Source organism: Manduca sexta, chromosome 28 (genome assembly GCF_014839805.1).
Source record: "Manduca sexta isolate Smith_Timp_Sample1 chromosome 28, JHU_Msex_v1.0, whole genome shotgun sequence".
Lineage (NCBI taxonomy): Eukaryota > Metazoa > Arthropoda > Insecta > Lepidoptera > Sphingidae > Manduca > Manduca sexta.
The window spans coordinates 12,643,106-12,780,545 of NC_051142.1; the positions used below are offsets into that span (position 1 = coordinate 12,643,106).

Here is a 137,440-nt window from a genome sequence, read left to right on the forward strand (position 1 = left end):
TTACAAACACGACTTGTTCGTTCATGAGATCATTATTACAAAATGATAAAATTTTCACGTCTATACACGTAGGTATGTTTTATATATAGTACATACAAGATCGTATTGACACTGCGCTATTAAATGAAATCACGCATTTGTCTTCTTAAAAATTGATAGTTTAACAAAATAAATATAAATTAAACGTAATTATAAGAGAATTCATCGCAGCAGCAAAATAACAGTTTCAGTCGGAAATACGCATACACCCTATTTGCACTAAATTAGAAAACGATAAAAATATCAGCAAAAGTAAAACTATGGGTTTTGGTGATAACATTTGTTATTCATGGATGATTTTAAGCACAATATTAACAGAGGCATACAGGATGTGTTTTCATTATTAACGCAGTGTCAAAATGACTGCATATTGACTCAAATTAAGATCACATTGAGTTATTTAGTAGCAATTTTGAGACGCGATGTAATATACAACTTGTTAGATAGTAGTTAACAGGTTAATTAGTATTGCAACTAGCTCTTGCTTCGTTTAATTAATTAAACTGTTTCAAATGATTCGACATTGACTATTTGTAATTTGTGTATCTCAAATATGTTGTACAATACCATATAATATAAAACATTGTTAATATAATAATAATAATATCAGCCCTGTATTATATACTTGCCCACTGCTGGGCACGGGCCTCCTCTACTACTGAGAGAGATTAGGCCTTAGTCCACCACGCTGGCCTAGTGCGGATTGGTAGACTTCACACACCTTCGAAATTCCTATAGAGAACTTCTCAGATGTGCAAGTTTGAAAATGTCATGATTTTAGAAAAGTCAGAGGTGTGTGCCCTTGGTATTTGAACCTGCGGACATTCGTCTTGGCAGTCCGTTCCAGACCCAACTAGGCTACCGCCGCTAAAACATTATTGGCTTACTTTAAATTTTAAACGAAATGTTCCACCAGTTCACGTATAAGACAGTATTATAAGTATGATAGCACTTTTGTATACGAACTTATTTGGAAGTTTGCCTTTTGAATGTGATCAACAAATATTCGACAAGTAGCAAATTTACTAAGATATTGTGAAACAGGTCCTACGTAATATTGGTATTTACTGGTAAATATTAAACCCTATTGGTACTATAAAGAAATAAATATTTACGTGGCATCTTTACTGAGAATTGTTTGTAAGATAAGTCTGGAAAGATGACGAAACCTAAATATTCGAAAATTCTTTATAAAAAATTACAATGTTTACCGATCCACATGAGATCTGCGTAATCGAATTAAAATACATTCTTCTCATAGAAGAACTATTCAAGTATTTCATAGACAAATTAGACACATCATAGACAGTGTCTGATAGACATAGTCCAAGAATGATATTTTTATCAGTCAGTTTCATTACCAATAGTTGGACTTGACGGTAATTTCCATAATATTTGGACTATTTTAACCAATATTCGCACCTGGGCCGAAGGAAAATTGGAACCAATGTTGGCTCTGTTGGCAGCTTATGCCTGACAATGTGTAGCCAACGTTTGAGATACGGTACGTTCGCGTCACTCGTGATGTAGTGGCGTGTCACTGTGATTCATAACCCTCGGCCTAGTATTATTCATTCGTTTTTGTTTACACGCCATGTTTGGAGGAACCTGTTTTGAATTCATTTAAATATAGAGTCACTATCCACTAGAAGGTTCCAGTTGAAAACCAGCGCCAGGCACACCTTGCCCGGCATTTAGTGCACGTTGCCCGAACACACTATGTATTTTTTTTGTACTTTGTTATAAATGTTTGTGTGCGTCCCAGTATAATGTGCGAATAAAACCTTTCTTTCTTTCTTTCTATATTTCGCCTGTAGAGATATCCTCGAGTAAGAAGAGTTATATTGCATTGTATGAACTGCTCTAAACAACAATAAAAACAAACATTTTTTTTTCATCATCGTGCACTGTAGTTTATGCCTTAAACTGATTTGAAAAGATCAACATCAGAGTTTCTTGCCTCTTCTTATCTCGTGAGAACTGCTTTCCGAACTGGTGGTAGAGTTAATATGAACGAAATCATGTATAACATTTTACCGGTTTAAATAAATTGTTTCATTTCATTCGCTATTATATTATCTTGGCTGTTGAGTTGGTATTTGTAACCTTTAGCTATAAGATGTCCGTTGCTAAAGATAGATCTCCATGATTACAAAACGGATACCATTATATTATTTAAGTACTAATGAATTTTCAACGGATTTTGTAGTAGATACGTTAATTCCTTGAACAATTTCTTCTCTTCAACAACAAACTGTTAGATTCATCCCATTTTATTGCGGACCTTATAAAACTGTTTCCGTCCTTCTCGTAATATGGTACGCGACCTTTTCTAATTATATTAAATTGTATTAAAGCCAGTTTAAAGCAAAAATATACATTTCAAAATTATATACAAACTTTAATTAGCTTAGTGGTTTCATTTTCATAATATATTACAAGACTAAAAATTAAATATTAAAATAAATGTTTACTACAGCATAGAAATTGATGGTTTTACAATTATTATTGATTATTTGTAGCTTAAAATTTGTTGTTATTCCTCCATAAAAGAAAACATATATATTTTAATCAAGGTTAGTAACAAATGCTCGCTAAATTTACAACAGAATCGATTGAATCTAAATTATTTATTTTATAAATCAACTTAAATCTTCAAGTCACGTACAATGCTTCACAATACAACAAAACTGTATCAATAAGTAACAAAGTTGACAAATGGTTTTCTCTTCTTTTACCCTTTACCCTTCTTTGCATAAGGTTTGTAAGGTCTTGTTTACTGTCGTTTTTTAAACATGAGCTCGTCATTGCTCAGTTATTTATCTCTTCCAGATAAATGTTGGATTTAAAGCTTGCAACGGGGTGATCGTTTTCGTATTTTTTAGCGAGCCTTTTTTTTTAAATCTTGAAACCAGGAGACTTTAATTAAAATATCAAAGAAATCGGTCGCTTCGAGCATTAACCGAGTGAATGAATACAGAATATTATAAGAATAACATTTAAAGCCCTATAAATATTAAATGAATATTTAACACAATAGTATGAAAAATAACCAGGGTATACCATTTCGGCGGTTGAAAGGCTAATTGGCTTAAGCGTATTTTTTTTCAATATTTTTTTATACTTTAAAAAAACATAGAAAATATTCTGATTATAAATTTAAAAAAAAAAAACAGAAAAAAATCTGATTTTAAATATGTATGAAACTTGTGTTGCAAAAAAATGACGTTATTCTAGTTATTTTTGATAATATTGTGTGACATATTCATTGACCAAAGGGATTTAAATGATTGAAAAGTCAGGGATATTAAACCTTGAGTCAAACTCTAGACAATCCAATACTATGCTATTAGTATTTTTTTTTCTTTGTCCTATTAAATTAGACTGCCTTGGCGGCGTATCTGAATTGCGTTAACGGTATGAACGCTGCTCAGAGGTACCGGGTTCGAATCTCGAGCGGGAAAAGTGATATTTGGTTATTCTGATCACTATTAGCCCGGAGTGTGGAATTTGTGCACAATATAGAGGATGCTCGCCCCCTATCACATCATAGGACGGAATTCCCTGGCGAAAAGTGAATGCCCCAGTTGAACCATAGCTTCCCCTTCAACTATTAAGGCGTGATGTGTATGTTTTATTTTTCTTATTAAATGAAAATGGATTTAGTTAAAACGGCGTAGACCAAATCGATCGCTATCAATGGTTCGTTACTTATATACATCTCCATAATATTCTGCAAGAGTAAAATCAAACACACTGTATATTCTGAACGCGTCGCCAACCTGGATATAGAATATCTGGATGTGGTACTACGTTCACACGTGTATTATTTGAAAAAAAAATGATTTACTTTTTAATTTTACTTGTCTGGGATCGCATACCCTAGAGACGAGTCAGACGTTAGACAAATAACCAACCGTTAAAAGAAACTCAAATGCAAAATACTCTGCTGGCTTTACATTGTACCCAAATAAAGGTAGGGAATGATAATAAATTTATAAATATAATTTAAATCGATGTAGGTAAAAAAATACTAGAGATAAAAACACGTTATACTTTATGGCTGAGAATATCTGATACATGTTGTACCTAATTGGAAAGTGACCATTAACAGAAAAGCTGGCTCACTGGCTCAATCTGACATGCAGAATTACGGGGCAGTCGGTTTACGATCCATTATGGTAATACTGCATCCGCTGAGATATCATGCCAGACGCGTCGATAAATCCAAAATGCCGCATCCATTCAACTTCCTACGTGACGGTGCAAATATCTTTTCGACATTTGCTGGAATATGCAGGGACCATTCTCGCTTACCAGTCCATTAATAATAGCTGAGGTCTCCATGCTCGCTATTATTTCGTATTGTTACAATATTAGTTCATTGTGAGCAAATTACCAGTGGGTTGTTAACCCTTAATTTGCATAGACATTTACTTTGAGGTTCATTGGCTTGGTGCATTGCTTTTTGTGGCTTGCTTTTTTAGAAAGGGCGGTGGATATGTTTTTATATTGCAGATTAATGAACAATAGAATTACCTGCTGCTACTATTGTTTATGACATTGATTCCCAAAGTAGTCCAGGTGGACCCCCAGTTGCCACGAAAGTCTCGACGGGGGTCTACGTTGGCGTGACAAAAAAAATGGGGTTGACAATTGATAAGCGGGGGGTCAACGAAAATGTATACAGTTTTTATAGTAAGGAACTGAAATGTTCGCTTGACATCACCTAAATGCAGGCAGATAATAGTTTAGGATGCTCAGCGACAGTCACATATAAAAGCTTACATATTCTGGTATACGGTAGAAATTTTGCTGCAAAAGACTACCGGAATCAGCAAAATTTTGAAAGTGGTCTATGCGATAAGAAAGTTTGGGAACCTATTTGTCTATGACTAGAAATACATACGGCATATAGATGCGAAAGAAAACTTTGCTTGGCCAACACTAAAATGATTTGATATATTCGATGATCGTTATTACGATAGCTTTATAGGAAACGAGTAAACCGAATCGCTAACTTTAATCTCAATGTACGAAAGTGATGAATGATTTCCGAATCGATATCGACTTATTGAAATCCTCTTAATACTGACCCAAATTCTATCGGAATATAAAGTAGGGCGAAGCTTAGCGCCTGCCAACTTACATTAGTATTACATTAGTTTGATTTTCAGAGGAGAGCCTAGGGATTTGAACAAAACATATTCTTTGTTCGTATGTTAAACACATTCTTAAGGATTTCACTCTTGTTTTATAATAAGCTTATACTTTGAATGTGTTATTTATTTTTATTTATATGCAGCTTAATTAGGGATTACGGACTTATATAGGATCATGGTATCTTCATGTGGTTGGGCATTGACACAACGATTAAATTCCAAGTTCCAATATATAAATGGATTTACAATATGAAAACTGATATGCCATTTTTATTGTTACCTTTCTTACGATTGAAGACATTTTTTTTTTTATACTGACACACCAAGGTGACCCAACTTCACCTGATGGTAAGTAGAGTGAAGTCCAATAGAATGTCGACTAGCGAGAGAAGATTTCCCCTCGACAGTCGACACAATTATGCCGGCATGTTGGAACCGGATATGCACAGGCTGATCCCGGAACTCGACACACTTACGTGGGCCACTATGGCGCGTTTTAACACCTTGCGTGCGGTGGTCGCTATGCGGGCAGATATAAATTACATCCTACCACCAGCAAAATTTAATTAAAATACAATACGACGACATAAAACGTACAACGTGCAAACAATTTAAAAGAAACTATAGTTTTTCTTTGTTGGCGATTTCTTATTTAAAAAAGTTTAAAAAAAACATAACTACAATTTTACCAAAAAGTATTTTCGTCGCTAACAAGTAGGTTACATAAGCTAGATAGGTAAAATAAACACCACTTAGGGACTAAGAACTTAGTAACTACAAAGATAATGTCTACATTCACAAACCGAAAAGAATGAAGAAATATAAGGCAACGCGATTACTGCGTCAATGCGAACAACTATTGCTGTAATACGATTGACTAATTCGATATAAGCGGATATAGATGTCTCGTGAGATTTGTGATCCTCGGGGCATATCGTAAATACGGCAAAAATTCCCATTTGCTCACTCGTTCTCATAAAAATGAGACATGTTACTCACTCTTCTTCATTATTTTTATCAGTATCTGGCAGTATAAAATATAAAATTCGTTAGTCTGCAACAAAATAACCCCAAACCTCTCCGATGACAAAACAATTACTTAATAAAAAAATAAATAACATTGTGTTCACAATGATATTTCATAAGCAAGCTCTTAGTATTCCCAAAAGGTTGCAAAAACACCAGCTTTCCCCAAGTCACTGTACGGTCCCTGCTTACCATGCAAATGTGAGGGACGATCGAAAACCTTCGTGATTTACCGATTCTGTATACATCTTAGTCGGGTGCGTTCGAAATATTAATTCTTTATGTATTATAAAAAGTTATATTCGGAAAAGAAAAAACTAATAACAAAAATGTAGTAGCTTTTTCGACGTATTTAAATAACACCGAATGGCGTAGACAGATGGAGTTGTAGGCACATGTATTCATTAAGATATATATATAAAAAAGTCTCTTTTAATATTTTTTTGAATTATGAACAACCTACGCGATATTTTCATTTTGAAGAATAAAATATATACACCGTATTTATACAACTATGGACATCAACACTGAAAATTCTCTGGTGGGAATACCTTAATTATTTTTATCTCAATATCCCTAAGGATGTTTATCGCGTAAACTGCCAAAAACTAAAACATCAGAATAAACAGGCAGTTAACAATCTAAACTAAAACATTGATGCCATTTAAAAGCACTCCTCGTTCGAAAGACTCACGTTTTTTCGAACCCCGCGAGATTTCTTTGAATCGTTCACTTTCTTGAATATTTTTATTTTAGTGTTATATAATTGAGTAAGTTATGTTTACTAAAATTCATATCCTTACATATTATAAAATACATAATGTTATAAAAATAAAGTTCTTTCCCGCGTTTTTCTGTCTGGACGCGATAAACTCAAACCCCCTTATTCATAAACGTTTTTTATCTAAGGACGGAGTAAAGCTGTGATAACAAGCCTGTTTCTCAGTGCCCAACGGCACTGAGAAATAGACATAGGGCCGTTGTGATTGGTTATTATTGTTGTATTTCAATATTAGACAATCACAACGGCCCTACGTCTACGCACTGCGAAGACTGCCATGCCGTCAGCACTGAGAAACAGACTTGTTATCACAGCCTTACTCGGTCGTTAGATAAAAAACGTCTATGAATAAAGAGGAAAAACTTTCAAACGGATTCTCACCAATGGACGGAGTGATTCCAAAGTATTTAATAAAAATGTGGCTATGTATTCTTTGCTACCCTTGGGAAGTAGGAGTAGGTATCTATCTAGCACAATATATATCTAGCATTTTATAATGAATAAAAAAACGAAAGCAAAAGTAATTTAATAGAATTGCCTTATTTTCAATTTGGATTTCTGGCTTTTTTTGTTAAGTAATTATGCTGACACATGGGATACATCTCTTTCCCTACCAGTGTTTATGGACGAATGATATCACTTGCAAAGACGTAATTTAGAACTCTAGACCGCATGTTACCTGTTACCACATAGTAGAAACTGACGTCAGTAACCACGAAGAGGTGGGAAATCAGAGTGAACATCTTGCAATATTCAAAAACCTTAATATTTGGTAACCCATGTATTACCGAAGATACTTCATTTCAGTAAGGATTCCGAATTACATTTTCTTAAACAAAGTCACATCGCGTCTTAATGCCTGAAGGGGTAAGCAGAGGTGTTACTTATCGCTTTGTGTGTTTCCATGGTGTGATAAAGGGCGAGGCTGATACTAAGTAGAAAAACTCAACATCACTTTTCACGACCCGGGACTGGAACCCGGGATCTCAGCGTTAGTCATAAGGTGCACGCATTATAACTACTCCACCGAGACAGTCATTCATAGTTTTGCACAAAAGAGGTAAACGAGAAAATGGGTCACAAAACAACCGCCGCCGCGCCACCATAAAAAACTACAATACCAGATAATTCATACATTAAGTAACAAAATAGACAATTACACCAAAACCTACAAAGCAGGAGCGAACGGTGAAATTTTCCGAAACGGAACCTGACACAAAATAATATAAAACAAATCGTTCTAATGACAATTAGATTTTACATCAATTACAAAAGGGAAACCGGCAGGAATCGGGTTTATGGACCCTTCACCACTGCTTCCAAATTACCTAACTAATGACAACGACATCTGTATTGCACTCCACATTCCCAATGGCATCGATATCACATACCACATTGCTAATGTCACCCTGCAGCTAACTAATTTGATAGCCGCCCTCGCATGCCTGTGGCCGACACTATTATTGCATTGTTGCGGTTCACGCTAATGTGAATATATCTACCATTATATACGTCTTGTATTCCTGTATGTAACTGCAACTAGCCAGTTTAACTAGCCTCCAAGCAGCAGTGTGTCACTGTTGTGTTGCGATTTAAAAGACATTGTAGCCAGTGTAACTGGCCATAATAAGACGTAACATCTCATGTCTCTTCCCCCCGAGGCAATTCTTGTGCGCTCAGTCTTCACACCGAATGGACGCCCATGCACGGGGAACATTAGGCCGCGACTCTAGGCACATTGTGTAATATGTATACCTCTTGGTTGCCAAATACACATTGAAGCCTATTAGGGTTCCCGTACATCCTCCCTCTCCCTTCCAACCATCCTAACAAAGATCTTCCTCCTTCCTCATCTCTTATTCTAGGAAGAAGGGAGGGGATAAACGGAAGGACCCGGACCCCGTGACCGTATAGCTGCGGGTTGCCAGCCTACCGTCCGCTGGCACAGTGATAGCGGTAGGGCCCACCAAATCTTCATTAAGACTGCCGTGGTTGCTAAGCCGGGGGATCGCTTGTACACCGTTAACAGGGTACCCAAGTTAATAACCGCGGCAGTTCCCAAAAAAAAAAAACATCTCATGTCTCAGAATCAAACAATACTTTGTAATTCAAGGTGTTAGATGGTTCTTTTACTGTTTATGGGCGGTTGTATCGCTTACCACCAGGCGAACGGCAAGCTCGTCTCGTCATTCAAAGCCATAAAAAAACGAATGATCGCATAGTGAGCGAAATTTGCTTGTCGAATTTAAGGTATTTCTGTTACATAGAATAAAATATTAGCTTTCTGCACTCCTCAGTAGACACCAAGCTATCCGCAAAAATAAAATCCCGATTTTCTAAACCGTGTCATGCTAGTTTTAACTCTATTCAAACTATATAAAGCAGTTTCTTTATTTTCTAGGCAGCCTTTCGCATAGTCCGCGCGGTTAACGTCAAGTAGCGTCTGCCGTTCATCGTATTAGCATTCTACCCACGCCGTCCGTCCGTCACGTCGCCGATGTCCGCCTACTATACTTTGAGACACAATAAGATTTCCCCAATTGTAGCTTAAAAAGTTTAGCTCTTTTTTCTTACTAAGTTAAGTCTGGAGGTTAGATCTAGGACTTCTAACATTGTTTTCCGATATTCATCGAATCGAAATATATCACTATTTTTAGATATTGGTACGTTCTTCAAACTTATTATCCCTGTTAAAGTACACTGCACTGAGGAGTGTGAGATTTAGCATAATTAAAGTTAATAATATAGAGTAATGCAGAAGTTTATGTAAGTATGTGTTAAAATTGGTTTTCAGGTTCTTTTACGATTATTTCCTTCAACGTTAAGTTATATAGATTAGTTACATTTATTGAATAAGAAATTAAAACAATTTCTCACTTATAAAAGTTTTTACTTTGTCGTTAGATTCTTAGAGTTATAAAATAAAAAAATAATATGATGTTCGGCATTCGGCGCGAATTTCGGCTGCTAGACGAGTAGTAAATACGGTTTCTTTCCCCACATTTGAGCGCATGCCCGAAATGTGATGAGCACATAAGGTACGTTTTTATTATTATCTGGGCCAACGACTCCATATTTCCTGGACCTACTATTTTATCATCGAAAAAACATTTTATCGCTCTGCTACTGGAGTATGAGTAGAATGGTTATGTAGGTTTTACCGATCATACGATGCTCGAGAGTACAGGTTCGTCTAAGCAAGTATTGAGCCGAGTTCCTAACACTATATAGTATATACACTCCGCCATTCCGACCAAAACTCGCGGTAGCCTTTTTCAGCGCATACGAGACGGCCACGGGATATCCATCAATCCAAACGTTACACGATCAACCTGACATCAATCAAGTCAGAACGAATTGGACTGACGTCAGATTTAACAGGTAATAATGAGCTTTCTGTAGAAGATTATACACTGCTAATTGTCTTGACTCCACGTGATTGAATAAAGTCAGGAACATAAGAACTATTTAAACCTAAAACAATGGTTTAACTAGTTCCAAAACATTTTCAATTGAGTGAGATGTTACCCAAGACATAGGAACTAAGCCGCCGCAAACCGACATTGAGGAAACTTCGTACAGAAACAGATTGCATTGGTTGATTAAATATGTTTGTAGCAAATGTAGTATTATGCAAATGAAAAAAAAAAAACATTAAACCATCTAAATCAATATCATTTTTTGATGGCAAGAAGTTAGATCTCCTGGTACCTGCAGATTTTCGAGGGTATAAAGCGTTGGTCTAACATCCTATAGGTGGATCGAAGAGTCAATTGTGAAGTTAAGGATGCGCAAGTGGAAGACATAAAGGCGTAAGTGTAAGAAGGCGGACCCTGGCTCGACCTGAATACGGACAAGGATGAGAAGATTGATTGAGGAGTAAATGTCATGAGCCTGCTTTTGTACTAAAAGTAATATACTATTATCCTGGTATTGGAAAACGAACTGCAATAAAATAATAACAATTTGATTCATTATAATCTAACATGGCTTTAGTAATATTTAAGATCCAGTATTCTGAAATAAAATGACCAATTATAATAATTACTGGAAAACAATAGGCTTCGCTTATTACTGAAACGAGCGCTGAATAAAAGTTAACTACTCTTTACAAACTGGGAGGAAAAGCACTTACAAACTACAACGAAGTGGTAAAACTACTTCATTACAACAGAATTGAGTTATTCGTAACAATGGACGGTAGTTTCAGCAAATAACGGGAATTAAACCTAAATGATACGTGTAATTAAATTAAAAAGAACTCCAGTAACATAAAAAGGTAGCCGGGGACTTACCATATACACGTTAAATTAACATATTACCTAATGTGTAATACCAATCGTCTATAATATATACCCACAATATAAAATTTCGGATATGCGTTACCGGCAAGAAAGAAATGCTTTCTTAGATCAAAATATATAACATGATTATTGATATAGTTTGCAATTGTTTTTTAAACTATGCTAAAATAAAAATATTTATCTCTTCATGGTCGAAAAAACCAAGCTAAAATAAACATTAAAAATAACATCAAAATTATAACTGTGATTTTCTTTGATAATGCGAACTTGAGGTAAGTAAGTTCTAAACTCATTTTGCGATTACAGTATAATTTTTTGCAAAAGTTGATCTGACATTTCGCTTTTCTTAGAAATATGAACTGAAATTTGACACTCTCCGAGACTGAAGAATCAATTTGAAAATTGCGAAGCTTTTGGGAATTTGCTACTTACGTTCAAAAATCTCATAAATTTGAGCAACTGTTTTATAAGATGAAAGTTAGAGAGGCATACTAATAAGTAGCATTTCTCTGATAATGTGCATGTTTAAACACAATGACGACGATTGCAACCATTAAGTGACCCACCAATCGACGTTCATTGTTTCGACTATTCTGCAATGCATTATAAAATATAACCTTAGTAATTTTTTTTTTCTAAAAACTTCTTCAAACTTTTTAATAAACTATTGATTAAGGCACCCTCTATAAGGGCTAAGAAGTACCAAATAAAAATGAAAGTTCACGCTACCTACTTATAAATTTGCTAATAACCTTACCCCGTGCCCTTACTAGTGGTTCTCGATCGAAACTCGTCAAACTTCTATTAATTTAGTAGTATATCTCCTCATCAGCCCAATTCAAGTAGAATATATAAAATTGATCCCTAAGGAAAATGGGCTACGTATTAAATAGGAGACCTCCGCCCCCCATCCCCCGACATCGCATATGTGAAGCACGAGGACAATTACATTTGTAAAATAGTGAAAAATTAAATTTGCTTGGTGAACTCATATGAAAAAAAATCCACACATGCTCCCACTATAACCACATTGTTAACATGCCATTGTCAGTTCTGAGTGTTTTTTTATTGTTCCTGTTTTGTCACCGCTAATTAACATACTGCACTTTACACTTTGTATGGCGATAATGTTTGGCCATTAAAAAAAATTTGTACATCGGTAAACTTGATATTAAAATATGTTTAATGATTTCTTATGTTTACGCGAATGTTAGACATTAAAAATTAAACTACTTTTCGGATTCTATCGCGGTTTTTTATATGGGGCATTCCACGTGAAGCGGGCACGAAAAAAAACTCGATGTCTCAGATTTTCGTAATATTTGATTATGTTATACCTGTATATGTCCTCGATCCAGATACAAAATATTATTAAAGTATAAAGCCTGGTAAGCGAGTTAAAGGACTTTGAAGTTTTAACTGGCCGGCTGGTATACGCCACTTCGAATCCAATTATCAAGTTTTTAAATGTTACAATAAAATAAATAAAGCAATGAAATAAATACTTCATTTAATGAGCTTTTTATTGTATTTTTGGAAATTGAAAAATGTTTTTTCTTTGAAAAAATGTGTTTGAAAGTTTCAAACTTGAATTTCACAAAGTTGGCATATTTATATTCTTTTTATTTTTTTTCTAAAAATAGCTACTATTGTATAGATAATCCCTGCGAAGTTTCATAATGGGCTGAGAAGTAGTTTAGGAGCTAGACCGATTACAGTGCCGAAGCGCGGCGGTCGCCAAAAGAGCGAAGTAGTAAAAACTTTCAATTAAACTAAATACTTTCGATTAGAGTATTTTATCATGTTTTGCATCACTCTAACGATTCAATTACATCTGATTATAATATAAAAAAATATATTTATATTACTGACGGTGCACAACAACATTTTAAAAAGATTTAATTGTATTAACTTGTTATATTTCAAACAGGATTGTGGTAAAGATGCAGAATTTCATTTTCGTGCCACTTCACATGGCAGAAGGGCAATTTGACGGTCTCGGTGGTAACCTAAAACGCCTGGAGACACAGGCTAGTTTACATAACGCATTAAACAAAGCCATCACGATACCCGACCGCTTATACATGTAGGCTAGAACATCAATGCCACAAACTCATATTATTATTACTACTACTATTTATTATTATTATTCATATATATTTTAATGTTTCAAACTTGTATTTCACAAAGTTGGCATATTTATATAATAACTTTTTCTACTAAAATAGCCAATATTGTATATATATATTATCCTTGCCAAGTTTCAAATGTTGTTGTGCACCGTCAGTAATATAAATATATTTTTTTATATTATAATCAGATGTAATTGAATCGTTAGAGCGATGCAAAATGATAAAATACTCTAATCGAAAGTATTTCGTTTAATTGAAAGTTTTTACTACTTCGCTCTTTCTGGCGACCGCCGCGCTTCGGCACTGTAATCGGTCTAGCTCCTAAACTACTTTTCAGCCCATTATGAAACTTCGCAGGGATTATCTATACAATAGTAGCTATTTTTAGAAAAAAAATAAAAAAAATATAAATATGCCAACTTTGTGAAATTCAAGTTTGAAACTTTCAAACACATTTTTTTCAAAGAAAAAAAAACATTTTTCAATTTCAAAAATACAATAAAAAGCTCATTAAATGAAGTATTTATTTCATTGCTTTATTTATTTTATTGTAATATTTAAAAACTTGATAATTGGATTCGAAGTGGCGTATACCAGCCGGCCAGTCAAAACTTCAAAGTCCTTTAACTCGCTTACCAGGCTTTATACTTTAATAATATTTTGTATCTGGATCGAGGACATATACAGGTATAACATAATGAAATATTACGAAAATCTGAGACATCGAGTTTTTTTTCGTGCCCGCTTCACGTGGAATGCCCCATATTTTAGTTTACTCCCGACGTTTCGAAGACTTTGCAGCCTTCATGGTCACGGGGGGGACTGACCATGTCCCCATAAGTTGTAATAAGTTAAAATATGTTTATACCCTATGTCTAACATGAATTATATTTATCGTAATTTTCTATAATACTTGCAAGACGACTTTAACTATTACCGCATAGATGACTTTGATACAACGTTCTAGAAAATTCCTTAAAATTATCATGAAATCCGCATAAAGTCGCATCCAATTGGTACCGAAGAGGGTATTTGCGTACTTTATGTAATAAGTATGCTAGTGTTGGGTCGTTTGGACCGTTTTCCAAGCCCGCCCAAAACTCCAGTCCCCACCTTTTACGTGTCCCAAAACTTACTTTTGACGTCCATAATGAATTTTGTTTTGCTATTCTTTTTACGTGCCCGAGGTGCTGGTGGATGTGTGATATTTGGTTGTTAAAACGCCTTGTTAAAATAAATGTTATAAAAGCCCTTATGCACAGAAGTGGGCCAGTGTTGGTGGTAATATTGAAATCAATTGTCAAAATTAATACTTACTTTGTCTGTATAACATCGCTTCAATGAGATAAATATTATGATGTTATATAGGTATAAATAATAAATATTTTATATTTTTCTTTAATTAATAAAAAATCAATAGATTACGAAATGATTAGTAACTTTTTTGTTAAAGTACAAAGACTTTTGTCAGGTATTTAAAATTCGCTTCGAGATGTGTCAGCCACAAATTCAGACACTTTTAAAAATCAAGAATCCCTATTACATAAAACTATTCATAAATTTGTTTATAATGGGGTACATATTTAAACAATAAAATATTTCTCTTAAATAAAAACCTTAGTAAGAACATCAGAACACTTTCGATTCACAAGATTCCATAAATAAATAATGAAATTAAAAAGCTGATTACTTATCGAGAAATCGACTTATAGTAATGATCCCGAAGGAAGATATTTTCTGAACAAAATTCTGGGAGCAAAGCGAAATTTAAAGGGAAAATGAGAAAATTTTGATGGATACACCCGCTCTGGGAATGGCGCCTTTTCGTTTTTTAGTTCTTGATTTTTGATATCGGCTTTCGCTTTGCTGTATTTAATGTAATATTTAAGTTGAGATATTATTTTTGTGCAAATTGACGCGGGTTTGGCGTTTAAACCACACGGGAAATTACTTTTAAACGCGGTTGTAATTAAAAATAAATTGGATGTCATCCCGATATGGGACAATTTCCGTGTATTTATAAGTATATCCATGAGTTAAATCTCACAGAGACAGGCTTGTGTCGTGAGATTCAGAAACGAGGCGCAATTTGTCCCGCAACACCTAGACTGCAAACAAAGCTCAAATTAAAACGGATTCATCGCATATAAGTAACCGCCCATAAACAGTAGAAACTCCAGCCAACACCTTGAATTACAAAGTATTGTTTGATATTCCACTGCGCTCACTATCCTGAGACATGAGATGTTAAGTCTTATTATATCCAATAATTACACTGGCCACAATATTCTTGAAACGGGAACACAAAAATGACTACACAGTACATACTGCTGCTTAGCGACAGAAATAGACATTGCGATAGTACCCACGCGGACTCTCAAATATGAGAAACCTACCACCAGTAAGACCTACGTTAAGCTAGCTCAAGATATTGTAATAACTATCTGTATAGTGATTACAGGCTAGCTTTGACGGTAGCAAATATTTCTATTCACTCATAGAGAGCACACAATATTAGACATCTTAACTGGTGAAAAATTTGCCATAAATCCTTCCTGTACTTTTGGCCGAATTAAAAAGTTTGCAAACTTTTAATTTTATCACCAAAAAAGTTAAGGGAATTAACTCGGAAAGTATAAGGTCGACCCGGCATTCATTAGCGTTGTTATAATTTATTAAAGGTTCAGAAAATGTTCGCGTTTCCTTTGAGTAACTTATATTTTTTTTCTACAATTCGGTTAAACTAAGATTATAAATATTTTATTTGGCCTATTTGAAACACGCATGTGCGCAAGTATTTTTGCGTTTAAGCATCAGTATATAAACATTTTTAATACCAAGGATATTGTAACCAAAGGAAAATATGACAATACAGGACCCTAATACTGAAATACTTCCAGACCTAACGTCTGAGGAAAATAAAACGCCAAAGACACCACTAATATTAATATTTCTCTTTAAAATACTGTTCTTCCAATCTTATGCCCTAATGTTACAATAACAATATCAATTATTATGAAACACTGTCGAACAACAGTGCTACGTCTGAAATTAATTAATGCACTCACAAGTCTTCTATTTAATTTGTGAAATGCTTTCAAATTCAAATTGTCGTCAAAATATACAAGCGCAAATACTAATCAGTGAACCTGGGCTGGTGTTATGTCAGACGGAACTATTCATTTTCTCTTTATATTTCCAATAATAAAAAAGCCAAATTGATTCGTCTAATTGAGGGATTAAGCAGTATTTGGAAGGAATAGAGCCTAGCTATAGAAAGTTTTATGTGCAGCATTCAGGATACACGATAACACGAACATTGTAAAGATTAAAAAGAGTTAAACCTTTCGAACTAGTGTAGTGAATTGTAGTGCGTAATTACAGCGAAGAAATATTAGTATCAGTGCTAAGTATATATAACACACGAATAAAGAGTTTTTATGTTACCAGCATTGACGTATATACTACCGATAGACACGAACGTCCATGTTTTTTTTTAACATATAAGTAAATGTCCAAAATCTGGAATTAGAACTAATGTTCGCTGCAGCGCTAAATCATCAATCATACGTCTAATCAAACTCTTTAAAGATGCAGTAATGGAGCGCTGTAAATAGAATGTTACTAAAATGGCAAGCAGATCTGGATTGCAGTACACTTCACTTGAACACAGTGAGTGTTCGGAACACCAAATCTAGTACGTAGTACATATATATCGATGGTTACCAGACTCTAAAAAAGTGTCTAGAACATTATGCTTAGTTACACTAAACTTAAAACAAAAATATATTGTTAAAATTGTATTGTTTCTAAGTCTTATCTATTATGTAAAGAACCTAGTTTTTACAACACAGAAAAAATATGGTTCGAATCAAAATTATAGTACTATATCTATTTGATTTCATAATTTGTTCTGTAATAGAGATGATAGCTCTTTGCTATGGGACCGAATTCCAACCCACGATCTTGTTATTTCTGCAATTGGAAAACTTACGCAAAAGAATAACTTTTCTGATCAATATTCGATAACGATGTGATTTTTGTCTCTGACAATTTAACAATTTTAATCGATAAAGATGCTTTCGAACGTATAAGAATTTCTTATGAATAGCACAGTTAAAAATGGATTCGATACGTGAACTCGAAGCGTCTGCTGAGGCGGCATAGCTAGGAATTATGTTTTAGATATTTCAGCGAGAATATAATCATATAATACAAAGAATTATTGTATTCAATTAAATTTTATTTACATACAGATGGTGAAATTAATTATTTCGTTAATTCTAACGCCTAACACTCTTGCGTAACACTATCCAAATAGTTGCTTAATTAACAAACAATTGGGTTTTGGCGCAAACAATGGCGAGCTAATTATAATTATTGTATCAGTGATGTTGATACTTCCTATATATCTTGTATTATGTACATGTATATTATAAGGTAAAATATTTTATACATGCATAAATATTCTGGTCCCTCTCTGGGTAGGACAATCACAGCATCAACTCCTTCCATTTATTTCTTTGCATTTTCTGACGAATTTTTAAGTAACTATCGATATGTAGGATTTTGTTTTAACGAGAACATTCTTTTAGGCGCCGCGCAAACGCAAATTTATGTTCCAGACATAAGACACATAATTACAAACGCGGACCTGTCAATATATATTATATCTCACTATACTAGGCCAACATCAGTTTTGCTATTGAGTCAGTTTCAGTCAGATTGTCATTTAAGGCGCTATCCATATTCGATTTCATAATTTGCTCTCATATAGAGATGATAGATCTATGAAATAGTATTTTTCAACTGAATTCAAAGAAGGAGGAGGTTCTCAATTCGACCGTATGTTTATTTGTTTTTTTTTATGTGTTACGCGATTACTCCGCCATTTGTGGACCGATTTTCAAAATTCTCTTTTTATTTTTTTTATTGCATTGAATGACGAGACAAGCTTGCCGTTAACCTGATAGTAAGCCATATGACCGCCCATAAACAGTATAAACACCGTCCAACAACTTGAATTGCAAAGGATAATAGCAGTGTGGAAGCACAATTATATTCCGGTTTGAACTATGAAATACTTTGTATCCTGTAATTCCTAGATATTATTTTTTTTTATTTAAGGTGACAATGTCCATTGCAGTGGTTTGCTATCCGAAGTGCAGTATATTGATCGCACCTTCAAACTCGTGTCCTTATTCTATAGGATACAGAATAAACTCATCTAAATTATAAATAAGAAATCCTTAAAGGATGGAAGAAATTCTTATCATTTAAACAAACCACAAATCCTTGCGAAAGATCACCGATTCCAACCTTGGATGAGTCGCGAGGTTGTTAAAATTAAAAAACATCCAAATTTTCATAGAAAAGACAGTTGAGAGTTAACACAAGCCTAGGATCCTGTTATACATTTAATTAAATAAAAACCCAAAAAATTTGCTGCCAGACTTCAAACTCATTCTGCGTACATTGCGCTGTTATTAGCAATTTATTTTAATGTAAAATGTAATGTATATTTTATAATTTTGTTTTTACGGACGACCTACACCTCAGTTCGCTCTATGACCATGAAGGCTGCAAAGTCTTCGAACCGTAACAAAAACAATTAAAATACAAAAAAACATGGTAAAATCCGAAGACTACTTTTATTTCAATGTCTAACATTCAAATAGACATAAGATTTCATTATACAAATTCCTTGCTCTAAATCCTAAGAAATAAACAGTCATAAATCCACCCATATCGACATAATTCCAGCCTAACTGAAGCCTAGCAGATTATAGAGAATACAATGTATGTGTTGGTTCTGCGGATCGCGTGGCAAGCATTGCGGTGGCGTATATTTGCGGGCTACATTAATCGACCTCTGAATTATCAAACTACAACCAATAAATATTAGGAATTAGACATTTCCAAATGGAAGACTTAAGTTTTAATTTGTGTCTTTTTTATCCTGATACTAGTAGTGCTAATGCAAAGTGATACATATTTTTTTGTTTTAGCCATTAAAAATGTCTTCGTACCGACTATAACTGACTGTAGATCTTCTCCTTCCATAGACGAACGTAACCATCTGTTACAGTGGCCACTACCTACAGGTCACTACATCTTAATGGTACAATTTAATGCGTAGGTATACATCGTCTGCGTCTACTTCATCGTGAAATCGGAACCATACCCTTTTTTTCGCATATTGCAGAATCGATTCAGCTTAGTTTGCTCGATCAACTACCTACTTGACTTCAACATCTATGTGTATTCTAATGCCAAACAATACAAGTAGAAAAGATCCACACAATATGTTGCCCAAACTGAAAATCGAACCCAAGATCCCTATTCCCCAGATTATATGCACTACCAACAGAACATGAACACAGGTGCCCCACCACCTAAGATATATAACGACGCTACCCAATTTGTCAATCCCCACCAATAGACTACTTACAGAGAAGTAAATTTCATTACCTAAGACAAACGAACAAACAAATTCTGAAGATGTTCATCAGACTCAATCTCAGTAAATAACAAGAACAGCAATATTTACACTAAAGAGAATGTAAATTGAGTCTCATTAAGGCCCGAGTAACCTGATGAAGAGAATGGGGGCACTCTTGTTTTCTCAGATAAGGCGCTTACAAGACCAAGCGACGCAGCAATGGATGCGACTGGCGCGGAGTCGCCATTATTTTAGTTGAAATTTTTATTTCTACCTTCCACTATAATAAGGTCTGTTATGTGCACTCTTGTCAAGCTGAGATCTTTAAGTCTAAAATGCATTTTTAAGTTCATCCAAAATTCTACAAGGCTTAACCTCAATTACCTAGAAATTCTTATGAGAACTCTAAATGCAAACCTATCGATGTTGTCTTTATCTTCTAAATAAATATGTTTTTTTTAATGCAATTCATCTCCATGCACGTCTATGACACTGCAATAAGGCTGGCACGGTCGGCGTAATGAGTTCTCAGTAGCCGATACAAACGCAATCCTTCGACTCGGACTAGTACAAAACAATCATGTTCTTTAAAACGAGAATTAAAAGATCTTTTTTCTTTTAAATAAAAATGTTTAGATAAAGTAGATTGCTTTCTGTCCAGTTTAACTTAAATAGTATTTCGTCAGGTTTTCTTAAGTATACAAACGTTACATATTGAACTATATAACACCGAATGCATGGCACTAACCAATTTGATATCTCAAGATAATAAAATGCTTATATAACTATAAAGCAGAGTTATATAATATTCCTATTAACATGACAATGTCTGCATAGGGCATTTACGGTAAAATTACCCGTATACTGTCCTATACAAATATTTCAACAAAAGAAACCCTTTGTTGAACAGAAATGTGTACCTAATCAACGTAGGCAATAGTTCTTGATATTGAACTGTTTATCATGGTTTGAATTTAGAAGTTTGAAGTGACAAGTTGTTCTATGTTGCTAAAATTATAAGACAAGAAAGAAAGGGCCATAATTTAGATGCGTTTATATAATAGTTAACGCTAGCGATAAGTAGAGTGCGTTCGGCTAATTTCGAATTCGGTGTGTTGCGAGGAGTCTCGAAAATAATTTTTTTTCTCATAAAATATTTAAGCGATACCAACATTTTATACATGAAACTGGTTATTATTAATGCTACTTTATGTGATAATTTAATCACCTTCCAATTCTCTTTGTGTAAGCTTAAAAATAGATGATAATATCTGTATAGAAATTTAAAACCCTTAGAAAAGATCGGACCTTCGCGGGGTAAGTTCGGACTCCGTTCTAATAACGCTTCTAATGTTAGTATGATAAGGTCCACAAAATCAAACAGAAATCTCAAAAATGTTAAAAAGAGCGAAATCCACCTTTTTGTTTCAATGCACATAGCGCACCCATTCTTGGTCGTAGCATCAACTGTGGTATATAGGGTGGGGCAAAAAGAGACAGCGTAGCCGCCTACATAGCTTTAACTTAAATATAACCATAAATTCATGGTATTTTTTCGTTATACGATCTTACCCCGTATCCGATCTTACCCGAACGCACCTATCACTACGATATATCATTCCCATATTTCTTTTTGTTTTCTGTAAGCGTTATCGATTTGAAAATGGCATGTTGGCTACGGTATTTGGATTTAACTGGTTAAAAAAAATTAGATTTATTATGGATTTTGCTTCTTTGCTCTCGAAATTTACCTTCCCAAAAAATATCCTAGTATGCAGTTTTAGAGCGAATTAAGCAATCTTATTGTTGACGATGAGCCAGTACTCAAACAGTTAAAAAGGCATTATAACAAAAATATTTATTCACATACAATATTAAAAACCTTTCAAGTGACAAGTTAGTACAAATAATATTACATAATCAGATTTCAAATAATTAAAACCAAAACTACTATTTCACAAAATAATATTTGCGTCGCTAACATTTATATACTCCACTATGTAATACATAATACATTCTACAGTATACACTAACCCCCTTATTCATAGAAGTTTTTTATCTAACGACCGACTAAGACTGTGATAACAAGTCTGTTTCTCAGTGCTGACGGCATGGCAGTCTTCACAGTGCGTAGACGTAGAGCCTTTGTGATTGGCTAATATTGAAATACGACAATAATAACCAATCACAACGGCCCTATGTCTATTTCTCAGTGCCGTTGGGCACTGAGAAACAGGCTTGTTATCACAGCTTTACTCCGTCCTTAAATAAAAAACGTTTATGAATAAGGGGGTAAGAATTTACTGCCAGATAATAAAAACAATTTTAATCAAAGTTATACCTGTGCCAGATAATGAGTTGGGATAAAATGCGTAGACAATTTCACGTAAGCCTAACTTATTTAAGGAATGGTTAGCAATGCCTGTCGTGTGAATGTTTCGTTAGTAACACTGTCTCCTTCAGAGATACTCAACATTTGGCTCTGAATATTTTTAAATGTTTATTCCCACTGTACAAAAGATTAATGTTTTTTGTGAGAACTTGAAGTGGCCATCATTGTTCATATGTTCTGGGCAGTACTGTTACTTTGAGTAACTTACATTCTCTAAATTCGTCCGATATTAATTAATAAAAAGCACTTCATGTAAAAAATGGAAGTTATTAATAAAATTATATTCGCTATTAATCTCAGTGAACTCGCAGTTAATGCCAAAGAAATACAAAACGTTAATGACAGCGTTAATTGTTATTAAGATTAGGTAATAATTAAATTATTCCTGCTTTAGTCCAATGATGAGCCTTCGCGGTAATTGGATGAAACGAAAATAGATTTTATGAGAACTGCCGTTTCGCTATCTCTGTTTTAAAATGATGAAAAATAAAGCTGTTTTTCTTTCCATAATGATATGAGCAATTTCATTTTGTATTTTTTGTAAATTAAAATAAAAATGACATAATATGACGAATATTATACATATCTACCCTACTTTATACATACTGCTTGTAGGTTGTAATAATGTAGTACTATTATCTACTCTGTGGTCTATGTCTGGCCTAGGTATTAGTCAAGCTATGATCAGTGCAGGTATGTAGATTTTTAAAACATGATACAGATATGAAATGGATACATATTTTTATAATTCGAGTATAATTTATATAGAATTTAGATATTTTTGCCAATACAGATGTATTTTTGTCAGTTCCAAACTTGGGACATTTTACAAATGAAAATAGTGGTGCTGGTACCTAAAAAGTCACAAATACAGATAATACGACATTGTAACTTGGCAACATTGATGGGTAAGTGCCCTTTAAGGAAGCAATGGGTGATTTCGAGTAATTTCCAGTATTGGGTAATTATAGCTCAAATTCACTAATCAACACATGAACCCACATTACCCAATATCGCATTGCAGATTAATGAGTTTCGATTTCAGCAATTTCCAATAAAGGCAAATGAGTCCGAAACAATTGAACATTTAGAACATTCTACTCGAATATTCAAGTAGTTTATACATCATTCAAATTGTTTGCAATCATTTTAATTAAACTATATAACTTAGCCTATAGCCTATTTTCCTCTTTTCCTCAGATGTGCAATAAAATAATTAAAATAAATTAAAATTTATTTGAAGCCAATGACAAGTAATTGACTATCGATAACTATATAAATATGTTGAAACTTAAAGCAACTGTTAGTGGTATAGTACATTTTTGGACATTAACAGCTCATTGCCGCCATTTTGTACCATGTGTCTGGCGAAACAAGTCGAAAACTGACCAGTGATCAATGCATACTGATCAGTGGTCAGTGCATGGAGAGCACAGAGGGCGGAGACAACATGCCTTTTTACAAACGTTAAAACCGGATTTAAATACGGATTCGCTGGTGGGGCATGGTCTCTTTTCCTAGTACTTTTTTTGCTATTACTTTCTTGTGCCGTGTTTATGGTCATTATTGTGTAAGGGATATTCTCTTACCTTCAGTATCTAAATAATAATAATATCAGTCCTGTATTATATACTTGCCCATTGCTGAGCACGGGCCTCCTCTTCTACTGAGAGGGATTAGTCCTTAGACTGATAGTACCTAGACGGATTGATAGACTTCATACACCTTCGAAATTCCTATAGAGAACTTCTCAGTTGTGCAGGTTTCCTCACGATGTTTTCCTTCATCGTTAGAGCGAACGATAAATTCCCAAAGAATACACACATGATTTTAGAAAAGTCAGAGGTGTGTGCCCTTGGGATTTGAACCTGCGGACATTCGTCTTGGCAGTCCGTTCCATACCCAACTAGGCTATCGCCGCTTTAAGTATCTAAATACTTACCCTTGAATTTCTTTTTGAAAACACTACAAATATGCAGCCCATTCTTTGACCGGCAAACATTGTAATGTGAAAAAATGTTCAACACCTACACGTCTGAATGTTTTGTGTCTACATTCACACGATGTAAGCATTTACCTTTGTAGCTTGTTTCTTTTGTTTTACCTATGTAAGACGGAAAGATTTATCCGGAAAGAAACATCGCAAACAGTAATAATGTATTGAAAAATATACTTACGTTTTGAAAGTAGATAACTTGTATTAATTTATTGTATTATTTTATTATTTTAGCTAATAAATATCAGTTTTGTGTCAGGAGTGGACCTCATACTTTGGATTTCAATGTGGACATTATAAATAGTTTATTGTCGGTTCCCGCGTAAGTGGCTAGAGGTTTATTAAAAAAATATTTTCTAATCGTGAGAAGTGAATGAACACCATTGAAAGCGGACGTATGGAGCAACATGATCGTGAAATTATTACCAAGCTCTTTAAATAAAGACATTAATAATAATAACATAATATTAACGCGACAAAATTGCATAGTCTCAAAATACATAGTACATAAATAGTGGTCGGCTTCGAGAAACTCAATTTTAGCTAACTTCAGTTGTTAATATAATATATAACTCAAAGGTGACTGACAGTGATATATCAAGGAACAGCCCAAACCATTGGACGGATCGGGCTAAGACTTTACATGCATAAAGCTACTATGACGTAGGCATCCCCTAAGAAAGGATTTTGATAAATTCTACCCTTAAGGGGATAAAATAGGGGATGAAAGTTTGTATAAATGTTCTTAGATTTTCGACTGATTGAACTGAAATTATAGATTGGGGATAAAATTAGTTTGAACCTATAAGTACCGGGAAAATATGTAGCAAGACTTTTATCAAACAGTGGAATTTTATCCTGGAAAACACCTTCACGCGGGCGAAGCCGCGAGCAAAAGCTAGTAAAGACATAAAAATATATCAATTATAATACAACTATAAAATACACGAAATTTCAAAATACACACATTGCTACTATAATAATAAGTTTACTCTGGTTTCATTCGAATAAGTACAATCGGAGCTACGAATCAAATATTACTATCAAAATTTCGTCTACAAATTCATATAGTTTTATAGTATACTGACCTGATTATAAGGATAATTTTTTTACAAAGCAGCATTTAAAACAATCTGCCAGTAAACGCATTAACTTCGTTACGCTGAACAGAAGGGAAAGAGGTTGTTTTGTCCCTTTTTCCTCTCAACTTCAGGTCGCAGTTAATAATTGCATTCCCGCCGTTTTATCACTCGTTGAATTTAAATATTTCTTTGTGATTTAATATTTGTAAGCATTTTATTGTTATAAAGCATAATACGAGGGAATAAGTGTAATTTACGAAGCTGATTTATATTTGTTGGTATGGAAATTTCAAAACTTATATTTTTATATGAAGAAATTAATTGTATGCACATAGTGATATAATTGATGAAAACCAATTAATCTCAATTATACATTTTATAGCCTTTTTTGTAAGGCATAATCACCACTCACAATAAAAAATAATAATATTACGCTTTTATCTCTGAAGGGGTAGGCAAAGGACATAATTTTCATATAGAGTGTTCCGCCCGATGACGTGATAGGGAGCGAGCCTATCGCCATATCAGAACCCTATTTATCACTTTGCCTAACTTATTATTATAATATCAGCCCTGTATTATATAGTGTCCCTCTGCTGGGCACGGGCCTCCTCTACTACCAAGAGCGAATAGACCTTAGTCCACCACGCTGGCCTAGAGCGGATTGGTAGACTTCACACACCTTCAAAATTCCTGTAGAAAACTTCTCAGGTATGCAGGTTTCCTCACGATGTTTTCCTTCATTATACAAGCAAGCGATGGTCTGCGGGCATTCGTCTCGGCAATCCGTTCTGTACCCAACTATGCTATCGCCACTTCAACATATTATCACTATTATTTTAGGCCTTGTCAATCATACTCATCTTTATAGATGGTTATATACACTGTTACGGAATTTCATGACAAACAATAGATAATACGATTGATAAGATGGTAGACACTTTGTTTACATACTGGAACCCTGCCGAAAACACATTAAGCTAATGGGAAAATATTGACAATATCTTTATTTACATAGCTTCGTCAAAATACTTTTTAAATATGATGGACTGCGATAAAAAACTCTATTACTTTCTTTTAGAGTCTAATATAAACTTTCCTAACAAAAGATAAGTATTAAAGTTTGCATCCCTCTATGTAGCTTATACCAATGGCTTTTATGAACTTGTGCATTTGAACTAAAAAGTTTTTGTGTAAACAGTTTTCGTGCAGGCAGATGCGACAAGTTTTTTGTTTGAACAAAGCATTTGTATTGTTTGTAGCTTTGTTGGGACGTAAAATTCATAGTAAGATCTTTCTATTATATATTTGACTGTCTCGATGGCATAGTTGTAGGTGTACACGATACGAGTGCATTTACCGAGCAGAGGCCCTGGGTTTGAATCCCAGGTCGGGCCAAAATCTTAAAAAGTACTCATTTGCAGCTCGGAGTCAGGAAGTTGGCGGTGTGATACCCCCGTGCCTCGGAAATCACGTTAATCCGTTGGTTATGCGCCTGATCTTTCTGCGTTCATATCGGATTGTCATCGTTTCGGACTATGAGAGTGAAGGAACAGAGAGTGCACCTGTGTATTGCGCACACACTTGTGCACTATAATATTTCCTGCGTACTTGGCTGCTCTCCATGAGATTGGCCGGCGTGACCGATACTTGGGTAGGAACCTATCATTAATTCCAAGAGAAAATGCGAGGAGTCAAAATGCCTGCGAATACCACGAGTTAGTGGTTATTTTTACTTCCGTGTAATTTCTGACGGTTTCGACATAATATTATTATCTTAGGACATAATTGCAACTCAAGCTTCTTAATATTCATTTTTGCTTGATAATATTCATTCGAAAAGCATATTTGCAACGAATCAGAATCTAAAGAAACTTCATGAGCAGTCGCTCCATCGGGAACACAAGCCTTACACATAGCAGTCTCAGCAACTTATATCTCCCTCGGGACACCTCTTTGCAGTTTCATCTGACGTTGGGTAATATATGCTTCCATTGAGGAAACTTTCTAGCAGTTTAAATCGAAGAAACGGCAAGAGAGTCATAATATTAGACAAACTCTTAATGTTAAGGTTTAGTTATAATCAGCCTTTGTCGTGACTCCATTCGCGTGGACATCTGTTCGTAGAATCAAAGTGACACTACCTTTGTTCGTGATTTAAGTAACCCTATTTATTAAGCCAATTGTTTTGAACTCCATTTTCATTTAAATCCAATTGTAAAATATTAATTCTTTAAGTGTGATAGATACTCACTTAATAATAAAGTAATTAAAGAAAGACAGGAAACATATTTTTCAAAACAAACACTTGAAACTAACTTTTGACTGAGACATTATTTACTCCTAAACAAACTCATGTTACGTAAATGAAGACATCTGAGATACGGTGAAATGCTATTTGGCCACATTCCGAGTCAAGTTTACAAGCATTAAGCGACCCAAGAGTCCGCAAACGTGAGCCCGAAGATTTAATTAAACCAAATCTTGCGATCCCTTGCGATGTAGACGAGCGATTTTTAACACGTTCCAATATGCGTTTTTACCACGCCTCAGTGGCGAAGAGTCCGCATAACCCGATTCCTATCTTCCCTTTCGTAATTTATGTAAAATCTAATTGTCATTCAGACGATCTGCAGACCGCATATATATATATATATATATATATATTATAAGCACTTATACATACATTGTGTCGGGTTCCCTTTAAAAAATTTCACCCTTCGCCACTGCCACGCTTGTTTATAACTTATTTTTGTTTCAAATGTAGAATAGTGTTCGAATATCGAATCGTGTTTTCATTTTACAATACACTTTATGAATAGTGTCACTTGACGTGCATTCAGCTCCTCCTTTAAAAACGACCTCTTTCGTTAATTATGCTACAAAGAATATCCATTTACTTGCAAGTACAATCTAGGAAGCATCATTGCAAGAACTATTTCTCGCTTTCAACGATTTTCTAAAGGATTATACGGTAGCGAGCTCAGGCTAATCTGGTTTTGTGTCTCAGAGATCAATAATTTAAAATATTTCTGCTCCTATAAAATCGCCCGTCTACGTCTACCCAAAATAACCACGTAATGAGATGTGACTAAATGTAATTTAATCAAGATTATATCATAAATTATCCTTTTAGGAACCGCAGTTCATATTTGTTTGAGCTTTTATTTATTCATCCCTATAATACTTGCAAAATGAGATTAAAAGAATTTTTAAATATTTTATGGAATACTATTAAATGACCCATATGCATTACTATAAATTCTATTATTACCGGAGATATATTTTATTTTTTGTTTTATATAACTTGACCTCAATAGAACAATTATTAGCATTTCTTAGTGTACATTTTTAATATTAGTCTTAATGATAATAATAAGTGTTTCTCTGTTCAGCCTAAAGTTAAAACCAAATAATACTTTTGTACTCTTCTTGAGTCGGTAGGTACCTAAAATACGATGTAATAACTATTTTCATTTAGTTTCATCATTTCTAAAATAAAGTCTAATAATAAAAGGTTTACCAGTTTAATATAAGCACGATTGCCTAATTATTTTGTTCTTTATCATGGTCTTGCTTAAATAAATTATGAAGAATTATTATAAGTGGGTATTGTGGGTGGAAACAGATTCGTAAAATTGTATATTATCTTTAGCGACATCTATGTACAAGTCGGAACAAACCTTCGAGGCTTGCTAATACCTACGTCTTGTAAAAGAACATAGTAATGCAAGTAATGGATAGATGGCAGGGTTTACAAATAAAATTAAAATACCATTGCAGAAAGTATTTTATACAATAAAATATAAATATCAATTTTATCCCAAGATGCTAATAAGATTTAAATCTTTTAAAATTTCATTTGCAGCTTCGTGTATCGTCGTACTCAAGAATTTATTAATATCGTCCTGAAAAAAAAAAACATTTTTAATTAAAGTGGCCATATTATATAGAAATTAAATTTGCTATATGATAAAACGAACGTTTTAAGACAAATATGTAGAGGTATTTTTAATGTAATTTTATGTATTGTTCCTAATTGAGAACCAAATACTAGTATAATTGCATACAGTAACACATATGGAACAGAATTTAAAAAAAAAATTTTTTTTAAACCTACCTATATAGAAACACATATTATTTTTTGAAACGAAAATACAAAATCATGTATTATAGGGTTAAAATCTATTCCACTACTCAACTTGACAACTTATGCCGCATACATAACTAGTCCCATTTGAGCGGTTAAAAAGAAGATATCCTTAGAAAATATCCGTGGTGTTCTTTGTAGAACGGTGGAAGATTCAAGAGGTACTGACGTTCGTTTAACACTATCAGAACCCAGAGGAACTATGCTTAATCACTGAAGCATCAAAGTCTTGTGTCTCTACGCCACATGTTATTTTGACAGTTCGTACCAAGCACGTAACGCACCCCGTCGCGTTAAGACAATAGAAATTGAAATACAGAATACCATTCCACGCTATTTTCATAAAGATAACGAAAGACGCCCGTAGTAAAAATTTACACTGTCATACCGCCATTTTTAATATTCGCTTTTTTCGATCTATCTCAAAAATAGACCAATCAGAACAAAGCTTTTTTCATGTCTACAAATGAGTTATTTTAAATCGTTCAATATGGAAATCAGATTAAAGATTGAGATTGAGATCATTTATTGAATATGGCTGATAGACAATAAGGCCCTGGGATTAGATGTTACGGGTATGGATAGAGATCCATCTCTACAGAATTCGTGTGACGTGGACGTTATGGGTAGAGATGAACACGAACCGTCAAGCAGCCACTTGCATTTTTACAAATATTCTACTACAAAGGAAAGCCTACTAAAATTCTACAGGAAAACAAATTGCTTCTATCGGCTGACTAAGGTCTATACTCAACAGTGGATTTCATATGGGTTGTAATGAAGATGATTGACAATACTAACCTCGTAAAGCTCAAGCAAGTCCCCGACCAAATTCTGCAGGAACAGACTAACAAACGCACTGACTGCGTTATCGTGGAACATTCCGGTTATGTTGGGCTGAAAAGAAATAATTATGCCTTATACGCCATTTAGGGCCCATTTCACAATTTTCAAGTAAAGTTTATTTGAGTCTACACTACATTTAATACAATAAACATTTCCAAATTCTGTTAATATTATTTTGAAACTAGTCAATTAATTGAAAGACTAAATATTTCGACATACCTGGAAGTCTCTAAGACTAAATTTGATGTCGCACTCGAGAAGGTTGAGAAAAATACCGCTAATGCTGATTCTGGGTGCTACCAGCAAGTCCACTTTTATTCTTGGCTGAATAACTTTTATCCTAGAAGAGAAACATAAATCATCTTTTGAATTATAATTTGTCATTTAGTTGGTAACTACGTCATTGAGTCTTAAACTAATTAGTATAAGAAAGAAAATGAGATAATTGGAATGACTTGGAACCTGAGGTAACGCCAGGTTTTCCAGTAACTGTGTGCAGGTCATTAAATGGCGTAAAACTTGCTCGCATTTTATTAATACATGGGTACTGTTTTCTAAGATGCCAAGCAAAACTCCAAACATCCAAACATCTTCACAAATCGCATAACATATTAACAGAACCTAAATTATTGTCGATATGATAAATTGAAACTTACTGTTAATGCTGTGTGTTTTTATAATACTTACTTAGCGTCGCCATTTCCGAAGATATTAAAACCCATTGCATTTACCAACACGTCGTAGTTACCTGTAATAGGTTAAATGAGGTTAGAAAAATTACAATCGTATTAAGATTCTATCTTTTTGTTAAATCGATTAAATTTATAGCCAACAAAGGCGACAAGTTGCTACTTTACGTAATTTTGTTGTTGAGAAAGGAAACACTATTGTCATTTCAGACAACTTTGGCAACTTCCAAAACTTCGGAAGTACGTAAACAATAAGCATTTTACGGCTGTGAAAGTCTACTAACAACTATAAACGATGTAGTCTTTCCACATCCCATATTCTATCAAACATTGTATTGGACCGCACTCCACTTACCGTCAGGTGCAGTAGGGCCAAATTGACGTGGACTTTTAAAAAAAATATGAAGAGTTAGAAGATTATTATTAGACTTTGCAATTGAGCCCCTCCCAAAGAAGGTGAAACACCTCCATACTTATCATTGTTACATAAGTCTCTAAGGAACAAATAAATATTTACCCACTTGAGTTGCTGTTCTAAGATATCATTGTTAAAATCTGCTAAGTGCTTACAATTCAAGTGCTTGAAAAATTTTCTATCTATATCTTTATTGATCTCATTCGAGTGTTAAAAATAATGCTGTTTGCATTGTTTTTCTTCCAAATTTTTAGATGATCTTACACAGTTGACCTTAAAGAACTTACCAACATCAACATCTATAACAGGAACCTCTCCATCAAGCTGTATCCTGTACCGCTGCAGAATCAAGCTGGTGCGTCTCACCGTCAAATCATTGACCTCGAACGTCGCTAGTTTTTTCACATTGAGATCGTTGATTGTGACCTTGGAACTAGAGAAAACATGTTTGTTACAAAATCTGAATAACTGCTAGCAATCGTTTTAGATAATTAGGTAATTGAAGTTACTCTAAGGCTCGATGCATCATAAATAAAATATCTTTGTAACCTATATAGAAAACGGATTGAGATTACTGTCTTACAGTAAACGATCCCAATCACAATCTTCAATCCGATTCCGAGAATGAACCAATCAAAATAACTCATTTGTAAGCATGTCAAAAAACCTATATTCTGATTGGTCTACTTTTGAAATAGTTTGATCGTCTATTGTACTTTAAGTACTATCCTCAGTTACATTATTAGGATAGGTCTCAGCATAGCTTAGTTAAATAAATCTCGTTGCGTTTATGACCGTTACATTTACAGCTAAAAAAATTGTATAATAGTAAAATGGTTGTAAATAAGTATTGTAACTTTCAGACTTTTCAGATAACCAACTCCTCGGTCCTTTCGTGACCACGAAGGTTGCAGTCTTTGAAACGTCGGGAGAAAATTATTATAGAAAACCGCCATAAAATCCTCAAAATAGTTGTACCAGTTTCTAACAATCGCGTAAACATAAGAAATCATTACATTAAGTTTAATAAAATTGCGAATACATTTACCCCGGGAACGGTAGAATTTCATCGTCAATTAAAATATGATCGATTTCTAGCGGATCCAATACTGGAATATCGTCACTGCCATTCAGCATGGTTTCACGTAGCTCCTCGATTAATCCAAGAATAAGATTTTCAAGTGCGGCATTTCTATTGGGGCTGTCTGCAACAAAAATTCTATCAATATTCCGATGGTTTTTTGTTTCTAAAACCTGAGCATAACCTTCATTTGCCGATTACCATGAAGTATATTATTGTTCCATGTTGATTACAGATATGTAAAATAATTTGTTTGCAATGTAAGCTTGACCTGGTATGTTATCACCAACGTCATTGTACGTCCCGCCATGATTATCGTTATCAAAGATTATGTTATTAAAATCACTGTTAATTTCTTCATCGTCGCGTAGATTTATAATAAAATACACAAAAATAAACTTTATTTTACTGACAAACTTTGTATGGTCTTTGTTGGTTTAAAAAAAATTAAACAACATAATATTAACTAAGTATATAGTATTCGATGTGAATTGGCAACCATGAGGTATACACACTTAATTATGTGCCTAGGGCCGCGACAAATGTGTTCCTGTGTATGGGCATGCATTTGGTGTGGAGACAGAGCACACAAGAATTGCCTCGGAGGACTCTCAGTTGCCTTTTGGACTGCTAATTGCTCTGATCAATAATTAATAGTATATGTATCAAGAAGAATAGAACAAAGAATACTTACAAGGTTCAGACAAAATCTGTTTCAAGCGGTCTGTTTTGGTTGTTGGAACTGGTAGGGCCACCACCATCCCAAAGACAGCCAAGGTAAAACATAAAACACGCATTGTGGCTAAAATAAGAACAAATCTTTATTTAATTATAACACTTTATAATAAAAAGTATAAAGGCGAATTAATGCTAAGGCCATGTTGAACCAGTCAATCTTTAGGTGGTGCAGAGACTAGAGGTAGGTGTACACAACAAAAGAAAATAGTGGCAAAAACATTTGTATAATAAAGACTAATATCATTTCTAAATAAAACCAACATAATATAGGATAATACACATTTACACTATTATGATAAAAATAACATATACGTAACATAAATATAAATACATATAATAAATGATATTAACTAAACTATAGAGGAGATTCTGCCAAACTATAAAGGACTGGTTTCGGAACCTTCATTTGGAAACTAACCAAGTGGATGTGTGAGTGTTGAATCTTTATCCCTCTTGGAATTTTTTTGTATTTATTTTTTGCAAGTAATACTAATATTGTGTAATATCACTGGAATCCTTCTTTATTTACACCACTGTGCTTCAAGAAAGTGAACTTGAGTCCCTTCCCGGACAAATAGCCTTGAGTTTTCGTTCCATACATTCATTGCCCATGAAATACAATATAGAAACATTTACGGATAATTCCTTAAAAAATAAATGCTCCGTCACTTTGAAAATATGTAACCACCAAAATATTTCTTATTAAATCGTCTGTCTAATAGTGTTGCTTGCAAATTAAAATGATACGCAGAGAGTCACGGAATCAACAATTTTAGTGTAATTTTTATTGCGAAATTAATGGAACAATATCCACATTATAAAAATAATGTATTGTAGAAACATTATAGTTTTTTTTTTGTATTACAAATTTCGAAGATTGCTCTTAAAAATACGGCTAGCGCGCCATTTTGCTAAAGGCACAGCCTTATATGAACTTTGGCGGCCTTCGTATCATCTAATAAGGGCTTACGAAAGGCTATAACTAAATCATTTCAGAAAACATACCTGACACGTGGACACTACAACTAATCAAATATTAATGTAAAATCTGGCACAGTCGGCTTTGCCAGCCAGTGATAACGGATTATCAAAATATTTGTATTTACTGATTAGAAGCGTAATCTAAGTGATTAAAGTCAGTAATCAATGCTCGATAACTATTAAGACGGTGATAGAAATCATCGTAAATAATCCTAAAATATGTAGATAAGAACTTTGAGAGTATGTTAAGTCTACCAACACGCATCGGGCCATAATGATAGACCAAGATAACCCTCTCAGTAATTAAGGCAAAGTATTGCCTGACCCAGAATACAAACTTGATACATATACTGATAGTCGTACCGCGTACACAATAAACAGCATTCCCTCACTAAATAGCTACATGAGATTGGCCATAATTTAACCAAAATCTACAATATTGGTGAAGCAGCATCATCCTATCTATTAGTCAGCAGGATCCTCCAGAGCCCCGCGTACTGGTCTTGACTTTTATCGTGCACTACATGATGCATGCATGAAAATCACTATCACATCACTCGATAAAACAATGAGAATTATGATTGTTTCAGATAACTTTATCGCTTATTATTTACTTACAGAATAGGCTATGAGTTGCTGCGACCTGTACATATCAAAAAAGTTCCAATTATGCCTTTAGCTTGTGTCAAACCAGCCGTTCTTATCAATGGCATTTCAAAAACAATCAGACTTTATGAATGATATTATCATGTTTATTTAATAAATATAATAATAATAATATCAGCCCTGTATTATATACTTGCCTACAGCTGAGCACGGGCCTCTTCTACTACTGAGAGGGATTAGGGCTTAGTCCACCACGCTCGCATGGTGCGGATTGGTAGACTTCAGGCACCCTCGAAAATTTCTAATAGAGAATTTCTCAGGTGTGCAGGTTTCCTCATGACGTTTTCCTTCACCGTTAAAGCGAACGATAAATTCACAAAGAATACTCAAATGATTTTTTAGAAAAGTCAGAGGTGTGTGCCTTTGGGTTTTGAACCTGCGGACATTCGTCTCGGCAGTTTGTTCCACACCCAACAAGGCTATCGCTCGCCTTATTTACATGGTCGTAAAAAAGGAATACAGGACTCTATGAAAAAGACTACGCATTGTCACAGATTCTATTATCCCTAGGTCTAAACTGATCCACTCCTCCCCGAGACAATTCTTGTGCGCTCGATCTTCAAACCAAACGCATTTGTGGACATTTGTCGCAGCCTTAGGCACATTGTTATGTGTGTATACATACAGTATGGGTTTTAAGATTACATTAAAGTCTATAAGAGCTGGCGAACATCCCCCCCCCCCCTTTTCCTCTCCGCCCACTCTAAGAATTTCCCATTTTTACCCCACTCTCCACTGGACCCTCGTAGTCCTTAAACCGGGAGATTCCAGTGTCCCATATGCAGGTTTCCTCCATTATTGACTAGGGACTATTGTAGAGACGCCTACAGCCTACTAAATATTTGACTGTAAATACGCCTACAGCCAATAAAAACCTGATCTACTCATAACGAAATCTGGCAAATTATCTTGCATCGGTTATCGTGGGAACAAATTTACCGTATACGACGAAAAATAAACAATATTGAAATTTAATTAGTTTATTGGTTAAAACATACACATTTTATACTTTACATTATAACATATTGTACGCTAATGCGTGTATAATCTTGTTTGTAATGATTATGATTTTGCTTATTTATATTATATCGTCGTTCGTATTATATAACAGCCGATTCAAATGATCTACCGCAACCGCTAACTAAGCGATAATGATTAAGATGAACCAATTAATAAAACTTATATATAAGTATGTATAAAAACAAATTTATTTGATTGGTCCGAATGAACCTAACCGTAGCGGGAAGAATCAGCCATTAGTAATAGGAAATTTAAAACATATTGTTTATAGCACTTCCAGCAGACCCAGTAGCATTCTCCTTAATTAAATCCAATATTTCTTTACATTTGTCCTGAAAAGAAAGCATTATTTTGAAAATCGTTGAATCTTACTCAAGTACTATGATGCAACATATCAGATGCTGACTGTTAGGTATTAAAGAATTACTTATATTATATCTCTATAATACATAAATATAGACATAAATTAATTGATTTATAAATATTAATTCATCGTTTAGCACTCTTACTTTATTTGAGCTCAAATTTCCTAAGAGCTTATTTTCAATCACCAGACAAAAGTTATTCATTAAATAAATTAATTAAAAATGCCAATTATATGAATAAAATAATTCGAATATTTATATGCAATTAGGTTAAATTATTTAAAGGATAATACATATTTTATCTGGTGGTTGTAACATTGGCCCGAATAATATATAAATGTCATACGTATATTAAATATTATTAATACAGTTGTAGCCTGTAATGTTTGTACAATCTTTACTTTATCGTGTGATAACTTTTATCTGAAGACTGAGAAATCTGCCATGAGAAAAAAATTCATCGTAATGCTGTGATTGATCGTAATGGTATTTACAAGATTTTGGTCATATCTAAGGTGATGTGAACTACTGCCGTCAAGAAGTATTACGCAATCACTTGTATATTATTTAATAACATTATAACCAGTAAAATTAATAGGAATTATGGGGCTAACATCTGATGTCGGAGTGACAAGCGCACTCAGTAACTCGACTTTGTAACTAAAAAAAGCGGTACTTGCGTATGAGTACAAACTATCGAACTAGAGGTTTTTTCTTTTTTATAAGGGCACGGCAAAGTGAAACCGCTGCACCTGATGGTAAGTGGAGTGGGGTCCGATAGAATGTCGACTGACGAGAGATCATTACCCCTCGGCAGTCGACACAATTATGCCGGCCTATTGTAACTGTCTTTTATGAGGGCACGGCAAAGTGAAACCGCTGCACCTGATGGTAAGTGGAGTGGGGTCCGATAGAATGTCGACTGACGAGAGATCATTACCCCTCGGCAGTCGACACAATTATGCCGGCCTATTGTAACTGTCTTTTTTATAAGGGCACGGCAAAGTAAAACCACTGCACCTGATGGTCAGTGGAGTGGGGCCCGATAGAATGTCGACTGACGAGAGATCATTACCCCTCGGCAGTCGACACAATTATGCCGGCCTATTGTAACTGTCTTTTTTATGAGGGCACGGCAAAGTGAAACCGCTGCACCTGATGGTAAGTGGAGTGGGGTCCGATAGAATGTCGACTGACGAGAGATGATTACCCCTCGGCAGTCGACACAATTGTGCCGGCCTATTGTAACTGTCTTTTTATGCGGGCCCGGCAAAGTAACCCTACTACACCTGATGGTAAGTGGAGTGGGGTCCGATAGAATGTCGACTGACGAGAGATCATTACCCCTCGGCAGTCGACACAATTATGCCGGCCTATTGTAACTGTCTTTTTTATGAGGGCACGGCAAAGTAAAACCACTGCACCTGATGGTAAGTGGAGTGGGGTCCGATAGAATGTCGACTGACGAGAGATCATTACCCCTCGGCAGTCGACACAATTATGCCGGCCTATTGTAACTGTCTTTTTTATGAGGGCACGGCAAAGTGAAACCGCTGCACCTGATGGTAAGTGGAGTGGGGTCCGATAGAATGTCGACTGACGAGAGATCATTACCCCTCGGCAGTCGACACAATTATGCCGGCCTATTGTAACTGTCTTTTTTATGAGGGCACGGCAAAGTGAAACCGCTGCACCTGATGGTAAGTGGAGTGGGGTCCGATAGAATGTCGACTGACGAGAGATCATTACCCCTCGGCAGTCGACACAATTATGCCGGCCTATTGTAACTGTCTTTTTTATGAGGGCACGGCAAAGTGAAACCGCTGCACCTGATGGTAAGTGGAGTGGGGTCCGATAGAATGTCGACTGACGAGAGATGATGACCCCTCGGCAGTCGACACAATTATGCCGGCCTGTTGGAACCGAATATACACAGGCTGATCCCGGAACGCGGTACACTTACGTGAGCCACTATGGCGGGTTTTAACACCCTGCGTGCCATAATTATCCGGACGGATATAAAATATATCCTACCACGTACCACCAGCAAAACTTAATAATAAATATGTTGTAGACTCATGCAGTCGATACTCACCCCATGCGATTGGATAAATTCAGGCACCGCAACGCTCAGAAATGTATTAATGATCTCAGAAAAGTCCTTATCGAGAAAGGTGAAATGGATGTCAGACTAAAAAAAACATTTGAACACATTTGTATTTTTTATAAGAATGAATTAATAAAACTATACAAAGTATTGGCTTATATTACAAAAGATGCTTCCACCCAACTGAGCACCTTTTGGGGTAATCAACAGATAAAACTTGTTTTAGCATGACAATATAACATGAGCAAATCAAATATGACAGTTATAATGTTAAAATACTGGTATTGCAGCAAGAAACTGAATGAGGGTTCCCATTGTCGGCACAATAGGAATAATTTATTTTTCTAGTTTTATGTTTTTGTTCTTGTTTTTTTACTATGTGCACGTTATACTGTTTGTGTGAAATAAAAAATCTTTATTTTTCTTTCTAAAATTGTCAATCGTCCAAAAACTTTTATCCGAATATTGAAAAATTATTTTGGTTAATAATAAGCTTAGAGGAATACCAAGGTTATTACTCTGTCTTTTTATGCGCCCGGTTCATGCGCCTACGCATAACATAGTTGGGCGTTAACATTGCGATACGACTTCACTTCCGTTCGCCGTCAGATAGACAATGTTAAATAGGAGTACGTAAATATCAACACTGCGGGTCTAAGTGCAGTCGAATGTAAATAATATCCATGTATCTTGTCAAGTTTCTTGCTGGAGTTGGCTGGTATAGGTACAGTGAGCCACAAAAGTAACTTAACACATTTTTGCTTTTATACAATTCTGCTGGCAACGAAGTTCATCTAACAGCAGAAGCAAAACAGACCATAGTATATGTGAAATCTTACCATCATGCCTCCCACAGTCATTTTGGCTTCAGTGTTTTGTAAATCCAGTTGTTTGCTTTCGGTTATTCTCAATTCAGTTTTACACAATATTCGTAGATTGTTCACAATAACTCTGAAACATACAAAATTATAATATATGTTTATGTGTAAATTATATTATTGTTGAATAATAGGGCAGCTTAATGCAATAGGATATAGCACAATGGGAGTTCCCCCAAAAAAAAAATGGCATTGAACTATTATCATGTACATTCGATGTATTATACTAGGTTTAAAACCCTGAGAAGATTATAGGCTACTTTCTATCCCGGAAAAATATATAGCGGGACTTTTATCCCGAAAAACTTCTTCACGCGGTCAAGGCCGCAAGCAAAAGCTAATCGAATTATTAACTGCGAAAGTTTGCGAAGATGTTTGGCTGTTAGAAGTTAATATAGAAACCGCTGAGCCGATTTGAAAAAAAATTGGCACATGAATATAACACATTCTATATTAACATAATGGCTACTTTTTATCGCGGTGATTTGCTCCCGTAGGAAATGTTTGAATGGATTTATCTGATTATTCAGATAGATGGCGCTAGCGTCGAACAGATAGCACTACGGATTGCTATAATGATTTACATACGTTTTAAGTTGATATGAATGTAGGTTGAATGTCACGGCTTTTTGGGTGCACTAGCGGTTTAAAATAAGATGACTGCAAGATGTCGGGGTTGTGGAAAATTCCCAAAATGAAAGGGGGACGCCGAAAATATTATTCGCTTGAACGTAGTAAAGAAGTTTCATCGTGTTTCCAGATTCTATATGCATAGTATAATTAGTAGTTTTCATTTCATGTGCAATGTTGGTAACTCACCGTCCACTTAACCTTCTGTCAAAATTCTTGTCGCAAAGAGACGCCACGATGGATGATTTACCTGAAAAAAAAAACATTAGCAACAATTCAAATATCGATGTCATTTTGCCATTGCGTTAGTAAAAGAAACGTGTACGCCCTAGACTACCCTTTTCATCATTCTCTCCTATTCCATCCAATGGTTGTCTGTAAGAAATCGCCTCGAACGATAAGACCGCCAATTGTCCTTTCAGCTTTCATTGTTTTAATATTAAGCACAGAGTTTTGAATATGGTGTACAATAAAACTATGAAATAATAAATAAAAATAAAAAAACAAAGAAACTACGTAGTCAGGGGCTCTTATTCTGTCTACGGAGGCATATCCGTCCTTTTACAATTATAGGCATTCGTATCGAAGGATAGCTTTGATGCTCATAGCCAAGGGTCAAAAATCCCCTACTTATCTATACGGCTATCATAGTTGTCCTTAAATAAGAACGCTAGTAATTGCAAAAAGGCAGATATACCCCCTAGACGGAATAAGGTCGCCTGACTATTCTCGTGTTTCCTAATTTTTTTTACAAGTATCATCCATAAATAACGGATATTTCCGACAATAATCCCGGTTTTAGTTTCCGGATTTTTTGTTCATTTAGTAGTTTAGTACAAGCATATTATGTGCGGGATTAATTCTTTTAGTGTAAAAGTGGCATTAGAGCGTGTAAAATTTAAGTTACTTTTTATTGATCAATTACAATTCTTTTATTTTATGATTAAAATAACTAATTGTAAAGTATTATTTTCAAGGTATTGTTACATTCAGTACGACAATGTCAAATTGACACTGTCTTATTGCCAGTATAAGGTACGTACCTGATTTAATAACCAACTCGGGTAATAATATTTCGAATTTTATAGAAGTAGTGGTTGGATCGTATTCAATATTCTTGGCTTCAATTTTATCTGCGCCAGTCACTAGAATTTTGTTTAACAGCACTCGAAGTTTAAATATACTGAAAACAACATGTTTAAAGATACTTATAGTAACTGATTATTTAATTTTTATTTATTCATTTTTTATTTCCACATACAACTATTTTACAGGTAATACCCAATACAATAGCATAGTACAATAGTTATTATAATATTGTTAAGTTAATTGTAAGTAATAATGTTATTATTACTTACTATTACATAAGCGGCCGATGTGAATTCCGTCAAATAAATCATTAGACTATTGTTAGATTACACCATACTAGTTTAGTATTTTATTGTGAATAATGCTACTTTTGTAAGTATTTGTGTGTCAATATAAATGTGTGTATAAAAAGCTGCGATAGCCTAGTTGGTTGCGGAACGGACTGCCGAGACGAATGTCCACAGGTTCAAATGCCAAGGGCACACACGTCTGACTTTTCTAAAAATTATGTGTGTATCTTTGTGAATTATCGCTTGCTTTAACGGTGGAGGAAAACATCGTGAGGAAACATGCACACATGAGAAATTCTCTATTAGGAATTTTCGAGGGTGCGTGAAGTCTACCAATCCGCACCATGCCAGCGTGGTGGACTAAGGCCTAATCCCTCTCAGTAGTAGAGGAGGCCCGTGCCCAACAGTGGGACAGTATAGGTGTGTGTAAGTCAATGTAAGTGATAACGTGGGTATTCTAAAATAACAGTTGATTTTATACTTGTTATTGGACCAGATTGAACAGTTGTGTTTAAGCTTTCATAGAGGAAACATTAAAAAGCGATTGCTGTGAAATATAAGTGTTTTTGTTGAAGAAAGTGTACTGTTCCACACTACACTTACATTATACCACACTATACTAACATGATAAAGCTAAGAAGTTCGTTTAAACGCGCTAATCTCAAGAACTACTATCGATTTGGATTTTTTTTTTCTTATAGTAAGCTTCATTACAACTGACTTGTATAGGCTATAGGTACTTTTTATCCTGTAAAATCATTTTGACACAGGCGCAACCGCAGGCAAAATTGTTAATTTTTAATTAATTGGTCATACCTCGGATTAGGAGCAGAATATTTGAATTCGTATCTATCCAGTTTCCAGTGGTGGTACCCTTCCGCTTTAAGTTTTTGTCGCACATTCTCAACCATTGATTCAATATATGCATTAGCCACCAATCCAATCAACATACTCTCCATGTTCACGCTGAAAGTAAAAAAATAAAGTAATAAAATTAATTGTGAGCAATGAGCAAGTAGTGTGTAATACGCCGGCTCGACCAGGGTGGTACCACAATGGCGCATTCTAAAAACGTCGTGCGATGTCTTACTATTTTATATCATAAACGATGTATTTGAAAGTTGCAGAAAATATTTGTTCTAGTAGTAAAAACTTGCCATAACATTGACTTGCTAGTGGTAGGATATATTTTATATCCGCCCGTATAGCGACCACCGTACACAAAATGTTAAAACTCGCCATAGTGGCCCACGTAAGTGTGTCGCGTTCCGGGATCAGCCTGTGTATATCTGGTTACGACATGCCGGCATAATTATATCGACTGTCGAGGGGTAATCATCTCTCGTCAGTCGACATTTTATTAGATCCTATTCCACTTACCATCAGGTGCAGTGAAGTCACTGCGTGCCAGAATATAAAAAAAGGAACATAACGTAATAAAGATCTGAAGATAACTATAAATTCGATATTTAGAACAAATCAAAATCACTCATAAATCCTATATGGAAATATTAAAACACGGACATATCGACGGTTGAAAAGTACGTTGGTTGCAACACTGAGTTTCAGTTATTTAAAATCAGCACATTTTCCATGTTTTTTGACGTAGTTAAAATTATTCGAAAAAAATGCCGCTTAAGTCAAGCCTATTAGCCTTTTAACCGTTGATATTATGTTCCACTGCGCTGCCTTTTCAAACATCTGGATGTGATGATTCGAAAAGGCATATCTCGTTAAGTCCATAATATCACTGCATCATAGATGACGTTACAAAAAATATTTAAAAAGCTAAGTAAATATTTATACGCTCACCTTAAAACACTTAAACGTCTTGCAAATACTACACAGTAAACTGAATACGTATTTTGACTTCTTCAGTCTAGCCCGAGAGGAGACGGAGCATTGACTACAAACGTTAAAATATACCCGACTGTAGTGAATCACGCCTTCGCGAACTAGGAGTACCATTCATCATAAGTTTGAGGGATAATTTTGCGTAACTGTATTTTAATAACATATATTATTATAATTTTTATACTTATACTTCTTATAATATTTATGTAATTTTTGAAAGACGACCGACCAATTTGCGTTGTGTTTGCCTTTATAATATATATGACATGGTAGGTTTTAACGTTAAATCGCGTCAGTACAGTCGGTTGTTGCATAATAAAGCTGGCTAACACAATTTGTTTAATTGTTGTGGATCGCAATATAAAAGTATGTTAATATTATTATTTGAACTGCATTAATCTTACCCTTGTGAGAATTATAGCCAACTTGTCGGTTTCGAATTTTTTTTTGATCATTATTCCAGGTAAGCTAATTCTATAGGAATAAGAATAAAGATATGACAATTTCTAAATTCAAAATATTTATTAACCTTCTACTTATTTAAGTACCACAACACCATATTTTCCCTAGATGGTAATGCATCGGGGATGACGATATAAAAATGTATTGGGCATGCTCAAGACTATCATTACTTACTTACCAATTAGCGATAATTACTACAAGTGGTTGATCAGTTGCTATTCTACTCAATAAATTGTAAGAACGGAAAAATGCGTGTATCATCCAGCGTGTCATCGATCCTAACATGATATTCGTCAAAATAATGTAAAATATTTGAAAATAATTTTAAAATTATAAATATCATTTAATTTTCTAAAACATGGTCATCCTACGTAGAACAGGAATATTGGTTATTCTGAGTTATTCCCCGCAAACAAAAACTCATGACCATAGAGAGAAGGACTGGTCCAGCCAAAAAAAAATCATAATTATAGTCAGTTGCGACTTACGACCATAGGTGAACCGAAAAATGTTTAATTTTAATTAGTCACCTTTTCCAAATTTGGTAACCAACATAAAAATTGTGTTAAATTATTTTTTGACTTTTAGTGAGTTTTGAAGGCGGTTTAGTTTCGTGTTAAAATGTTTTTATTTTTTGTGCTGGTAAGAAATATTGCTTTGATGGCGTTCTTGTGTTGCGCACGCGGTATTACTATCGCACTGGGGGTGTTATTATTAAATATTACGCTATATGTATTATGCTATATATATTACGATTTGAATCAATTTAATAAAACTAAGTGTAGCTCGCGACTTCACCCGCGTGTATAACCTTTCTCGCTACAAAAGACCCGAAAATTCTATAGGACGTCAACCCCATAAAAATCAGATAAAAAAATCTATTTTCCTCCCTGGGAGCAATGTACTGACGAAAAAAAACCTACGAGTTAATATACCCGTGTGAAAAGAATCCGTTTATTTTTTTTCATGTTTACTTACACACATCCAAACATTTTCACAAACGTTCCCATTTGTGATATTAGTAAAAAATAAGATAAGATTACATTATAATATAATGTTCATTTGCGTTGTATTCGAGTGTTTAAAAACAAAAACAAAGAGGCTTGAGAATTCCGTTTTTAACTTCATTTATAAATCCCAAAAATCATAATTATAATTTTTGTTCATTGGCAACCCTGTTATAATATAATAGGGGAGTTTTCGGATGCATGTTTTGTGTATTTTCCTCCTAAATCATTAAATATAATGAAAAAACGTGACAACATAACATTTGATGAAATACGATAAGACTTATTGAAATAAAACTATTTTTCGGTTATTACCGCGGTTTTTTAAAATAACAATATTAAGTTAGGAGTTAGGTAATATGAAGGTAATAATTTAAAAAATCGCGATAAAATCCGAAAAATAATTTTGTTTAATATCTAGCATTCGCGTAAACATAAATCATCACTACATAGTATAAAACAAAATCGCTTTCTCTGTCCCTATGTGTGCTTAAATCTTTAAAACTACGCAACGGATTGCGGTTTTTTTTAATAGATAGACTGATTCAAGAGAAAGGTTTATATGTATAATAACATCCATTAAATAGTGGAGAAATATTGCACCCGTGCGACGCCGGGGCGGGTCGCTAGTTATGACATAAACAAAGGTCATAATGCACTCCACGTCACGTTACATTGTGCAACAAAGAACATAAAATAACATAGCTAAGGAAAGTTGTGCACAAAGACATTCAGCCAATAATCTGTTACTACTCTTTCTTATTTCCATTATAACTATAATATAATTATCATTATAATAAAAAAAAATCATAACTTATTTAAGGTGGTAGCTCAAGGTCCATTTTCATACATTTTGTTTTTTAATTGGGTAACTTTAATATTAGTAAGGCAGTTGAAAAAAAATTAATAATCATGGATATTTCGGCCTTTAAAATTTAATATGACGAAATTTTAAAGGCAGAAATATCCATGATTATTAATTATTTTTACGTTTTTCTTTCAACTGCGAGAACTAATCACTAACTAGACGTGAATTTAAATTCTTTACTTGCCAATACTTGTTTAGTTACCCAGATTAAAGCCGAAACAAAATGTATGAAAATGGACCTTGAGCTACCACCTTAAAACATTTACTACCAACGCGGCATAGACGTAAACATAGTACCGACATATCTCGATAGATGGCATTATTTAAGCATAGTTGAAATAAGAAATACATGAACTAGGAAAAATTACACAACTTTTGTCTACGTCGTTTTGTAATATAGTAATAATATTGGCTCGATTATTTCATGATAAAATTATTATTTTCTGTAAGAGTAAACACGTTGAAGAAACGCACGTTTGATGTTTATCTAATAAATATGACGTAAAAAATACAAAACAAAAGCCTCGCTCGAGCTTATCTCCAATAAAATAATTATTTAATAATGGTATATATTTTATTTAAACTAAATCGTTTTGATTTTAATCGACTCTAAATCGAAAATGTAATAGTAGTCGTTTCTAGACTGAATAAATATCTATAAGCTGATATTATCGTAGTAGGTACATGTGACTTGTCCTTACCAATGCACCGGCATGACGAGGCTAATTGAATTCATCACGTGAGTAATAAAAAAAACATAACATACATAGTGTATAAAATTTAATATCATTTAATCAGCGGTTGGTATTTTACAAAATCTCTTCAAGGATTTCCAGGACAATGATTTCGAGCAGTTCGTTAACTTCAGCCTGAAAAAAAAATGTTTTTATACAGAATCATCGTTCATACATTGTCAAGAAAAGATATTTTTATCACCAGACACGTAAATTTTATCAATGTAATTAGTATAGGTTTTAAAAGGTAGTCGTATGCATCACATTATCATTATATGAATATTGCCTGTCTTAAAATATTTCTGCTTTCAAACAATATTCCATCAATATTGTGAGCCGTTTTAAACATTTCAGGAAATATAATTACAAGGCATCGGGATACGTAACATATTATGTTAGACCAGCAGAGAGCAGTCATGCAATACTTTACAATTCTGTGTAGTTTTCAGTGGCTAAGAGTCAATATAACCCGATTCCTGCCGGCTTCCCTTTTGTAATTTGTGTAAAATTGAATTAGAACGATATGCAGACTGTATTTATGCACATTAATACCTATATTATGTTGCCAGGTTCCTTTTCAGAAAATTTCACCCTTTGCCACCGATAGTTTTAATTATTTTTACGGCCTGGCATAGCACTAATCGAATATTGATAAACAAAATGACCAGACTGGCAGATCTGGCTCTTACGACACACACAACACATGTTTTTTTGCATCGGTGGTTAAAAAGAACAAGAGCGGAGCTGATTATTTCTAGATTGTGACATCAGGCAATTTCACTCTTTTCCATTTCTTTAAAAAATATAGAATTGCTCACCCTGTGTGAGTGAAGCGCCCTCGGGATCCTCACACCAATGAAGTCGTTCAAGGGTTCAGAGATGTCGTGCCCCTGAATGACCACGTTCAGGTCAGACTGAAATTAAAACAATTTTGTTAATTCCTATATTCAACTTTAAAAAAGATGTGGGTCACAATACAACACGAACGCCTTTTGACGAATAGATTAAAGTAGGTCTTTATCGTACGTATCTGATGTATGTTGTTTATTAGTCACCTTAAATTGAAAGAAGTGTAGTATCGTAAAAATGATAATTATAGAAGAATACAAAAAAAGTGTATGATACAGGGCTGATATTATTATTAATAATATACTGTCCCACTATCTGCATGAGCCTTCTCTACGACTGATAGGGATTAGGCCTTAGTCCACCAAGCTGGCCTAGTGCGAATTGGTAGACTTCACACACCTTCAAAATTCTTATAGAGAACTTCTCAGGTATGCAGGTTTCCTCAAGATGTTTGTCTTCACCGTTAAAGCAAGCAATAATTATTCTCAAAAAATACACAGATAATTTTAGAAAAGTCAGGGGTGCCCTTGAGATTTATACCTGCGGACATTCGTGTTGACCGTCCGTTCTACTCCGAACTACATTACCGCCGCAATATAAAAAGAACTAATCGAAAATGGAGGTTTCTAAACCGTTTGTCCACAGGCATTCGACATAAAAATATAGCAAATCAATTTTTTTTGACTCTGCAATAAATACGAAGCTTCATTTCGAACTGTATCCTAAAGGTATAAACTGCATTACCTCAATTCCTCCCAAGGTGAAGTCCAGTCTGAGGTTGCGGATCGAAATGCCAGAGATGATGCCAAGGCTGACGCGCACCTCTCCAACGATGCGAATTCTTGAAATAGCGAGTCTAGAACAGTACGGAACTTTATCAATAAAATATCACTACATAGAAATATTATTCAAGTATTATAGTCGCTCGAACCTATGGTAATCGAAATTTCCTACAATTGTCTACATTCATAGTATTGGGAAGGATACTCTAACCGCTCAACAATCAAGACAAAAATCATATTATGTAATAACGGCCAAAATGCTATGTTACTTTAATGAGTCATTTACCTTCCGTGAGCTCTGCCTTCTACTTTAGCACCGAAGGTGGAGACTTGAGCACTAGCGCCACCTGGAATTAAACATATCTAAAACATGTACTTTCATTTCACGGATTTTAGTTATTTAGGCATTCCCTACTACCTAATGGTAGGCAAGAGGTAGGTGGTTAAATAAAACCATTAGAATTATCTCGAAGAAGTGATAGAGTAACTACAAAAACTATACTATATAAATTATTAAGATATCATGTAAGTTGAGGCGACAGAAAGCATAACAATTCTAGGGAACCTAACGATGGCAACGAGGGCCAAGAATGCAATTATGGTTTGAATGAAATGGATAGGTGAGCAATATAATATACATTACGATAAAACATTTCATTACGGACTCGACTCAACAAATATTTTCCCCGGTGACTTAACACTGACTTATAAATTCATAATAATCCAATGACTGTATAAAGCCACTTACCGACTGAAAACTCGACGCGGGGAAGCTCAATGTCGAAGTTAAGTCTAGTGGTCAAGGTAGCGAAGCTAAGTCGATTGATGACGATGTTACTAAGGCCATTGCTTCGGACATTCTCCACAATCGCATTGGCGTTCAAAATCCTAAAAAAAATATAACAATTAATCGTTATAATTTGATTCCTTATAATTAACAGAGTAAATGTAATTTTAACACGTAAGACTAAATCCAATTCAATTCTAACAATTGTGCACAAAGCCATAATAGGTTATAATTGGAAAAGGGTATTAATAGTTGTGTTAACACACGTATTGGTATTTACTTGGTGCATTTTATATGCCAGTTTGTTAAGCGCATATCATCACGACAGTGCGTTTATTTTATAAGCTGCACTCTTAATAAAATAATGACCTTTTTCAAAAATGTTAATTTGTAGCAGCCGTGGAAAAACTAATTTTTGTTTGCTAACTTTTTTTTAGAAGTCGCTATAAAATTGAGCTTATTAAAGATAGGTAAAAAATTAAACCTATAGCATAAAAAAACTAAAAGGTCGCAAACAGAAATTGATTGTTTGAAGATTCCCACAAATTGCCAATTTTGAAATGGGTCATTATTTTATTAAGAGTACGAAGTAAAATAAAACCATAAATATAAAACACATTACTTACGCTGGTACGGGAAGAGCCCATTCGTATTTTTCTTGTTCAATGTGCATGGGGTCCAAACCAGCATCCTGGATGGACAGAATCAGATCCTCGATGAGGCTAGAGATGATATTGACGACTATCCTCTGCTGCTTGAGCGCTATTTCAGCTAAAAAAATCAAAATTTACCTCTTTACCATGATCTAATATCTATTGCTCGCCAGTCGTGCGAGAGTAAGACACCATAGAAAATAAGTCCCGTATGGCTTTTATTGGGATAAAAGGTAACTTAAATAATAATATCAGCCCTGTATTATATACTGTCCCACTGCTAGGCACTGGCGTCCACTACTACTACTGCTCTCAGTAGGAGGGATCAGGCGTTACTCCACTACGATGGCCTAGTAGCGTATAAGCACTAACGTCTTAGCAGGCTTCACATACCATTTAAAAATTCTTATAAAGACTCAGGTATGCAGTATTTCTCATTATATTTTTCTTCGCCATTACACTAAGCGATAATTTATAAAGAATACTCACATAACTTTAGAAAAGTCATGGGTTGGATTTTGAACCTGCGGACATATGTCTCGGCAGTCCATACTACTTCCAACTAGGCTTTTGCCGCTTAAAGTACCCTATAATATATTAAACTAAACATGCAAATATTACAATATTTCACATTTATAATCTGACTAAGGTAAGATGAAATTAAAGAGCTGATTTTAAATTGTTTATCTAATTTTATATACTTAATTCGACCAATTTGTGTGAAGACTTAATACATACATTCAGCCTGAACGGGTTCAGGTACAGAGCCTGCGCACACGCTGGCGACCAACAAGGCAAATACTGCGAAGAACTTCATCTTTGTATTGTTTTATATCTAGAAAGAAATTCAAATCTCATAACATAATCAACTGCTAAATGAAATTAAAGCGTTAAGCTGTGAAAATAATACGGTCTTTACTCTTGATCAAGAAACTGAAATTTAGACTTTTTATGTTTAACTCACAAGCGTAAGTTGTTTGTCTGTCGCCGATATAAAAAAAAGCGCTACTCCCTAAATATAAACTATTACATCAAAATTTTAATCGAATTGACAGTTAAGTCTACTGTTGGTAGGTCTCTCATGTGTGAGAGTCCGCCTGGGTAGGTACCACCGCAATGTCTATTTCTGCTCCCAAGCAGCAGTGTGTAGCCACTGTTATGTATCATAATAAGACAACATCTCATGTCTCAGGATGGCGAGCGCAGTGGAATACCAAACAATACTTTGTAATTCAAATTGTTGGATGATGTTTCTACTGTTTATGGGCGGTCGTGTCGCTTACCATCAGGCAAACGGCAAGCTCGTTTCGTCATTCAAAGCAATAAAAAAAAACTTAAAAATGCCGCAGACAGCCTCTACTTATCTTAAGACTATCGAAACTAGTCTTATGCGATTTTCTGTTTGATCAAAAGCTTGTCTCTTAGCCAAAGTACACTACATACAAGTGAGGTAACATGTCTCGGACGTGTTAATGTGTCAATTTTAAACAATATAAACCCTGTTTCTTTAATATCGTTTCGTCGGTCTTGTAATAAGGTACCCGGGTTGAACTGTGAAGGTTTACGTTGGATTTATATATTGTATAAGTTATGTATTTTTTTCGATTCGAAAGCCGACATCGTCACCCGAGATAAAGATTCCTATATTACCCGAGATAGAAAATTGTCCAATGTTGACCGATATAATTGCCCCCTATGAGATGAAAATAAGCTCGCTGAAACGGCGATGAACATGTAACAACTCTGTCTATCGCTTTATGGACAAAAGCGTGAAATTATGTATGTAAAAGCTTCTCTTAAAAAGTAGTATTTATTCAAAGCTTACCTGAAGAGGTTTTACAAAACAATGCGCATATAATTCTGATTTTTCGTATTTATACTCATAATCTGAAATGAGATTACTATCTGTTGCATAATTACATTTTAATCGAAATTACCTTACTTGACGTAGCACCAAAAATCACTGCTATCAGTGATAAGATTTTCATACACTAAATACCTAATAAAGTTTCTTTAGAGCCCGTTTCATAACATCTGAGTAATTGCTAGTCGTGACATAAATGTATAAATCGACCCAATATAAAAGTCAAATACTAAACTATCATCATCGTCATCATCATTGCAGTCTACTGCTGGACATACGCCTCTCCCATCCAGTCGCTCCCGGCCCTCTTATGTAACTCGTCCCGCACTCTAGCCAGAGGGCGTCCCACGCTACAATTGCTAAGACGCGGTCTACTCCAGAACACACTTACTCCAGCGGTTATCTGTTCTACGACACATGTGGCTAGCCTATTACCACTTCAACCTACTAACTTTGTAAAAGTGGTTGTTAAGTGGCAAATAAATAAGAATTGGCTAAGGCAAACCCAAAATATTGAGATTAATAATCAGTTTATCTTCTCCACTCTGACTAGCAACTGTGATTTGAAATTTAATGAAAGGCAATCAATCAATTGTTTTATTTCTGGCCAGGTTTAATTAAGATATGAAATATTCTTCACAGTATTATTACTAAATACGAACATCAATAAACGATAATAGTTGCTATCTGGTTTGATGCCTAGAGGAAAGTAAGGAAAATAAATCGTGTGAACATGCAAAACTTTATTATCATGGGAATTTTATTGATCAATCAAAAGATAGCGATTGAGATCCATTGAAATACGTAACAAGACGTGATTTTGATCCACGTCTATTTTTAAGAGGTTGACAACCCTCTCCTCACAGGTGGCCTTTGGGGCTAGCAAACCAAGCAACCACCCAGGGCCTCTCGCTTACTATAGACATTGCTGTGGTACCTACCCAAGCGGTCTCTCACATATAAGACCTACCAGCACTAGCTTTTATGAGGTAATATTGTACACTTCATTAATCTAATTTTTATTACTATTGGCAGCAGAGCAGCTATCGACTGCCCTGGTGGCGTAGTTGTATTGCATGTCCGGTACATAGCGCTCTGAGGTCCTGGGTTCGAATCCCGGGTCGGGCAAAGTGATATTTGGGTTTTTCTGCTCAGTATCAGCCCGGAGTCTGGAATTTGTGCCCGATATGGCGATGGGCTCGCCCCCTATCACATCATGGGACGGAACATGCTTGGCGAAAAGTGGGTGCCCTAGTTGCGCCTCTGCATACCCCTTCGGGGATAAAATGCGTGATGTTATGTATGTATGTATGTATGGCAGCAGAGGCGGTTCCAAACGACGCGAGGTCCCGGGTGAAGAAAAAAACAATGCGAAACCCCGGGCGAAGCAAAAATAAAGTTCCCCGGTTTTTAAAGTTTCAGTGGTAAGATCGTAAGAAAAGGTCCTCCGAGACACGCGAGACTATTTTCTTTTTTTTTTTTATTGATTTGAAAGACGAGACGAGCTTGCCGTTCGCGTAATGGTAACCGATACGACCGCCCATAAACAGTAGAAACACCATTCAACACCTTGAATCACAAAGTATTGTTTGGTATTCTACTGCACTCGCCATCCTGAGAAATGAGATGTCAAGTCTTATTATGTCCACTGGCTACAATTTCGTTCTAACCGGAACACAAAGTCGCTACACACTGCTGCTTGGGGGCAGAAATAGACATTGAGGTGGTACTTACCCATGCTGACTCTCACATATGAGAGACGTACCAACCGTAAACCTAAAGACCTAGACCTTTTAGGAAGCTGAGTCAAAGATCTGTCAGAAAACTATTTTTTTTTACCACATTATGTATTGTATGTAGTTTGGTACAAAATATCCAGGACTCTGTGTAACATGTTATAAATTCGACCTATTCTATAACGCCCTTGCCGAATGTAGCTCAAGGACTTGCTCGCTGATAACACATGCCGTGTGGTCACTCGGTGCGTGCTATCTTAATGAGGCCATATTTCCTATCCTTATTATCATATAATAAAATTAACATAATTAAAATCAATTGTAGTTAAAATGCTAGGCTAGGTTCTTATGCTACGTAAGCAGCGGCTAGGCCGTGCCCTACCTTTACTTCCGTCCATGAGCAACGGTGACCACTTGGTGTACCGTTAGTTCGTCTGCCTTCGGTGACTAAAAACTTTAAATTTTATATCATATCCTGGATTCGTCATCCGTATTTTTAAATATAAAAGAATCATATTCGAAAATCAAGTTTTTTCCTCGCTGATTCATATTATAAGTTCTTCGTCAAGATCTTTTTACTGGAGGAAAATAAATATGACAATTTCATCTCATTGAACTATATCGTTTATTACAACATAACTCGATATAAATGAATGCTTTCATTTTTAAGATCTAAGGCATCACGCGGACACTGTTAACTAGTTGCCGGAAAACACTACACAACTATGAATCAGACCGTGGCTAAAATTGCCGAAGTAAAGGAGCAAACAAACAAACAAAAATAATTTTAACAAAAAATTATACCGCCTTCAGAAAGCACTCAAAACCAAAAAAATATTTCACATAACATGTATATATTAAATACCAATTTTGAAGTCGGTACCTAATTAAAGTTGCTGGTTAAGCTAGAAATACATGAACAAATGTATGGAAACATTGTTTAATTTGGATTGCATTGTCCATTTATGAAATAAATTTCTTTCAAATCAATTAAAAAGAGTATGGTGAAAGGTGTAATACCAAGCATATGTAATAGTGTTTCACCTTTTACTTTCCTCTTTTTTTGGGGCAGAGAGTGTAATACCACCCAAATATGACCAGCAATATGTAACAGGGTGAGCATTTGGGTAGTGTAAAGTCTACAAATTTAAATATTTCCTTAGTAGCTTCCATTTGCTGTGCTACGGCGGTGTGTTCATCTCCGGCGGGGATCTGACTTGCTAACTTTGTACGCTGGCAGCATATTCTTTTCGTATGTCTGTTAATGTATTTATCTAGCTTGACTAGCCATTTTAATTTGGCACCGACTCCAAAATTTATATCCAATATATTATACCTGTTACGAGAATTTTTTTTGGTTATTAAAATTATTTTTATTTTTTTTGCTTTTTTGTGTTAGTACAAAATAGACTGGATGGCGTAGTTACGTTTTGCTCACAATACGATTATCGCGCTGAAGAGTTTCACCTCTGAGTACCCTTGAAAAGGGGAAAAGCTGTGATGCTATATATATGTATGTACGAAGAAGACTCAAGCAAACCTAACGCAAAAACACAACTGATATATTTCACTCACAGTACAACTATCGCGCTTATATCTTATGCCTCTGCCTACCACTGAAAAAGGGAAAGGTGTTATGCTGTATGTATAAACATGTAAGAAGTATACTCAACCAAACTCAATGCAAAAAACAACTAAAAACGCCACAAGAAAGCTAAATTCGCGATTTCGTTTTCTTGAACAACGTAATTATTCTAGTTTCTTTTTAGTTTTAAAACCAAGCTACTGAAGCGATTTTGAAAAAAAAAATTATGGGCGAATCCGGAGGTATAAAATAAGAATTTTTCAAATCGGTTTATAAATGAGCGAGATGTGAGGTAACAAACATACAAAAAAAAATATATTCACGACGAATTGATAACCTCCTCCTTTTTTTGAAGTCGGTTAAAAAGAGTTGGTTTAAACATTGTTTAACTGATTCACTAGCAACAATCTTGAACTGTGAGAGAGGTTTTGAGTCAGAAAACTCAAATATTGAGTATTAAAAAAAAGTATTAGTCGCATTTAGTATTTGGATTCATGGCAATAGGTTCATCTCTTGTAACATCATAGACGTTAAAGATTGATGTGAAAATTATTTTCTCTATATCTATTGGCTGACCTAACTCCTTTTAGTTTTCCTTTGTTGGCAACACATTTGATATTCATTCGTTATAGATCCCAATATGTCGCCGCTAAGAAATAGTAATTTAATTTAACAAAACAAAAAATCTTTGACAAATAAATCGCCTTCAAAAATCACTCAAAACCAAAAAAATATTTCACATATACTGGATACCAATTTGGATTCGGTGCTTTGGGTCTCAATATCGGATTATTGTCAATATTGAAAAAAAAATATTTTCGAACCCTAACTCTTTATTCGTGTTTATACGGACTTATCATAAGATAGAGATATATTTTACGATTTGCTTATCAACTTCATTAAAGGTGATTACTTTTTTAAACAAAATATAATACATAAGCTCATTAAAGTGCTGATAACCGGCGCTATTACGACAAATGCTTAAAGTGTGGCGATGAATTCGCCATCATGTGACCTGCATGCTAATATGCCAACTTTTCTACAAAAGAAAATGACTGAAGGATTAAATAAAATTCAAAATCGAAACTCACGTATAATAAAAACTAAAACTTTAAATCTAAAAGGTTTTTAATCAAATAAACACATTTGAGTTGTGGAACGAAAATGTACTGAGTCAAGTGAGTGCACTAATTAGCTAAACTAAAGCCTCAATTAAACAAAGCAACTTTCTTGCAGCTAGTTTCTTATGCGAGTTCCACATTTTGTACCAGAAAATCACATAGTTTTATTCCAACAAAGGTCATTCTCACCGACGGAACTGCGAGCAACACGTAATAAGTAATAAATATATTATTAATGAACCAATGATTGTAGTAGCAATGTACCAAAACGTTTCAAAACTATCATCATCTTGTGTCAAGTATTCGCTTTCCAGGGGCATAGCCGTATCAGCTGTATCATTGATTAACCTGTTTTGGCCCATAACTACTTTAAACTAAGCGGGCGCTCTAAACCCTAAAAAGCCTCAACAAATGTTGATATATGACCCTTCTACATCAAGCTACGTCCATATATATCTGCGCCTAAAGAATGTATGATTGCCCTTCTTTAAGCAATAGGAATTAGGAACTTAGGACTTAGGAAGGCATAATCAACTCTCGTCTTATCGTTATGTCTATCTGGTCTCTGCTCTACTTAACATTAAGTAGTGTGTAGGGACGGCTGCGGAAGACTTAAATACTTCTATCAGAGGAATCCCGCCCCTAATGCGCCGAAGAGGGCCGCGGAGTTTTAGTTGGTATGCCCTACCTTGAATATAAGTTAGGGACTCGGCCCGGCGCGGCGGTCGTCCGAAGGTCACGATCAATCCCGGGCAGCTCAACGCCGGGTCGTAAGGCAAGGTGACCCCAACATAACCGCCTAATCGCCCCCATGAAGTAGTTAAAATAGTAGTGCCATAAGGCACTTTCCCCCAAAAGAAAAGGTGTTGTGGAGTGAAATGAAATTGAATTACATAGTTTGACCGGTATTAATAACACATTTGCTTGAGGTCTCACATTTTTCCGTCCTTATTCACTTACAATTGGATAGTAATAACACTCAAGTATTTATGTATGTATTCAAAAATATAGTCAGCGTGGAGCTTCAAAAGGATATAAAAAATAAAAACAATTGATAAGAACTTATTTATATACTACAAAATAAATAACAGCAAAAATAATTTAGTCAAAAATAAATCAAGATAAAGAAAAAATGTAATTTAGAAGTTGTATCAAAAGTTCGTTCACTGCATCGTTCGCTTCATTCTGAAAAAAAAACATTGATCACATACAAATACAAGGTATTCATGATATTTTATCAAAAACCTCAGACAGTGTTGATTACAATGCACACAATAATTATAAATTCCTATATATCCGTATTATTCAAGATTATCGTGTTTTTGTTTTTCAAATCTTATAGATGACGCACGGCCATACACCCAGATAATACTATAATATCTCTTTGGTACGCATGGGGACGGAATCGCCTGCGTGTTTTCAATGTCAAATCTATTTACAGGGTCATTTTGACATTGTATTACGAAATCACATACTTATCTGCTTGGAAAGAACACTTTACAATTAGTTACTTGAACCGTAGATGTAAACTAAAAAAGTGAACGTTTCGAACAAAACAAATATTAATAAAAAAGTAATTTTAATATTTCGCGCCCTTATGCTACTACTACATCAACATTCTACTTTCAGTCGTAAATTCACTCATGCACACGCCATATTCACATTAAACTACAAAATGATAAAAAAATATGAAAACTAAAACCAGAATATTTGGTAAAAATATTCATTATTAATGGATGATTTTCGGCACAAAGAAAGCAAAGTTTAAGACAAGTATATTATGGTTTAATTTAGTATCGCAATGTCAAAAAGAACCTGTATGATAAAATTTTAATTCCGATTGTGCGCGTTTTCTATAAACATTTGCATCACACTGCTTTGGATTTCTCACATTGATATATTGAGTATTGTGTCTCAAAGTAGGAGCCCTAGTTTCACCTCTACCTACCCCTTTGGGAATAAAAGCTTGATGTGATATATGTTTTTGTCTCATAACCTTTTAATTTTAATGTCCTTTAAACTATATACAACGCGGTCCCATTTCGCAGACATAAGCAATTTAAGGCGGTCATCTCAAATTAAGTTATCGATCCTATTATACTGAAATTGACTGTCCGTAGAAGACCGTATTCATAGACCTAACTCAGTTGAAGTGCGATATGAGTTAAGATGCTGTCAAATTAAAGTCAGCATCTTAAGATCGTCGCTGTTTAATTTACCCGTATTAACATTAACTCAAGTTATATCAGTCACAATACTTAAGGTGGTAGCTCAAGGTCCATTTTCATACATTTTGTTTCGGCTTTAATCTGGGTAACTAAACAAGTATTGGCAAGTAAAGAATTTAAATTCACGTCTAGTTAGTGATTAGTTCTCGCAGTTGAAAGAAAAACGTAAAAATAATTAATAATCATGGATATTTCGGCCTTTAAAATTTCGTCATATTAAATTTTAAAGGCCGAAATATCCATGATTATTAATTATTTTACGTTTTCTTTCAACTGCGAAACTATCCTAACTTGTTTACTACCAATACTGTTTAGTTACCCAGATTAAAGAAAATAAATGAACTCTACCCTGACAGCAACGACTCAGTACATATTATGTAAGTCGGGTTTTGTTTATTTAACAGCACCGACTCAGCTGAAAACAAGCTCTGAAATCACAGTTCAAGCTTGGTTTATAAAATAATTTAATACATTAAATATGTACCTACAATTTTACTCAATGCTAGAATTTTATAGTACAGTCGCTCAATCGCGACAGCCTTGAAGTTTGTCACGAGTAACAGTTGTTGTTACTGAAGACTCTCAGAACAATGACAAGCATAGACACTAGCGGTTGACTACAGATACAGAAAGCAGGTGTTGTGATTAACTTCAAATCGGTCAAGACGGAGCAGACGCAAATTTACATCGAGAGTAGTGCCACTGATTGTTAACTTACATTGTTATCGATGAGTAATGGAAGCAAGAAAACATTTACTAATTCGTTGAAATCACCCGTGTAGTTGACATCATTGAGAGTCCCGGTGAAATACGACTGAAAAATATATTTTAGTTACACAAATAATGCGTAGTTAACGCCTTAAGACTAATTAACGCACGCATTTGGATTTCATATTAACAACACACAAGATCAAAGTATCCTAAGATATCAAAATTGCAAGTTTTGTTCCGTTATCACCTTTAAAACAGTTGAAAAAAGCAGCAAAAAAGACTACAACTGGAATTTTCAACCGCATTTCAATATGGACTTACTAAATCACATTTAATTTAATAAAATTATTGAACTGTACTCCGCAACATCCAAAAATGCCCTTAACGGCCTACCTACTGAAAAACAAGTGAATGATTGATCGAGAATCATTTCAATTAGATGCTATTATATGACAATACTGACCTGGACTGCGCCGATGGTGACACGAGCGCTCACAACTTCGAAGGACGTCATGATTTCCGCACGACCAATAATCGTCACGTTCTTGAGCACTATCCTGATGATGTAATGAAAATAAATAATGTACCCAATGAGAACCACCATATTTAGCCATCAGCGCGGTGTCGCGTTAATGTAGGAGAAATTGGCGACGTACTTTTCAATGTGTAGCAACCTCTAATTTATATAGTGACACTTAAACAAGAGTTTAGTCGGCCCAATTAACTCTAAACAACATCATTGGACATAGCCAAAAAGTCTACAATCGTTTATTCTAACAGAAAACAGAAAAAATGGATAGGATATGTCATTCTCATACATAACGTAAGCGATAACAAGTGTAGAAAGGCATCATACCTAAGGCCCTTGCTGAGCTAAAGATTACTTGTACGTATCTTCAATGCTTTACTTATATTTGGAGATGTAGGAACACACAAGTTTACTTTCGTATCGTATAACATGAAATATTTATGGGTACACATACATTTAGCTGATGCCGAAACAAAAGTAGCTTCTCGATAAAAAATCTTAAAAATAAGTTCTTAAAATACCTAGAAAGTATTAATAAGTTTGTTAATTTCATTAGCACCATCAGCCAAGAGATATCCAATTCTGAACACAGACCCGCCAATGTTTTCCAGGTCCGTATTTAATGAAGAAATATAAGTATTTCGAAATATCGCCTTACCATCCACCGCCTTCAACTCCATAGGTTTTATCAGAGATTTCAATTTCTGCTGAAATGGTAGCTAGAAGGAACCCAAAATGACTTAAATTTAGTGTTTATCTCTTGCTTTTATTTATGAGTATATTATGTACTTAGAGTAAGGAGGAATGTGAAAAAAAAACTGAATAACGTTTTAGTAGCCAACAATTAAATGTGATTTACTACATAATTTGTATTATACTAATATTATAAATCCGAAAGTTTGTGAGGATGGATGTATGTATGTATTTTTGTTCCTCATTCTCGAAAAAACTACTGAACGGATTTGGATGAAACTTTACAGTAATATTTTTTATATATCATAATAACATATAGGCTACAATTTATAATGATTTTGTGTAATTTGGTCATAATATAGCGATACATATCAAGTAAATCGAAAAAAAATCTTGTCTTGGCGTATGCTGCCTAAACCGTTGGAGTTAGACAAAGATGATATACCGTATGATTATTTGTCTTAAATAGTTCTAAATAAACGTCGGCGACAGCATATATCTATCCTTTATGTGGAAGCTACTATGCCCAAAATAGTGAGCCATAAATATAATTATATCGGATACATTTACTACAATGCACATTTTTTAGAATTATTATTAAGTTTCGTATGGAGATAGTTGGCCCTGGGAAAGTTATAGGCTACTTTCTAGCCCGGGAAAATATATAGCGGGACTTTTGTCCCGGAAAACTCCTTGACGCGAGCAAATGCTAGTAGTCTATAAAATTAAAAATATTACTTACAAGCCGAAATGTTTAGTTCTGGAAAAACCATGTTGAAATCAAAAGAAGGCGGAACCAAACCTGTGGTAATACTGTTTATCACTATCTTGCTAAGGCCGGTGATACGAAGGCCATTTAAAACTGCATGTAGTATAAAGGAACTGAAAAATAATTCATGTGTTTTTTATAAATAAATATTTTTAATAAATTACGCGCGCGCGCAGCATCACGCATTTATCCCCGAAGGGGTATGCAGAGGCGCAACCAGAGTACCCACTTTTTGCAAAGTGTGTTTCGTCCTATGATGTGACAGGGGGCGAGCCTTTCGCCATAACGGGCCCAATTCTAGATTCCGAGCTGATACTGAGCAGACAAACCCAAATATCACTTTGCCCGACCCAAGATTTGAACCCAGGACCTCAGAGCGCTGTCGTATCGCGCACGCAGTACAGCAACTACGCCACCGAGGCAGTTGAGTCAGAGAGTAATACTTACCATTGATCTTATTTGTAGAAAAAAAGATGCTATGTATATTCCAGTTATCTTAGGATTTGTTGATGAACTACCAAACCTCTTTTTTTTTGTAACTTCACGAGCCAGTAATAAATCTAAATTCTCTTCACAGATCGATAATTTCAATAATCATTTCTCGGACTACATAAATAATGTTCTCGTTGAATTACAATAACAAAATAAATTATTTTACTTACTCGTCAGGGAGAGAATAATCTATAACTTGTTCATCGACGGGCTCGTAGGGATCCAATCCCTTCTCTGCAAGGCTGCTAAAAAACTCTTGTAGTACAGTTTCAAGGTACGACCCTGATTCGAAAGCCTGTACACTACCATACTTATAAGTATCTAAAAAAATAAGAAAAAATTAAGCTTTTAAATTTTCACTTTTTTTTTAAATCGCTCGAGCCATTATATGATATTCTGGACTTGCTCTTCTTGTCATGCAATTAGATAAAAAAACATCGAGTTAGCTTACTTTTAACCTGATGCTGCCATTCTCGAGCCAGACTGGGTACGGCTGTGATAAACAAACTCGCGGTAAAGATGACGACATGCATTCTGATCGAATCCTGAAGGAAAACGACACAGTCAAAGTAATGTTGTGAGAGATATGGGGATTTCCGGAGATGAATAGCGAAGTCGGTTTTAATTAGGAATAGAACTCATATTTTGTCCCAAGTTCTTGATTGTAAAGTAAATTGATTGTACACCGATAATATATTTTCTAGGATAAATCTTGCTATTGAAAATGTTCAATTGTTAAATTCGTGTATATGACGTAGCCTATGCCCTTCTTAGCGTCTCTAAATATCTCCATAGCAAATGTCATCGAAATTCGTTAGGTAGTTTTTGAGTTTATCGCGTTCAGACAGGAGACAGATGAAGCGGCGGCGGATTTATTTTATAATATATTTTTTAGGTCTTTTTAAGAGGAACAACTCCGTCATACACTACAGATAATGCACTGCAGCTCGGAACATTATGCTGTCATTAAGGAAGGAGACCTTTGAGCCTCAAAACGATAAGCCACGAGGCGGCATTGAGCGGGAAGGGATTCGGCGAATATGAGAAGGCGAGTGCGCAGATACTGGACCACAGCGGGTTTTAGTCGGTATGCCAGTATACAATTGATAAGGACCCGAATCAGAGGTCATTTAGGTGACATCAGGGGCCTTATTCTCTATCCCGCACGTTATTTTGACAGTGCGTAACAAGCACGTAACACAACCCATCATGTTTAGTACTATAGAAATTTGGCTTACAGAATACCATTCCACACACATTTCTCGAAGATAACATGACACGGCCGCGTTACGCGTTTACACTATCATACAGAATAAAGGCCCTGGGTCGGAAAGCCTGTGAGTCTATTTAATTAATTAAGTGATAGTTATCAAAACGGCTATTATATGGTACCAGTACAATAATTGTTGACCGCTCTGTGTATTTAATATTCATGCATCAAGAAGTTTGAAATAAGAATTGATAACCAATACAATTTAGTTACGTTAGTTACGTTATCTTTTAAAACAATTATTTCTCACCTGACACTTTCCTTTTGAAGAAGCCAACACCATCATTGATTGTCATGAACATAATGCAAACATATATATACAAAACCCGGCTAGAAAAATTTCATCATCCGGTGAATAAACTGATACGGACCTACAATCATAAATAACAAAAAGAATTATCATTGATGATAATAATTATTGTCTGTCTATAGCTTCGATTCTAATCTGGTATTAGTGACCGGAAAACATTAAACAGTTGCCGTCTGATAGGTACTCTCAATGACCTATTGCGAAATGCTTTCAACAAAATTCATAAATCTAATTCATCTGTTAATATAATTCGTATCATAAGTTTATATAATAAATATGTAACTAACGAAGGCTGCAACAGATGTAGTTAAGTAATTTAATTAATTAAATATTGGTTTAATATTAATTTAAATTATTAATTTTAGTTAAGCAATAAAGTTAGTCAAAACAATCAAAATGACTGATGACAAAAAATTTCATTCGTGTGTGGTGCAGCGGTTTACCTCAGAATAAGACACCTGACACAAATGACGTACATCATGTTTTGTCGGAGTATTGGCGGAGTGGACCTCATACTTTAAGCTTCAATGTGGGCAGTATAAATAGTTTTTTGTCGGTTCCAGTATCAGAAGAGGCTAAGGCTTTATTAAAAAATATATTTTAATAGCATGAAAAGTGAGTAGACACCCGTAAAAGCGGACGTGAGGTCCGACATAGTCGCGAAATAACGACCAAGCTCCTTAAATAAACAATAATAAAAAATATACAACTGACAGCATGTGCACAGCGCCTAACCGATCATAATTTTTTATATCCACTTAACTGTCAATAAACTTTCATGACTGTCATCAGTAATTCTTTGATTGTTGTTTCTGCTTTAAACATGTTTAAAGGCATCGGTGTCATCTCTGGATTAACGTCACTTTATCTTCTCAGTTTAATATATAAGGTAAAGTGTGCTGTCTGGCATTAACTGAACTTACAAGTTACTTCGACAGTAAAGAAGTGCCAGGAATAAACGCAATTTTACACAATTTCATCCAAACTTTTTTCAACGAAATTGAAAAATAAAGGTAAGAAAAAAATAAACTCATAATAAGCCTTTTATTAATTTCGTCACCTTCACGCATAGAATTGCATTGTTTTTAAACTAAATAAATAAATAGACGTTTAAATCAATTGATTTCTTTCCAGGACACTATTCAAAATGCATGCCATTTTTCTTTTCACCATTTTGCTCGTCGCAGCCATCGCTGCTGTGCCGCCTTGTGATAAACATTTATCACATAATATCAAGGGTAACTTGCATTTTATTATTCACAAATATCCTTAATAAAATCTTTGGTAAATATTTGTGATTGTGGTTTAACAACAGTGAATTTGAAATTATTAAATGATGACTGTCGGGTCAGACTAAAGGCGTTTGCTAGTGGTAGGACATTTATCCCGGATTGCATCTTACGCAATGTGTAAAGCCCGCCATAGTGGCCTAAATGTCGCGTTCCGGGGATCAGCCTGTATACATCCTATTTCAAACAGGCTAGTGAACTGTCGACTGACGAGGGTAGTCATATCTCACCAGTGGGCACTATCTGGAGTTAGACCGCACTTTACTTACAATAGGGTACATTGGAGTCACTTTGGCGAACTCGTTTAACCTATGAATTTTCCGGACTGTCAAAATATGCTAACAAAAATATTATACTTTATTTAATGAATATTAAAGTCGCTATCAAAGGGATGTCAGCAGTCTTTTATCAGTTCAGTGATGAGTTAAAAAACCTACCATTTGCGTACAGCTTCGGCAGCAGAAAGATAATATAAATATGGCGGTGGTTACTCACACAGACTCGCATACGTGAAACCTACTACCTCGTACATTTTTGTTCCCAGTAACCGAAGACCAAGATGTTTGGGGGTCCGTTATCACCACTATTGTTACTAATTACTTCAACAACCTCGCCACTAATGGATACGATCCGTTCGAGCCAGTGGGTCCGCAGCATCTTGAAGGCGGTCTTCCTGATGGGTGAGTATTGAGTCTTCTATTATAACTTCTGAGATCAGCAAGCCAGCAGCAAGAACTGATGAAACTAATTATGTGATAATGTTAAGCGACCGACAATTCATAAATATTTCTAACGCATTATTATTAAATTGTTTTATTTTTATTATTTAGTTACTTAAAACTTTATAACATATAAATTATTAGTATTTTTTGACTTGCCCTACCCACGACGGAATTATAATTACTATAGCTTTATTCATTTTTCAGCTCATTTTATTATGGCGGTGACTTTGAATCCATTCGTGTTGAGGGCCTTAGCAACGTCGTCATCAACAGTATGAGCACCCCCTTGATTCCGACTTACGTAGACTTTGATTTAACTCTTCCACAAGTACAGGTCTGGGCTGGTACGTATTGCTGCGTATTACTTTAATACTAAGCGACGATAGCCTAGTTGGGTGTGGAACGGACTACCGAGACGAATGTCCGCAGGTTCAAATGCCAAGGGCACACACCTCTGACTTTTCTAAAATCATGTGTGTATTCTTTGTGAATTTATCGTTCGCTTTAACGGTGAAGGAAAACATCGTGAGGAAACCTGCACATCTCAGAAGTTCTGTATAGGAATTTCGAAGATGTGTGAAATCTACCAATCTGCACTAGGCCAGCGTGGTGGACTAAGGCCTAATCCCTCTCAGTAGTAGAGGAGGCCCGTGCTCAACAGTGGGCAAGTTTATAATACAGGGCTGATATTATTATTATTATTACTTTAATACTCCAATTTTATCTGCATAAAAACCAATTTTGGATGTTCTTCATAAATCAGCTTGCCTTTTTGATAAAATAACTTATGTTGTGTAGCCAATTTATAATTTCATGTCAATGATATGAAGACCTTATTTTTTCTACCGTTAACTTATTTTACAGAATCTGCTACTACTTCTATTAAATTTGCGGATTACAACCTCGCCGCAGATGGTAGTGGATGGTAAGTTCATCATATTATTCAAACACTAACATCACAATACTATTTTTTTAAACATGCACTGCAAAGTGACCCTTACTGCACCTGATGGTAAGTGAAGTGGGGTCGAATAGAATGTCGACTGACGAGAGATGATTACACCTCGGCAGTCGACACGATTATGCCGGTAATTTCGAACCGGGTATACAAAGATCCCGGACCACGACACACTTGGGGGCCACTATGGCATGTTTTAACACCTCGTGAACGGTTGTCGCTATCGGATATAAAATATATCCTACAACCAGCAAAAATTATGTTATATTTGCGAAAATAGCTCTGCCTGACCTTCTGTGATGCTTTTACAAAAACCCATATTAAAATTTATATGGAGTAATCTTTCATTTCATTGCTTGAATTCCCTAATCCGTGCTAATATATAAACTAAAGTGTTTGGTTGTTCGTTTGAAAGCTCTTATCTTAGGAACTATTAAACCGATTTTCATTATTTTTTTTTTTGTAATGATTACTTCTAATTGCTATAGGAAAATATTTATCCCGGTGAAACTTTTTCACGCCTGCAGAGCCGCTAGCCGATAGCAGGCATAAGTTGGTTATTTATAATATGGCTATAGTTATTATTTATATGTATATTAAAAAGCAATATGACATAACAGATTATAAACATAAGAATACTATAATAGGATATCTGTGACGGACGTGAATGTTGCTGGTCGCGCTAACATTCAGGTCGGAGTTCCGATCCAGACAAATGGCATCAGCGCAGTCGTCAACGTCGGCGACATTCAGGTATTACGACTATTCTTAGATAAATAACTGTAGAGAAATTTACATCGAACTTTTATAGTCTTTAAAACAAACTACCCAAACTATTTTAGAAAAGACTTGGCCTATGTTCGAACGAATAGAGTCGGTCTTAGTTTGAACGAATGGAATCGGTTTTCGTTCGAACGAAAGGAGTCGGTTTTTGTTTGAATGAATGGAATCGGTTTGTGTTCGAACGAATAGAGTCGATCTTTGTTCGAGCGAATAGACTTGGTCTTTGTTCGAACAAAAAAAGTTGGTGTTTATTCTATCCGAAAGAATATATTTTTGATACCAAATATGATGGTTAAATCAAGGAGGTATTTAATGATTATAACATACTTATTCGAGTGGTACATCTCATTAAGATATATAGTCCCGGGCCACTAATAAGCATACCTACAAAATGCCTTTATTAAGATAAGGAATATCCGCATGATTCTGAATTTAAGATAATATGAGTTCATTTTGATTTTATTTATTTATTTATTTAATTTAGAAGTTCTTTATATATCTGATAATAATAATTATTATTTATTTATCAATAATCAGTGTTTATTTACTTTAAAGGTCATTATCAGACAGTTATTCATCAAATAATAATAAACTAGCTGAACATGAAAGTGGGATAATAGAACAATTTTGTTAAAACCACTTTCATATAATTTGGTCATATATAACCTACGAAATATTTTTGTCTTACAGAAAAATGGACCTTAATCCATTGATTATTATTTATTTCTAGGCTAATGTACAGGGGAACCTCGGCGGTCTGAACGGGGCGATAGACTTGAACGGTTTCCTCAACAACGATGCATTAACGTTCCTCCAAAACAACAATGTAAGTTCCTATACTTTTCTGAGTCTAGTGAATACATACTTGCCAGAGAAAGGTTTGGATCTAAGTTCGATTCACAGTGATAATGGTTACCAAACTTTTTAACCAACCTCAAAAAAGGAAATTATCAATTCGAGGATTTTAATTTTTTATATTTTGAGTTGTCCTTGATTGTAATTTAGGTACCTTATTGTAGTATACTCATCTTGAGTAAAGTCGAAAATGCATGGGTGGACCAAATATGTTTCTACCAACCCGGCAATTTTCATTGCGGCTCAAAGATTATTTGACATAATAAGTATCTATAAAATTAGCTAATAAAGATTATTTGTAAGGGGATAAAGATTGTTGTCTCTTGTTTCAGGCTGAAGTAAACCGTATTAGTGGCGAATGGTTCAAGCAAATTATAGCTTCAGCTTAATGTCCCTTCTTAGCAAACGGCCTGGAGCAATTCGCTCCGTACTTAGCGTCGCGCGAACTAGAGGATGGAACCTGCAAAGATTTCAGAAAACATCTTCGAAAATCAGTTATAGGTTTTTTTGAAAATTTTAAATTATCAATATATTCCTTATGAAATTGTCTATTTTATAGTGTTGGTTGCAAATTTAAATTATGTATACTTTAGACGTAAATGCACGGAATCAATTTTAGTGTCATTTTCATTATGAAATTAACGAAACAATATCCACATTATATACATTTGAAACAATCAAAGTAAAGATAACATAATATTGCAAATATATGACGTCAATTTAATGTTTCTATTGTATTATAAATTTTAAATAAATTACTCCTAAAAATTTGCTTGAGAGAGGGTCATAATGAATTTCCATACCTTTGTGGACATATGTTTAAATGTAGATTAGTTAGTTATTAAATGGTGAGAACTAAGCTTTTATTTTATTTCAATGAGTTTCCTGTGCAAACTATACTCAAGGTTAGACTCTGAGAATTCTTCTTTGAGTCTCTCAAAAAAGACCTCCATTAACACCGCTTCATTTGGAATACAATTTGTTCAAAATCGCTTTTGCTCAAAATCGTTGGCACAGCTTGTGTATAATAAATTAATTTGTGTTACAATAAATCATTAACACCCATATCAAATCGTGCAGATCGATTAATCACTGTCGAATCAATATTAATGATCCACTTAAAAAAAAACACGCTGATATCATTCAAATTAATTATCGATTAAAGATAGCTGATTGTAAACACGCAAAGCTTAGTGATTCTGGTCAATAGGTGAGGGGGGGGGCGTGTTACCACCCCACCTCTGCAACTCTTTATAGCAGGATCGACAATGCCAGTAATCAGTCTAATGCTCCGTTCAGACGTCGTAACATTTCACCGAACACAAACACGAACAAAACACCTATCTATTATAGCTGTAGTTATTGTTTTGAGATTATACCAGTATAAATTGTTTATTGCGTCGTTATGGAAGTGATAAAAGACTCTCGAGAAATGTTAGAATCTGACGTTCGAATTTCGAATAATTATTATTTAAACATTTACGGCCAGCGCTCATGAACACCTCAATTCCAAGAACATTAAATTGTCAATTGAGAAAGCCACGCAAAGCGGTCTTAAGAGCTCTAAGTCCTGCTGCTAACACATAAGATGTTAATAATGTTGATGGGTTACTGTTAGACAGTAAGGAGCATCTGATTCAGGAGAGGTTAACTTGAATCGCAATCATTTTGACGAGCTAATAGTAGTTGTATTGTAATTAATATCCAAATAAAATAATCATTTATTTACAAGCGTTTATTTTAATAATTAAACACAAACGTTGCAAACATACAGTAATGCAATCATAGCACTAATATATATATTTGGATAACTTACCCGAAACATGTTCGTTATTAGAATTTAAAAAGATAACTTCGAATTTAAAACAACAATGCGACAATGCTAGGCCATCCAATGTTACGTCCTCGTATGCCATCTTAGGCCATTCGTTATCTTCGATTTCTACGCTATAATACAGCCAAGCCGACATGGCGGATTCCTTCGAAATTAGTCTTACGAGGTACTAAGAATTCCGACAAAATCAAACAGAAAATCATTTTTACAACATAGTTTCCCTAACATATCTCAATTTAAACACAACAATCGCCTAATTAAAATATAATTTAATTAATGTAAAAATAAAACTATCGAACCGTAACAATATAATTTATGACAAAAATATAATTAAATTATTTTTCACACGTCAATAAATATATCTTTCGATGGTTTTAAATTCGAACATTACTGTATTTTGTTTCGTGTCTTAAATGTAATTTTATTCTGTTTTAATCGTACTTGAATTTAGCATAATAATTTTATTTTTAATTAATTAAATGTAACATGTGGTTTTACATGGCACAGGTAACCGTAACCAAGCTAAATAAATGCAACTGGATAGTGTAATCTTGTAAATAATTTACTTACGTTTAAATAAGGGAAAGTATACTCTATCATGGTACCAGTAAGGAAGATTTTTATCCCTCTCAGTCACCTTTGGCACTACACGTCTACCACCGGCCTCGTTAGCAAAACAACATATTCAACTAAAAGGTGCATTAAATACAAACGCATCACTATATCTACCAGTACCTATGTTAGTGTCATATCAATATTTATAAAAGTGGACAAGAGGCACTATATAGTTTTTATACGCAGATAAAAATAAGCGTAGTTCGTGAAAAGTCGAACGTGTACTTTAAGTAAATACTGGCACTATGTTACACTTATAGAGCAAGAGCCCGTGAACCCCAGACCTTCGTTATTTCATAAAAGCTGAAAGTTTGTCAGCGCATGCTCCCAATACAGGTAACAACGATGGGCCATTATGAAGTTTGGGCTACAGTGGCTCTGGCAGGTACACGGTACTAAAGGTGAGTAAAATACCGATCTAGTTTCATCAAATAATAAAGTGAGATTTTTTGGTATTACCTTCAGAAAATTATTAAAAATCACGTTATTCGTTGACAGACACTTAACATAGTGGCAATCCCTTGCCAGACACCCTTAATGTTCATGTAATTATAATTTTATTTACGTTATAGTATAAAAGCTGATTTTTATATATATTACTTGGGTAATAAGTAAATAATGTTTCTTCGTTAGCTAGACGTTTTTGATACACACACCTTTTACACACCTTTAGTACCGCCAAAGCCACTGTAGCCCAAGTTCGTAATGGCCCATCGTTGTTACCTGTGTTGGGAGCATGCGCTGACAAACTTTCAGCTTTTATAAAATAACGAAGGTCTGGGGTTCACGGGCTCTTAGACTATTACAGACATCAGCGGGAAAGATTACATACACTCATGCGTGTGCTGGCGGTGTGACGGGAATTTGAGTTCTTTGAGTATTTCTCGCTTAGTATCTCTATAATCACACCATAAAACTTTGAAACCTCTTTCAATATATTAACCTTTCCACCCATTAAAGATTCAATAGTTATTAAAATGATATACGATGTAATTTATGATGAACTAACATCTATGTAGCTCGTCTTGCCAATCAATATAAGCTGCTATATCTTTCGTAATTTTCCAAGAGTTCAAACACCCGTCCCCTCCCCAGCGTATACAACGCCTAAAAACGTTGAAACAATGACGAAATCAAGCTTTAGTATCTACTAAAATTACATTTAGCATTACTATATCTCATAAAGTATCGTCTTCCACAACAGATTTTATTTCGTTAATTATCCCGTTGAATGTTGGCACACACTAATCGCCTGAGCAGCATATTGCCTTAAAATAGTTCACGTAGCAGCTGTTTAGTATATTATAGTCTTAATTGTTATATACCTTAAGTTCGTTTTCATTTGAAAGCGATGAAGTGCTGACAGGTACCGCGGCGATAGGTGTGCTCCAACTATAACACGGTGAAAATTTGTTAAAGCCCGTCAAAAAGATCGGGGCACGACGAATTACTAAACAAAATTTATTTACATCGATGGTAATGTATTAAAATTCAGCTGTTGCAAGAGTAAGGCCGTGTACATTAGGTCGGACCGACATATTTATCGGACCGATATCGTGTCGGTTGTATACTAACGTACTTCTACCTACGCAAGTTAACTTGCGTAAAATCCGATTTCGGTGACTACAGATTCATTGATCGGTAAATAATTATTTTATCGGGTTGGATATCATTTATCCAAATCTTTGTAATACGACTAAATCTTAAACTACTCTATATTGAATTGATAAGATCTAGCCAAAGATGAGACTTGGCTGCCCAATATAATCAAGCAGAGTCAACGGCAATCTGTTGGCCCGCCCTAATGTAACCAGGCCAAATATACTAATATTTTACTTATCGAATCAAAGATCCTATGTATATGTATATATAATTTGTTTACTAAATTGTTTTACACCAATATTCGAAAGCTGAACTGCTGGACACTAAGTTCCCTAATCTAGATGTGTTTGACCCTAAATAAGGTATATATGTATGTCCTAAAACATTCAGTATACTAAACACTTTACAAATCCACTCCTGTTATCCCAGTTCTAATACATTTCGATTTAGTGGATACGTCTCTTTAGTCGATATTTTTTTTGTCGTTTTTCATTTTGAAAGATCACAAAACCCAGCTTAAATTCATGTTCTGCTAATATATTATAATGTATTAAGATCCACAGACCGTAATACCGGGTCCAAAGGACTTGAGTAGGTATTTTGAACAGCTGTGAATGTAAAGGCTCCTATTGCGTAATTTGAAACATCTGCGGCATACAACGCTGTATGCACAATCCGCTAGATAAAATATGCGATCTTAGGTAGAGAGAAATATAAAATAGATACACCACAGTTTTCATAGTTATTATGTTTGTTACCTTCAATTAAAATTATTCCAATATAGGCAGTGATCATCATGCTATCCGCTATCTCTTTCCTTCTCGCCAATATGTTTCTGCACCGTAATTTATAAACTCCCGATAAGACTTTTCTAGTGCTTTGGGAACTGTATATATGCTTCTGATTAAAGGACATCAGAAACAGCTGTCATATCGTTCAACTCCCGTCATCGATCATCAGAATCATCAAACCATTAATACACGTACAACTTTCTAATATTGGTCCTCTACAAAGTTGCGAAATGAACTAGCTTATAATATTATTCTTACATTTCTAAGGCTAGAATGAACTTAAACAATTCTATGCCTTGCGTGATATGTATTAGGCGCGTTAAAGCTAACAGTTATCCAATTAACCCTGTGTACACTAGACAATGCGGATGCGCAACATGTTTGTCATCATTGCGCATGTCAACAGTCGTATGTTGTACATCAGTTGCCTAGTGACCACTGGGCCTTACATTCTCTACATCTTCGTCAATTTTTTTTGACATTACGTTACATTGAGAATCTTCTGCTTCATTACATATAACTATAGAAGACAAGACTTCCTCCTCGCTGAAATATTAATCCTACATTCCAAGAGATATGTAGGGACTTATCCGCTAAGACAAAATTACGACTACGGTATTTCTATGTATAATTTGTTATTAACAAGTGATATGTTGGTGGAGAAATCACTCCCATTTAAATACTATTTTTCACAAACAATATGTTTTAACGCTTACACATTTTATTGGAACTTAACAGCAATATATCTAGACGTATGGACTTAGCGCAATATAACACTTGAGTTGGCTTACAATTAAACATATACTTAATTTATTACACTATAAAAATAATTAAGAAAATATCCCTAGATATTCATATTACGGCAACATATACAAACGATACACGAAACACATTCTACGAATAAAAGCACATTGCAATTTAATCATTATACAAAAGATGAATTCAAGACAAACTAACGTTTACTAGTAGAAAACCAATGAGAAACATAAATAGAAAGTTTGCTATACGTTATATAAGATTTATATGATGTATTTGAACAACACGGTATGTAGAAAGCCAGCAATGGTAATGACGCTGAGACTCAAAGACTCTCGCGACAGCCAGACAGATGACGCTGCGCTGGTGCAGTTCCTGGGAGGCTCGGGTTTACCTGGAAAATATAAATAAGAAGTTTAACTCTAACAAGAACATTTCAAACTGTATCACTAGTGTATCAGCTTGACTGGACAAGCTCTACTTAGATATTGCTGTCTTATAGAAAAATGATATTAAATGTCAATTGGACTGAATGGATTGGTAAATAAAATTTCCAAAGTAAATAACGTAAAAAACTTAATGATCGACAACGCATCTACGAATCCCGAAGGACTTGCTTAAATACAAAGTGTAATCACTTACCATCAGTTAACTCACTTATGTTAGCGTAACTTAATATAAGTAGACTTAATACAGACAGAAAAAAATATAATCATTTTAGTACATAAAATTATCGTAATTTCCTTTTGATGGTATGTATTTAAATGTCGATAACGTAAGGAATAGGAGTTCTAATGTAATTTTTACTATAGACACATGTATGTATCAAAATACATGCAGGTGTAAAAAATCTATTAATCAAATTGAATCTGATAAAAGTTTTGATATAATTTAATAAACAAAGTATGTAATTTAAGTAAGTAATTTATGGTATGACAAATAAGTTTAATTTTGGGATTAGTTTTATCATATTAAACATTTAATTGTGATTGTTTCAAAACTTCTAATATTGGGTTTGATTTCAAGTCCTTGATAAGCCAAGTATTTTAACAGATTGCATGAGTACCTGAGCTGGTGGAAGAGTATTTAAAATATATGCTAGGAGAAAAAAATATCGGATTGGAACTTGGAAGTTTAATTTTCTAAACTTTCATATGCTTAAAGGGGCCGATCCAGGCATAATCATACAGCAATTCTATAATCCACAAGAATTTGGCTTAGTGTATTTATTTGCTGCATCAGGAAACGTAGCAAATCCAACGATCAACAACTGGCCTAATCTCTCATCTGCATTACATCTGCAGTAGTGGTACAATGTGCTTTTTTCATTCATGCACGGCAAAGTGTCCCCACTGGACCTGATGGTAAGCGGAGTGGGGTTCAATAGAATGTGGACTGACAAGAGACTGACCCCTCGGCAGTCGATACAATTATGCCGGCCTGATGGAACCGGATATATACTGACTGATCCCGGATCGCGACACATTTCAATGGGCCGCTATGGCAGGTTTTAACATTTTGGTCGCTATCCGGGCGGATATAATATTCTACCACCAGCAAATGGTGATGATGATGTACTTATGACCAGCGTTGTCTAATTAATAAAAAAATATCTTACTGGTAGCAGCCATCAACTGAGGAAGATACTTCTGCCAGAATGCGCATTGCTTCACCCGTAGTCCGTGACCCACTGCACTGGAGTTCACTGCTAATGACAAGTACTCTCTTCCAAACGCCGTGTGTACCGGCCAGTGGATTTTCGTCATCTCTCCTTTAGGATTCTGTGAGGGGTTCCTGAAATCCAAGATAATTGTATTTTAATATCTTATTACATTTTTTTTTATTGTTGTATATAATCTTATTCTGTATATATAGATAGATAATTGATCACTGAAAACAAATGATTTGTTACTGTATAATATTTTGCATATAAATCTGAAATTTGAAAAATGTTCCCTAAACACATAACATAAACTCACCCTGATCTCGCGAAATTAGCCCAATATCTCATCAAGCGCCTGCTGAACTCAATTTCCTCGGGAGAGTAATTCTTCCCTGGATTCAAAGGTTCTCCAAACACATAGTTGATTTCGTCAGCGTGCATCACTCCTGTCCAAGACGGCCACGGATTATTCTTACTTCGGTGCTTGTAGTAATACGTGTATACATTGTTTCCGGTCTCAGCATATCTATGAGCAAATTCGTTTACTCCACAAGTAAAGTGATAATCCCCTACCATTTTATCTAACGCATTTCGATTCTTGACAGGATCCTCGGGATTTAACCAGTCTGTATATTCAAAGACTATTGCCTGCCTAGCCACGTCATTGACATAAGGATTTAGTTCCCTGACAGCCTGAAGATATTGTTCTCTCGTTATTCCTACATTCTCTTCTTTCGGAAAGAGTTCTGTCAAATAGTATAGTATAAAGTAGTAGCCTTCTTCTGTATTCGATCCCATTAATATATTTGTCTTCTTAAAATTCTGATGTGCTAAGGATCTTATAGGCATTTCGTCTAAGAAAGAACCGTCGATGATTGGTACGAAAGGAAACTCACATATACCTAAAGTTCCCCACTCATTATTAACTAGTTCGTCAGCACTCTTCTTCCTCAGACATTCTATCATAGGACCCATGTCCGTTCTAGAATGAGGGCAGTGAACAGCCTCGGCTAATCTTATCCCACGCAAGATACTTTCCTCTCTAGATATTATAGCCCAAGGTGCGGTTGCAGCCCCAGATTGCATTATCGCCTGAGAAAACAGATTTCTTGATAATGGAGATAACAAATGAAGCGATACAGAAACGGCACCAGCCGATTCTCCAAACAATGTTATGTTATGAGGGTTACCTCCAAAGTATCCAATATTATCTTTCACCCATTGCAATGCCATCAACTGATCGAATAAACCAGCATTTCCAGGAACATCGGGGGTGTCAAAGAATAAAAATCCGAGTGATGCAACTCGATATTGCATTGACACGTAGACAATTTTTTCTTCAGACACAAGAATTTTAGGATCATAAACATCTAAAGTAGCTGTCCCCGAATAAAAGCCGCCGCCGAAGACCCAAAGCATTACGGCTGCGTTCTTCGGCCGCGGACGCGGAGTGACTATATTAATATAAAGGCAGTCTTCCTGCATGTCCGTGTTGGGATTCCACATCATGGCGCCGGGGAAATCACCGAACACCGTATCTATTATTTGGACGCATGAATGTGGCAGTGTTGTCGTATTCAGTATTTCCTCGCCCCAACTTTCAGCAGGCCTAGGGTGCCTGAACCTTAGGTCACCGACGGGTTTCTGGGCATACGGTATGCCGAACCACGCGTCGACTTTCTTTCCAGTGGCAGCAGTCAGTGTTATTCCCCTTACCCGTCCTTTTCTGGTGCGAACGACCAGGGGATCTTCTTCCTCCTGCTCCAAAACGGGTTCATCAGCCATGAGTTCTTCGGCCCGCTCATGGTTTGAGTAGAACCTCTCGTCATACTTGGCTCTCTTGGATGAGGTTTCCGCGTCACTGGCGCGCTTAGACGATGTCTCGTGATCCTGAATCCGCGGGAGGATGGTGTCGAGCTCGGGGTTGTAGCGGACGGCCTCGCCGTGACCACGGTAGGGCTGTGCTGGCGCAGGTACCGCGGGGAAGTGGAGGGGGTGTTCGGGCGCGTGGTGCCTGGCTCGGTGCTCGTGCGGGCCGGCCAGCGCACGCGCCGCCAGCGCCGTCAGCGCCGCCAACACCACGCGCATACCGCTGCTACACCTCCTGCCTCACTCACCACCTACAAATACAACAACAGTCCTTTCATTCATTGGTACTTCTAAAAAGCATTGTTCAAAGCGAATAATTTGAATAAAGTGTCAACAAGAAAACATATTTGATTTCGAGACAAAATCTCGAAACGGACATGTCATCAGATACAAAACCAGAACTTCAAATTATAAAGCGTTGAATAGCACTACACTGCATTAGTCACTGCCGTAAACGACATGCTAAGTCAAATACAACAGAGCGTGCTCATTGCTTTAATGAGTGGAAATAGACAAAGCATCGACCCATATGCAGAAACATACTCAAATATAAGGGAAAAAAGTGTCGAAAACATTAAAATATTGCTAATTTAAGAACAACACTATTTTACAACAATCTTTCTACCTTTTGAGGTTAATATCTGACAGTTCTACATTCAAACAATACCAATCAAACTTTAACCACCACAATTATACCACCAGCACACATCAAATACAAATTTCAATAAAAAATCCAAATCAAATAATGTAAATTCGATCTCTAATAAACTTAACTAATCAATTTATATTTTTTACCGTCTATCATCATCAGCCCTGTATTATACCTATACTGTCCAACTGTTGGGTACGGGCCTCCTCTACTACTCAGAGAGATTAGGCCCTAGTCCACTACGCTGGCCTAGTGCGGTTTGGTAGACTTTACACACCCTCAAAGTTCCTATAGAGAACTTCTCAGGTATGCAGGTTTCCCCACAATGTCTTCTTTCACCGTTAAAGCAAGCGATAATTCACAAAGAATACACACATAAATTTAGAAAAGTCAGGGGTGTGTGCCCTTGGGTTTTTAACCTGCGGACATTCGTTTCGGCACTCCGTTCCACAACAATTAGACTATCCCCGCTACCGTTTATGCAGGTAATAAATTATAATTTACAATAAAACAACTCATCTCATTGTTGTTTCAACGACAGTATATTTAACGAGCTTAACAGAACCGCTGCTGGAATGAAATATTTTGTCTGCCACAGAATCCATTAAGTTGTCAGACCGACCCCCCGGGGACTCCGCGGATTTCTCTGAAAAATGCAGCGCTATTCTCCGTGCATCCCAGGAGACTTGAAATGAACGGATAAAGTTAAGTAATATTAAATAAATTCTGTTATGTCTTCTGGGTGTGTTTTTGTTTACTGTATAAATGCAGCATTCATGGCGCAAGATGCGGTGAGGCAGTTGTAGCCTGAAGAAATAAGGGCTCTGGCTTTGATCAAGAGTGATTTGTGATCGGCAGATTTCTGAGCCAAAAGTCATAGCCTGTCCTACTAGTGCAAGTTGGCTTCTTTATTTGGTCTTCATTAATTTTACTCCAAATATAAACGTCTTTAGTTATATAAATAACTTAATTATAAAATTAATCTAATGTTTCTTGACTTATCATACGTGCAACTATGATCGCTCACCTGATAATTAAAGTATTTTATTTTAATATTTATTTATAGGTACCTCTACCTATCCAAGACAAGTGGGTACAAAACCAATAATTCCTCCACGCTCCCAAAATTGGTACAAAACAAACAGAAAGCACTTCGGCTATCTGGAATTAAATCTTTGTAGTTTTTGTGTATCAACAAATAACCAACGGCGAGCAATAACTGAGAGTGTTTGCGATGGTACCGTCAACACAAACAACCGAACCGGTTCAAATATATATAGGTTTAAGCTATCAAATAACGTCAGACAAATTGAAAAGATTTTAACAATTAAAAGTGATATTTGCATTCGATATTTTACTCCATTATAAATGTTTGGTGGGAATGAAAACTAGGATTCCTATATATTGGTGAAGTAAACATCATTGCACCGTTTCGTGTATAAATACAGACATGTTCATAGTGTTCGTGTAGATATTCTTATTGATATAGAGAAAGTTATGTAACAGTATATTATCAGCCACGATAATCAAGCTAAAGAAGTGTTTGTCTTACAAAAGTGGTTAAATACTGCTATCAAATTATTGTTTTTAAATAAATATTTAAAAACAAACACGATAGGCTTGGGGCAGAAATGGAACTGACTAGCGAGACGAAGGGCCCCAAATTCAAAACCAAAGCACACTGTCTTTTGAAGTATATTGTTTCTTTATTATCGTTAGCTTTAACGGTGATAGATATTGTAAAAAACTTACATACTTGAGAATTCTTCAAAATAATTATAAAGGTATGTGACGTCTACCAACCTCCACTACACAAGATTAGTGTTAGTATTAGAGGAGATCCGTGCCGAGCAGAAGGTCAGTAAATAATACAGGGCAGGTATCATTATTATCCAAATATTAAAAATTCAAAGCTAAAACAATCACATGGTTATGTGTTTGGTTACTACTTGATTTTATTTCATGACAAGATAATAGCGTACGTATATATAATGAGCAATTGTAAAATTAATTACCTACAATCACATATGCAGCAATTATTTGACAGCAAGGGATAGTGATCTCGTTATACTATTAATTGGATGCTTGAATCGATGAACTTCGACCGTGTAAGCAGTAAGCACCATCCCAAAATGATGATTCATATACGTATTCCCATTAAGCTATTAATTTATGTGTATATACAATCTCAACATGATGTAGATACAATCCGCAATAGCTAAAACATCAATTTAAAAATGAAACGATTCATGCGAGCGCCATTGGGTTACCACTATTCTATATGCATTTAAATTCCTGTTTAATCCACTTTCATGAATGGAATGCTAAATTTGTAATGACTATTTCAGTTGCCGATGCCAAGCGTAACACTATATACAAGGTTCTGTTAACTATATTTATATCAGCAGTGAAAGGGTTGCATTATTACATACAGAGACACGATAGAAAACTGCGCGTCTGTTGCCTGCTTATTTTTGAGACAAGATTTTATTGATTTTGCCACCCACAGCGTTTTCAGTATACGTTTTATTGTAATACCACCTCGATCGATCTGTATCGGACAGACCACTAGTTAAAGATGAGACGTTTAAAAGAAGCGCATTCTTTTACAAACTCGTCATGTATGACCTATTTGAAAAATCTGCAAACCTAATAGAAGTAGTGCTATATGGACCCTGGCTACCTCTGTAGTAGAAACTGGCCTTATAACATAAATTTTTGAATATTCCCACATAATTGAGAATTCCATTTCATAAAACATCAGGACGAAACGCAATATTGATTTTGAACAATGTTTTCAAATTATGAGTGTACACAGGGACAATAAGTCATCGTTCATCAGATGGCTTCCGCCCCATTCACGCGCAGACAAAGCCGTCGCCAGTCTCCGGCGATTTCAGCTTTATTGCGAAACTTCGAGCACTCAGCGAAATAGTGGATTCGCTTTTGCATTCGAATACGTTCGTACTGGTATATTGAAGCGAAATAAATGTGGCTTAAGGGGTATTTTGGTGCGTCTTACATTATTAAAATATACTATACTGGTGTTAAGATATATTTTATATCCGCCGGGGTATTGACCACCGTACACAAGGAGTTATAACCCGCCATAGTGGCCCACGTAAATGTGTCGCATTCCGGGATCAGCTTGTGTATCCGATTCCAACTGGCAGGCATAATTGTGTCGACTGTCGAGGGATAATCATTTCTCGTTATTCGACATTCTATTGAACCCTGCTCCACTTTTAAACATGACGGTGGTCGCTATCTGGGCGGATATAAAATATATCTACCACCAGCAAAAGTTGCTTGATTGTTTTATTTCGGACAAGAAAATAACTACACGTCATGGTAAATACATTACAATTTGAAAATAATGTGGAGCTACAAAGAAGGTCTGTTAGTTGATATTCGCCCAAATTACGTCAACTCATCTACCTCTGACCCCGGAATGACACACGACTAGGTTATTTTGTGTACGATGGTATAAAATATGCATAAAACTTTGTATATCAGAAACGAAATTCCTTCGAAATTCATTCACAACAATAGCTGATTAATTAACCGAAGGATCATTATATCGGATTCCTGTATGTGATTCTATATTTAAATCTATTTCCTAATACAACGTAAAAAGAAAAAGAAAGCAAAAAAAACCTAAATAGCATCTATATATAATGATTTCTTATGTTTACGCGAATGTTAGACATTGAAATAAAAACTAAAAACTATTTAAACGGATTTTATCGCGATTTTTTATAATATTATTTTCTCCCGACGTTTCGAAGACTTTGCAGCCTTCATGGTCACGGGGGGGACTGAGGTGTTGTTCATCCGTAAAGTCAAAGTTACAATATCTACCTACATTTTTCAAATATACAACTTTTTAAATTTTTTATCTGTTGACTATTTGAAAGTTGAAAGTCTGAAAGTTGTATATTTGAAAAATGTAGGTAGATATTGTAACTTTGACTTTACGGATGAACAACACCTCAGTCCCCCCCGTGACCATGAAGGCTGCAAAGTCTTCGAAACGTCGGGAGAAAATAATAATATAAAAAATCGCGATAAAATCCGTTTAAATAGTTTTTAGTTTTTATTTCAGCATCTATATATATTTAGGAAACTAACTAAATCAGTTATTTCAATAAACAACTCTCAAAAGTGGGTAGCATTCCACTCAAGGCAGTGTCTTACAGTCAAAAGTACAATTTCACTCCCAATAGTATCTCTCGGTAGGTCGGTAATCCAAATAATCGCCCAAATGTTACACAACATTCAATAAACGAAGCGCCACAAATTATTCGAAATACATATTGAAATGTGATTTTAATAATGGAACATTAATCAATTTCATTTAAATACGAGGCGCGGACACGAATCTGAATAATTATATGAATTTTATGAATCGTTCTGACCGCCCAACGTGATTGGATAGCTGTAACAAGCGACGAAAAATTGAATTTATAATCAACAATTTATTATTTGGCACAAGATGTACTTCATGTACTTACATTTTTTTTTATTGCTTTGAAAGACGAGACGAGCTTGCCGTTCGCCTGATGGTAAGCGATACAACCGCCCATAAACAGTAGAAACATCATCCAACACCTTGAATCACAAAGTATTGTTTGGTATTCCACTGCGCTCGAAAATCTGAGACGTGAGATGTTAAGTCTTATTATGTCCAGTAGTTACGCTAGCTACAATTTCCTCCAAACCGGAACACAACAATGACTACACACTGCTGCTTGGCGGTAGAAATAGACATTGCGGTGGTACCTACCTTGGCGGACTCTCACATATGAGAAACCTACCACCATTATTAAGTTTTATGCTACGATGCAGTGGCGAAGGGTGGCGTTTTCCAAAAGAGAACCTGACTCAACATAAAGGTACTACTAATATGCATAAATGGGACCTGGAAATCATTCTAACGATAATTAGATTTTACATAAATGACGAAAGGAAAGCGGGATGGAATCGAATTTCTTAGAAGTAGAACTGTAGAGGAAACTTTCCCTTTACCGATAAGTTCAGCCCCTATGTGATAGGGGCTGAACTTATCGGTAAAGGGACGGGACGAAGCACACTTGTCAAAAACTTCACTTTGGATGCTCTGGTTGCACCTCTGCTACCCCTTCAGAGTAAAGGCGCAGTGTGTTTCCATTTGTTTTATTCCAGTTCGTCTATTCATTGCCGGCTTTCATGATTCTTTCACCTATGTATGCTAAAATTGTGACTCAGCTTAGTCACCTGCCTCCTTAAAAACTACCCAAAATAATTAACATAAAGAAACCCAAACAAGGTGACTCGAAATCTGAACTGGGTGAAGGTCACAGAGGCAGTTATCAGTCAGTCGCACCACTTGAATTGCAAATCTATTGGTATCTGCAGCGGCCTTAGCACGCCACCGCGATATCGCCGCCCCGACAGTTTTTAAATTAACTTGCGGTTTCGTTAATTGGTTACTTGAGGTTTGGGAATAAATCTTGTTGAAGTTTTTTATGGAATTCTGTTTTTCTATTTTAAAAGTTGTCGCGTTGTGGTATTGTGATTAGTTTTTTGTCGTAGGAATTTTTGGCCGACTTCAAAAAATTAAGCGGTTCTCAATTTGATGAATTTTTTTTATTCCTATAACGTGATAGGTGACCCTATTACCACAGAGAATTCTCTTATGTTTATTATAAAGCCAAATTTAATAAACTATAGTTGACAGACCAACATTGTTTCAAAATACTACCCACATAGTTACATATTAAAATTCTTTCATACATATCCAAATAAAATACTTCAATTAACATCTTTTTGAATAAATCACCTTTATCATTAACTTTCCCTACAAAAACCGTATATAAATGCACGCCTACGCTCAAATTACAGCGGCAGCGTCTTCAATAGCTGTTTTCAACGGAGAGAAGTCTCAAAACGGAATTTATGGGCGATTTTATATCCCGCGGGAGCCTATTACCGCGGCGAGAAACTGTGAGAACCAGTGTAAGTAGAGCTCCGCGGATACGGTGACTATGATTTGGAATAATATTTTTTTATTTACTCAATAATTTAAAAGTAGTATATGCAATGTTCTTGATATTAAGAAAGTGAAAGTTTGTGATAATGTCTATATACAGCTATGCCCCGTATGTATACCCAAAAGGGTATGCAGAGGTGCAACTAGGGCAAATTACAGAGCTGATACTGAGCAGAAAAACCCAAATACTACTTTGTCCGATCTGGGATTCGAACACAAGACCTTAGAGCGCTGCCGTACCGCGCATTCAGTACAACTACGCCACCGAGGCAGTAAATAGTCAAAATATTCCTAGCAATAAAACTTCCTTTGAACAACCCTTAAAACAACAACAATTAGAACAAATACGACGATTAATGATTTATTCATACACAATCACGATGACCTACTGAATGATAAAATCAGTCCCTAAAGTATGTAGTCGTAAGTTGTATGGTTCCGTGAAAAGTATAACAGCTGCATGTTGTTCCTCCTTGTTTTATCGATTTGATAAGTTATCACAAACTATTTTTTGTTTTTGTATTATGGCCTTATAACAGCTCATGCTACGTACAGATTTTTTTACAAGGTGTTATGACATCGATGTTATTTTTATCTATCTATATTTCATTGATATCTTACTAATAAATCGATGAAAAAGTTGTTTTTTTAAAACTAACATAGACGTGAATAGATTAGATGAAACCCTGATTAACAAGGCTACCTTCTATCAAAATTACACTAATGGACTTTTATGTCGGTCATTTAAGCGGGCGAAGCTGAGAGCAACCCGTATTTTATTTTTATATTAGAACAGTTTTATAATTTTTAATAATATAGGTGTCTTGAACAATAAAAAAAACAACTCAAACGTGATTAAAGTAATTTTATTTATCTAATTTTGAAACAGAAAACATTTAAACCAAACACCTAAAGTGATTTAACTCAAAACTAGACCAACCAAAACCAGACTTAACGAACAAAAACTTTATCAAATTATAAAGTCAATCTCACGGTCTTAAACATATTTCATACACTATATAAAAATACTAGAACACCTAAAAAAGTTAACCTAACTGAAAATAACGTTATCGAATCAAAAATTCAATCTCATAGTCACCCTTCGACATGAGAAAGTGTCTTCTTTAACCGGTCGCATTGCAGGAACCCAACGGCTCGGAACTTAGAGGAAATTTTCTAGCAAGGAAATTACCAGTGGGTGAGGAAAGCCAATTGATGACTTCATTAATTCATGTAAGTATTGGATCATTATGGGTAGGAGGCATATATTAACTATTAAATTCTCTACATTATTCCCCCTATATTGAATATTCAAGAGTTTAAATAAAAGGGGTTAAACGAAACGTTAATAGCAACTATTTACTTTTAATTCTAGAACATGTATTTGCATATACTGAGTGTAATATGGACAAAAAACAAAAAGTAATCCTGGATTGCTATAAATTAGCTGATCAAAGATGAATAATTTAGGAAAGTGGATTATTGAAAAACATTGACTGCAGTAGAATATCTCGTTATTTAATAAATAACTGCATTTTTTCACGGCTTCGCCCTCGTGTAAATCGGTTCCTATTGCAAAAGTCCTTAACACACTTTTGCGATTCATAGCATTATCTATTAAAAATTACATTACATTCAAATATTTCAGAAACTTTTGCTTCTATAATATTATTAAAATAAGAAGTAAGATTAAAAAATATCTGAACGAATAACATTCATAATAAAGACGCATCAGTATTCATTATGATATACTACGTATTCTTAGTTACGTCAAAGGTATTTAAAAGCAGTAACAAATTGGACACCGCGATTTGTTCACAATACATAAGTCCTGCCTAGCTTAAATAACTCAATTGTGAGGTCTGTTGTTTTGCTAAACACGTAAGCCCATTATCATAGTCATGCGCTTTGGTTCACAATAAAATGTCGCCGTTTCGAAGAGTAGTAAGTCTAGTTGCCAAACGGAGCTAATCCGGCTTAGACGTTAAGCCGCGTTCAAACTAAGTTAACCTCAGGTAACCGGTCGGTGCGACTGGCCACGGCACTAATGACTTCCCATCCTTTTTCTCATTTCCGTTCCGTCGTGTTTTTACGAATGTGTTCGGGTTTATGAGGTTTTTCTTTTCAGATTTGGGAAGGTCGAAATAATTATAAATAGCAATTATAGAATTATCGAGATTAGTTTTATAATTTAAATTAAACTGAACATCATTAAAACATTAATTTATATTCTTCGATATACTTTAACTAGATTTTGTATCTCCATTTGATAAGAAAATCATATTTCCTACCTAATTATTTATGCACTTCGGAACCGTTATCACCTGATTAAACGTATTTCACAGAAGTTAAAAGATTAAGTAAAGTCGACATCAATCAATAAGTCTCTAAATGTAAACACTATTTGAATTGCCTTCAAAATAGCTACTTACTTGCTGTTCTGCTTTAATTATAAAAAATAAGATGCAATTTAAATACCTAAATGTGAATACGTCTGCCACTTTCATTGCATTAGACCTCTCAGCATACACATTTCTTTAGCCAAAATCTTAAGTAGTCTCGAAATGACTTTCATTTCAGTTGACCTCGTTCCTCCCTCGTCAAGAAAATTACACCAAATTTTTTGTCAGTGTAAGTGGCCACAATTCCGTGGCATCTCATTTCTCATGCAGAGACGGTTCGCATATATTTTTAATATGAGAATAATGTAAGCGGAAGAAAGCTGTTATTTCACAAACTAGTGAAGGGAGGATGTCGGTAAAAGTTTGTTTGTTTTCAAACTCGATGAATAAATTATTATATTTTTTCATGACCTCGTTGGGAATCGATTTGTTTTCCTTAACGTTGACGTTAATGTAACTTTACTAGCCTAGTATGAAGTATGAGAGAATGAGGTTTAAGTAATTCTTTCAAATTTACCAATCCTATATAATAACTGCTTTAATTGTTTTTTTTTTATCAAACAATATATCTATGACATGTTACGTTCAGAATCAAACCCAACGGTCGAATTATGTGGGGTTTAAATATGATTTGACTGGACTTTCACCTCCCAGACAATAATACAGAACATCTGCAACATACTTTAAAATATATTTCACAATCTCGGTTTGGAGTGATAAACGACAAATAGAAAGCTTTTTTAAAAAGCACAAAAAGAGTACCTAAATGCCTCAGACTTAAGTCCACCTATATATCTATACATATACTGTATACAGTTTAAATAAAAAAAAAATAAAGAGACATTTTTTTTTATAATATACTTCGCGACATCGACTAGTCGGCCTGCACTGTGCAATAAAGGCAGAGCACGACGCGCTCCGTGCCGGCCCATACAAACTACCTTCTTACTGGAGTCGGGACGCCGCGGCGGCCGGCAAACGATATGATAAACCTAACGAGTTTACTTTTTGCCCGGCCTTTTCTAATTTATTTTCAGGTGCTTTGATTATACAGCGGTTAAGTAATTTTGAGCACGTTTACCTTGCGTCAGGAATTAATAACGGGTGCGGGAGAGGCTAATTTACTGTTACATGACTGCGATGTGGACAGCATATTTTGTTAAATATTTTATAGAGATATCCTCTAAATGTATTTCCGCGTATATAGCAAAACTAGGTTTTGTTCGCGGCTTCGCTCGTGTGATGGAGTGTTCTGGGATAAAAGTCCCGTTATATATTTTCCCGGGATAGAAGCTTATAACCTTCCTAGGGTCTTAAATTATCTCCATACCAAATTTCATAAAAATCCGTTTAGTACATTTTGAGAAAATCGATAACATACAGACAGACAGACAGAAAAGGGAACTTTGTTTTATAATATGTGTAGATAATTTTAAGTGAGTACATAAATTTTAAGTGAATCCTTTTTGAAGGAATCTAAAAAATATAATTACAGGAATGTAACCTTACGCTGGATGAGGAGAGCGGAGGACCGAGCAACGTGGCGCGTTTTAGGGGAGGCCTATATTCAGCAGTGGACAGTTGTAGACTGATGAGATGAGATGAGAATGTACCTGACACTATCTTCGGGACGCCATCGCCCGTGCTCGCGGCACATGTGCTGTCTGCGTGAGCTCCTCTTCACATCCTACGAACACCACCTGCAACAAATCATACTCTTACTACATGAGACAAATTGGCAATTATATTATTATGCATGGAAAATTCGAGAATAATGTTTCTACGAGCCATAAACGACTTACAACCTATCTGATCTGCTGTTTACATATTAGCTTACTATTCCTCTGAATTCTGCCATTTCAATAGGCTAGTATAGATTCGAAGCAAGTCTATGAATGGTGTTGGGAAGATACCACTATCCGCTTGTTTTATATTAGATATTGCTTATGCCTTCACCCAAGTTAACAGCCTTTCTCTCTAGAACAGTCCCTAAAACACAATACGATGCCCCGCGTCATCCATTTAAAACGTCGGATTAAAAAATTCCATTATTCTTCGTGGGAGCAAATTACTGGGATAAAAATAGCCATAACACATAGGCTAGATTTGACCACAATATGGTCTTCCCGAGTTGAAAATGTCATCCAAATCCGTTCAATTGTTTCCGCATTTACTTCTAACAAGTATATAAAGATACAAATATATTTATATACTGTCGCATTTATAACAGTAGTGAAAGGTAAGATATAATAAGACTTAACATCTCATGTCTCAGGATGGCATGTGCAGTGGAATACCAAACAATACTTGGTAATTCAAAGTTTTGGATGATGTTACTACTTTATGGGCGGTCGTATCGCTTACCATCAGACGAACGGCAAGCTCGTCTCGTCATTTAAAACAATAAAAAATATAAAAATAAGATTGACCATTTTAAAAATGAAGCTAGATCAAACTTAAGCTATCTTCGTCCACTACTGAACGTAAGCATCTCCAAGTAAGCGCAAATGATCTCGATCTTGCCCGCAGCCAGTCTCTTATGAATCCCTGAGGAAATTATTTTATTCTGATTTGAATTCTGCATTTTCAATCCAATCGGGATTCATATTATTAACTAATTACTTTGTTCAGAAGTAGATGTCTTACGTTTTATTTTAGTTAAATATTAAGGGAATATTTAAGCTACTATTTAATTATAAAACATTTTGGCGTCTCATAGACTTCTTCGAATGATTGATTTATTTATTAAAACTTTTTTCTGTACATCAACTCTTATAGAAATGTATATATACAAGAGAGAATATGATCAAATAGGAAATACAAATGGCGGTCTTATTCCAAGGAATTATTACTGAAAAATACTTCAGTATAAATAACAGTCACTTCAGTAATCTTAGGTACAATCAAATAGCGTCTACGCGTCGCCTTAAGACGACAAAGCATTCCGTAACCAACAATTTTATAAAACAGAAGAGAAATGCAAACATGGCCTATATTTAACACTTTGCAATTCTAATTGCGGAGACGATAGAATAACTATTTACTATAACCGTACCAGTGTCAGTCGGTGGGTTTCGACGAGGGCTCCCTAAGAGCTCTCCGCTCTCTATACTGAACGGGAGATATGTATCTACTGAGGGAAATGTACGTAGCACATAATTCATTAATTGTTTTACATTTAGAATTAAAATAACGGTGATCCTAGCAACAATATATACACGGCAAAATACCAGGGGCCTTATTCTCTATCCCGCACGTTATTTAAACAGTGTGTAACAAGCACGTAACACAGCGCATCATGTTTAGGACTATAGAAATTTGGCTTACAGAATACCATTCCACGCACATTTCTCGAAGATAACATGACACGGCCGCGTTACGCGTTTACACTATCATACAGAATAAGAGCCCAGCTAAGTACAAAACTTGAAAACACACATGGAAACATGTAAACCTTTTTTAATACTGGTCCGGCAAATCGACCCCACTGCATGTGATAGTAAGTGGAGTTGGGTCCACCAGAATGTCGACTGACGAGTCATGATTACCCTCGATAGTCGACATAATTATGCCGGCCTGTTGGAATCAGATATACAGAGGCTCATCCCGGAACGCAACACACTATGCCACTATGGCGGTACACCTAGTGTACGGTGGTCGTTATCCGGGCGGTCATAAAATATATCTTACCACCAGCGAATATTTGTACTAAGTTTTGCGCGCCCTTCCCGGAGCGGTAAGAATTTTCAAAATCGACTAATTAGTTTAGAGTTTACAAACTTTTGTTTTCAAATATTTGTAATAATATTTAATAGTTTTGTGTGTTTAAAAATATCTAATATTTTTTGTTGATTATATTGGTTTAGATTACGTAGATTGCAAATAGTTATTTTTCAAGTTCAGGGGCCTTATTCTCTATCCCGCACGTTATTTAAACAGTATGTAACAAGCACGTAACACAACGCATCATGTTTAGGACTATAGAAATTTGGCTTACAGAATACCATTCCACGCACATTTCTCGAAGATAACATGACACGGCCGCGTTACGCGTTTACACTACCATACGGAATAAGGGCCCAGGTGATTTTGCTGCCAAAAGAATACTAGGCAATATGCCCGTGAAATGATTATAGAAAAGAAAGATTTCAAAATGCCTTCACACATCGAAGTGACAGTGCAGGTTCCTCTCAATAAACAAAGTAAACAAAAGAGCATGTCGGAATTGGATCAAAAAGGGAAATATAACGCCTAAACCCTCGGAGAGTCAGCGCAGCATTTGAAATTTAGACGAAGAAATACGTAAAATGGGGGCTTAGAATGAAAACACACAATGTGATATTGCAAACGCGCCTGCTGGCTTTAGAAAAGAGTCTAATAAAGTCTTCATGATAGGAGTTCTATGTGGGCATTTTTAAATCGCCGCATTAAACGAATAGTTTTACTTATTCCCTTTCGGATAACTTACAATTATACTTTTCGAAGCAACTAAGTTTGAACACTACTCATAAGTCATTAAATAACAAAAAACCTAACTTAACATAAAAAACAATAACAAAATGTAAATGGAATAATATATGAAAACACAACAATATTCTCATCCTTTTAAAAAATACTCTACAACCGTAAATGTTAATCAATAACTATCGAATTTAAGAATTCATATGCTGGCCTTTAACTCTGCAGCATAAGCCCAATAAAAACGTCGCGGGGCCGTGCAAAACGCAACCCCGTATAAACACGTCGGCCACTTGAGTGCAATTTGTCCAAGCAACGATGTCGAGTACCCTCCGCGGTGAAACTAAACTGAACTTGTAGTTTTGTGAGCGAATTTCGTTTTTTTTCGGACAACTTTATTCCCTGTAATTTAGTTTCGCAAGCCGAAACCGTTTTTTCGTGCTCCATAAATACTCACGTTTCTATGTCCAGCTATTTATAAATATCGATATTTTTTATTAATACTCGTATTTTAATTGGTCAATATCGTCAATATCAATTTTGATGGTCAAATTGAATTTGTGCTTCTGAAACGTAGTCATTTCCATACCGCTGTATTACGGTTCAATTAGTTTCAACCTTTATCTTTGTCTACGAAATACCTTCTGTGTACAGGGTACCATACAAAAAAACTAATTTATAGACATTAAATTTGGTGAAATTTGTATATTATTTCAAGTTCGTTTCGCTATTTAAAAAATAATTAGCTAAAAAGAAACTCTTATTAGAGATTCCTTACCTCGTCACCCTAACACTTCCCTCATGTTATCTATTACATATATATGCTGGTACCAAAGTGGATGTAAATCAGAACATATTCACATCATTAAATTCCAACACTCACTAAACTATAGGCGTTAAGGAAGCGAGTCGTCAGCACAAATCATTTCTAAGTGATCTTAACAGCATAATAGACACCATTGGTACTGCGTTTAGCGAAAATGATGAATTCATGGTCTACAAAGACACGAAGAGAAATAATCGCCGACCATTTAAATTAAGACTATGAAAGGGTTTGTCTTTAATACCTCGACGATATGTAATCAAAGCATCCTATACGATGGCGAATCCGTCTTTTTGCAGTTACAGGCATTCTAATCGAAGGACAGCTTTTATAGACATATAAGTAAATGAGTGAAAAAATCCTCTATTTACCTTTGTGGCTATAAAAACTATCATTGAATTACAAAGTCCCTAATTGCAAGAAACCGAATCCGTCTCGTAAGCCTCATTTGTTCTGCCTACGGGGACTGACCATTCCAACTATTTATTCTAAACTGAATGTGCCGGTCTTTAACGTAAACCTGACCATAACAAATACCAACCACTTAAAACTTTAAATTTCGAAGCACCACTTACTCGTTTTAAGAAAGTATGTCTCATAATTCCCAGTACATACATTCTCTGAATGTCAAACCAGAACACAGCCATGCTTAGAGAAATTGAATAGCAATACCCACTCTTTCACTTTCAAAAGATCTTTCCATTTCAGCTTAAGATCAATAAAAAATCGCATACAGTTTGGAGCGCTAAGTTAATTTCCCACCGGTTCACTTCTCAAGACTTTAACGCAGTTGTCATTGATTGCTTCTGTAAAATTACAGTGTAACCCTGCACGTCGAGCTTCGGGTCATGGACTCTTATTCCTACTCAGGGTTGAAGCAAGCATTCTACATCTATGAACAATCGTTTTTGTATTATAAACTAATGACAATGTGGGTGAAGATTAAGTCGCTGCATGGTTGCTATCTGTATTCATTAGAGTCAAGATCAGGACCTTTGTACCAATAATCCTGAGCCATCGCGAAGCACCTATGATCATATCGACTGTCTTTCAAGTCTCTATTGAATATGGATGAACTGATCTTGATAAAAAATTTAATTGCTCCAAAATATATTTTAAGTAGAAAACAATAGCACTGCAGTCGTATTATAATACAAGTAGGCCACCGAGGCAGTCCTGTCACTTATGCTTACGCTATTGTCACCTAAACGTGTACCCAATATCACTTCGCCTGAAGATCAAACATGAGAACCCACAGCAGTGCAGTCGTATTAAAAACAACTAGGCCACCAAGGCGGCCCCTGTCACCTATGCTTACGCTTTTGTCACCTAAACATGTCACAGGAATTTTCACGACGCGTCGCGTTTGATACTTCATTGTTCGCGAGCTATTTATCAACGTAAATTTAGTTGTAACTGTTAAACCATCAATCTAGCTACAGTAGACGGCGATAATTAATGACTTGTATTCACAATGAGAACGATTTTCATGCTATTCTACCGACGCAATTATTCAATGAAGTTTGTGTTTTGGGTGTTAAGAATTGGTCTTAGTGTTCGTCCTATGTTTTCGAATAGGATTGGACGAGATAATGTACATCGCTTTTAGCCATTTGTTCATGTATAGAATGAAACGCTGAATCTAATTTGCCTTAGTTTTGGTTGTGTACTTCTCTAAAATGACTTTATAAAAGTAAAAATGGAAAATATTAACCGTTTTCGACGCCGTACAACCATATAGATATCTAAAATTATTTTATACTTTTTTAAAAGAAGTGATTTATCTCCATATACTCACATGAGTGACGCCCATGAACAGAATAATACGGTTAACTTTTAAGACCTGTTTCACAAGTTTTAAGTAAATTTTCTTTGACAGTTGTATTTAACAGCTAATGAAGATAGTACTCATTTTATTACCATTTATTTAGAAGCATAGCTATCTATAACCTGACCAAATATAACTCACATTCTAATCTTGAATATAACTGTTGTATTTTATAGAATATACATTAAAACGGGTAGCCATCATTCAGAAGTTGTAAAACAGATAGTAATATCTTAAAACTTAACAGAACGTAAAACAAATAAAAATATACTTAAACAACATTGTAAAACTAAATAAAACAGTTTGAAAAGAAACATCCATTTAATGGTAAGTAATTAAAGCACTCGGTGCCGAAACAAATTTGTTTACAGCGCCTACAAAGTTGCCGGTAGTTGGGAGTGAACGAGAAATCCAACACAGTAAAGTTTATGCATCAGTTTTCCAGAACGCGCGGGCAACTTTGTGATGCCTTCGGTGGAAAATTATATAGAGTTGTTACAACTCCGCCCGTGTGATGAACTTTATCGGTTTCCCTTTGGTGTTATATTTTTCCGCGGTGCAAAACTATACCGTATCTTTGTTCAGACTTTAAACTATATATATGCAAAATTTTAAGAAAATTCGTGTTATATTCAGCTTTTAGATGGTAATCGAAGAAACTTTGTCTTTAGTATGACATCGGATGTATGTATTCCAACACAATATTATATATGTAGTCCTGAACAGTAATGACAAGATATTTTTTATACCAATAAAACACAGTACAAAACGGTAGCCGCAAGCAAATAGTTATAAGACTAAAATAACATCCACTTTCAACGTAAATTCGTTAAAAATATTGAATTTTACGTAGAAACTAAGAACAAAATTTAGATTCCATTCTGATACGTTTCTCTTTCATACAAAACGAACGCTCTCAAAGCAAATGTTATCTTTAATATCTAGTGGCTCGTGCATACTGTTGTGGCACGACGTGGACCGTGTCGTGTTAAAAACCTATACAAAATTCTATTATATTATGTAGTATAGCGGATTCTATAGATAAAAAAAACAAAATGCTGGATCAAATATTTTAATACAAACAATGATTTTTGAAGCACACCATTAGGCCAATGGTAACGGATGTGTGATACGCTGTTCTAGATTCCATGTCTAAGTCCAGAAATCAACAACTGCGATAGTGAGTTTCTCGCTTTGAAAAACAATTTGCGAATTACCAAATATCGAAATATGTTTATTTTATATTATAAACTGGCATATCATTCCATATTGTGATAGGAAAATTTTGATTCTCCTTAACTATCGATCGAAGGATCCATCAACACTTCTAGAAAACCGTTAGTCCAAACTCATACCAAATATTATTTGAATATCCAATCCAAGAAGCAAAACGAATTTAAAAATGGAATTGTATTTCCATTCTCCACGGAAATTACACCACTGCACTCGTTAAGTGGAGACCCATTGAGGTTACTGGAAACTGAATAGCTCAGTAGAGTGCCTTCCAGTCGGGAAATTGACAATCACGGAGTTTTCTTCGATGGAAAAATAAATGAGGAAATAAAAATGAACCGAACGCTGCGCTAACAAATTGCAATCCAGTCGAGTAGTTTTGATTTGTTATTGGAGTTTAAATTGTTTATTGTTTTGGTTCGATAATGAGATCGAAGAACGATTTTGGAAAACTTAAGACTTCTGCTTTCAAAGATTATTTACATTTAACTTCAGTAATGGTTAATTAACATAATCTAAACATGCACAATAATACAAGTAATCATAAAAAAACACGTGTTATTTAATAATACCTTTTTGTTTCATTATTTTACATCAGGGAGACCTTGTAAATAATTCTTGAATAGAATCTATTTTAAAAAACCTGAACAAAAAATTACTAAATTCACAAAAAACAATGATTTATTTTCTTTTATTTCCCTCAGTCAAATTCCTGCTCCGTTAAAGAAGAAGGGATTTACTGTATATTTTTTTACATTGCCATTGACGCATAATCTATAGAGTTCTTATTAGTGTTGCCCAAATTCAGTCTTGGTCTTGCAGTCTTGGTCTTGTTCTTGCGTTTTTGCAAGACCAAGACCAAGAACAAGACCGCGTATTTTTAGCAAGACCAAGACCAAGACTGACCGTGCAAGACTTGAGCAAGAACAAGACATAGCCTGCAAGACTCTTGCGTCTTGCAGCTAGGACTTAGCGCTATTTCACTGAGTAGTTAGGTGTAACAGTTGGGTGTATAGGTAGGTACGCTTAGGAATTCTATGAGACGCAAAAAACTGTATCAAAGAATATGAAAATCTGGACCTATGCGCATTACGTCTATTACCATAAACATAGCGAATAAAAAATATCTATTAAAATCAAACTGAGTGCATGCATAGCTATGTTTTAACCATCGGCACTTCGATAATGCGGCATCAAAGGTTTTGTACTTACTTCTCAAAGAAATTTGCCGCTTTTCGGAAGTACATGGTTATGATACACGCGCCGGCGGCTTCTTTTGAAATCTAAAACAATCGTTGCCGCCACGCCGAAATCATAACATTTGACACTATTTGATTGCCGCCATAGGGCGTAGGTATACTCATGAAAAATAATTTCGAATTTTAAGAGTACCTACAGGTGTTCCAAAGAATAAATAAGTTTCAGAGTGCTTAGAATGAAAATGAATACATTATACTGATCACGCAAGTAGTATTATGATTGGGATAAAATGGTAAGGATAGCCCGACTAGAAATTTAAAAGTGCGACCAATGGGGCCCCTCTTGGGCTTCCCTCTTGGGGCCCACTTTGGGATGTCACGCAAAGCCCTCTTGGGCCCCCATTGGGAAATCCCCATCAGATCCCAATCTAAATTTATAAAAAATCTAAAATTTCAAGAAATCAAAAATAATTTTGAATTACGGACTCTGATGGTACTATAACTTTATATTTCGATTAGAAAGTGAACTATTGGTTGAATGCATCCTTGTCGTCAGTTGGGCTCGAACTCGGGTCCTCTTGATCATCAGTCGTTCACGTTACCACTGGTCCAAGCGGGAATATTACATTCGTCGCTTTATTTGATGTACATCGAATCAACTAGATGATATTACTAATATTGCGGTTAAATGTTTAATATTTGTTTCTGTTTTTCGTTTATCTTAGTTAGATTTATTCAAGCGGAACTATTAGCAATAATTTACTATTTCAACGTTGGGATTTCCCACTTAAATCCCACTCAAGCCCCAATTAGGAAATGTTAACAATAATTTTTCATTTTTACGTGGGGATTTCCCACTTTGGCCCCACTCGGGTCCCAATTGGGAAATATTAATAATAATTTTTCATTTTTACTTTGGGATACAATGATAAATCGTAAAACTCTTTTATTAAATTTCTTATAAGTTGAAGGTTCAATCTCTTTCTAGACAGATAAGTATTGTTCTTTAAAATACAGTCAAGTTATTGTAATTAATTTGTTTTTTTACATGTTTTAGCAAATGTAAGCTTATAAATCATAAATGTTTATTAAGAAACAGTTACTTCCATGGAAAACGACATATAGGTCAGTTGATTTTTCGAATTTCTTATCAAATCTTCAGTTATTTATTAATCTGCTTGATCTTTACTATGGCTATGTTAATTCAAGCTCACAATGTTCCAATTCTAATACGTTTTTCTAAGATTTAAAGTAAACTTTAATAAATAGTAATAGACTAATAGGTAATTGCAAGACTTGCAAGACTCTTGCTGCAAGACCAAGACCAAGACCAAGACTGGGAGCGCAAGACCAAGACCAAGACCAAGATCAGGTGTATTGGCGCAAGACCAAGACCAAGACTGGCTAAGTCTCGTCTTGTTCTTGCATTTGGGCAACACTAGTTCTTATATTATGAGCGACACTCCGTACATTACCACACGCTGTCAATATTGAAATCATACTAAAGTCAGGTCTACGGATTGCAGTACAGTTCAGTCGAACACAATGAGTGTACGGAACGCCAGATCTAGTACATAGTACATATATATCGATGTACATTGCATATATCACTTCTTTATACAGATATTCTCAATTAAACACAACATGGGCGAGGCAAGTAACAGGCTAAGTTGGTCAAGCCATTACATCACCGGCCGCACTCCAATAAAAACAGATAAGCTATGGAAGGGCTGGGGCGATCGAGTTCTTTTTATCGTAGGAAACGTGTTCAAACTGAACCCATTTTCACTATAAACTTTGTTTCATGTTTCATATGTATGTATGTAGACATTGCTATCGGTTTAGTTTGAGCTGGTGAAGGTGACCACTATCTAATAGATGTATTTATAAACAGAGATACATACAAGTTACCATATATAGTATACTGCTTACATTATTATAAAACAAAGTCTCCGGCCGCGTCTCTTTGAACACGATAAATTTATAAACAACGTTACGGATTTCTTTGATATAGAGATAGTTTGAAACCCTGGGAATAGTTTTTTTTTATCCCGGAAAAATATTATATAGCAAGATTTTTATCCCGGAAACAGCCGCGGGCACAGTCGCGAGTATACCTAATATAACGAAAAATTAAAAAACATATTTATTAGTAATACTTATCTCCAGAGTACGTGCAACCAAACAAGAACTGTGATAAAATAAAATATGAGTAATAAGTATTAAAAAATAATATTAATCGCATTAAAAATAACACTCAAATTCTAATAACTTTATAAATTTTCCATATACTCGTCGATCTAAATCAGCCAACAAAGAGTCGCTCGAAGCTGTAAACGATACCGTCCGGACTGACTCGCCGGCCGGAAATTGGCCAGAACCCTGAAGCCTTTGTGCTGGCCTTTTAGCTTTCAGTCGACTTGCCGCGTTGTTTTAACACATGATATATCGTGTGTTTAAACTGATTTAGGTTAAAGATTGATAGATGCAGGTTTGGGAAATGAGAAGGGTTTAATTGTAGAAGATTACAGCATCGCGATAGAAAAGCTGACAACAACTGATACACTGCAATTAGAGGGATTGTGGGAAGTACAGGCTACAGACAAAATACAACTGGCAGGAGCATGTAGCTGAATGGGGGGCCCATTGTTAGTAAAATAATTGCATTGTTTAAACAATAGTAAAAGATTTTTGTAGCACTAATGTTCCAATAATATATTTCTTCCTTTTTTTGCAATTTAATATGCTGTCTAATCTTATGTGGTCTACTCAAACCCAACGGGACAATATATTGCAGAGTTTATATTATAAATAAACAATCATTATATATTTGAGCAAACTATTTACTTTACAATGAAAAAGATAACTTTAATGACCGTGTCATGTCATGGAAACATTTTGTTTTAGGAAATAGTTACAAATAGAGCATTTCTAAATGCCAAGGTAAAGAGCGCTGTGGTGCGAAGGTTAATTATACAGTTTCACACGACGGAGACTTCTGCCTACCCCACGTAAAACTGTGTAGATTATATTTCACTGTGGACGCAAGTTAACTTTAAAACCTATAGATATAACAAAAACCTAAGAACCTGTTTCATCAAGTAAATTTTATTTCTCAAGTATCGTAAAATAACTAATATAACATAATTACTTTTTAGTCTCAAAATATGGTGCTTATAAAAAGATTCCATAGCATAAAAGAGAGTAAAATATAAGTCGCCGATTGTTAAATACCAGGATCGCATAAATATAGATAATAATCGCTTAGTTCCATGTTTTGTTGTATGTTTTTGTGTTTTTACAGAAGGCACTTTTCTTTAGCCTATTTGTCCACCCAATACTGAGTGTAGGCCTCTTACATTGCACGCTAAGTAGTTTTATTCGGGGCAATCTTCATCGAGCTTCTTCCAATCACTCGGACCAGGTCTTCGGTCTATCCCATCGAAGACCAGGTTTCTATGACCAGTTCTTATTCTCCACTCTAGTACGAGGTACTGGAACTGTTTAAATTATAGAACTGAATGCGATTCGAACAGATCGTCCGCAACCTTAAAGAATCAACGCGACGAACTAACAATTACTGGACAGCACTGCTCTACGTCACCGAGACATCAGATATCGTCTCATAATACTCAGTAATTTCACTGGTTCCAATCTTCAAAACAGAACGATCCGCAACGTTTTTATTTGCACGTAGCTCTTGTCAAATTGTCAACGCTTTCAGAACAGTTTCAGTGAAATGAAAAAGAAATAAAAAATATTGCTCTATATTTCAGGTCAAACGGTTGTGAACAATGGATTCTTCATAACGACTCCGTATTTAACAGAAATAATATTGCGCGATTAAAAATCCGTTGAAATATCAGAGTTCGCAGTTCCCCGCTAAAGTTGCAATGTTTTATGACTTTAGAGTATGTATCAAGTGGAGGAGGCAGGCAATAAGACTTAAAATGTTTTAATAAGATAATAATTAATATCATCAAAGTTCAGAGTCCAGAAAAATGAGTTATAATTTCTTTCTAATATCATTGATACACCTTACTCAGCGCCCCTGATGAAGCTTCCAGAACATACACTTATACTATAAAATAACAATTTCAGAAAGTCACTCGCATTTTGTACGAAAATTGACGAGTTAATTAAATATAATTGTAGGGCTCTTAAATAATCTTGCTATTGTATTTCTTTCCACTACAGCGCCCAAAATGTTAGCAGTTATCAACTTGGCTCTATTATAGAAAAGTACAACTGTAAAAGTCATTTATTACTAAGTAATTTGTAGTAATAAAACGATAATTATAGTGAGGAAGGCGATTCATATTTCACAAATCACACCTTGAACATGGCGTGACTGCCATTATTTAGTGCTGCCATCTGTTGTCTGCCCCATAATAGTAATCCGTCTTTATTGTTGATAAAATTTAAGGCTTACATTCGCTATGAAGTTAAATAAAAACGGGATAATTAAGTTGGCAAAAGTAATGGCTTGAAGTTAACTTTGAAGCATGTATTTTATCAACTTACGTATAATTATGTTCGTGTTATTACAAGTTCTCTAAGAGGGTTCTCAAATTTAAATATAAGAGTGCTTGTAGATTGATTCTTAGTAACAGAAATAGTCAAAATGACACGTACTTACACAGACTCTCAAATACACGTGACCTAATACTTAGTAAAATACATTAAATAAACAAAAGATGACCTTCATACTTAGAAGTATTAGTTATTTCATTATTCTTTGTATTCAATAACATTGATATAAATCTGACATCTAGAACACGAAATGCATAACGAAACCGTCTAATAAAGTAAACAGAAATCAAATTTATAACTAGAGATATGTTCTATATGAATAGCTTAGTTGTAAAATATACGACCTCCGCTTGTGATATTGTTTTGAATCCGATATTAATCATTTTAGGAGACTTCAATACCAAGCGCCCTGCCTTTGAAGATTATTTCAAATTTTTAAATAGGACCAATAATGAACGAAATCAAACTATGCTTAAATTCAAAATAAGCTATGACATAAAGGGCATTGACTACATTTTTTTTTTAATAACTTCTTTCTTAAGAACAAAATCTCGTTTGAAGATTCCCAACCTAAAACACCCTAATGTTGGAAGTCATATATGTCTCATGCAGTGCCGTCGTTTGGGTATTTTCTGTCCGGAGCTGACCGAAATTTTTCCGGCACCTATATCAACAGCGGCAGGAAGCTCCAGCCGGGAGCCAAAAAAAAGGCTGCCAATTTCGACACACACGACACACAGAAATTGCGACACACGACGCCTCGATTTCATGTGCCATGCCCGACCCCCCCCTCCCCCCGCCCTCTGGGCCCTCTCGCTATGCCACTGTTCAGGAGATGTCCGAGTACGCCCCGCAAACATACCGGAGCCTCTTTATATATCTCATCAACAAATTGACAACATTTACTTCGATAAGTTATCATTCAGGACCGCTACGGGCGGTGGTTATTGTATACAGCCATTATTAATATAAAATACAAAAATCTTTTAAGCTATCCACTTTAATAACAAGAAATAAAGTTCATTTTCCTTAAAACGATACACATGAAAATTCTAAATCGTCTTCATAACAGTTACATAAGGAGGGCTCGAACCTTGAACACTGACAAAGCTTCGTGCTAAACGCTAATACATTTCTTAATGCAACCTTCAACTGAATGCAGATAGTGAATCCGCTGCATACTGCATTATAATAAGTTAACGAAGTTTCGACCGCGATTTGTCAGACTTGGCCTCCAAAAGTAGGTTAGGTTGAATTATGGCAGGTGCGCCTGACCCGACCGGCTGCAGTTTTGACGTGTTAAGTGTTACGTCAGACGTTGGCGATGCTTTCGCTTGTCTTGGAGTTTATGTAATGCCGATAAGGGCCTTCGGGACTTGGAGAATAAACACTTTTAACGACTGACAGTTTCTGTTTACTCAAGGTATTTGACGTAGCGATGACAAATTAGTTAGGTTTGACATTGATTAAGGCAGTTGTTAAGGATAATAAGTTTGGACAAATGATCATGCACCATTGGGTGCCTCACCTATTCGTCTACCTTCTGGTGTAAAATACACAATTGATTAAAATCATTTTTAAGGAGAATCATGTACGTGTGGTCAAATGATCATGCACCATTTAGTGCCCCACCATTCGCCTCCGTTCTGCTATAAAATCATGGATATTTCGACGTCTTTGGATTGACCTATATACCAAAGCATTTAACTCTTCAGCGTCTACACAAAACACTCCGCTTTTGAAAAGTACTACATCGCAAAACCGATGAGGGATAAAGAAACGCGAAGTACATTGATGGCTTAGTGCCAAGCGGCTCGCTGACCCGTCTCGTCCAGCGTGCAATGGACATGATTTCGAAGTCTGGCCGCAACTCAAAAAACGCTGAAGTAATTGGTAGATTTAATCTGATACGTCAAGTTAATTGGGGATTTTCATTATGGAAATTAAATTCTGCTGCAGATAAAGTTATGGTAATAAGTCAGTGGCCCAGTTTGAGTTACTGAAGATTGATGGATATTTATGTACTAACATCAAGACAGAATTGTATCACGCTCGGCACTGGCCGTATATGAATATTTTTCAAAATAAATGTATGTAACGAAATAGTCTTTACGAAATATTATCTGTCTTACCAGTAGTAGTTGTTTGTAGATACATTTATTCTACCAAATAATATATATAATAAATGTATTATTACAAACAAATAAGCCAGAAAATAATGTAATAATATTTCGTTACATATATTTATTTTGAGAAATACTCATTATATATATACGATACACGCGTCGTCCTTCAATATTACGAATTAATAAATATTTCATTACTAAATATTACCTGCGAATATGGAAGAACGCCCGTGAGCTTCCTTTTGCAGTAAGTATTAAAACATGATAATGGACGAATTCACTCGAACATACTAAAGTTCCACGATCTTATTGTGGTCCTTCGTATTAGCAGTCCGTTACGTACGAATTTTACAAACAATTATCTATTAGAATTAGAGACAACCACAAAGGGTCGCTGGCAACCGCGAGCTCGATTCTCGCGCCGAGACAATTAATGACTCATTTAAAAATATTTTGTGTCATATTGTGGAATCAAATGTCTCTCTTAGTTTTTAATGACAACATAATAGACAGATGAACGATGAATGAAACATGTGAAGACGGAAATATATTTATTTACTTATAAAATTCACTTACACTGATAGTTCAGCATACATACATTCAGCTACTTAAGCAATAACTTATCAATATAAGACTACAGACATTAATAAATTATAGTAAAAAACTGGGATTTATGTTCTAAATAAATGCCGGCCAGGGCCATGCATTTAGGTTCGCTATGATGAAATATATCAGCGGTATCCGTGCATACGGCATTTAAATATATAAGGTCTCTGCAAAGAGGTGAATAAATATCTGAAAAATCTAAGGGTAAAATAAAGAGGTTAATGAATGTCAGAGGGCGGTAAGTAAAATAAAGGTATACTGCCATACTAAGCACAAAAAAGGTGTGTCAGGGAAATCTTATTTCGTGATAATCGAAGTTTTGTAAATATAGTTTTATAGTTTTTTATGTAAAACTGAGATAGAGAAACTCTATTGAGGTTTTTTTCAAGTTCCTCACAAGATACCGTTATTTAGGTAAGTTCATTGGATTCGCATTTCTTTAAGCTATCTGACGACATAAAAATCAAGATTTAGATTTTTATAGAGGTACCACATTTGAATTTATCACGGCAGTATATTATATGTCATATGTTATTACATATATATGTCACATCGATTTCAAATATATTAATCTACCAAAATTCTTGATGGAAATGAAACATTCATACGTCAATCGAAAGCCTGTTATACTACATTATTGTACCTTTACCCCACTCAATTATCCAATAGGAACCCATCAAATACAAACAAGAGGTACGATTTATCGGATCCAAACTAGACTAGTTCGGTTCGTTCAGCAACGCTCGGCACCTCTCGGCAATTTTCGTCATAAAAACAATTGGACGTGTTCGCAATTTGAATTCAGATGTACGGTGTAATCAGGGCCCCTGCGCAATCGACGCGACATCCTTTTACAAGTGACATTTTTATGACTTCGGCTGGCAACAGGAAGGCGTCACATGAGCAGAAAAATGTGTTAAAGGGAATATGATTATAATGTCTGTTCGAGTCACAAGCGTGAATGTGTAAGCGTTATATTTTTTTGTGTTAAGTTAGTTGCAATACAGATCTCGTACAGAGCACCCGTGTCATTTTATTTTAAATCACTACCTGAGCAAAGTCAAAGTAAAATAAACTTTATTACTGCAACAAATGGTCCTTCGAGCCGGATATTATCAAAACAAAGTTTTATATATCATTTTTATGAGATGTAAATATAGGCACAAAATATTAATATGGTTTCCTCGATTTAAGAAGCGTTAGCGTTGTTGGGAATGAAACAGAATACTGAGACAAACGACCAATCATTGCACCAACGTCTGACTTTTGGGAATTACATGACTGTCGGGATATCACAAGGCAAGTTATAGCTGGCCTATACTATGAAGAGAAATATCGTAAGAAACGGTATGTGAAGTTTGCCACTCCGCTAGCTTGGTGGCGTAAGACCACTCAGTAACACAGGAACCTTGTGCCTAAGTGTAACTACACGTTTCGTAGGACAGTACGTACAGACATGGAATTAATATTTTTCGATTTGTGATCACAAAACACAATTTATATGTGAGTATTTCTGCCAAGTTGCAGTGTATAGTCACTGTTGTGTTCTAGTTTGAAGAAAATTGTAGCCAGTGTAACTACTGGACATAAAAAGACATAACATCTCACCAAACAACACTTTGTAATTCAAGTTAGTGGATGGTTTTCTACTGTTTATGGGCGTATCGCTCACCATCAGACGAATGACAAGCTCGTCTGGTCATTCAAAGCAATAAAAAATATGGAAATGTAATATTGACTCGCGATTTTAAATTCTTGTCACCCCAGTAAATTAGTCTAAAAATCCCATGAAACTGCCAAAAATTGCCAATATATTTATGTGAATGTCATCAATGCCATAGCGGTGTGGAATCGGCCGCGTCACGCACACTATGCGTGTTTTGTACGTATGAACAAAAACCACTAAGTTTGCTAGGCTTTATATCAATTTCGCCGGGTTTTGGGCGTCCGGCAATCTACCAAGTTTATCAGCCAAGCGGTTAGTTTCTATGTTGCTGTGGACTGACTCAAGGTGGTAGAGTAAAGCCGTAGATACAAATAATTACAGCGCGGTTACACATTGGATAAATGTAGCTCAACATGTAGCCGATTATGTTAAGCAACGCCAAATGCATTCATGTTCGCATCAGAATTGAGTGCTGTTCACAACTCTATTATTGAACGTCACATCTTGCATTTCGGTTGTGTCTACGGGTAGTATATATATCCGCTATTTGATTCTACGGTTCACTAGAATTATAAAAAGTTGTTGGAGCAAAAATTAAAAAATGGAAATGGGCGGAGGCTTCCCCCAACTTTTTATAATTAAAAGAAATTGACTATAAACCACGACATTTATAGTATGTAGGTTGATCAATCATCACAGTCTGAAACAATACATCGAGTTTTGCTAGAACCCGAACATATTAAAAGACCTAAAGCCTCATACACTAATGAATGACCTGACCATTTTCTTATCTCACCACCTATAAACATTTGTCACCCCTGCATTCACAGTACAGTTACATCAAAAAATGTTTGCCACTCCGCACTTAATACTTCGCAAGGAAATTGTTGGCGATCCCTACACGACAACGTCCGGGCCACGCACCGCGCGTGCTCTTTACAAATGGGGCTCGTTTGTCATCGCTCGCGAGCAAACTTTCTACGTAAGCACGAATGTGCTTAATTGATTGCTCGTGTACGAGAATTCGATATTTGCATGATTCAGTGCTATTGAATGATTAAGGAGTATGTTACCTCATTGGTGTTTTAACGTTTTTAGTCTATGAACGGTGAATAAAAATTAAAAACATGCCGATAGGAACTCTCAGGGGTTGCAATTTGTGTCCGAATCGAAATTGTCTGATAGAATTACATCTCTATCACTCATACAATGCTAATAAATTGTCGAAAACTGATTGCATCGTAGCCTGTTGCATTGGAAATATAGGGATGAGGGATGAGCCTATATTTATGTGAATTCAATCGGCTTAAATTTTTAAATTAAGAAGCATCATTATCCTATTATCCGCTTTGTAATGAACTAGAATCTTAGACTATTTAAAAAGGAGGAGGCTATAAATGCGAACAAAAATTATGTCCCTTTCGGTGTCACTACTACATTGAAAGTACCATTCCCATACTCAATTTACATTGTGTCGATATGCACGCACACATAAACCTTCAACGCTTATCAGTTTTACGCACACTACAATACTTTTATGAACATGTGCTCGATCGTTTGAACTTGTACTTTTGGCAAAGAGAAAGATCATGCAAGCAGCATTCTTTATATATGTAATGTTCAAAACTAGAATCCTGTAGCCATTTTAAGCGCAATGAACTATGAAGTCGTAGTATAAATTCAATAACCGGAAGCCGTTACATTCTATGTTAATCGCCAAATTTATAACAGCTTTTCTTATTACACGTACACAAGGGAATTGGTTGGTGCGAGCCATTAGTGTCTTTTAAAACACATATCTAGTAGTTGTTTTTCAATCAATGTTAAATATACCCTGTTAGTCACTTTTAAGAATAGCTTCTAAAACTATGTTAATGAGGGGAATAGGCGCAATCTCCGATGACTAGGAAACGGTCTTAATAAAACACTGCTGGTGGTAGGATATATTTTATATCCGCTGGGATAGCGACCACCGAACACAATGTTTTAAAACTCGCCATAGTGGCCCAAGTGAGTCGCGTTCCGGGATCAGCCTGTGTATATACGGGTCCAACAGGCCGGCATAATTGTGCCGACTACCGAGGGCTAGCTCTCGTCAGTCGACATTCTACTGGACCCCAATCCACTTACCGACAGATGCAGTAGAGGTCATTTTATCGTGCCCATAAAAATAACACTGGGTAGTGTCAAATTCGAAATGAACCCAAAAGTCCACGCCACCCCAACATAATATTTATTAAATTTCTGTACAGGCTGATAAATTACACCAAAAATTCGCACTGATTTTCTTTTACAGACCCATTACATTATGTAAGAGATTCGGTAGAAAGAATTTGTAAAACGAAAGAATATCTAAATAGCCATTAATTGAAATTAATGTGAGCGGTCAAGGCTCCGGGCGGGGCATCGGCCGCTTGTAATCCACCTATATTAAAGCTGATATTTACATCTTTAGTTAAGGAATTTAAAAAATACAAACAAAATGCAGCTTTATGAATAAAATATTTTAGTCGTTTATCATTTATTGTCGGGTTACTTTATGGATAATTTTCTGTGATAAATAAAATATTAGCCCTAGTCTTTCGCGAGTATTAACCGCTAGTTTTAAGATAGTTCCGAATATATCTAAGCTTATTAGAACTTAGAATTTAGTTTAGTTACTTCTAATATTTTATAGTATTATGATTTCTATAAAAAAATATTTTTAATAGTTATAAAAATGTTTCTTTTTCTTTGTCGTTGTTTTTGTTTTTGACAGTTTTATCTCATAATGGTATTTTAAAATTAATATTATCTATTATCAATACTCCAAAAATTACAAGGGAAGCAAAATATAATTTAAATTCTTTAACTAGATTTATAAAAGTAAATACGAATAGAATAATATAATAACGCGTTTCCATTGTCATTAAATAAATTGCATAAAACCTAACCTAACAAATCTAGAAAAAAAAAATCGCACCATATTTTTTAATTCGGCGTATCTCGTACAGTCGCGGAGACAAGTCCAAGGTCGCGGTGTGTACAGCAGACTGTGTGCCGCAGTGCGACGCCCTGCGTCATGCGCCGCCCGCCGTGAACCCGCCGCGTTTGGACCCGTGTATGGGACATCCAAAAACAAAATTGTTCTTTTTCGAAATCAGTAAATAACGGCTTTTAAATCAAACTGCGTCTTACTGCTGAGAAGACAACTGTATTATGTTATTTATTGATGTTTTTTTTTTTTTATATTGGCTCGTTAGTAGATCCCTCTGAACCTGATGGTAAATGAAATGGGAACTATGGAATGGCGACTGACAAGAGATGATTACCCCTCGACAGTGGCCAGACAAAATTATTTCTTAAAGAATAATTCTTTTAAGATTTTTAGTCCCAGAATAGCAGACTTTGACGAAAACCATGAACTCCACTAACTTAGCGCCCTAGCATCCAGTTCCTTTTTGGAATATAAATTCGCTTACAATATATTGTATTGGGTGTTGCTCGTGGCTTTCCCACTACCAAAGTCCCTAAATCATTGTAATGATTTTCACGCTATCTGCACGATGTCACCGTAATCTATTTAAAAATAAGAATTTAAATCACATTATTTCGCAGGGAAGCAAATGACCAAGATAAAAGTACCTGTAAAAAATTCCCGGACATGGTCTACCCGTGGGCAAATGTCATCCAAATCCGTTGAATTATTTCTGCGTTTACTTGTAACAAACATCCAAACATTTACATCATTTTATTTATTTAAAAAGAATAGTTTTGAGTTTAATTATAGTATACGCTATTACATTGTATTGTACAGTTATAGTTATATTAATTTTTTAAATGTAGTCAACATAAAATTATAGCATATATTTGTTAGGTTTTAGTAATATAAATAATGCAATTAGTGATGCACCAAGCCTGTGTTCGACTATACGTGTCATTAACAAGTTAACTCCATCACTAATATCATGCGAGCTAGTGATTCGGAAAATTAACCGATACTTTACCGCTATTACAGCGGGATATTTTAATTTTCATCTTTAATACCTTTGAATTACATGATTTACTTGGTAGGGAAAATCAGGAGCAGATTTCAATCAAACACCATGACAAGGTAAAGTAAAACTCGTGCAAATGGCGACAAATCCTAGCATAAGTTGCTTTAAGTTATGAACTGGAAAAAAAAATCCTTCAGTTAACTTCTTCCTCAGGTTATCCTGGTTCCACTTACCAGTCATATTTATCTTCTGTAAAGATACTTTTCATCTGACCTTCCGTATTTTTTAAAATACAAATCTAATTTCTTCTACGTCTCTTCCATCATTATTTATACCACTCTCAGGTCTACGCAAGCAACTTCTAATACCATCTAACAACAAAATTATGAATACCTCCCACATACAAAATCGTCGAAAACCTTCGCCAACAGAATGTAAATACCTAGGAATTAATGCAGCACGCACCAAGTCTTTGGGCAGACACAGAAATTGCGCACGAATAAATCCAACCTCGGACTATCTGCGGAGCCGCCGTGAACCAAATGATATATTGTGATGACTCACGAAAACCGAAAGGTCAAGTAATTCTTAAAAAAACTACGTCCATATAGTTTTTTTGGAAGAGACATCTAGCAACTGATTTTATTCTAGCAAATATTTAATTAAATGTTTTTTTCAAACCAATTTAAATTTCCTGAGATAGTAATAGAATGAAAACGAAATAACACCTTTTCTTCACGATTTATGTTACAACAGACATGATGTCTCTGTTCTGATATTTACAACTGCTGTAAATAAACAGTCCTAAAATTACGTTATAAAACAAATCAGTAAAGAATTCTGTGTACTCGACATCAGGCCGTCAAGGCTCATAATGTGGAGTCTTTTTATTGGCTTTAATATCCATTAAGTCCATAACAGCAATACATAAAGGTGGTTCCTCGCGCGACGAGGTCTTGCATACGTGATTTTTTCCGCTTTGTTATTGAATGAGATCGAATGCCTTGAGAAAACAAATTATTTTCACTTGCAAACACACCGACGGGACTCAGGAAACCTATCGACCTTCTTTGGACTAAAACCAGTGGGTTGTATGGAACCTACAATGTTTAGAACTTCGGGGTACTTTTATACGCCAGTATCGCCTTACAAAAAATTTCGTAAGGAATTCCACATAAAGTTCCTTTATAATATAAAGAAACAAATCATTGAATATTCATTAACAAATAGATTTTGTACATACTCTAGGTGTAAAAAACCTGTAATAAAACGTGGAAACCAAAATAATCACTAACTTCTGACTCAATACGAAACGGATGAATAACTTTGAAAATAAACTTCAACAGAAAATATCCTAGAATGAAATAGGTATACAGTACTTCCAAAAGCCAAAAATAGTTTATTTATAGACCCATACAAATTCCTATGAATAGAGAGTCCTATTCACTAATATTAGACCAAACTAAATTAAAACTTATTTTAAAGGCGAGAAACGCTTTTACCATACTAGTGTTTTATACTGTAACTGATTTATTTTGTATCTGTACCACAAAAATACATATTTATTTTAGAAAATACTTATTTATAAACGTACTCTTTGGGGTAAAAGCGAAATTTAAACGCGAGTGCTGAAATAGTGCATATCTGCCACTTTCTTTGAAAACTATAATCCCTCCTAACCGTATTTCGGCCACAGCTGGCAATCTCTATAGAAATCAACATAGAAGATAATTTGACTTATACTCGTAGTAACAATCTGACTTATAGCTCGGTCGCTCTGTCACTACCGGCTTGAAGTTAGTCACGAGTGGCGACGAAGCCATTATTATTGGGGACTAGATGTTGACGAAAGATACAGTGAGTGCATATTATAACTAACTACAAACCGGCCAAGACAGCGGTACTATTGTATATTTCAGGGAAGATAAAAAACAGGTATACGTATGTACCTACCTGAGACACCATAGGTCATAAAGATAGTCCCATAAAAGCGTAAATTTTGAACACGGTTTTCTTCATGGGATAATTAATTTTCACCTTTTTTAACATTTTGAATACAACTACGCTCATGTCCCATCCACACACGCTACATCCTTGTACCGTCGTTCAAATTGTAATAGAAAGGTTTTTGTGTGGAATTATGTTAAACTCTCACTTAATATCGGAAAAAGTTAGGAAGGCACTTTTATTATGTGCTCGAAGTTCGTTTTTTGAACTATACTATTTTGCACGGAAATATACTCCATAAACGCTGGCAATAACCTTTTTAATCAATGTTATGTATTTCTCACTCCTAAGCTGTTTACTGTAAAGAAGAAAGTAACACTATAATAATTAAAAACGTTTTCAAAAATACACTTTTTAAGCATTTTTATAAACATGAAGGCTAAATTATATAAATATTGTATCGGTCATAAATATTTATTATAAGAAAATTAAGAATCCATCCGTTCTTTTTATTGTTTTGAATAACGAGACGAGCTTGCCGTTCGCTTAGTGGTCAGCGATACGACCGCCCTTAAACAGTAGAAACATCATCCAACACCTTAAATTACAAAGTATTGTTTGCTATTCAACTGCACTCGGCATCCTGATACATGAGATGTTAAGTCTCATTATGTCCAGTAGTTGTACTGGCAATAATCCTACTGGCGACAAACCGGAACACAACAATGACTACACACTGCTGCTTGGCGGCAGAAATAGACATTGCAGTGGACCTACCCAGGCGGATTCTCACATAATATGAGAGACCTACCACCAGTTAGCACATTGTGTACCAAATAAATCACATCCCGTTAATAATTCGTTCCCTAAGTAAAGTCTAAAAAAATTTTTTAGAAATACTTAATTCTTTGACCATGAACTCTAATTAGAGTCTGTTTGCGTTTCATTAATTGTACAATCAGCTATAAAAGTAGCTGAACAATTCCAAAACTTAAAAACACTTTTACATATAACATCAATCGAAATATTTTTTTGTCAGAAATAAAATCAAAACTCTTTTCTTAGTAATAAAAACAATTGCTGACAAGGACACAAAGTTTGCTGACGATTTAAAATTTTGCATATGCAACACCAATTTAGTGACTGACTGTACACCATAACAATAAACTACCTTTGATAAAAGTTCAAAGACCTCAGTCTGCGTGTCACCTCTCACTATAGAGACACAACTTTACAGCTTCAGTAGCCCGCATGCACGAGCAAACAGAATAAACCAACAAAAACAACAGTGTTTTAAAATTCTTTTCTCCTCGCGCATCCCTTCCTTCCCCTCCCGCATCCTCCAATGGGGCACCATGATTGTAAGCCGGGAGATCGCTTGTGCACCGTTAGCAGGGTACCACCGGTGATAACTTGTTAACTTGATAACTTGATAACCACGGTGAAAAAAAACTATAGAGAGTCAAAACGAAGCTTCAAGTTTGCCAGATGATACACCTCGTGTTCCGAAGAGCCTCTGGGTAAATACTGCTGCCCTGCCTATATTAATCTCCTCATTCGACCACGCGTCGACTTAAATTAACTTGCCTGAAAACTCATGAATCGTTGTCGAAGATAAAACGCCAATATGGGTGTATAATTAATAGTAGCATACGTTACGTCAATTAATGTGTAAATATTTAATTTTATGACCTCCGCGGCGCATCGGAGGGGTAACTGAGAAACTTGCGAGCATTCCCTATGAGGGCTGTTAGTGTATGCTAATTGTTTCTAGTCTAACAGTCAGTTTGTTCATCATTTATAAATTAAAGTGTAGGATTTCACAAAATACAAAACATTGTAAGTAGGCATAACAGTAACTGACTGTCAGAAGAAAAATTAGGAGACGACAATAGCTAATTAAGTAGTTTAATTTCAATAAGGGTATAGGTTTAAGGAAGACGATGTAGTCTTAATGTAATTTAGTGTTTAAGTATTGTTTATAATGATTGTGTTCTGTATTATGCCTTATGGTAAATAAAAGAAAATAGCTTAATGTGACGTGGACGATACTCTAGTTGGGAATGAAACAGTCTACGAAGATTTGTCCGTAAGATGAAAACCCAAAGTACACACATCTGATTTCTCCAAAAGAATTTCGACGATATGTCAAGTCTGCCAACCTACACCAACCAGTGTGATGCACTAAGCCCTAAAACCCGCTCATTAGTAAAGGAGGCTCGTGCTCAGCAATGAGCAGTATATAATACAAGGCTGGTATTATTTTAAGACCGGAGCGTTCGTCTTGGCTTGCTGCGTTCTTGCTTTACTGCAAGCTACGAAACGAGCTGCGGAGCATACAGCTGAATATATGATAACAACACAAACTGTATTACCTACACAAATAGCATTTATAAATATTTTACATTATTTCTTTATTAACCAGGGCATTTAGAAACCATTAAAACTCGTTCTTATCACACAGTACAAAAACAATGTCACACCCCCAGCTCAAAACCAACCTTTCCGTACTGGTAACCCAGAAAACATGGTTTATTTGCATAGAAGCCTTGAACTCGGTGCGCCCACGGTGCCGCCGGTTATTTCGGTCTCCGCCCACGCATTCCCAACCAGCTGTTCTGAACACGTGTTCCTAACTTTATTTCGGTTATTAAATTGGAACGTTACAAGTTTTGTTTATTTGTAAGTCATGCGTAGTGTCGCGTGATGCGCTGTTTTTATAAAGGACTGTGTGTTGATTGCGGCTTCAAGCACGTGAAAAGCCTTTATTGTTCTAAAATTCCTAAAACACTATACAATACCAACGTCATCTGTTTAAAAATACTGTATAAAAATTTCCATCAGTTACCATGGTAACATAGAGCATATTACGGGGCCATAAAGCACGGCGTTTGTAGCTTTTCGAACACCCTGTAAACTAGGACATAGACAACGGACACTCGCTCTCAAAAACAGAAGTGTAAATACACGCAATAAATAAAAGCATGCCATAACTCCAATAACGTATTGTAAAGCCACAATATCAAAGATGCCTATTGGGGATGTACCACAAATCACGTATAGTTATTTCCAACATGACAATAGAAAAATTCTCATCAAAACTTCGATTCCTGAGGGATACACGAAATCCCGTCGGACGTTCGTTTCTTTCGAACATTACCGCCTCCAACGCGAGGATTTGCCGAATTCCGGTCACGTTTCCCGAAAGGAACCCGAGTGGACCCTTAAGCCCCCAAGATTTTCAAAGAATCTTAGCAAAAATCTACTCTATAACAACATTGGTGTAAATAAAAATATTGTTTACATTTAATAGAGGATAATATGGAGTCAAGCCGAGATGTCAAACTAATGTTGATAATTTTTTACATTTTTGAAAGTAATTATTAAATTTATACATTTTAACACATAACAGAGTAAACGGATAGCCACCCGAGCACAAGGTAATTGCGGTTTTATTCCCAATTTATTTGACGGAAAATATGTTAAAACGTGACGATCGCTAGAAAGATGACGGTCTTTAGACTTACACAGGTTGACCCCAAAATGAGCAACGGCGACCAGGTTTTTACTGTGAATTTTTGCTTGCGGCTTTGGCAGCATAATACCATTGTAGATATTTTATTTGTCTTTAAACAAACATTATCCCTTTAGATGCTGTATTTTGAAATATTCTTCCGTACTCTTTGTACATAATAAGTGGAACCTCTATGAAATATCAGCTCTCTGGCTTTAAGGGTTAGGACTGGGCGTTGAAGAATAATTGAGGCAGAACTATTCTTCTTTCTATAACCTATATTAAAAAAGAGAACCCGGTGTGTCTGTGAATTGTAAGAAAAGCAATAATAAAGAAAGGAGTTGACTAAAGAATAGAAAATAAATTTGCAATTTTTTAAATTCTTTTTGTCTATTTTTCTGTTGGTTGTTAGCGCACGTCTCTGATACTACTATTCGGATTTTGATGTAGTTGTCACATGTTTACTTAATGCAATTGGGAACTGAATATAGACTTTATTAACTTGAAGTCGGACATTAAAAAGCTACCGTCATTTTAAAATATTAACAATTATGTTTAAACTCTTTAGGCTGAAAAAAATATAAGTCCACGAAGTCATGGGCACAGTTAGTTTATAATATATAGAAAAACAAACAAAAATACATATCACGTCTTATCCCCGAAATGATTTGCAGAACTGTAACCAGTGCATCCACTTTTCTCCAAGTGTGTTCCGTCTCATGACGTCCAGCCTATCGCCATATAAGTCACAAATTCGAGACTACGAGCTAAAACTGAGCTGATAAAGCCAATATCACTGTCTGACCCGGAATTAAAACCCAGGACCTCATAGCGCCGTCATACTGCGAACACAATAACTACGCCACCAAGTCTAATATATAGATCACGTATAAAAAGTGGTTTTATCCCACCGACAAATAAATGATCATCACCGCTGCAATACGGACTATTTCAAAACATGAGCCATTTAGAGCGCGTTACCTCCTCTTTCAAGCCACTTTAAACCGATTCCATGAGGGCTCTCGTCAGAGGGAAAATTGTACTCACAAACATAAATACAGTACAATACGTGCCCTCTTCTGAAATACGGAAATTCATCATAAAGGGTGACTCTGTACGATTATTTTAACTTCATATGGTGTTTCCATAGATAAATACATTTTTATAAGTGTTGTAGATCATTTAAACACCGTACTGACGCTGTCAACTTGTTGCCGAGCAACACTACACCACTATGAAACTTAGTTGCTTCAGTAACTTTAGACAGAAGGCCTGTGGCAATATTTTTTTTGTTCTTTTTATGGTTACTGTTACCATTAGCGGCTTACTCGTCGTCATTTACTTACATAAAGAATTATAATACATACATTATTGATTTTCAGGCGTAGGCAGGAGTATATCACACTGAAATTTCGTCACCTTGTTAAGTCCCATATAACAGAGGATAGTCTTATTATCATTTAACGGATACAGTTCCAGACTTCGAACTAATACTGACCAAAAAAAACAATACCACTTACCCAATCCAGGTTCGAACCCAGAACCTTAACGCAGCAGTCATACACATCCAACTACGTCACCGAAGCAATACAAAAAACTGTTATATTTATCATATTACTGGAGTACGAATTCAATATTCAATACTGATTGACTAACTAGTATTTGTTTGACTACAAGCATAGCTATTTGCATTATACTGGCAGACATTGTTTCCAATTAGGCTTAACAGCTATCGCCGGCAGAAATTGACGGTCTCACGTGATACCTATCCAATACAAATCTAGACCGCTCAAGAGTATTTGCATAATATGATTTGATGCATGACCCGGACAGTGTCCTGAGTGACAAATACTACTAGAAATGTTTGTATTAAACTAGCATTGATATTAGTTATACAGAATTATGTGTTTTTGCTGGTTGATTCGCCGGCTTGAGAGTTTTTCCAGGAGAAAAATCCCGCCCTATTTTATCTAGGTTAAAAAGTAGCCTATTTTATAGCCTAGTATATAGTTTCAAACTATCTCCATACCAAATTTCATTAAAATACGTTCAGTTATTTTTGAATTTATTGCTTTCAGACACACTGACGCAGCGGGGACTTTGTGTTATATATATAAGGTTATAATTAACATCTTTTTAGCACATAAGTATATCACGCCTTTTCCCTTTTCAACGATAAACAGAGGTGTGTCCGTATTTCATCCCTTGTTATATTAAATCCCTTGTAACAGGTTTTTTTTTGTTCAAACACGAAAATCTATGAAACTATGACTGATACTAAGAATAAGAAGCTACATTATTTTAAAGTGCTAACGGTTACTTTCTATTTGAATTATATTCAACAAGGTCTACATGTACAGATCCCCGGGTAAAAGTTAGCTCAACTTGTCAACACAACAGCAAAGTTAACTTTCATCTTTATTTTATAGAACGTGGTGTCATCCCTTCATAGTATTCCATTCGTAACATTTCTGTTTCTAATATTTACTTGAAAAACCGACGATGTAAACTGATCTTTGAGCTACAATCAGCCACATAAGCAGAAAATAAATTGAAAATTTCAGTGTCTGTACACTTAATTGTTCTTATCACTTTTATTTTCAGAAATAAAAAAGGGATTTATGTTACTTTACATACGAGTGCATATATTTTAAATTAAACTTGACGCGTGCAGGCGATTTAAGTTTTGAATTTGGCCAGATAATTTTACAGCTGTTTATACGTAGTAGTCTACGATCTAATAGATCGTAGCTGCTAAAGTTTTAAGGCAAAAGTAACCTTATGCTAATAACCTTAGGTTCGTAATCGAAATACTACAACTGAACTTAATAGCATAGTAACTAAATATCTGCCTGTATAGGAACCAGTCACCTAGTGTATTGCATAAAATATTCTATTTATTGTATTATATAGTTTAAAATTACTTTTCATACTTTCATGCAAACTCTACAAAGTAGAGAGCCATGCCTCTATCAAAAAGTAATGATTCGAATCACTGAACAATATCCTTTGAATTTTCGAATTGCAATTTGTTAACCTAAGTAACTCATTATGTCTTTTGATTAACTTCATTGTTAAAAACAAGAACAGATTTATTCTTTTTTATATTTTTGTCGTGTCTCGATAAACCCGATAGCAAACTCTATTAAGAGCAAGGACAATATAATGGAAGGACTTCCACTCTGAAAACTGAGGAACATTGTAAAGTTCTACCATCAAATGATAAGTAGTAGCAATACTTTATCATAAATATCAATCATCTCTTAATATAAAAGGTTAAACCTTACCACCACTATCTTAATCCAAATTGGTATGCTTCACACACCCATACATGGAACTCTTAGATTTATATACTGGTTTCTTTTAATAATCCTTGAACGTAAAAAAAAATATTTTTTTTTATTATTTAATATTATCAGTAGACGACGCAAACTAAAAAACAAAACAAACATAACATATTTTAAACCCTGTGCTACTCAAGTAGGCAACCATACCTTACATGTACTAGCTTACACCGCTAAATGGTTTACAACAATGGAAGTCCATAGAAGGTCTTTGCTTGGAATTTAACACACGTTAGCTCTCGTTAGCGAGACTTGATATACCTGTTTCTGTCCCCAGACTGTAGTGTAGAGGGTGTATTCGCAATTAAAGGACACTACAGACAGTTTTAATACTACGCAGGTAACTTAACATAATGTACGTTCAAACATGGAGATAGTATCTATAGCAGTGAAGGGTGAAATTCTCTGAAAAAACCCAATATAACATATATAGGTAGATACTACTGCATAAATGCGTTCCGCAAATCATTCTAATTATAATTAGATTTTATATAAAATAGGCAAGGGAAGCCGGTAGGGTTTGAGTTATATGGACCTTTCGCCACTGGTCTGTAGTCTTCACTAAGGGGAGGCAGTTCTTTATGAGCAAAATATAAAGTTTTTATATAGGACTACGAGTCCCAGGCCCCATTTTTAGATGTCAGCCTGTGTACATATGGCTTTTATAGAAATATTGGCAAATAGCAAACATGCCGGCATAGTTCTGTGGACTGGCGAAAGGTAGCCATCTCTCGTTACTCGACACTCTATTCTGGACTCTACTCCACTTACTTTAACGTCACTTTGCCATGATCTTCTAAAAAGACTCGAGTGAAAGTTAATACTTTGTGATTATTACTTCTTAATAACCACAATACAAGAAGATTCTATGACGCGTCAATAATATTAGAAGTAAAGAAGATTTTAGTCAGAATCTTTAACCGAGATACGACCACACAAGCTTATCCAGTCTGCATAAACTGGAGATTACGTCCAAAGAACAATGCAAATATTAGATGTTTATAGTCATTTATATTACAAGACGTTACAATGGCTTTGGCAGGGCTACTTCTCTTCTTTTAATTACAGGTGCAAGAAGACCAATCTTTGTACCACTAACGTACTCAAAAATCCTGCATTACCCACTGTGGACAAATTGATGAGTATATTTTGCGTGAATTTTTAGATCTAGAGTCCGACATATGGCCCCCAAGCTCCAACCAAGAACAGACACTCCACTAATGGCAAGGCGTCCATTTAAACCAATTACTGACGGGTTCCTTTCGCAAAATTAATTAAAAATAAAATAAATACACATTAATATAACTAGAATAATAACAGTATATTCAAATATTTAATCTAATATTCATTCATTTAAATCAATACTTCAATGATATCGCTAGTTCATAATTCATATGAATTCGTTAAATGGTAACTCGCGCGCAGTGCTCGCGCCTTGTGATGTTCGAACTGAACCCGCTCACGCATGGCTTCCCTCGCAATGTTGTTGTCCCTTTCACACGCAGTGCGGTGTCTCTGTCTAAACTTTTGAAAGTGACGTAAAATATATGTCGGCGTGCATGTATATTTCAGTGTAACCTAAGAATTAGCGACTTCATGTTAAGCAATAGGGGCGATTTATTTCGATTTGTTGTTGTTAAACCCTCTTAGATAGGTACCTCTGTTCAAAATATGTGATTATTGTAAATACAGACATTAGACAAAATGATTGTGTTAGAAGAAATTTATTAAGTACTATGATATTTTACGGATTTGGAAGTGGCAAAACGGTACCATGTAAAACTGAATGATTAGAATAATTATTAAAATTGATAATCTAAGTAATTTATGTACAGAATAAACTGCTACTGTCTGAAGACTTAGATATTTGTAAGCGGAAATAATGTAAATACCCTCAGTCGTAAATTTAAATTTTAATATGTACCTATTTGTTATTCTGATTTCAAATGAATGATTTCATATTTTGTTGTTAATTTGTTATCGATAGGGCGTATTATTTTTCGATCTATTAACGTTGAATGTCGTCTTACCTACGCATAATACGTATATTAATTATGATTGATTTTAGACTTAAGACTAATCTCTTTGTACTTTTTGATTTCTATTAAACTGACCTATACTGTGACCACTGAGTGATATGTTAACTTTGCCAAAAAATTTTGCTTTAAGTTCCCGTTTGAAAAAAAATCACCTGTCATCACTGGACTCCACCAGGAGAAGGGAAAACAACGATCCCTTATTTCGACCAACTTGGAACGATGACACCCCAAACTCCTCATTAAAACGGAGTACATTTCCCAACAATAATATCCATACGTGTATATGCATGTATGTATGAATACGTGTATTCCACAAAAGGCGTATAAAAGCAGTATAAATATTTACAAACCTCACCCCGAAACCAGTAGGGAGAGGAGAACGGACGTACTCGACTTTATTTCTCTACTTTATAATAAGAAAGGTATCAAACGTTGTTATCAAAACAATAGTTAAGATTAATGAAACAATATCATCTTCTTTTACAAAAGTAATAAACACGAATATCGTATTACAATAACATGTTTTTGCTAAGCAATATTTTCGATATCTATAGGTCATGAAAAGCTCGGCTTCTATGTTATGTGTGTAATAAAAATATTTCATACTCATATGCTTTTACAAGAACAAATTGTAAGGCGTCGACTAATACAACCTGCGCGAATTTATTTATAGTAAACGCAAACGTAAAAATATTCGAACAATACACCGTTTTAAATATTTAACAAGGGAAAAATAGGTCTGCGGAAACAAAGAGTCAGGGCCCACGCGCCGAACAAGGTCGAGGTTTTCAGGACAATTATGGCGAAATGACATCGGTGTGCGCTCCGCGGCCGGCGGGCCACTGCGAGCTATCACACTTACCCCATTACAACCACCATACTCACCAAAGACCTTGTCTTGACCGTGAAAAACTGTCAATAACTAATGCGTTTACCCTTAGAAATATGCTTCCTTGAAAGCTACGAGTACGAACCGATCATAAAAAATCCCAATCGCGGATACAAAGGTGCTACAGTGCTACGCTACGGGGGCTCGTAGCAGCGTAGCAACGGCTCAAAATTAAATTTCGACTGTCAATACACCTTTTATCTCGTGTGAGTTCAGGTACTTAATTATTATATAACGAAATTTTGAAAGCTGTCATCAAGGCTGAGTAAAGCATGTCGGAGAAAAAAAATAAAATTAAAAATTCGTTTTTGGAATTTGAAAAAGAACCCACCTGATATAGACGTCTCGTTCGCACGGATTGAAGGTCGGAGTGTCAGTGTTTGTAAAGGTGTGTGCACTCGCGGTACGGGCGGCTCCGGCGGGCGGCGGCAACTGACTGACTGGGCCCGGCCGGGAGCCCCGCCTCCCGCGTGCCGCGCCACACCCCCGCGCCCTAGCGGATAAACAACGTGCATTGTGGGCTCGATCTGTGGGCCTACTCTATACTGCACACACACGTACATCTGTCGCGATGCGCGAGATAACCTCGTCTTCCATTGCTTTATCAGTTCCGCGATCTAATCAATAACTCACCGATAGACGCCGCAATGGATAGTGCAACAAAAAACTTTATTTTATCGCTTACGTAGATGGTGATGCCAGATAAATTTTCCGGCTAGATAGTAGTCCAGTGTTATAGATTTTGGCTTTAAGTCTCGCGGTAGTACAAATCCGTAGGAATGACGATGTATAATCGTCACTTACGAAAAGATTATCTACCTTTTGATGTACCATGACGACATTGTATGTGGAATCTATCATAATCGTATTTCAATTACTATAAGAAAGCCTTTGTAGTCGATAATTAAGACGTTTATTAAGGTTTTAATAACGGTTAATGGAAATGACTATAACATTGGTATGTAAGTAGGATGATTGAGTTGCGAATCGCGAAGTTCAAGCTCGATTCTCGTGTTAGGCACTTTAAATTTGTATGATATTTTTTATACAAAAATTCTTCATTTGCCCAGAATTGGATCTTGTCAGGGACGATTGCGAACTACTTAGTCACTTCCGTCGGAAGAAGTCCGCAGCCATCCTTAATGCGCCGAAGATGGCCACCGCGGAGTTTTAGGATTGGCTCTTATGCCATACGACAACACGTCCGCTCCTCGTATTATCATGGGACCGCAAGTGTTAATTCATCTCTGTTTACCCTTTAGGGAATAAAGATGTGATATATATAAAGTATATATTTACGAAATTAATATTATAACATTATTCTCGGGTTACTCAAGTGTTTTTAACTAAGAGTACAATAAGTAGGCGTTAACAATTAGAACTCATAGGAATTTAATTCACACTTTTTACAGGATGGAAACACATTTAGACATACGCCTCAGAACAAGAACGCTCTCTACGGGCATCTTCGATACGCACATAGTAATAAACGTTTGGTGTTCACATCTGCGTCGCGTTTACTGCGCGTTGTAATTGCGTTTAAAACACGTCGTGAGCAAAAACATCGTATACACAGCCTCTAAGACACCGCGCAGACGTTGTCAACTTGTTGCTAAAAGCAATCTGTACTAAACTGATAATTGTTTTAACCATCTTGAGTAACTTCAATACGTAACACCGATTACCAATTTTCAAAAAGAAGGTTCTCAAGTCGTATGTTGGTATTATATTCTCATCTTTTATCCAGTATCTCACTCAATTATATACCTACTTGCTGCTAAAAAACAAACTGATAATTGTTTTAACCATCTGAGTAACTTCAACACGTACCACATCGATTACCGTTTTTAAAAAAGAGGGTGGCTTTCAAGTGGTATGTTGGTATTATGTTATCAACTCTTACCCAGTATCTCACTCAATTAAATACCTTATACTATATCACGCTTTATACTTACGTTTACTTCGATACTTCTGTTCCACGATGTAATATACGTCGCTGATCTATTTTAGCGTTTATTGTACTCTAATGTATAGTGTGGTGTAATTTATAGTATTCCAAATTGCGCGACGGATCTTGTTTTCGCTTCAAGAATTTACGGTGCGTGAATATTTCGTTCCATTTTCAAAATTGCAGCAGTCAGATGTGAACGAAATTACGTTTTATATTATGTGGAATTATTTTCCAATCATATGGGCTGTCCGCCATATTGGATATAGAATGTCGTCACTACCATACATTATCATCCAAATTAAAAGTGTGTGCAAAATATCTTCATAATCGGTTGACGATAACTGCTTTAAAATTCATTTTCAAGATTCGATCCGAACATACATACATACCTACACAAATGCATACATATGTACATACATTTATTCACACATACAAATATTACAACTTAGATTGGCGGCATAAATTACGTCGCAATCTGGAAAGGCGACACTACTTTGGTATCGGATACCAATCACCTCATCCATATAATGCACAGACATCTTAACCTCTGTTACATAATAAGTTGGTATAATCGATTAGATTTAATTTATAAAAAAAATACAAAACACGAGATCATCTGAAATTGAGATTTGATGAAGAATAAGCTTATATATACACAAATTCGCTAATAAAACCCATGAATTAAGAATATTCGCATCACTTCCAATGATATGAGCGCTAAGGTCGAACCGGTTCAATTGTACAGGTAGAGCCTCATGCATAATTCCGGCCCACGTCACGACTCGCATCACACACGACTCGTCTTATAAGGACCCGGACGCATTCTATGTCGATTGTTCATGCGGAATTTTTGTTACAAGCAATAGATGATATATATAGAGGCGCTAGCCTAGTTGGGTGAGGAACGGACTGCCAAGACGAATGTCCGCAGGTTCAAATCCCGAGGGCACACACCTCTGTCTTTTTTAAAATCATGTGTGTATTCTTTGTGAATTTATAGTTCGCTTTAACGGTGAAGGAAAACATCGTGAAGAAACCTGCATACATGAGAAGTTCTCCATAGGAATTTCGACCGTGTGTGAAGTCTACCAATCCGCACTAGGCCAGCGTGGTGGTCTCTCAATAGTAGACGCGGCCCGTGCTCAGCAGTGGGCAAGTATATAATACAGAGCTGATATTATTATTATTATCAATAGATGGTATTGAAATAAAATGTTTTACGGATTTTATCGCGGTTATATTATAATTTTCTTCCGATGTTTCGAAGTCTTTGTAGCCTTTATGGTCAGGGGGTGACTAAGTAGTATAGTGCAATATGTACCTACATAATAAATTCTAGTTTTAAGGATCTCAAAGTGTTTGTTCATTTTAAGTAGCATTAATTCTCTGTAAGTCTATTGTTTTCCAATAAACGATTTTTTCATTATTTTTTTTTTTCATTTTCATAATGATTTCTTATGTTTACGCGAATGTTAGACATTAAAATTAAACTGTTTTTCCGATTTTATCGAGGTTTTATCGCAGCCTTCATGGTCAGGTTCAGTCCCCCCTCGCGGCCATGAAGGCTGCAAAGTCTTCGAAACGGTGGGAAAAAGTAAAATATGAAAACCGCGACAAAATCCGAAAAAAATATTTTGAGTCGCTGACGGGAAATCATCTCTCGTCAGTCGCCATTCCATTGACCCCACTCCACTTACCATCAGGCACAAAGAGGTCACGTTGCCATGCTCTAACAAAAAAAAAACTTCCCTCTGTAGCATAGAGACTACCTTTATAACTCCAAACCGACAGGCCAAAGTGTACGCCTAGTTTACATAGCAGGCACGACACGCTGAACAAATAAGCGCGCCTTTGCTTTCACTAATAGTGGACATGACGGTGCTTGTATTGGACGCGTACGTGGATACAAAACTGTGTACGTGGCTTTGTTATTTAAGAGGAAATGAGGGTATTTTATATTGTTTCTATTCCAAGTATAATAAATTCTAGAATGTGCGATGATGGGATTTTTGTGAGAAACTAAAACACAAGTAGACGCTATATTAAGAATATAAATCGCAACCCTAAAATAGACATTGTCAGTTGCAAAGGGTCCATATAACACGATTCCTGCCAGCTTCCCTTTATATAGAACTAAACTAAACTTGCTCGCGGCTTCGCCCGCGTTAAGGAGTTTTCCGAGATAAAAGTCCCACTATATATTTTCCCGGGATAGTAGCCTACAATCTTCCCAGGGTCTTAAACTATCTCCATACTAAATTTCGTTTTGTTATACTACATTTTATGTCACGCCCCATTCCCGTGGGAACAGGATAAAAAGTATCCTATGTCCGTCCCCTGCTAAGCTGGCTCCCCACCAATTTTTAGCCAAATCGGTTCATCCTTTCTTGTGTTATAAATAGTGTAACTAACACAACTTTCTTTTATATACAGGTATATATATGTAGAATCTGATTATCATTAGAACGATTTGCAGACTCCATGCTTATTAGTATCTGTATATTGTAACAGGTTCCCTATTAGAAAATTTCACCTTACGCCACTCTGACAGACAGTGGAAATTTTATTTTTTCAGCGGCGAAGCGCACACTACTTAGTAGACAAAACAATTACCTATAGAAATATCTTGTCTTACTTTTAGCTTGGATTAAACTCCTTCGAATTTCGACGTTAGAAATTAACAGCGTAATTGGCCGTTTTCCAGGAATATTGGTTAAGAACTCGAGAACTGATATTAACTGAGAATTCTAAGATATTGGCAAGGGTCACCTGCAGACTTACAATTTTAAAATTGCCTCATTGGCTTGAAGCGACAGTATTGAAACCTGTAATACTGGTATTGATCTTAAAATTATTTATATTTGATTTCTTCGATGATTATGATTGATTGAATTGTAAATTAATTAGTAGTGGAGTTACTCTCAAGCCGATAAGATGTACCTTCCTTAGCGAAAAAAATCAAGAATTATTTTTCAATAGCTAGCAACTAAGTTTATATAAGAAAATCATGTAAAATATCTCACCACTCTAGAGCTATCGATTTATAAACTATGCGATATTTGCAATGTAATCTTCTAAATTTAAATAGATTTCCTTACAAGATAATCACATCAATGCATTAAATAAGCCATCAGTCACATATGTAAACATTCAACCTTTACAAATATGAAATAATTGCACATTAATATCAATCATTCAAGTAATGACCAATCATCTACAATCTTCAATAACAGAATTGTAATATCTATTTTATTTATTGATTTGATTTTATTTATTTGGGATAAAAAACATGTACAAGACTGCTATAAGTAAGATTACATATCAAAGATAATTGTACAACCACATAGTCCACAGTTTAATATCACATCGACATGGCTTTGATAAAGGCTCCACTAGAAACTATTCAATGGGACCAGTATGTCAAAGCATTCATGTGCTATTCAAAGGTCTATAGATTCCGAAACACACCCTGCGGGTGCATTGGTCACGGCTGTGTATCTTCAAATTCCTAGAATGGCACTCCCTGACGATTTAGGTAAACACGAAGTTCTACGAAACTCTGATTGCTTTTACGTATTAGACATGTTTCGAGATTGATTAATCCTACTAATATTATAAATTCGAAAGTTTGTGAGGATGAATACATGGATATATGTATGTTTGTTCCTCTTTTACGAAAAACTACTGAACGGATTTGAATGTAGCTTTACAGTAATATCAGTTATACATCAGAATAACATGAATAACATAGGCTACGATTTATAATGATTTTGTGTAATTTGGACATAATATAACGAAAAAAATTATCCCGGAAAACTCCTACACACAGGCGAAGCCGCGAGCAAAAGCTAGAAAAATAAATTGTGAAACAAAAAGAATGAAATTAATCTAACATTGAATCGGTTTATTATGTAAAAATTCAATAATTCTGATATATTCACTAAATATGAATATGTTTTTGTGTAGTGCTTTAAAACGTGTACTAAAATAAACACGCAGCGACTGAAAATATAATCAACCACCATTGTTGTTTTATTAAATTCTAAATTAATTCAGTAATTTAAAATCATTCGTTGAATTAAATATCAATTTTGTAGCATTCGTTTACAACCTTACAAATTTATAATTTGAAATTTCCAATTTAAAGCATTCGTACTCACGAAAGTATCTCTTTACCAAACGCAACACAAGATTCATCTCAAGCTTTTACGTCGTCACGAGACATTTCTCGGAACCTCTATTGTAAGAGCAAACTGCACCGAAATGAAATGCACTCTACAGATGACTACAATATTCCGAGAAAATTCATCTCTCCCAAATTCGAAGAAACGGCATTTGAGCTCAGGTTATAATGGAATAAGGTGTAATTTCGAAGAACTCTACACATAGTTATAACCGTTCTGAGAAATTGTAGCGTCCACCTGTATACATGAAGGCATACGTCTTTATCCCTGAAGGGGTAGGCAGAGGTGCAATCAGACACCAACTTTCCATATACAAATACAGTACACAGTTTAGTAGATTGGTATAAGTTTTAAGACCATCGAAGAACGAATTGCGTTGCTTTGGTATATAATTATATTATTTGAACAGCACTCTTCTTACTGTTAGATGAAATGACTTTACCTCTTACTTTAGAGTAAAGAATATTGTATTGTATCTATTTGTTAATATACTAGTGAAACTAAAATATGTTAAAGGCATGAAAAATAGTAATATGTAGCATTAATCAACAAAATAATTATTGTAATTTTTAAAATACCTATACTCTCTACAGTGTAAAGTTATCAACGAAATTTTTAAGGTAATATACTTACCCCTAAACTCTACAATGTACAGTAATCAACATGACTCTCTAGTCATGTTGATTACTGTACATTGTAGAATAAAATCTCTATTTATAGTAATGCATGAGACTCAACCTATCCAAAAAAAACTTTTAAAGACAAAAATACTTCCAAAAATATTTAGAAACTACGCTTTTCAATCATGAAGTTGGCTCCGAGCAGATGTTCTCAAATACCCAACGAAAGTTGGAGTGTAAAAAGTATGAAACCATGCTCTTCATGTCCAACTGAAAAATATATTCCGTGAAAGCCACCTTGCGACCGCAGTAACGTAACGGGGCACAGGAAATAGGAAGCTTTCGTGAGCTTTACAGGCAGGTAGAGTCGATTGAGGAAATCAGGTCATCTTTGAAGATTTTTCAAAATAGGAACGTATTTTATCAATATTCTCAAAGGGTTCGTATTTTGCAACACATAAAATACAAACACGCTTGTTTTTTAAAGAGTAAACTGAGGTACTAGTGCTTCGATATTTAGTGTTTTCAGATAACTTTAACTAAAACCAAAGGCTTAAAATAATAATACAAGTAGCAAAGTAGTGTGGTTAAGATAGTTATGTTTTTCTAGCTTATGAAATATTTCAGGGGAATATTCAATTTTTGGACCTCGCCTCCAAAGATTAATTCCCGAATCAGTCAATCAGAAACCAAAATCCTATTTCAAAGTTTTGCAACAATAGAATCGACACATGTTGTGGTAGACAACGGCTTGGCTGTGCCTCTGGCATTGCTTCAGTCCATAGGCGGCGGATGCTGCTTACCATCAGGCGGACCGCTTACTTGTTTGCTTACTACGGCAATAAAAAAAAACTCGTCTTATATCATACCATAACAAAGAGCTTGACGAATCTCGTTTAGACTTATGCCTCCTTTGTTTGAGGATAAAAGTTTGAGCTTTATAAATATAAGAAGCCTGTTCGTCCCTAAATCCCGTGCCAGGTTGCACGGGGAGACACTCCCGGTCAGCACTCGGTGGTTCCAAGAATTATATATTTATATGTTCAGCGAATTATTCTAACCTTCCTTTCGCGTAAGTACAATTCAATTCATAATGTCTTAACGTCTTACTGCTGCTGCTTATATCTGTTCAATGACTACATAATATGTTAATGTATCAACGTCTTTATAAACAATGTCTTTTGAAACTTTATTTGAATTGAGAACATGGCCTCAATCCAGACCAACGTATGATTCTAATGGACAAAAGCCGGTGGTGAGATGTCAATACGTATAATGTTGTTTTGATTAAATACTCGGATCTATAATATTAAAATAAGTTTTTCACTATAATTGATTGTGCTTAAGTATAGAGATTAATAAAATCGCATTGTTTAGCTATAATTTTAAGATAAAGACTACTTAAAGAATACATGTTCATTTTCAAGGAGTGTCTCTCATTAATGAGTAGAATCATGTAAAAAAGGATCGCGTCTTTACTATAAACCTACAGATCACATTTTCGCATATATAGCAAGATTTAACTCAGCATTCAATATATTGTGTCCTCACTAACTCCACTTCAATTGTAACATGAGTGCAGTTTGTACGTACACAACGGAAGATAAACAACGTGCGGGCTGTTTCCTCTATTTGCCATTAACGTTAATGTTGCATCGAACTGCAGTGCGCTGCGGTACGACACAAGCACCTCTCGCGATCATTTTTACCTGCATCCGGTGTTTTAACTGTTTATGTGGGACCATTTTGCAGTGAAACTGGGTTTGTGTGTTTGCATGTGGAAATATATGGTTGGCAATGTTAAGTTATTGATATCAAAATTATAGTCGCCTTTTTCGACGCCTTGGTTTTTTGAGGAATGTAAGATTTAAACATTCATTTGACAAGATAAAAGAATTCTTATTTGATATATGATAATTATGTTAAATATAAGTAGGTAAGTGTTTAGTTATTAAGTGAGCTAATGATATTAGTTAGAGCCGATGATATCGTGCATGAAAATCAACCTTAAATTAATAGGTATAGGGTAGATTTAACATTTATTAATATTAAAAAGAACGCTCGAAAAAATAATACCCGGTTTTACAGCATCCTTTTTACAGCTCGCCTAAAAGGCTTAATGAATTTGATTGATGACTCTCGTAACTGCCATTCTCACGCCCTTTTGTTGCGCAGATACTATGCAATATGCATACAAAGCTGGATTACGTAGAGAAAAATAACGTAGCCGAGAGCTACGTCGTAGCATTGTTGTAGCGTTCGTAGCATTAGCTACGTGAGTCCGCAGGCTGCATTAGCGCAATTTAGTTCACTTGTTTTTGAGAAAACAAAATGTTTTGTATTGGTTTGTACACTCGCTACACTTAATACAGGAATTATTCACAACTGAAAACTGAAAAGTATAGTTTAAAAATCTTTTACAGAGATATTTAACTATCTTAAAAATATTTCAGTTCTGTTTTGCTCAGCGGGCTATTTAGGTGTTAACAAAACTTTTATTGAAATACGGTAGGCCAACCTTTTCATATTTCCGGCCAACATTACACCCCACTGCAGGGCAAAAGCCTCTGATATTTCCAAACGGAATTTTAGATCCCAATCCACCAAGCTGGCGCAATGCGGGCACATTGAGACGAATAATCTGTTGTTAATGTATTACTCTCGGATGCAATATTATATCAGCAATAAGTTTATTAATAAACAAAAATGTTAAAATAGTGACTATATTATCCTCATTAAAAAAGAAAGGAATAACGATTGATTGAGTTGGAATAGTTCCTCCTGCTATTCTACTCATTTCCCGAATCAACGGCAAAGCCGTATGCTTCTGTTTTCTCGAGGCAGTCGACAGTGAGTATTACCTCAGTTAAGTCCATTAATACTATTGAAAAAAATTTAACGTAGTAAGACTTTCTAAGACTTTCATATTTAAGATTGTTGAACGCGATAAACATTACGTTAGACTGCCTCGGTGGCGTAGTTGTACTGTATGCGCGGTATGGGAGCGCTCTGAGATCCTGGGTTCGAATCCTGGGTCGAGCAAAGTGGAATTTGGGTTTTTCTGCTCAGTGGCAGCCCGGAATCTGGAATTTGTGCTCGATATGGTTATAAGCTCGCCTTCATCACATTATGGGACGGAACACACTTGGCGAACAGTGGTTTCCCTGATTGCGCCTCTGCATACTCCTTCAGGAATAAATGCGTGATAAATGTTTTTTTGTTTGTTTTGATAACATTACATCACAAGAGCACGCTAGATGCATGCTGCTTTTAACGGATCTATAGAAATCTTTAGAAAACTTCAGTAATTTCATGAGGCTGACGATGACGATAAAACATAAAAAATACATAAAACTATTACAGGCACAACATTTCATGACTATTTTGTAAAGAGATGATGACGAAACATTAAAACAAAACTTAAATCGATGACAGACGTTCCATGACTATTTTGTAAATTCAACGTACTTATAAGTACCTGAAAAAAAACCTAGGAATCCACGTGACGAAAAGGCACCTGTAGCGACTACAACGAAATCGTGACGTCATCAAGCCAGGCATAGAATGCATTGCGATGACGTCAAGACCGTCAGCATTGACGTCACACTAGCACAATGATCGCCAAATTGATAAAACTGGGTTAAATGTTTTATGATAAAGAGATATGCCGCATAACATTATAGTAGGTTAAGGCACATATTTCCTTGATTCTATTTTTTCCAAATTAAATATCTAATAATTCGACATCACGCAAACCGAAAATCACAACGGTTTAATGATAGGATATGTAAGATGTATATTGTACCAAAGAGATCTAAAACAATCATATATAAAAACTTAGATCATTCATAAAATTATTCTCTCGACGGTCGTCAGGCTTATGCCGGCCTTCCTAACTGGATCACACTGATTGGACCACACCAAGCGACTCGCCAACACAAACGAAACTGCTTTTTCATAAGATGAAAGTTAATCACTGTCATATATGTATTTCAAATCTGAGTTTCAAACACTCTAATAAGACAATACTCCCTGATCACTTTACAAAATAATAAAAACGATTTAAAAATGGAATGCATAAATATAATCTTAATGGGAATATAAGTAATAAAATGCACATATTTATAAAAATGAATTTAAAGCAAACAATAGCACAAAGCTTCGCGAATACAAATAGCAATCCAATCTGCTTTGTGCGCGACTCGGCGTAGTGTTGTCCATACGCTGACGAGACTGGCGTATTTACTAAGGCTTGTCAATCTTGACTGATTGTTTGCACTGGTGTATCTGGAACACGCTATATGTAAACCATGTAAATCACATGCTACACGTAGTGTTTTGTAATTAAATATATAACGGTGTTGCTACTGTTCATGGACAGTTGTATCGCTTCCCATCAAAGCGACGTCTTAGTCTCTTCACGTTAAAAAAGCATACTTGCAGTGGCGAAGCGTCCATACAAGCCGATTCCTACCGGGTTACCTTTTGTAAATTAATTAAAAATAATAAAAGAAAAACATAAAAATATAACTAGAATAAAAATAGTATATTCAAACAAGTCATCTTATATTTATTAAATTAAATCAATACTTCAATGATATCTGTCGTTCATATCAATTCGTTAAATCGTAACTCGCGCGCAGCGCTCGCGCCTTATAGTGTTCGAAGTGAACCCGGCCGCGCATAGCTTCCCTCGCGATATTGTTGTCTCTTTCACACGCAGCGCGGTGTCTTTGTCTAATCTTTTGGAAGTGACGTAAAATACATGTGTGCGTGCGTGTCTGTGTACTTCAGAGTAACCCGAGAATTTGCGGCTTCATGTTGAGCTATTGGCGCGACATATTTTTAATAATTTAGAATGTATAATTAGTGTTTGTGCGTTATTAATTCTTGTTGGACTCTTTTAGGTACCTATGTTCAAAATATATGATTATTTTGTAAGTTTAGAGACTAGACATAATATGTTAGAAGGAAATTATTAAGTATTATGATATTTTACTGATTTTAATTTATTGTGAACAGCGTATTATATTATGTTAACTGTAGAAAAAAATATTTCGCCAAAAATATTAAGCCACTGCATACTTGATTACTTTATTGTTAAAGAACGTAAACAAAGCGGCTCATCAGATGATACGTCAACATCGTCAGCCATCTAGATCACAAATGCCAAAGAAATTGTTTGTAGAACGTTGTTAGTTTATGTTCTAGAATCTGCTACTTTATCAGGTATAAATACTTTGGCATACCCGTATGTAAAAACATAGAAATATTAATCTCTACGGAGAAATAAAACCGCAGCCGCATGTTTTTCAGCCTTGACTTGCCAGATCCATCGCCCACTGCGCCATAGAAGCCACCATACTGCAGACAAAACTTAGCGAGTAGCAGGAAATATAAATGTTTCTTTGATATATATACCAAGTTTAGTACTTGATTTACAGCGAGTAACAAACAACTTTTTCTATGGCTTTGCCGTTTATATTATGTTTTTAAAGTTTCTACAAACGTATAACATTTAAAGGCCTGCTCCGACCCTTGTTATGTACGTATTCAAACAGCATACGACTAAAAATAAAACCAAATTCAAACTTTCAAACAAACTAAATCGGAACAATAACACTAAAACAGTAAATTTTAAAAACAACAATTCATGACTAATATCAGGACTCGAGAGTTTTCGGAACCTATAAAAACAATTCTCATCGTTATGACGCGATAGGGGCCCTTCACTATCGACTTTAATTAAAAATATTCCGTGTATACGATACTATACGGAATGGATTGAAAAATTAAATCTTTTTATTACTGCACAGTATTGCTATCGCATTTATGCAGTCCACTCGTCGCCAATTTATATGCAACTTGTTCTAATAAACAGTAATTGCTTCGAATTAGCCGAGATTTTGCTTTCTACAGCACTCCGGACTTTCAACTTTTTTTATTAGAACGTTTAATTCAATTTAACATTATGTTTTTTAAGATTTAAAAAAAGCACCAGGAGTCAAATTTATTATATAGTAGGGTAATCCTTGAAGCCCAACCTAATTGTAAAATTTTCATAAAATCATTCCATGCAAAAATATGAAGAAAAATCTTCTATTAATTTGAAACAAAGTACCTACTACATAATATTATAAAGGACATTGTCGAAAACGGCCCCAGAACCAACAAAGGTGTGACTAGCACCATAATTAGTTATGTATTTTTTTATATTATTTGTAAATATGTGTATAAAACGGACAAGCTGCTACATCCAAAATGAATATAATATAAAAGTATTGTAACGACTTAAAGTCAAAGTCGCCGACATGTTTACAACTAACTGTGTATAGAGATGTACCGGTTCGACAAAACGATAAATCTAATTAGGGATAATTAATTATTGAAACATTTTAATATATTCGATTTGTGAGGCGATATGTTCTTTAATTATTATAATAATATTTAATCGAGCAGTGGATGCGTCTCAAATAAATAAGTAGTTAGTTTTAGGACTAAATTGATTATAGATCAGGTCGTCTATAAAAAAGTTTTTTTTTAGTTTTTAATTCATATTGATTTACTTTGTTTATTAAGATTCTATATTAGCGACCCGCCCTGGCTTCGTACAGTCGTTTTATTTTTCTGTCGTACAAAATATTTATGAATTATACATATAAAAAGTAGCGTTCTTCTCTCTCCCTCCATCCGGGGGCCTCAAACTCTCTCCATATTAAATTACTATCTGATCCGCCCGTGCGAAAGATTTTCCGGGATAAGGGTCCCGCTAAATATTTTTCCGAATAAAAATAACCCTATGTTGAATAAAATCGTTTTTGGTATAAATGATCGATATAATCGATCCAGAATCTAGTCGAGTATTATCCCTAATTCTTACTTCATTGTTCAATTCAATTTAATGTCATTCACACTTCACTCATCAGAGACAAATAAACTAGACTCTCACTTTCCATATAATATATTATAATTCTCTGACTCTCACTATATCATTGACGATTCGGCTATTATAAAGACTCCGTGCGATTGATTACGATATCGACATACACTGGCTGTGATTTCTGGACTTTGTGAACTGATGTAACAATTTACCTGGCATTGATAACGGATACGAAATGAAAATTGCTTTTTCCATTACTTGTGGCCCTGCTGGCGGGTCCATGGTGTTGGAGAACGAGCAGATTCGCCATTGTATACAACAATGGACAGCGCCTCGTTTGGTAAGCACATTTTTCTTTAATCGTACAAGTTTAACTGCCGCCAAACTTCTAGTTCGCTCCTCAGTTCCTGTTCTTGGTAACTACGTGGAGACAGCGAACAGAGTCTGTATACTACCTACTACACACTTTAGCATGTGGCTGTGGCAACTTAAGAGCAAACTAGCAAGGATATTGTTGATTAAAAAATGTGTGTCATATGCTTGAAGGTTTCTTACATTTAATTGAGCTGGAAGATTTGAATACATAAATCTGCTTTCCGTGTGACACAATATTAATATATTGCCATTCTAATTTGAGCATAATGTGTTTGTTTTTTTTTTATTTTTCAGGTTGTAGCCCTTGATCTTATATGTACAGCATGTTGGACCACGGCTCAAGAGCCTATACATACTTGAGCTGTAAGAATGTTAGTAGAAGGTGCGTGCTGTGTAATAGAATGTTGGAACTCCGGACTCGCTCACATCAAATAATTCCATTAAGGACAATTACTCCACATCATGTTTATAGCAGAAATATCATTTTAGAAAGGTTTGCACCATTGGAGGTACATATAATGAAAGATTATATTCATTTAACTAATATGGTGATTGGCAAAACTGAATTGATAAATAATACCATAACAACAACCCTCCTGCACAATACTCAGATATTATTTTATAAAACAATGTAGGTGATGAGGAAATAAATAATATGAACTGAAAATATTTTTTTATTTGTTTAATTTAATCCTACATGCCCTAAAAATCTACCAAAAGTGTGTAAAATATGCCATGCTTCTGATGAAGCGTGAATGCTCAACAGTGCGCCTCTGTCTGTCTCTTCGGGGAATACGAACGTATATATAGAAAATACATAAATTCTGAAGGGTACTCTTAGAGGATGTAAATACTATAACTACATTATTAGGGACCTTTTTACTTATAAAAAATTATATGAATCAAGTCTTAAAATAGCTTGATTTAAGTAAAAAATAATCAGATACCTACATAGTGATGAAACTTTAGGGCTTATATATATTAGATAGGTACTTATATCAATAAAAAGCATATTTAAAGCGTAAATGATAGGACTATAAATCTACCTTGAACATTGAAAAGCTTTCAATGTTTACTATCAATTATAACCTCAAAATCTCATCGTTTTTGGATTAATGCGATATCCCAGCTTGTCCGTTTTATAAATAATATGTCATGAGAATTTATTAATGATTCTAAATATTACAAACATTTTTCCATTGCTGTTGGTTCCAGGGCGAATTATGTATGGGCACAGAACAATGTCCTTTGATAATAAAACAATTAACAAAAAATCATAGTATGTTTTTGCAATACAGCATACGAACAATAACAACAACATAGGCCTTGTTAGGAACCGGGCTGTCGTCGGTGTCACAAACTTTAAAGTAAATCTTATAATAAGAACGAATGTAGTTTTTTTTTTTTTTATATAGATGAACTGGCTGGTTTGTTTTTTCGAATAAAGAACACAATTAATGGGTAATAGATTACAAAAACAATCAACTAATATGAAGTGAATGTCTCTCAATTGTTATTCTATTTTAATTAAAATAAAGAACTATAATTAAACTAAAAAGGTAAGCAGTGATGTAACCATTTGCCGGTTTAAATAACGTATAATTGCGTCAGTGCCCTTTAAAGCCTGTCACATTCAGATTCACGTAGGTCGTATAACATTGTTATTAAAACAGAGCAAATTCCCATTATGACTTATGTATTAAGCTATATTTTATAGCAGGTAGGCAATCAAGCACCAGATGGTAGTAATCACCACCGCCCTTAAGTGGCACTGAGAGGATCACAGACGCAATTAACGCTGACGGGATCCGTTGACTGATTGCTGACCCAAAATGTAATAGTGAGCCTAATCACAAACTCTAACCCCAGCCAATTCAGGCGTATTTGGAAATAAATTTTGATTTCTTTAAAACAGTTAACATATTTTTCGTTAAATATAAAGTATATAATATGTCACTCAAAACAAGACCTTAAGACCCCGTGAACATTATCATACGTTCAGTTAAAATTCAGTGGCTTGTTGACCGAGTTTCGCTTCGAGCAAAAAGTAGCTAAAATACGTGACTAAAAATAAGTACTGCCTATTTAGAATTCCTGCTTATGTGACAATCTGCTTTTACTTTTATTCCTGCATGTTGTCATCAAACTTATTTTAACTCTAGTTCCAAAAGAGGTTTTCAGTTTCAACCCTTTCTCCATTGGTTTTTGTATATTTGTTATTGTACGAATATTTGTTGAATGGATCAATTTATTTGTAGGTTATCCATAAATGTTATTGATGCGTGAGATTAGAATTGACTTTATAAGAAACAGAAGAATACTTACAATCACACATACATCTAAAACATGGTCTTTTCTTTCATTCTATCAGATAATAACAAAATAATTAAAAATAACGTGCTGCTTTATTTTTTCCCCCTTATCCGTCAATAATAATACAGTCATGGCGTAGTTTGTAATAAAATGTAAGGCAGTGTAAAACTTTTGGGTGGAGTTTATATGCGGGTATCATGTAGATGCCGCATTGCGTCTGCGATGCAATCCGCGCCATAAATTACAATTGCGTCAATCTGGTTGTACGTGAAATATAAATATTGGGACATAGGCCTAACTAATAGACATTTTTAAAGTATTATTAACACAATATTTTATGCTTTAGCTGTCAAAGTATTTATAAGGAAGAAAGTGGCAGAACCTGATTAGAAAAAAACCTAGTGAATAAGGTTTCTTAGAATACCTATTTGTTTTAGGGTTATGTTTTAGATAGTATGGACTACAAAATAAATATTTCAATATTCATCTTCAATTCAATTCTGAAGAGCCTCTAACGGGTAACGTGCCCCTAGTCGTTTACACGTCCGCGTGGACATTCGAATTCGCCAGGGTATTGTTGCTACAGTCCAAACCTTCCTAATCATGGGAAATTAGAGGTGACATTTCGCAAAAGAATATAACCTTATGAACTTGCAAAATGGCTATACTAGATACAGTACAAACTTTTTTTATTTATTATAACAAATCTATTTTGTTATTTATTTCCGATCTCACATAACTGCAATGTGACAAATGTGCGAAATCATGAAAACTTTAGGGACGCCTTCGCAATACGGTAGAAATTTATAAAACAAATCTATTTGTAATTTTTCTTCTAATTCCAATAACTACATTCTGTGACAAATATGCAAAAAATGCAAATATTTTTCACGTTTGTCAGCTCTAAAAAACAATAAACCCTTGTTATTTCCATCCATTTCCTTTACCATTTCATTCTAATTCATTATATCATCTTACAAAGTACTTTTGTTTATGTGACAAAGGTCATAATATACCATCAGATATGTTTGTAATTTTATTTAAAACCGAAGCGCACTTCCTACACGAAATGAATATAATAAAAGCATTAATTTCAAAAATTTAATTTGTGAGAACTCTCGTCGGCCGCGTATTCAAGCACTCTTTTATCTGAAACATCTTTATGGAGGGAATTTAAGCGGGAATTCTAATTAAATTTCTTGAGAGGGCGTGGAGTCCGCGACAATAGGAGCCCGTACCTTCGTAAACTACGCGTCGTGGCACAAGCCATGGGCGATCGAGATTACAATAAATTAAGGCATAATTATTTTTTACCTCACACAGATATGTGCCTAAATTACGATAAATCTTAATAATATTATAAATGCGAAAGGTTGGTGAAAGAGTTTGTATATTAAAAGTAAACGCAAAACTACTACACACGTATATACACCACGTCCTGTTACCACATAGGCTACATTTTAATCCGATGATTTGTTGGCAGGTGAAATAAAGCAATTTTTATCTAACTT

General features: G+C 35.2%; 6 protein-coding genes across 7 annotated transcripts; 1 reads left to right on the top strand and 5 right to left on the bottom strand.

The window, feature by feature from the left end:
* Window positions 1-29,128: 29,128 nt before the first annotated feature.
* Window positions 29,129-34,368, bottom strand: LOC115448813. Its single transcript, XM_030176376.2, has 8 exons — window positions 34,281-34,368; window positions 33,232-33,339; window positions 32,505-32,661; window positions 31,744-31,889; window positions 31,040-31,100; window positions 30,572-30,692; window positions 30,308-30,403; window positions 29,129-29,264 (listed from the first exon to the last, which is right to left on the bottom strand). Exons 2-8 carry the CDS (start codon window positions 33,332-33,334, stop codon window positions 29,175-29,177), a joined length of 774 nt encoding a protein of 257 aa, XP_030032236.2. The 5' UTR covers window positions 33,335-33,339; window positions 34,281-34,368; the 3' UTR covers window positions 29,129-29,174.
* A 1,518-nt stretch (window positions 34,369-35,886) lies between these two features.
* Window positions 35,887-43,277, bottom strand: LOC115448808. Of its 2 annotated transcripts, XM_030176369.2 has the most exons (7): window positions 43,114-43,276; window positions 42,118-42,267; window positions 40,966-41,105; window positions 40,112-40,172; window positions 39,254-39,365; window positions 38,403-38,498; window positions 35,887-36,274 (listed from the first exon to the last, which is right to left on the bottom strand). In XM_030176369.2, exons 2-7 carry the CDS (start codon window positions 42,258-42,260, stop codon window positions 36,194-36,196), a joined length of 633 nt encoding a protein of 210 aa, XP_030032229.2. In that variant the 5' UTR covers window positions 42,261-42,267; window positions 43,114-43,276; the 3' UTR covers window positions 35,887-36,193. The 2 variants fall into 2 exon arrangements, with proteins under 2 accessions (XP_030032229.2, XP_030032230.2); XM_030176370.2 differs by lacking the exon at window positions 38,403-38,498 and having other exon boundaries at window positions 43,114-43,277.
* A 2,980-nt stretch (window positions 43,278-46,257) lies between these two features.
* On the bottom strand, window positions 46,258-50,193 carry LOC115448803. Its single transcript, XM_030176364.2, has 7 exons — window positions 50,036-50,193; window positions 49,271-49,415; window positions 48,606-48,745; window positions 48,144-48,204; window positions 47,820-47,931; window positions 47,045-47,140; window positions 46,258-46,361 (listed from the first exon to the last, which is right to left on the bottom strand). Exons 1-7 carry the CDS (start codon window positions 50,112-50,114, stop codon window positions 46,302-46,304), a joined length of 693 nt encoding a protein of 230 aa, XP_030032224.1. The 5' UTR covers window positions 50,115-50,193; the 3' UTR covers window positions 46,258-46,301.
* Window positions 50,194-56,676: 6,483 nt separating this feature from the next.
* On the bottom strand, window positions 56,677-62,630 carry LOC115448804. Its single transcript, XM_030176365.2, has 8 exons — window positions 62,546-62,630; window positions 61,477-61,570; window positions 61,196-61,346; window positions 60,507-60,646; window positions 59,730-59,790; window positions 59,006-59,099; window positions 58,550-58,645; window positions 56,677-56,788 (listed from the first exon to the last, which is right to left on the bottom strand). Exons 1-8 carry the CDS (start codon window positions 62,579-62,581, stop codon window positions 56,720-56,722), a joined length of 741 nt encoding a protein of 246 aa, XP_030032225.2. The 5' UTR covers window positions 62,582-62,630; the 3' UTR covers window positions 56,677-56,719.
* An 829-nt stretch (window positions 62,631-63,459) lies between these two features.
* LOC115448806 lies at window positions 63,460-68,071 on the top strand. Its single transcript, XM_030176367.2, has 8 exons — window positions 63,460-63,618; window positions 63,740-63,843; window positions 64,439-64,574; window positions 64,821-64,960; window positions 65,481-65,541; window positions 66,222-66,327; window positions 67,088-67,183; window positions 67,545-68,071. The coding sequence occupies exons 2-8, from the start codon at window positions 63,753-63,755 to the stop codon at window positions 67,599-67,601; spliced, it is 687 nt and encodes a 228-aa protein (XP_030032227.2). The 5' UTR covers window positions 63,460-63,618; window positions 63,740-63,752; the 3' UTR covers window positions 67,602-68,071.
* An 861-nt stretch (window positions 68,072-68,932) lies between these two features.
* On the bottom strand, window positions 68,933-120,028 carry LOC115448805 (acetylcholinesterase). The gene is made up of 5 exons (XM_030176366.2): window positions 119,938-120,028; window positions 87,038-87,124; window positions 74,790-76,593; window positions 74,429-74,604; window positions 68,933-73,204 (listed from the first exon to the last, which is right to left on the bottom strand). Exons 3-5 carry the CDS (start codon window positions 76,559-76,561, stop codon window positions 73,074-73,076), a joined length of 2,079 nt encoding a protein of 692 aa, XP_030032226.2. The 5' UTR covers window positions 76,562-76,593; window positions 87,038-87,124; window positions 119,938-120,028; the 3' UTR covers window positions 68,933-73,073.
* Between the last annotated feature and the right edge of the window lie 17,412 nt (window positions 120,029-137,440).

Coding starts and splice junctions, on each gene's coding strand:
- LOC115448804 (XM_030176365.2), bottom strand. CDS start 62,581: ATGATGGTGTTGGCTTCTTCAAAAGGAAAGTGTCAG. Junction 61,347..61,476: donor ATGGCAGCATCAGGTTAAAA/GTAAGCTAACTC, acceptor TTATTTTTTTAG/ATACTTATAAGTATGGTAGT. Junction 56,789..58,549: donor CATTACTCATCGATAACAAT/GTAAGTTAACAA, acceptor TTTTTTTTTCAG/AATGAAGCGAACGATGCAGT.
- LOC115448813 (XM_030176376.2), bottom strand. CDS start 33,334: ATGCGTGTTTTATGTTTTACCTTGGCTGTCTTTGGGATGGTGGTGGCC. Junction 32,662..33,231: donor ACAGATTTTGTCTGAACCTT/GTAAGTATTCTT, acceptor TTTTTGTTGCAG/ACAGCCCCAATAGAAATGCC. Junction 30,404..30,571: donor TTAGTCTTAGAGACTTCCAG/GTATGTCGAAAT, acceptor ATTTCTTTTCAG/CCCAACATAACCGGAATGTT.
- LOC115448803 (XM_030176364.2), bottom strand. CDS start 50,114: ATGAAGTTCTTCGCAGTATTTGCCTTGTTGGTCGCCAGCGTGTGCGCA. Junction 48,205..48,605: donor CCGCGTCGAGTTTTCAGTCG/GTAAGTGGCTTT, acceptor GTTTAATTCCAG/GTGGCGCTAGTGCTCAAGTC. Junction 47,141..47,819: donor TCACCTTGGGAGGAATTGAG/GTAATGCAGTTT, acceptor TTTTAATTTCAG/TCTGACCTGAACGTGGTCAT.
- LOC115448806 (XM_030176367.2), top strand. CDS start 63,753: ATGCATGCCATTTTTCTTTTCACCATTTTGCTCGTCGCAGCCATCGCT. Junction 63,844..64,438: donor TTTATCACATAATATCAAGG/GTAACTTGCATT, acceptor TTTTGTTCCCAG/TAACCGAAGACCAAGATGTT. Junction 66,328..67,087: donor TCAACGTCGGCGACATTCAG/GTATTACGACTA, acceptor ATTTATTTCTAG/GCTAATGTACAGGGGAACCT.
- LOC115448805 (XM_030176366.2), bottom strand. CDS start 76,561: ATGCGCGTGGTGTTGGCGGCGCTGACGGCGCTGGCGGCGCGTGCGCTG. Junction 74,605..74,789: donor GCTAATTTCGCGAGATCAGG/GTGAGTTTATGT, acceptor CTTGGATTTCAG/GAACCCCTCACAGAATCCTA. Junction 73,205..74,428: donor TCAGTTGATGGCTGCTACCA/GTAAGATATTTT, acceptor TATATTTTCCAG/GTAAACCCGAGCCTCCCAGG.
- LOC115448808 (XM_030176369.2), bottom strand. CDS start 42,260: ATGGAGAGTATGTTGATTGGATTGGTGGCTAATGCATATATTGAATCA. Junction 41,106..42,117: donor TATTCTGCTCCTAATCCGAG/GTATGACCAATT, acceptor TGTTGTTTTCAG/TATATTTAAACTTCGAGTGC. Junction 36,275..38,402: donor AATTTATCCAATCGCATGGG/GTGAGTATCGAC, acceptor CTTTCTTTTCAG/GACAAATGTAAAGAAATATT.